This window comes from Muscardinus avellanarius (assembly GCF_963383645.1).
Source record: "Muscardinus avellanarius genome assembly, chromosome: 6".
Taxonomy (NCBI): domain Eukaryota; kingdom Metazoa; phylum Chordata; class Mammalia; order Rodentia; family Gliridae; genus Muscardinus; species Muscardinus avellanarius.
Window position 1 is genome coordinate 27,439,431 of NC_137791.1, and position 144,179 is coordinate 27,583,609.

The following is a 144,179-nucleotide window of genomic DNA, read 5'->3' on the forward strand; positions in this document are numbered from 1 at the left end:
ACAACCCCAGCTTGTTTTCCTCTTTCTGTCTTTGGACTAGTCTTGGTTTTTAAAATATTTGGCTTTGTAAATGAAGCACCTAAGCTTGGCCATCTGGCTCATGAAATGTCTTCAGTTTTCTTCATTTCTAAGCTATATGATTTACAAACTGTGTAGGTTTGCTTATTTTGTTGGTGTGAGTAATCAGTATATATATGTATATATCCCAGCTTCAAGTATGAGCTTTCTTTCCTTTTACCCTACTTGGGCTGCATCATCTAACCCCTCAATATGAACCAAGTGAGACAAGCCCTTCCGTGTCCTCCAGAAACCTCCCTATTCAATGCAAGAAACATCTTTGTCACTTTCCACTACATGGCCATCCAGCTTTTTCATAAATAACTCTGGTGTTATGGAATTCACCGTTTTACCAGCTAGGTCATTTCAACTTCATAAAACTCTAAAACATATTAAAGATTGCTTCCTTTTATTTTCTTATACTGTTTCCAGGAAACCTCTACTGAATAATTTTGGTTATGTATTCTAGATGATTCCATATGCTGGCCATCTAGTTAAGTATGAGGCATGGATTTGGGGAGGTGACAGATAAACCAAGATCATCAAGGTCCAGCAAGGACTGCACAATTACTGATGTCACAGTGTGGTGCTCAAGAAGCCACGTTGCATTTTCTCTGTCATGACTACTAATGTCATTTCTTTTCTACTGAGAATACAGGAATAAATAAGCCCACATTGCTACCCTAAATGAGAGAGAATTTTCCAAGGACTGTTAAAAGATGCCAGAGGAAGTATAAAACTTTATTTATTTATTTATTTATTTATTTATTTATTTATTTATTTATTTATTTTGCGGGTCTGGGGATGGAACCCAGGGGCATTTGACCACCGAGCTACACCCCCTGCCCATTTTTTATTCTTTATTTTGAAACAGGGTCTCGCTAAGTTGCAGAGGGCCTCACTAAGTAGCTGAGGTTGTCCGCGAACCAAGAAGATCCTCCATTCTCAGCTTACCAAATGCTGGGTTTACAAGCATGCTCCACCATGCCTGGCTGGGAAGTGTAAAACTTTAAATCTTCGTAATTAGTGATAATCTCAAAATCTACTTTTTCATATAGACAAACAGATTATTTTAAGTTTGCTGTAGCCCAGGGTTTGGAGCCTTACAAACTTAGGTATCCTTGGTCTCTAATCAACATTCTTCAACAAGTTCCCAAACACATTTCCTCTGGCTGAGTTCTCACTGTACAGCTTTTGAATATCTTTGCTTTGGAAACATCAAACATCTGTACCTCTTCCCCCTTATTCCATTACAGTGACATTTATTGAGTGCTGAAATGTACAAGGTTATATTGGTCCTCATAGTTTTAGGGCCCAGATGTTAAGAGTCTCTCCCTTTTCTCTTATTTAAAGGCATCCATTTCATACTGGACTCACTGAAATACAGCACAAATCCTGTTCCTTAATGTGCATGACTATTTTTATCTCAGGGTGGGGGAAGGGAATGCAGAACACAATTTATACAGGAGAGATAAATTATAGGCACACAGGCTCTGTTTACTCAGTTAGCTTAAACACATTTCCATATGTTAAAGAATATCTTTTAAGCTTGTCCTCCATTACCTCCAATTGTTTATTTCTTGATTTTATTTTTCTGTTACCTCATTGGTACACTTCACTCTAAAAAAGATTCAGTTTTTATTTTATTTTTTCTTTTTAAGTACTAGAACAAGGAACAAGCTTGTTTTAAGATATAAAGGGCTGGAAACTCAGGTCAGCTCCTTGACTTCAGAGTAAAACTCTCCACAGTCATGTAAAGAATCTTCAAGGATGAAGCCCTGGGAGTTTTCCATTTACAATTTTAGCAATTGCTCATCCTCTGTTGTAAGAATACCTGATCATGTTTTCAGAACATTCTGACCATCATTATTTGTAAACTACTTCCAGACAGAGTCAAAACATTCTGAAAATCCTCTGTCTTGTATTTTATTTTAATTCTGTTTTATAACTTTTTTTTTTTTTACCATGGACTGTTGATTCCTGGAATACTAACATTCCTTTGATACCTTGAAATTCTCAATGCACAATACAGGGAAAAAGCGAATTAATACACTTCTAAAAGCTCTTAATTGTGTGGACTTCTGCATTTAGACCTTTTAGCATTAGCATCTTCCTCCAATACCTCCTTAGTAATCCTTCAACCTCACCTCTCTGAAAAGCGTTTGCAATCCTATCAAAGTATATGCATGCATATTAATAGTCAACAAACTTGTTTTATCTATTTTGGTGTTCTTCCAATGTATCTCTACCTCATTTATGGTTCAAATCATTTGGCTCTAGATAGAGAGAATATGTTCTTCTTTCTTCTCTTTCTCCCACAAAACCTGTATCTTCCCACCTCTTTCTAACCCTTACCCCATGCTGGATGGCAGATGAAATCCAGGGCCTTGAGCATGTTAAGTAAATGCTCTACCACAGAGCTATAAACACAGCCCCATCCGGATTATTTAAGATGCACACAGTTCCAAAGTAAAAAACATTGAAACAGATTAGGTAGTGAGTAATATTTTCCTTCAGGAATTTAACAAACTGGGGCAATTTCCTAGGAACTGCATAAAAGATTAGTTCTAGGATGTTCTAAGAAAAATCTTTATGTTGCCCTAATAAGAAATCTTAGTGGTTTACTTTAGTATGCACCTCAGGTCTTGGCTTCATCTTATCACATGAGGGATGTACCCAGAATCATTTGTACCAACTGCCAAGGTATTTCTTCATCTCTCAGCAGGTAGCTTAGATTCTTCTTAATTTGTATTTGTTCTATACCAGTATTCAGCCTTTCTTTGGATCCCAAGACAAAAATTCAACATTGTTGCTAACATGCCTTTTATTTTTGGCCTTTGTTTTAATAAAAAATGTCCTCCCACACCTTTAACTGAAATGACTTTTCTCATTAAGCCAAAGCTTTTGCCTCTTCTTACATAATAAATGTGTATACATCCCACCTGCTTCCGGATTACTTTTCATCTGTCCTTCAAGAAAAAATCTATTACATATAAAAGAAAAAAATTTCCTTTTTATGGACATTATGCCTTTATGTAAATGGAATTTTTATCAACAAAGGCTACCTTTTTAGACAATAAAAATGATTCATGAACCTCCTGATGATTTAGAGAACATCCTAATTATGAAAAGCTAACTATTTATCTTGTCTTATTTATAATAAAATGTTTCTGATGAACAGTGGGTAATACAGATTTTTAAATCATCCCTCAGGTGGTAAATTTAGCAAAAAAAAAAAAAAGAAAGAAAGAAAGGCAAAGTATATCACATACTTGTAAGTTCAGTATTTGAGAGGCAGAGACATGAAGATAGCAGACTTGAGACTAGCCTCAGCAATTTAGCAAGACCCTCAGAAACAGCAAAAGATCCTATTTTAAAAAATAAAATATGGCTGGGAATGTATCTTAGAGGTAAAATTCTACTGAGTTCAATCCCTGGTACCCCTCCCCCCCCACACACACATAGAGCAGAATATTCTGTAATCAGACCTGAAAGTGTGTTCTTAGCTTTAGACACATTGACAAGAAAGCTACAGATACTCTTATCAAAAGGTATACATGCATGCACTGAAACATTTTATTCTATGTAATTTGTATGTTACTTGTTCACCTGACATGAAAGTGATACTGAAAAAAATGGTTTGAGATGCTGTGTATTGAATCTAGTTTCACACTAGAAGGAACTACTCTACCACTGAGCTACTACCTCAGACAAGAATCACTTGATTTAGTCCTACTCTGTTCACTTTTTATATATGCTTTTATTGGTGCATTATAGTCTCACATAATGATGTAAATCATGTTGACTGTGACAGCATGCACACAGCACTTGGTGCATCCCCATGCTGCCTCTCCATCTTTCCAATACAGAATACTGAGATTGACATTGGTATTTTAATATATGCACACATTGTTGATGGTAGTAATTTCCTCAATAAACCTCAACCTTTCTCCTTCCTTTCCCTTAGACCACCTCCATGGCTCCACTGAGATTTCTCCTCCATTATTTGGAGTCCCTCTGGTATTTCAATTACTCTCTAGCTTCCACATATTAGAGAAAACATATGAAATGAGACTGGCAAATCTCATTTAACATAATGTTCTCCAAGTCCTTTCATTTTCTTGCAAATGATATAACTTTGTTCTTTATTGCTGAGTAGAATTTCATTGTATGCATTTCCCATTATTTTGTAATCCATTCATCTGTGATGGACACCTGGGTTGGTTCCATAACCCAGTTATTGTCAACTGTGCTGCCATGAACATGGTTATACATATATTACTCTAGTTCTTTGATTTTAGTCTCTTTGGAAAGATACCCAGGAGTGGTATAGCTGGATCATATGGTAGGTACATTCTTATATTTCTAAAGAATCTCCACACTGATTTCCATGGGGACTGAACTAATTTGCAATTCCACCAACAGTGTAGAAGAGTTCCTATTTCCCAATGACCTCATCAATATTATTTTTATTTGACTTTTTGATGATTGCCAATCTGATGGAGTTAGATGAAATCTCAGTGTAGTTTTGATTTGTATATCCCTGATTGCTAATGATTTTGAACATTTTTATGTATTTATTGGCTAGTTGTATTTTTTCTTTTGTAAAGTATCTATTCACTTAAATCATCCATTCTTGATTGGGTTATTTGTTTTGGGTTTTTTTAGCATAAAGTTTTTTAACCTTTTGTATTCTCTTAATATTAAACCTCTATCAGAGGGATAACTAACAAAAATCTCTCATTCTGTGGGATTTCTATTTAGAATCTATGTTTTACTTTGATGAGCAGAGACGTTTTAGTTTAATGCCATTTTATTTATTAATTTTTGTTTTAATTTCTTGAGATTTGAAGTCTTATTCAGGAAGTTTCTCTCTGTGTATATGTTGGAATGTTAGACTTACTCCCTCCTCTGGTAATTTCAAAGTCTGTTGTCTAATTTCCAAGTCTTTAGTCCATCTTGAATTGATTCTTGTGCAGGGTGAGAGGCAAGGATTTATTTCTATTTTTTTCTAGAACTGGATAACCAATTTTTCCAATATTATTATTATTATTATTATTTTGGTGGTACTGGGGGTGGAACCCAGAGGCTTTCTACCTCCGGGCTATACTCCCAGACCTTTTTTATATTTTATTTGGAAACAGGGTCTCACTAATTTGCTGAGAGCCTTACTAAGCAGCTGAGGCTGGCTTCGAACCCATGCAATCCTCCCATCTCAGCCTCCCAAGCGCGGGGATTACAAGCGTGCGCCACCACGCCCGGCTCCAATATTATTTTTTGAAAAAGCTGTCATCTCTAAGCGTATGTACTAGAACCTTTGTAAAAAAAATCAACTGGGTCTAAGTGTTTGGATTTTTTTCTGTTCCATTAGTGTCTGTTTTTGTGCCAATACTATGCTGTTTTTATTCCTATAGCTCTATACTATGATTTGAAGTCAGAAATTCTGATGTCACCTGCATGGTTCTTATTGTTAAGAATTACTTTGGCTATTCTGGGTCTTTTGTTTTTACATATAAAATTTATGACTGACTTTTCTAGGTTTGTGAAAAAAAGAAACTGGTATTTTGATAGGTATTACATTGACTCTGTAGATCACTTTGATAGAATGGCCTATTCTGTTCCTTTTGATAGGACAGAAACTGCTCTTTAAAGATGATTAATTTACAGATTTATTTAGGGTACAATTATTTGACCCAAAAATTCATCTTATCTACCCATAAAACATTTATTTCCTTGATATAATAAATTATGTTTGCTATTTTAAAGCATATATAATATTCCTGCTACTTTTATTGATGAATACATTTTAATGACATCAAATTCAACCATTTACTTTTTTTTTTTGGTGGTACTGGGATGGAACCTTTCTACCTCTGGGCTACACTCCCAGACCTATTTTATATGTTTATTTGGAAATAGGGTCTCTTAAGCCAGTGGGGGCTATGAACCTGCGTGATCCTCCTGTCTCCGCCTCCCAAGTTCGAGGATTACAAGCCTGTGCCACCACTCCAGGTGCCAACCACTTACTTTTATATGTAAGAAAATCATATCCCCAGATGTTGTCTGGTCTTCAAAACATCAGTTTTCTAGGGAGGAATACTTAGAATATTTTCAAGATTCAGTGATCAGTGACCATTGAGTGATTCAGTGATCTTAGAAGTTTAGTAAACAAGCCCTTATTATTAAATTATAATAATTTGAAATAAAAACTTGAAGAGTAAATAAAGTCTTCAAATTGATTTTAAATATAATTTTACTTGTGCATTGTTATTATGTATCATAATGAGGTTCAGAGAGATAGAAACATACATGAACTTGTTTTTTCTGGATCCCACCCTGCCTCCTTCTCCTCCCTGTACATATTATTTTAATTGACATTGATAACTTCATATATGGACATACATTAAACACTTTCCCTCATCAAGCTTCCTTTTACTGTTTTCTAATTTTCTCCCCAATCTCCTTCCACTATGCTACTGGTTTTTCTCATTTATTTCAAGTCCCTTTTGTGTCTCAATTTCTATCTAGATTCCACATGACCCAGGACTTTCTGATATTGGCTAATCTCACTAGCCAATTTTTTAATTCTCTATTTCCATCCATTTTTCTACAAATGCTCTTTATGGCTGAGCAAAATTCCATTTTGTGTGTATATACTACATTTTCTTTAACCTTCCGTCTATTGACAGACACCAAATTTGGTTCCATAATTTGGCTATTATGAACTGTGCTACTATAGCCATGGATATGTCACTATAATATGACCATGTGTCACTATAATGTTCTGACTTTAATTCCTTTGAAAAGAATAAAAAATTAGAGAATAAATAAAATCTTCAAATTGATTTCTTTAAAAGAAACACAAATTGTATTTTCTTTGAAATTGCCTATTTAATTTTTACCACTAAATCTGTGAACTTTTAGCAAAATATGGCATTTGGCTAAATACTACAAAAATGGGTTGAAAATTAGAATTTTCATAGCTTTTTGTGCTCCTTTCTGTACATGGTCTAATTCCTGACTTTCTAGCATGAGGTTGTAGAGTGATTTAAATTCATGTTAATCATTTTAATGTTCTCATTTGTAGAGGAAAACCAAATAACTGAATTTATGCTAAAAATAAATCTTACAGATTTGCTGGATTGCACAGACCTTTGAGTGTAAACAACTATCCTCCTCTTGGAAAGCTAATCCTGCCTGCCTTTTGACATTCCTGAGAGATGGTTCAAATGAGCTTTTTAAGCTGCATGTTGGATAATTGTTTCCACAACTACAGCAGATTGGTTTTCTCAAAAGAAAAAAATGAAAATGAAGGTTCTCTCCAATTAAAACAGAACTATTAATAGCATGCTGTGTGGGAAAGAAAAGGCCTGCTCTTCAAAAATCCTGTACAGTTTATCACGGAAACACAAGTTTTCACAGCAACTGAAAGTGTTGGGTGAAAAGCTTAGGGTTTATAGAAATGCACACGATAGGGCTTGTGTTAGTGAGAGCATTGACATCCCTCAAAGAGGAATCAGTACTCATACTCTGTTTCTACCAATGCTGCGAATCAGTACTTTTACTCTGTTTCTACCAATGCTGTGATGCTTGGAAGATGCTTCAGCAAGGAAAGCCCTGGATTCACTCCTGCCTTTTGGTCATGGAGGAGGATTAAAACAGCTCACTCCAAATATATATTTGGGCATATTTTGAGTTTTATATGCAGAGAAACCACAAGCTTCTGCAAAAAGAAATTCCTCTGAACTTTTATTCTTTTGTAAAAAGAAGTTTATATCTACTTTTATTAGCAAATAGCAAATATAGACAGAGGCATTTCTATCTGACATGGCCCCACCCTCCCACATACTCACCTGTTTTTGTTTTTGTTTGTGTTTTCTGTTCAAGAGGGATCTTCTTATGGAAAGAAGAGATTAGAGTATACTGACACTTGACCCAGACAGAGATGGCCACAAATGGCTGTTCCCTGAAAGACTACCTAACAAAGCAACCCTGGCTGACTGCATGCATCCTTCCATTCTTTTTCTCTTCACCCCAAAGCCCAAGACCTTTCCCTTTAAGCTCTATATACAGCATGACTATCTTGTCCTTCTTTAAGTTGAACACTCCATGCCTGAGCAATGCAATAAATACTGTATATTTTTTCTTGACACCTATTATCAGTATGTTTCCTATAATAGAATGACCAGTGCTTCAGAGGGAAAAAGAGTAATTTTAAACTTCTCTCTAGTTATTTGTATTCTACAGGAAGCAGAAGAAGAGTTAAACCCTACATTCACTCTGGAATGCTCTTAACTCTATGACCTGTGCTTGTGCATCTTCTTTTCACTAAACAATTCATTGATGTGTGAGCAATATGCTTTGAGGTTCCTTATTGTTATACAGTCTGGCCAGTTGTTTTTTTCAACCCAAATTTTAAAAAAAAGCACCTTTGTGGATTTATGTCCAAACTTTAAGATTTGAGATTTCAAGAGAGTAGTTTTAATGCTATCATGAGTCACTGTCCTATCCTAGTAGCCCAGTGTTTGTACCTTTGTACAAATAGGCCAAATGTCCTGGGGGGACAGACACACTAGTATTAGTCCAAACTTCTCACTTAGTGAAGACTTTGGGTAGGCAGATTCTCAAATATTGTCCCCAACCACCTTAATCAGAATCTTAAGGGAATTTTGTTTGTTTGATTCTTTTTAGCTACTCTCAGATTGTTAAAAAAAAAACAAAACAAAACAAAACAAAACAAAAAACCAGCCAGGCGTGGTGGTGCACGCTTGTAATCCCAGCATTTGGGAGGCTGAGACAGGAGGATCGCGGTTCACGGACAGCCTCAGCAACTTAGTGAAGCCCTCTGCAACTCACTGAAATCTGGTTTCAAAATAAAGAATAAAAACAAGGGCAGGGGCTGTAGCTCAGAGGTCGAATGCCCCTGCGTTCCATCCCCAGACCCCCCCCCCCACACACACACACAAAAAAATAAGAGATGAAGAATGTATGAAAGTATGCACCAGAAATATGTAATTTTAATGAACATACCCAGAGAAATTCATGAATAAAAAAGTGAGAATACTGCCTTTAGGTAAAAAGGCAGAGGGGCAAATAATGAGAAAGTCCATAAAGGTGAACATGCTTTTGTGAACTACATAGAAACCACAGGAGTTTCTTATGAGTAAAAGGGTCATAGAATGAACCATACAATTTCTGTGTACCAATTCTGTCATAAACATGAATTTTGAAAGTGCTAGAAAATAAAAGAGAAATGTTTAGCCTACTTATACCTTCAAGAGTATTTCACTTAAATATATTTTAAAGATGAAGAAGCATATTTCTAGTAACTTTGTCAGGTGAAGGGTACTGGGGATTTCACCCATAGGCGTTCTACCTCTGAGCTGTACTCAAAGCCCTTTTTTTTAAGAAAAAAAAATGAAACAGGATCTTTCAAGGTTTCTGAAAGTCTTGCTAAGTTGCCAAAGCTGGCTTTAAACTTGGAATCCTCTTGTATTAACCTCTCAAATACTGAGATTACAGATGGGTGCCACCCCTCTTGGCTACTAATAACTAATTTTAATAACATTATTTCAGGAATCAAAGTTACCCATCAAAGTTGAATTTTACACAAATTTAGAAAATATGAACAAATATTTGATATAGAAGCTATGTTGAAATATAAGTATTAATTTAATAAGTTTCAAGTACACATAGAATGTTCACCAAAATAAATAATATGTAGAGCCATGAAACAAGTCATAGCACATTTCAAATGAGGAAAGTCTTCAGAATATTTTTCTGACCCCCCAAGGAAGTATATTTATTGTAAGAATGCCTGATATATATGTAGATAAGTATGGGAAATGTAATTAGAATATTATCATGGAGCATTGAAGCTAGTGGGTGAAAGGCTGATGAGAAACAGGATGTTGACTTACCCTCAAATTATCTTCCCAGATTGTTGTTTACAAAAGGAAACTATTAAATTTAAAGTGATTAACCTTGGCATGTACTGCAAAAGAGCAACTTGAGGAAGCATGTTTTTAACAAAATTATTTCTTCCAATTCCTTTGGGAAGATGTATGTATGTATGTATGTATGTATGTATGTATGTATTTCATTGTACTGGGAATTGAATTTTCACCAACAAGCTACAACCTCAGCCATATTTTTTGTGGTAATGGAGATCAACCCCAGGGACATTTTACCTCTGAGCTATACCTCTAGCCCTATTTTTATTTTTATTTTGAAACAGGGTCTTTCTAGGTTAATGAGAATCTCACTAATTTTATACCTGTCCTTGAACCTATAATACTCCTATCTCAACATCCCAAATACTAAGATTACAGACATGAGCCAGCATGCCTAGATTAGCCTAAACTTTTTATTTTTTATTTTGAAATAAGGTTTTGCTAAGTTAGCATGTGCTAGCCTTGAAGCTTTGAGCCTTCTGTCTCAGCCTCCCAAGTGCTGAGAAGTATTTTTTTAAATTATTTCCTCCCCTTCATTCACTGTTATACCCCCCAAAAAAAGCATAGATGAATTTCACCCAGTAGAATGTGATAAAATACATAAAAGTTATGTATTTTATGATTCCACTATATAACATTTTAAATCGCCAAAATTCATCTAGAGTTTTAGAAGTCAGAAAGTCAGAAAAATTTTCGAATATATATAATAAAAGAGATTTATATACAAGTACAGGAAATTTATAAAACCCTCTTTAGATAAGATCAGAGAAAAGGTTCACTATACCACATACTTAGTCAAACTGACTAATGTAGAAGCCAAGGAAAGAATTTTAAAACAACAAAGCAAAAGACCAAGTAACATTCAGAGGCAAACCAATTAGAATCACTTCTTATTTCCCAAATAAAGTAAATAAAGTAAAGTAAGAGAAATTAAGAAATTTCTAAAAACAAATTAAAATATAGATACAACATATAAAATCCTCTGAGATACTTGAAGGCTTTATTAACAGGAAAATTTATAACAACACTTCAACACATAGACACAGGCAAACATTTCTCAATAAGATCCCAAAAGGCACAAGAAATTAAAAGGAAGATCAGTATGTGGGATTTCATGAAACTGTGGAGCTTCTGTATAGCAAAAGAAACTATGAAGAACCTCAACAGAGAGCCAAGAAAATGAGAAAAATATTTGCCAACTATTTATTCAATAGAGGACTAATATCTAGAATATACAGAGAACTCAAGAAACTATGCACTAAGAAAATAAATAACTCACCCAAAACTTGGCAAGTGAAATAAAATGACACTTCGCAAAAGAAATTCTAATGGCCAATAAGTGTATGAAAAATTTCCAACATCATTAGAAATCAGAGACATTCAAATCAAAACTACCCTGAGATTTCACCTAATTCCAATTAGAACGACAGTCATTCAAAACACAAACAACAACAAATGCTGGCAAAGATATGGAGAAGTGAGAACTCATACATTTTTGGAGGGATTGCAAATTAGTGAAATCATTTTGGAAAATACTATGGAGAATCCTCAGAAGAATGGGTACACACCTAACATACGTTCCAGCAATACTACTTCTGAGTATCTAATCAAAAGAACAGAAACCAAATTTCCATATTAATGCATGTGCATGTGAAACTTTGTTCATAGCCACATAATTCACAATTGCCAAATTATGGAACCAGCTAAGATGTCCATCAACAGATGAATGGATTCCATAACTATGGGATATGTACACAATGGAATTTTACTCAGCCATAAAGAAGAATAAAATTATGTCATTTGCGGGTAAATGGATGGAACTGGAGAACATTATACTGAATGAGATTAGTCAGTCACAAAAAGTAAGAAATTAGATGCTCTTCCTAATATATGAATATTAGGGAGAAAAGGGGTCATAGCAGGTACTCTAGATGAGGAAGGAGAAATCATAGATGAACAAATAAGACAACTTAACTGAGGAGGATTAGAGGGGGAAAGAGGGAAATTCCCTAATGGATATGACATACATTCATAAACATATCAAAGTCAATCAGTAAGCCAAAAATGAGAATAAGGAGGTAGGGAATGGGGTGGGTATTGGGGAAAGACTAAATGAGTGATGTGTGTGTGTGTGTGTGTGTGTGTGTGTGTGTGTGTATGCCTCTACCATATTGTACTCCATTAAAATGTATAACTACAATGCACCAATAAAAAATAAAAATAAAATACAAAAAAAGATAAAAGAGAGAAATGTACCTAATAGCTACAAAACATTCTTTAACATCATTGCAATGAAACAAAATAAAATAAAATAGTATTCCAGAATGGGAACAAAAAGACCAATGTAATGCAATATTGGGACCCAAATGGAATATAGCTGTATAGAAAACTATTTCATATTAGAGACAGAATAAGTCTCTATAAACACTGACAAAAGATAACAACAATGGTTTTTCAATACTTTTATGAGATTTCATTGTATATAGAAAAAATTATGTCCCAGAAAGCATAAACAAAAATAAACTCCATATAAATTAAAATCCCAAGTATGACTGCCAAAATTAAAGGGCTACTAGAAAAAGATATAGGAAAATGCATTTTTTTTTTTGGTGGTGGTACTGGGGTTCCTGGAAGCCCTTCTACCTCTGGGCTACACTCCCAGACCTATATTTTTTATATTTTTATTTGGAAACAGGGTCTCTTAAACCAGCATGGCTGGCTTCGAACCAGCGCAATCCTCCTGTTTCCGCCTCCCAAGTGTGGGGATTAAAAGCTTGCACCATCATGCCCGGCTGGAAAATGTATTTTGACAAGTGTTTTGAAAATATTGCAGTGAGAAAAAGAGGAAAGCAAATATAAAAATTAACAAATTCTCTACTTAGATTAAGGAGAAGTTTGAATGGCTAACACGTGTATGAAAAGATGGGCATCCCCATTATTAATCAGGGTAGTGAAATATTCTATTTTTTAAATATTTTTTATTGGAGAACTGTATTAATACATCATAATGGGATAAAAAACTTGTGTAGACATACAAGCACACATAAATACATCGCCCAGTTAGCCCCTACCCAATTCCCATCCCATTCCCTCCCCATCTCTCCTTCCCATGCTTGGATTAGTGGTTGACATCTAATATTATAGCAATTTATCAAAAATTAACAATGATAATCTCACATAACAGTTTCATTTGTCTGATATCAAGCTTTTGATCACTTAGAGATAACATTTCAATATTTCTTTTTGCTTTCTTTCTTACCAGAGGATATTTTTTTCTTTTTTTTTTTTGAGGTGAAACTATCATACATTTATTTATTTATGTTTCAGAAAAAATCTATCCTAACATGAAATATGAACTCTAAATACCCAAAGCAATCTTGAAAAAGAACAAAGCTAGAAGATGTACATTTTCTGATTTCAAACCTTATAAAGCTACAATAATTGAAACAGTGTTTTACTGCTATAAAGGCAGATATATAAACCAGTGGAGTAACCTAAAAAGTCTAGAGATAAATTCTTCCATATATGGTCAAGTTATTTTTCACAATGTTTCCAAGAACATTTGGTGAAGGAAATAATAATCTCTTCACTAAATATTGTTGAAAAATAATAATTACATGAAAAAGAATAAAATGGAACCCTTACCTAACACTACATACAAATATTAACTCAAAATAGATAAAAGACCTAAATGTAAATTGTAAGTCTATAAACTTTTAGAAGAAAACCTAAGTCATAAAACTTCACAACATTGAAATTGGCAGTGATTTCTTGGATATTATTTCAAAGGCTGGGCTGGGCATTTTCCTATGGGGAGCTGCGACTAGGGTGTGGTATCTCTGCCACCGCTACTCCTTCACTGGTTGGACTGCAAAATCTCATACCCAAGGAGATTATAAAAGCTGTGCAAGTCCCTGGGAGTGCAGTACAGGGATTTCTCCTTTAGGGGCCACAATTTTACTCACGGTTATTGTGAGTGCTGATCAGGAGCTGTTGCGAGGTGTGGTGAACTCACTGTTGCTGCTGGCAATATGGCACCACTGCCATGCCCTCAGCCATGAGGATGGCACTGCTGGCAATATGGCGCTGCTGCCACACCCTCAGCCATGAGGCTGGCGTATTTCTTTTCTGGTTTTGAGCTCCGTTCTGAGTCCCTGAAAGGCGTGATGAGCTTGTTCACTGGGAGTTTTAGGCATTCTTTGCTCTGAAAGAACTATTGAATTACACCCGAATGATCCGCAGCTGCTCACTTCAGCTCCTTGTTTACCTTTCCTCTCTGGAACCTGGTGCTGTGAGGGAAGATGGTGCTGGTGTGGCCCCGCCGCTGCATTGCGGGCTTGATTTCTTTTCTGGTCTCTGGTTGTTCTTCTAGTGTTTTTTTTTTTTTCTCTTTCCCTTGTGTTTCCATTTTTAATTCCTCTGTTGCTAATGTTTCTGGCTATGAAAAGCACTGATTTTGTGGCAATAGAGATTGAGTTTTAGTAGGACTCGTAAATGCTGCTTTTCTCAGTCACCATCTTCCCGGAAATGAAATATTCTTTTTGAGGCATCAGATTAATAAAACTTGGAAAGGACTAAAGGAAATGAAAATACTCATGCCTGTTTTGATTCATTATGAAGCACAATCCATCATCACTTAATAAAGATAAATATTTTAAGAAAACAATTCTATACATGTCTTCAGGATATGTCTATATCCTAGTGCATTCATTAAATGCATTTGCTATACAATGGAAGTCGTGATGGTAGGAAGAGCAAAAGAGAGGGGCTTATAAAGAGGAATGATACTAGGGTGCCAGGAATTTAAGAATACAAGGAACCAATTCCTGTACCTTAAGTGCAGGTGAGAAAGGAGGATAAATAGAAAGCAAATTAATTCCTATTTATAAACTTAACATCTTCTTACAGAGACAACTTATATTGAGAGAAATTAAATTAATGATGATTTTACTTAATTTTATTACTTTCATCTTTTTCCAAGGGAAAACAAAGTATAAATACATGTAAGGACTGGTATTCTTTGCAGCCACTTAAAACTATGAAATTTCCAAGCAATTTCTATGGCTCTCGGGATATTGGTCTTAACTTCTTTTTACCAGCTGGCACATTGTATGCAGGTGGTGTGAGTGGAAGACACTATGAAGATGCTGACAATATGAAGACAATATGAAGATGCTGACACAGAAGGAGATTGGTAGTGTGAAGAAAAAGCTAGAGATGAGGATGATGCTTGGACAAGCCAAGAACCACCTGTGGTCACCCACATCGGGTAGAGGCAAGGGAAGATCCCCTACTGCACCTTAGAAGGCCGCAAGGCCTTGCCAACATTGTGATTTGTAAATTCTCATCTCAAAATATGGTAAAATAAAATATGGTAAAATAAAAAAATTTATTTTTGTGATTTAAGGTGAATATTTTGTAGTACATTAAAACAGCCCTAAATAACTAATACGTTCCCTGAGGGCAGGGACTGTACTGTTAAATTGGCTACTGTATCTTTTGCCTGGCACAATACTTTCCATATGGTACTACTTGGTAAAAATAGGGAGATAGACATCTTCCTTTCTCTCTAGATCATAAATTTCATAATGCCAGAAATGATGACCAGCTCACTTTCATCACCAATAGAGAGTGTTCTCTGGAAATATAAAGAACCTTAAATTTTAGGATTTTATTATAGTCCACTTTTCTTCAAATAAAGTTATGGGTAGTATAACAGAAATAATATGACCCAGGAAATACAAATTAGTTCTATTTATATATCTTCTGTAATTGTATCTACAGAGAGCTGGCAATGTCATGTTTATTACTGTTACTGAAATATTGAGAAAATGGAACAATTCACACTTTGGCTGCTCCTATCTGCCAGTATATGCAGTGTTCCCACAGTTTTCAGCTGGCTTGTTACTAGTTAGTGTATAAACTCTAAGAAGAAATATTTCTTTGGTTTATGTTAGCACACTCAGTTGCTTCCTGAGCTCTTCCTTTGCCCCTGTCAACCATTTTCAAACAGGAAAGACAACAAACAGCTCCTTTATTGCAATAGCTACTGGCGGCCTCAGTAGCACAGGAGGTTCTTTCTAAAGTGGTTATTAACAATAATAACAATCATTATGAAAGAACAAAGAAAATCACTGTAGACAATACAGCCACTGTCGGATTATTGTTATTTAAGAACAGAAACCATCATAATAAATATGGCTCATTTTTATTGGCAGATGTTTCACTTAAATAAACATAATCAGGATTTGGGAAGATTCACCTTGGCAGCAGCTAGAGTTTATGAATATTCACTAATCTCCTTGTGTCCCAGTTGTTCCTCCAGCTGCTCTGGAGGGAAGTAGTCCATGGCAGGACCAGCCACACTTTGCTTATAATTTGTTCATAGCTCCACAATAAAAGAACATATATTTCCTGTTAATATCCCACAGTAATAGAAAACATACATATCTCTCTCATTCATTTCATAGTCCTGTATAGTACGTCTAAAAATGCTGGTATACAGAGAAAGCTAATCCCAATGTTATGTCTCAGTCACCTCAATTCTGAGGTCTTTGTTTATACATGATGAGTTTGAGGTGATAGCATCATTTCAGTTATCAAAACCTGAAAATTGCAGGGCATGGTGGTACATACCTGAAATCACAGTACTTGGGAGGTTGAAACAGGAGGATCCTACGTTCCAGGCCAGCTTCAGCAACTTAGCAAGACCCTGTTTTTAAACAAATATAAAAAAGGACTATGGGTGTGTCTCAGAGGTAGAATCCCCCTGGGTTTAATCGCCAGTATCAACACTTCTGTGGCTCTATGCAGAAGATGCAAATATGAGAACAGAGTGTGCTTCTGTCATGTGCTTCAAAAAGTGCTCTAAATATACTGAGCAAAATAATATTTCTAGACTCAAATAGTAAAAATATAAATTCCTCTTTGACCCTTAATTGATCACAGGCTTTAGCTCATCTGACAATTGTTTCTCATTCTGGCATAATATTTTCTAATATCTGGAAAAAATATTACATTTTAACTTATACACCCATGTACAAAATACTTTTATTTTTTATTATTTTATATGAAAACTACATGGATGTAGTGGTAGGCAAGATTAACTCTGTAAAAATAGGTGAAGTAATTCCCATGATGGTTTATGATTAGTCATGCAGTATAGAATTTTAGTGATCTTCTTCTATGGTATAAAAAACAAACAAACACCAAGTTGGGCATGATGGCACACTCTTGTAATCTCACTATTTGTAAGGCTGAGACAGGAGGATCACAGGTTCAAAGACAGCCTCAGCAACTTAGGCTCTTTGCAACTCAGTGAGGCGTTGTTTCCAAATGAAAAATAAAATAGGTCTGAGGGTGTAGCCCAGATATAAAAGGCTTTTGAGTTCCATCCCTAGTACCACAAAAAGTCTAACGGTTATTTTATAGCTCCTGAACAGATGCAAGTTAATCCCTCATTTTAATTAATTAATTTTCAGTTCTTTCTGACATATGCTAGGTCTTCCCCTATTAATTTCTGTGTTCCCTTTATTAAATTCAACCTCTTAACTGAAAAAATAAGGATTTATAGCTACTCTTTCTAGAATAACCTGTTTCCTCCTTAGAAACACTGAAAGTAATCAACCCAGATTATGAGACAGTGATTTACTTTGATTCATACACTCCACACAGAGACAAAGGCAGATGTTCAATAAATTTTTCATTAAATTTACCAAGATCCAGAGTATTTGAGTTTAAAAGCCCAACTATAAGAGGCCATCTGTCAAAAGGACATTAATCAGAAGAGAAAGCCAACCAAAGTGTTCTATGTTTAGCTTCCTCAAGTGTTTATTAGTGTATAATTTATACTGATATTTGACAAATGGAAAACTCATCTATAGGTGAAGTGATTCCCATGATGGTTGATGATTAGTCATTATTCATGCAGTATAGAATTTTAGTGATCTTCCTCTATGGCCTAAAAAACAAACAAAAAAAACCAAGGGCATGATGGCACACTCTTGTAATCCCAGTATTTGTAAGGCTGAGACTTTTATGTGCAAGTTTTTTCTAGCATAGTGTCTAATACCTAGTTGGTACTTAATATTTGCTGGATGGAGGCAGATGAATGATAGAAATGGCATGACTGGAATAAGATAATCACAGATTTCCTGTCAATATCCACCTGCATTACCATATAAGATAACTGTGCCAACTGTGGCATCAATGTGGAACCATACTTCAGAGCAGATCTAACAACCGTTAGTAGAGTATGTATCAGGGGAGCTAGTGGTGAGATGTGACCCTTATCCCTGGGCTTAAAATGGTGTAACCACAGGAGTTTACAAAGGCAGGGAAAAGGAGACAGGTCTGTCACATACACAATGGACTATAGTCAGTTCCCCAAAAAGAGCAGCATTGCCTACTCATAACTAAGACACAAAATATCACAGAGTAAGACTGTGTTAGTTTTCTATCATTATAGCACAATAACTGACATAGGTTACTTATGAAGTAAAGAGAGTCACTTGGGTCCATAGTTGGTGTTGTTCCGGTTCATGATTGGGAAGCCCCATTGCTCTGAACATTTCTTGAGGGCTTTGCATGGCAATGGTAGTGATGGTGTGTCAGAACAAACTACTCATACCAAGAGCTGGGAGATAGGGAGAGCTGAGACTTAGGTTCCACAATCCTCTTAAAGGGCATGCCCTCAATGGCTTAAGGGTATCTGGCTAGGACACACCTCTCAAAAGGTCCATCACCTCTTAACACTGTCACAATGGGCAACAAGCCTTCAATATATGAACCCTTTGGGGAACTCTCATCCAAACCAGCACAATTATACTTGAGTTCAGTTCTTTCATTTTGAGACACTAAGGTAAGCTTTAGCTCCAGCGGTTAGGATATGTGAGCTCAGTGAGAAATAATGTCAGAAAATAACTTTGTTACAGGGAAAAAAAGCAGGAGTGAAGTAAATTAGGAAATACACATCTCCCAAGACCACATCCACTTTTATTGGGGAGCTTTGAAAATCAATCCAGATTCCTAACCCTAAAGATAGGACTCACACTGATTAAAAAATCAAAGAGTAGCAGAAACAATATAACAATGACATAAATCTGGTTTAGTCTGTCTATAAAGAGACCCCAAAATGACAATAATTTGTTTGAGATGATACATGTATGTAGAAATATTATGTAACCCACACTGTCATCTTTAGATTCATAGGAATTAGTGATAATGGGATTAACATCCTAGTTCTTAATACTTTACAAGATGAATCTAATATTATTGCTATTATAAATGACTAACAGGTATTGCCTGATTATGTGTCAGACTTACTGACTTATAATCATTTGTTGTTTTGCTTTTTGACCTGCTCAGATTATGCCTAGGAAGAAAGGAAGTGGAAAATCTTTCATAGAATCTTATGTCTTTTAAGAGAGAGAGAAAAAAAAAGTGTGAAAGAGAAATCTAGGCATCTTTCAGCAAATATCATTTAGTTAACTGATCAAAGCAGAATAAACCATACATTGCCCTTGAACATGTACTTCTTTATTTATTAAAAATTTTTTTTGCAAAACTACAGATTGAACTCAGGGGCATCTACCTCTGAGCTACATTCCCAGCTCTATTTTTTTTAAAATTTGTTTTGACGTGGGATCTCACTAAGTTGCAGAGGGTCTCAACAAGTATCTGAGGCTGGCCACAAACTTGTGATCCTCCTTGCTCAGCCTCCCAAGTACTAGGATTACAAATGTGTGCCACCATGCCTAGCTGAAGGTGTATCTCTATAGTCCTCCTGTGAAGAGAGGCAGCTGGCAGTGGGTGCCTTGCAGCAACTGCGGTTACCCTCCACCTCCAGGAAGGCAGGTGCAGAGCTGGTTAGTGGCAGGTGTATGGGGGCACCCAGGAGCCTGGAGTAGTCTGTGCTTAGCTAGGAAGTATCCCCATGCCAAGCAGGCATAACATTATATAGCAAATAAAAACTACAATCACAGTCCAGAGGTACCTATGGAGTACAGAAGAAAAATAATTGCTTTTTCTTTCTACTTTTTGAATAAAGAGATAAAATTTTGGAGAGTTCCTTGCAACAGGAATGTAGCTCTAAGTCACAGAAAGTATCATCTGCAAACTCTGCCATTTGGTTAAGCATGAATCTAGCCCAGAGAAGGTGATATCTGGTACCCCAGATAAGATGAGTGGCAAAAGTTTTCCCTCATATCTAAATTGTTTTGATGGTGTGATACTTTGATGAACTTGAGAATGTTAAAAATTTTTATGCAAACTTGCCATTGTGGTGCATGCCTGTAATTTCAGTACTTGAGAGACTGATACAAAGGGATTGCAGGTTTGTGGGCAACCTCAGCAATTTAGCAAGGTCCTCAGAAACTTAGTGAGACTCTGTCTCTAAATAAAAACATAAAATAAAACAGGCATGGGGGTGTAGCTCAGAGGCATAATGCCCCTGCGTTCAATCTCCAACACAAAACAAAATTATTATGCAACAACCTATTGGGTTCTATAGAAGATTCATATCACAGGCCAGAGAAATAGCTGCCTTTAATTATATTTAGCTCCCAACTTAGCCAACTCCATCATTCAAATGCAATTTCAACTAAAGAGTTTTTGTAGGACTATGCAAATGGTCTTATTAAAAAGTATGAGCAGCCGGGCGTGGTGGCGCAAGCTTGTAATCCCCGCGCTTGGGAGGGGGAGACAGGAGGATCACACAGGTTCGAAGCCAGCCGTGCTGGCTTAAGAGACCCTGTTTCTGTAAGACCCTAATAAAAAATTATAAAGTCCCTAGCAACTAGCCAAATGCATGGCAAGTAGTTCCTCATTTCTGTTAAAGTGCAGATTTGAGAAATTTTTCTGCTAGGGGTGAAAAGTACAAGCTTAGGAAACATCATGATTAAGGGTACAGTGATAAAAAATGTGTGACCCCCAGGTCAGCCCGCTTTGTTCCAGAAATCTGCTGACTACAAGACGAACACACCTAATATCTTGTCCAACGTTTGACCCCAGATTGTGCTTTTTAAATGATTTTGTAATTTTCCTTTGATGTATGTAATCCGGCCCAATCCCCTCCCCAGCTTGTGGTTTTTCCCTTTAAATAATCCCAGCCCCTAGCACTCGGGGTCGATCTCAGCTCCTGCGTGAGTCATGAGACGACCCCAGTGCGCACTGGCTCCTTAATAAAACCTTTTGCTCATTGCATCAAGGAAAGTCTCTCGTGGGTACTTGGCGTCGCTGATCCCAAGGCTTGAGGGTCTCCCCTCTGCGGGTGTCTTTCATTTCCAAGTTTAAAAAGTATAAAAATACGTCTGGGAGTGTAGCCCGGAGGTAGAAGGGTTTCCAGGAACCCCAGTACCACAAAAAAAAAAAAAAAGTATGAGTAATTGCCTTCTATGGAGAATTGCTTACTTTCAAAACTGAGTCCATTTTCTGAATATTTCCTTAATATTTATATTTCTTAATATTTCTAAATATTTCCTTAATATTTATTATTTTTCTATTATATTCATAAAGTGATGTTCTATATGGTATATGCATTAATGTACATGTATTATATATACATATATTATGCATGCATTTATATAGATTTGTACCCAAGGCTCTATAAGAACAGTCACATATGGGTAATATCTGAACTGCTATATTCTAATCAAAACTAATGTTACTTAAGTCAAAATATTACTCAATTTTTCTTAGGATTAAAGAATTACATCTCATCTATAGCATTTCTTCAAAACTATAATTGAAACCCATATTATTCTCATTTTGAAATGCAAATCTTTTTTATTATTCTTTATTTTCATTAGAGTAATATTCTGAGGTAACAATATCTCTACCATAATAATGACGATAATGGTGATTATCACTGGTATACATTTAACTCAAGAAAATGATAATAATGTCCTCTCCTAAAACTGTTCATGAATTTTTATATGGGACAGTTGAAGTAGGAAAAAGTAAACAAAAGGTTAAAATATTGAAAAAATGTCAAATTATAAATAAAATATATGATACAAATATATAATTATAAGTATAACCATAAATATGTAATAATAAATAAAATATCAGAATAAAATAATACAATATTTAAATCTAATGTTATATTTTGGATCTTAAATGTTTCCCAAAGGCTGATGTGTCAAAGAATTGGTTCCCAACTCCTTTATACTATGTGCCTTTGACTGAGGCTGATCTGTTTATTGTGTGAGATGGGCTAGGGGAGAAGGTATCACAGGGCACTAAGAAGGAAGGACTCATGAGGAAGAGCTGCAGAAAGTCTATTTCCTTGAGCCGGAGTGGAAATAGCTTCAAACATGCAGAGTACTTCAGAAGGATTTTTTGTTGTTGTTTCAGAAGCGAGACTAAATTAGCCTTAGATTAGTAGCTGTGTCATATCCACCTTAAGACAGCTTGAAAGTAAACCCAGAAAAGGATAAAACTGATTCTAAATGGGTTACACACATTTTGTAATATAGTTCAAAATATTTTTTTTCTGGTTGTTTATATTTTATTTGGAAACAGGGTCTTTTAAACCAGCCGAGGTTGGCTTCGAACCTGCGTGATCCTCCTGTCTCTGCCTCCCAAGCACGGGGATTACAAGTATGCGCCACCATGTCTGGCTAGTTCAAAATATTTTAAAGACTACAAAAAATGTTAACACAATATCAAATTCACAATATCTGGCATAAAAATTTACCGGAATAATTACAGATAAATAACAGAAAATTTAGTTGCATTTAAATTTCTGAAATTAATGATGAGGCAACATGTTTTAAATGTATTAATAGATGACAAAATCAGATTACAAACTCTACATACAGTTTCATTTTATCTCCTTAAAAACATGTATACATAGCTGTGTGGAAAGAAAGATAAATATAAAAGAACATTTTAAGAGCTACCTGCGGATGGCTTTTTATGGATTTCTTTTATCCTTTTGTTTACTATAAAACATTCTATCATTAATGTGATTTTAATATATATTTAAAGAATAAAACTTTGAAATAAATGTGTATATTTTCTAACTAGATTGAAGACAAAGCAACTTAGATTTTGGTAGTGAATGGAATCTGCTGTAATCCTGAGGTCAGGATGTTTGCACTTTCAATGTGAAAGTCAAACAGATACCCCTATTTAGGATCCCTCTTTACTCCATTAAGTAGGTCAGTTTCAACATAACAACTTTCCCCATGCAGTTTTCTCTTAAGGAAACTAACCACAGTCATATACATTTCTTGGTCCCTTGTCGTGCGCAGTGACGACTCTTACACGATCTTCCTCAAGCAGTTTTATTACCCCAGGTTCTTGTACAGTTCCTCTTTAATGCTCTCTCAACGCCCTCTCAGGTAAAAACAACATCAGTCTTCTATCCTCTCCCTCATCACTCCACCAACCCTCCTTCTGGCACTCTACGTCTCTGCTGCAGCACACACCGGTCACAGTGGTGGCTTTGTGAACATGTCCGTCCCAGCTCGGAGCCCGGAGCAGTCCGCCAAGGAACTGCTCTTCCTGTCCACCAACCCTCTTAGCTCCTTCTCCTTCTCCCCGCTAGGGCATGCGCGCTTTTTAACCTTCTCCTGGGCGGGCAGGTGGTAGCACGAGGCGTTGCATCACTAATTATCCGTAAGGCGCCTGATAGGGCTCACTGCGCAGGCTCAGGGCACCGCCAGCCTCGTGAGCCTCGTGACTTGGCTGCAAGCCCAGGCGCCATCTTGAGTCCACGCTGGCAACAAGCCTGGGTGCCACCTCGGTCCTGCCGAGTGGGCTCCAACACATCTCCCTTTTTGTTTTATTAAAATAAGGCTCGGGATCGTGCCTGTCTTAGGTTGCCGACCCTCAAGGACCATTCTTACCCGTCATTGGGAGAACAATAGCATGATTGTTTCCCTGTCTTAGGTTGAAAGGTCCCGGGGACGATCTTACCCGTCACTGACTACCGATCCAGCATACTGAGCCATACATGGGGAGATAAGCCAGCTTCTAGGGCTGCCAGAGCTTGCACCAATATGCGCTGTTGTTGCAGTGCGCGTTGTCGAGTTCGCCTGATATATCCAACCATGAAACATCATGCTACCACCAGCAAGAATGCCCAGAACGCCATGCCACCCCAGTCTTTTAAAAAACCCAATGTTCCGTGTATTAAGTCCATTCATTGTTGCACTGCGGCGACTTCCACGCGGGTAGAATTAATTGCAGCGATGGACGCTCGTAGCTCAATCATGGTGTGTTCAAATTCACGGCTCCAAGTTCCTAGAAGCGTCTTGCTTAATTGACGAAACAAATTGCCTGCATGGGAGAAATTCTGATACTGCACATACGTTATACATATAGTCCAGATAATTGAGCTTGCTGAGCCATGCCAGCAGCCACATGTGAGGATAGAGCATTCATAGTGGCTGCAATAACTGCCACGGCCACAGAGGCCACAATTACAGCAATAAGAGCAGAAATTCCGAAGTCTCCAAGGATGCATAGAAGCATAGCAGAAAGTCAGAAAACAGGTATCAATAAAACAACCTAAACTATCATTAACCAAGGTAAAGGAAGAGGGAAAGTAGAAATAATTCCCCAAAGATCTTAAAGAAAACAACTCATCTCTACGGTACCGAGCAGCAGTTTACAACTCTTACGTTAGGAACTAATCTTCTGACCTATCCTTTACACATTAGGCGCCTTTTCCAACTAACCTCAGGTGTCTTCCATCTATGGTGGCGGATTAGGAGAGGGAGTCGAATCAGGACCAGCCCGATTCTCTAACTTGCTTACACTAAAAAATATCCTCCTTAATGGAGCCCCCTTTGATCGGGGAAAATATCCTCCTTAATGGAGCCCCCTTTGATCGGGGAAATAACTTGCTTACACTAAAAAATATCCTCCTTAATGGAGCCCCCTTTGATCGGGGAAAATACAGCGCTGTCCCTCGCTTTTCCGCGAGCCTCGCTTATCCGCGAGCCTTATTTACTAAATATCCTCCTTAATGGAGCCCCCTTTGATCGGGGAAAATATCCTCCTTAATGGAGCCCCCTTTGATCGGGGAAATAACTTGCTTACACTAAAAAATATCCTCCTTAATGGAGCCCCCTTTGATCGGGGAAAATACAGCGCTGTCCCTCGCTTTTCCGCGAGCCTCGCTTATCCGCGAGCCTTATTTACTAAATATCCTCCTTAATGGAGCCCCCTTTGATCGGGGAAAATACAGCGCTGTCCCTCGCTTTTCCGCGAGCCTCGCTTATCCGCGAGCCTTATTTACTAAATATCCTCCTTAATGGAGCCCCCTTTGATCGGGGAAAATACTAAAAAATATCCTCCTTAATGGAGCCTCCTCCTCCCTTTTCGGAGTCAAAGGAGTACTTACCAGCCAGCTGCCCTGGACTGCCGAGGTTCTGATCAAAGCGAAGTTCCCCGTACGGGCCACCACTTGTCGTGCGCAGTGACGACTCTTACACGATCTTCCTCAAGCAGTTTTATTACCCCAGGTTCTTGTACAGTTCCTCTTTAATGCTCTCTCAACGCCCTCTCAGGTAAAAACAACATCAGTCTTCTATCCTCTCCCTCATCACTCCACCAACCCTCCTTCTGGCACTCTACGTCTCTGCTGCAGCACACACCGGTCACAATGGTGGCTTTGTGAACATGTCCGTCCCAGCTCGGAGCCCGGAGCAGTCCGCCAAGGAACTGCTCTTCCTGTCCACCAACCCTCTTAGCTCCTTCTCCTTCTCCCCGCTAGGGCATGCGCGCTTTTTAACCTTCTCCTGGGCGGGCAGGTGGTAGCACGAGGCGTTGCATCACTAATTATCCGTAAGGCGCCTGATAGGGCTCACTGCGCAGGCTCAGGGCACCGCCAGCCTCGTGAGCCTCGTGACTTGGCTGCAAGCCCAGGCGCCATCTTGAGTCCACGCTGGCAACAAGCCTGGGTGCCACCTCGGTCCTGCCGAGTGGGCTCCAACAGTCCCTCGTTCAACAAAATAGTAAGCTCATTTGGACATTTTAGAATTAACTATAAATAATATCCTCTTGGAAATGTCTAAAGGGTGAGTTCAAAAGATATGAAAATAAACTTACAACATTCCTATTGATAAGACATTTAATTCCCCCAAGTGCTATCATTAAATATTTGCTCTTTAATTCTTTTCTCACTTAAGATTTTCTTATGGAGATTTTTTTAGATTAGCATCATAATTATACGTCTAAAATAATTTTTACATTCATTATGATGTATAAATACAATGCATCAATAAAAATTAAAAAAATAATTTTACTTTATTTATGAGGATATAAAAGGAAGAATTCTTAAGTTTACCCGTCCAGTCTTTTAAATAACACCCAAACTCCAGGAAATTCAGATGAACATTAAGACACAGAGTGATGGTTACCTGCAGCTGGAGGGAGAAGTGAGGAGGGAAGGATGGGGAAAGGTCAAAGGGCACTAAGTTAGCCTTAGAGGGGAGCAGCAGATTCTAGCATGTTATTGCAAGTAAGATTCTAGCATATATTGCACAGTAGAATACTATTGTACTGTTTGCACATTTCAAAAAGCTATAAGAAGAGCATTTGAATGTTTTTACCATAAAGAAGTGATAAATGGCCAAGCAGGTGGCGCACACTTGTAATCCCAGCGTTTGAGAGGCAGAGACTGGAGGATTGCGGTTCACAGACAGCCTTAGATACTTAGTGAGACCCTGTTTCAAAATAAAGAATAAAAAATAGGGCTGGGGTGTAGCTCAGAGGTACAATGCCCCCTGCGTTCTATTAAGGAAACAAATACACTTATCTTGATTTAAATATTACACTTTGTGCATGTACTGAAACATCATATGGTGAAGTTAACTTAAGTGAGCCTATGGGGAGAAATCCTTAGTAAGTTCAGATATCTTAAAACATCCCAAATTATGCCAAGCCTGCTTCTTCAGTTAGCAATAAACATAACATCTCATGTATGTGTCTGAACTTGTAAGAGGTTAGAGTTATTAATTAAAATGTCACCCACAAGAGGAACTTACATAATGTACCCACAAGTGATTAATGACTATACTGTTTGACCAAAGAGAAACATCTGGTATCTAGGTATAGGGTAGTTGCCATGGGACTTGTTTTCCATGACAGAGTCGTCATCACTATGGGACTTAGTTGCCATGATAGGGGTGGTTGACATGAGACTTGGTGGACATAAGACTTAATCTCCAACGAAATGTGCAAACATTTGCCAAATTATCAAATCTAACAATGCTTCACATTCTCAGGATCCCATATACCCTCACCCTGAAAATCACATATATTTTTACCAGAAAGCACAGACCTGTGTATGCACTCATCCTTTTTATTCCCCAGAGAGGCAAAGAGCACCTGCACTCTTTTAGAATGTGGCTTCCTTTGCTTTCCTTAAATAAATCTTTACCTTCGCCTCGATTACTGATTGGTTTTTCAATTCTTCTTACACCAAGGTCAAGAACCAGGACAGTTCCAAGTTGAGGTGTAGCTTTCTTAGGACCTCCTCATACCCTATTTAGTTACATTAGCACATATTGTTCTTATGGACCAGTTAAAAGAAAATTTAAGTAAATGAAATTAGAATATAGATACTATAGAACTTGGATCCCATAGGTCAGAATGGGCAGACAATGATTTCAGAAGTATGGCTGTGTCATGCTTTCAAGGAACTGCTTATGCCATGCCAGCTCAACAGCTTTTGTTTATCTGTCTGTAGAGAGGCAGTCTCCACTGCTGGCCCAAGATGAGATTCTTTTCCAGATATTTAGAAATGCTATAAAAATATGAAGAAGCAACATTTTACTAAACATGACAATGAATCTCCCCAAGGGTATGTGGATGGGAGTTGGGAGCTCAGAGGCTGGAAGGGAGCCCAGGGAAGCTTCAGGAGTTCTGATAGGTCTTGTTCTGTTTGGATGTCAATTACACAGGTGCGTTCAGTTAGTAAAAATCCATCAAGCTGCAGTTAAATAGGGGCCATAAGTTTCATATAATAATAGACATGTTTGTTTTAGGTTTAATGAAAAGTAAACATTCTTTCTGTTGGCAGCTTAATGTTTCCCTAAGGGTAACTTTTATTAAAATCAGAAGCAAATAATACATTCATATTATGTAGTTAATTTACTCTATTTTCATCATTGTAAAATCAAGTCATTTTTAGGTATGCTAATACTACTTTCTTAGATGCAAAATTAGGATAATTGAAAAAATTTCCACAAACACCAAAAAGGAGGCCTATACTAGATCATGTAGACAACTGATTAAAATAGATTAAAAAAACATATTTAGGGCTGGAGGCATATCTCAGGGCTAGAGCACATGCACAGCATGTTCAAGGCCCTAAGTTTGCTCCCCAGCTGTGCAAAATAAAAAGAAAACACAAAATCCCAAAGAAATAATATTTTAATATTTCTGAACTTTTCATGCCTCATCTAACTAGGTTTGCCATAATCTTGGGACCCATAATTTTCCTTTGCAGTGTGAAATTACTAAATGCAAATATAATAACAAAATCATGTGATATTAAAATGACATAAGCTATTAGCAGAATATCTGCAAAATGATCTTAAATCTGCAAGATTTCAAATTAGTGTGACCACACTGTTTTAAATTGCAGCAAGTGGAAATAAAAGAGATCTCTCCTAGGAGAGAGAAAGAGAACCATGGTGAAGTAGCACAGTGTTACTGTCACACCTGCTGCTACAGGAATGTTCAAGGAGCCACTGAAGCAGAGAAGATAGAATCAACTCTACTTTGGCACCATCAGGAAAGATGGCACATTGATTTAATTAACTGAGTAAAACCGGGCATGGTGGTGCACATTTGTAATCCCAGTGCTTGGGAGACTGAGACAGGAGGATCATACTGGTTCGAAGCCAGCCTCAGCTACTTAGTGAAGCTCTCTGCAACTTAGTGAGACCCTGTTTCCAAATAAAATATAAAAAAGGTCTGGGAGTGTTGCGCAGTGGTAGAGGGCCCCTGGGTTCCATCCCCAGTACCAGGACATTAATTAATTAATTAATTAATTAACTGAGTAAGATTGAGAAGATTGTTCAAATTTCCTCAAACCTCACTTTCATGTCTGTTGAACAGAACACCTAACACTAACCTTTTTGTTGATTTGAGATTGAAGAAAAAAAGAGTAAATAATGAGCCTGATGAAGTGTCCATCCATTAACAAAAGTCATAAACAAGAACATTGTAAAGCACAAGTCCTCTTCAAATGTTATTATGTTCATTTTATTAAAATATAAACAAAAAATCTTATACAGCATGCTCATTTATTTTTTATCTTTTTGTTGGTGCATTGTAGTCATATCTTAATGGAGTATTAGAGAGTGGAGGCATACATGCACACATCACCTAATTAGCCCTTACCTAATTCCTGCCCCATTCCTTCTCTCTCCCTCTTTCTCATGTTTGGCTTAGTGACTGACTTTGACATGTTTGTTAATGTACAGCATGAACATTAGAGAATTTCCCTCTTCTCCCCTCCCATTCCCTCAGGGCACCTTATTTGCTCATCTATAGTGTCTCCTTCTTCATCTAGAGTTTCTCCTATGAACCATTTTCTCCCTAGCTTTCGCATATTAGGGAGAGCATCTGATTTCTTATTTTTTTGTGAGATACTAATCTCACTTAGCATAATGTTCTCCAGTTCCATCCATTTCCCTGTAAATGCCCTCAGCAGGAAGGCTCCATGTTTGACCATGGAACCATCACAATCTAACCTGCTCGTTTCAAAAATGAATTTTAGATTTTCAAAGGGCAAGAGGATCTTCGGTGTTGAGAAGGCACCACAAAGGAAGCTGAGGGTGGAAGCAGTAGACAAATTGGGAGGGACTCTCCGTGAGTGATGATCAGCGATGCATGATCACTGCTGATCACAGGGATGGTCAGAGCACTTGCATTTTGAATACGCTCTGCAGGGAGAATCAATAATGATTTCTGAAAGATCTAGATGGGATGAGAGACGAGAGAAGCCAATGCTTCTATTACATGGGAAACGAATGCAAGGGAAAACATTGCAATTTTAAATGTCAAACCTTATGTACTTTTGTTTGCTTAAGTATTCTTTCTATTTTTTTTGGCAGGGGGTGCTGCAGATTGAACCCAAGACCTTGTATATGTTAAGCATGTACTCCACCACTGAACTCTAATACCTAAGACCCCAAAGTAATCTTTCTTTTACATTGTACATCATGAAGCTATATGTGAAGCAAATAAAATCCGTATTACCATTTTTTTTTCTCAAAAGGTTGACACAGTGAGTCCTGGGAGAAATGTCTCTGCAGGCATGTCCTGGGTAACTGTGAGCTGCCACATCTCTGTACTCTGACCTTTGGGCAGATGAGCATATCATAGATGCTGTCAATTTATTTTATTTCCATCAACCAAAGTTAAAGTGGCATTTAATCACTTCATTAAGTGAGATTCTGCTGGGTTTTGACCTTGAGATTTCCAAATTTGTGACTTCTTATTTTTCTCTGCAGTCTTTGCCAGCCTGTCTTGGAAGAAAATTTTGCACGGCTGTCAGGAGAAAATTACTCTTACTTCTTTCATATGTCACATCCTGTCACTTCTGCCAGGGCAGCCCCCGGTGACTCATAGAGGAGGTGAGGCACTGAGTTGTTATTGGCACTTACTTTTTTTTGAACTATCTAATGACAGGCCTACCTTCTACATCCTTGTGAACCTGGGCCACAGTGGTGTTTATCACTCGATTGCTTGTTTGTGGAATGTGAGCTATTTTACCCACTTAGTCTCTGATTGTCAGGAAGATAATTCTACAGCAAGGCCTTTTGAATCCATGAAGGTTTCTTTAGCAGGCTCATAAGTGGTGGCATATTTAAAACATCAACTTTAAATTAATATTGGTTGATTAATGACAAGCTGGCCACTATTTTAAGGACTATCTGAAAACAAAACAAAACAAAAAAACAAACAAGAAAAATGATTGGTTAGGAAAGAGAAGCTTCAAGTTTTGTTTTGCGCTTGGGATTGAACCTGCTACCTATGAGCTACACCTGTGACCCCATTTTTTATTTTTATTTTTTATTTTGAAGCAATGTCTCACTAAGTTGCTGAGGCTGGCTTCAAACCTGCTGTCCTCCTGTCTCAGCCTCTCATGTACTGGAGTTAGAGATATGCACCACCATGCCCAGCTAAAGTTTAACATTACAGTTCAGAGTTCAGTCAATTTAAGGTCATCTTTTTTATTTTTGCAATGTCTTTATATTTAACACTTTGTGATTAGTAAAAATGAAGCACTATGCTTCCTTAAAGTATTATCAAATACTTCAAGCAAGGGTTGTTTGTTTTAACCTCGTGGTTATTTACTTCACTTTTATATCTATTATAATTTTATAGGTATCAGGATCAGAAAATAAAGCTGATTTCCCTTTACCCTAGGCAAAGCCATGTCTTGTCTCCTTTATGTCTGAGAGTAATGCTGTTTTTTTTTTTTTACTCAGCATGCTCTTCTTGGGAGAAGCCCAGACCACCTTCCACACCTACTGTGTCTCTGTAGTTCTATCACTACCCAGTTACATAAAAGTAGCATTTTGTGGTAACACACAGGGCCACTAGGGAAGCCACAGTGAGCCCTTACATAGCCTTTACATAGCCTAGAGCAAAAAATAGATAATCTATTCATTCCACTAAGGACATTTTTGAGAACAATGAGGCAGCTTCTCAAAGCAGGACTAGTGATGACTTCATTGGCATTAGCTCTGAAGAGTGAATCCAGGTTTGTATCCATTGTGGGAGTCTGTGCTATGTAGTTTAACAGCACTGGACTGAAAGCCAGGTCGTCCAAGGCTGCTACTAACTGGCAGTGTGACCCTGAGAAGGCAGTTAATCATTGGCAAAGCACACTTTTTCTATTAAATAAAAAGTCTCTCAATATACTATTGAACGATTCTATTTTTCATCTGTAGTAGCCATACTAAAGATAATATTATAAATGGTGTACATCAGTCTAGGACCTTCCATGGCATAAATCTGTTGGTGTTTCTTGCCAGGTCAGGGTGACTGATCAGAGATTCAGAATTTCCTTTCATTGCCAAGACTTAGAGGTGTGGCAGGATGTTTTGTGCACATGTACATTACAATGTCATGGTGACCAGACTCATGGTTGTTCATGAAGCATAGTGTACCAAAAAATAAATAAAGAAAAAGAAAAACAACCTTATATTTAGAAAAAATCATTTTAGCCAAAACTTTAAATTTTCTAACCTGTCCCTATACTCAAAAAGTTAGCAAAACATTACATTACATTCAGGAAAATAACTATATTCGTCCAGAAAAAGAGGTGAATATAATAACAATTGTGACCTTAAAAACTAAAACATGACCCTGCCAGAGAGTGAGGGGCTGTCATGTGACTGTAATCTCTCAAATTAGAGGGCAAAACTGGAATGTTAAAGCTTCAAATTGTGGTTCACAGGTCTCTTTAGTTTCATGGTGGGAAGGTAGGAAGAATGCTCTTGGTTCTTAAAATTTCTGTCTAAAAGGCAATTTTGCTGGTGGTTCTTTTGTGGGCATGACAAGAGCAGTTCTTTCTCCTCCCTCCTAGTTTCATGTCCCTGTTCCAGTGTTGAAATGGAGCTGGGCTAAACTGACTCAACAAGGAGTGTGTGTGTGAGCATGCATGTGTGTGTGTGCGCGTGCGTGTGTGTTCCCAGTTCCCTGTTCAGTAGCATCACATTAGGAACTTAAAATCAGCCAAGGTGGGAGCATTTGCACAAAGGAAATTGGCAAACGCATGCCAGCCCTCTCCAGGGAAGCCCATTGTAAGGATTTACCAAAGTTCCACTTCCCTGATCCCATAAACCCTGGTACCCATCTATCATCGCTCACTCCTTCATCCCACAGAGACTCTGTCTCCACAGGGATGTTGTGTGCGTAGTAAATGGCATCTACATTTCCTCTCAGATCCCCAGGAAAGCATTGCCCCACCTTCACTGGGTAAAAATGTGATGTGCTGTATTAGTGATACACACTATCCTTGTATCATCCTTTCAAGGGGCTCAACTTTTCTTCAGGCATGGCATTTTACTGCATAGACAAAACATACCTGTAGGGTAGAAAAGGGGAATTCTTATGATTCTCTTCATATGCAAGTTTCAGAGGAAGCACAGAAAGTACATCACGTGTTAAAATCACACAATGTGATCATCCTAATTATAATTAAAAGTCATTGCTTTTAAAGTCATTCTACAAAAGGTCACCATTTTAACATAAGATCTAGAATATGAAAACATGCTTTCTCTGTAACAAGTACTGATATTTTAAGAATGTAATGAACATTTTTTCTATAGGCATGTCATTTTCAAATAAATATAATATTAAACCAAAAGTGAACAGTTGTGAACATTTACATTGTTACATAGAAAACAGAGACTACCTGAAAATACATAATTTTACACTAGTCTTAGTAATTCTCTTCATAACACACTTTCCCTTAATGATAACTTTATATATTTTCATATTTTGCAGTTTAAAAACTGATTTAAACCTTGGAGTCTCATTCCCATTCTCTTTTCACAGAAATTTTGGTAGCAATGAGTACTATTCCATGTAAATACAGCTTAGAGAGACAGTCAGTTACATAAAGTCTAGTTTACAAAATTGTCTTCTGATATGTCTTTTTTCTGCCTTGTCATTTCAAGAAAGGACAAAATATTTCTCATGTGGATTTTTTTTTTTGGTACTAATGGGGATTGAACCCAGGGGAACCTTCTACCTTTTGGCTATACCTCCATCTATATTTTTATTCTTTATTTTGAAACATGGTCTCACTAAGTTGCAGAGGGCCTCTAAGCAACTGAAGCTGGCTTTGAATATGTGATTCTTCTGTCTCAGCCTCTCAAGTAATGGGATTACAAGTGTGTGCCATCATGCCCAGCTCTGGATTGTTTTGTTTTGATGTTAATCATTATGGGGGGTACTTAGATTGAACTCAGGGGTGTTCTCTCTTTGAGCTATATCCCTGGCCCTATTTTATTTTTATTTTATTTTGAAGCAGGGTCTCACTAGGTTACAGAGAGTCTTCCTACATTGCTGAGGCTGTCCTTGAACCCGTGGCCCTATCCAAACTATTGCTATTATTCACAGCATCTTTTAAAAATTCAGACTTAATAACTACTTTTAAGTGGTAACTATGTGGCAAATGCTCTGCTAAGCACTTTAGGAACACAACCTCACTCAACACTCAGAAGGGCATTATAATGACTATTTTATATGAATGCACTGAAACCTAAAGATAATAAATGACTGCTTTAAGATCCCATAGTGTTGTGTGGAAACTTGAATGCTACATGCATGAGTTTCATTAGCATGTCAATAATGCTTCATTTGCTACTTGAGGATGACCCTGCTCAATCCCTTTTCTGAGTTATTTTTAAATTAGTTCAAATGTGTTTTAATTCAGGACCAAATATCCTTAAAACAATTCATATGCTGCAGGTATTAAACTTTTTACCTTCCTTCCTGACTTCCATCATTTATATGCTCATTTAATACTTATCTAATAAAAAAAGACAATCTCTATCATTGATAAGTTCCCTGGCTTGAGACCAGACTGACTGAACCTGGATCCTAACTTCGCTTACTTGCTGTGATGAGTTATATAAGTCATATGCACTCTCCTTGTATCAGTTTACCCCTCTGTGGCTGGAGATAAAAATGTATTTACTGTTATCTTTATATGATGAGAAATAAATGTATACATATAAGCTACTCAGAAAAATACTGCATATAGTGATATATATGTATATCACATATATGATGTATTTATATGTATCACCTATATATAAAATATATAATGTTAAATCATTCAGAAACTTTTCAGTGAGTTAACTTGTACTCTTACAATTTTATATTTCAGCCATGGTCCACACCTGTAATCTCAATACTTCGGAGGCTGAGACACGAAGAGCAGAAGTTCTAGGCCAACTTCAGCAACTTAGAAAGAAAGACCCTGTTTCAAAATAAAAGGTAAGTCAGGAAAAACAGACAGACAGACAAACAAACAAACAAACAAAAAAGGCTGGAGATGTAGCTTGACATTAGAAGGTATTGGGGTTCAATCTCCAGTATTAAAAGATGAAATAAAATTATTTTCCAAACCAAACTTATAAGTCATAGTAAAAAGAAAATTTCTAGCCTCTTAATTTGCTGTTAATTTTAATTTTTATTAATAAATGTTGTGTGGCAGCATTTAAGTTACATTGAAATTAGTTGTTTAATACAAATGTGCTTATCATCTCTGAACTTCCATGTCCTGTGTTATAAAATGGGACTATTAATATCTAGTTCAAAGATCGCCTGGAGAACTCCTCAACTGTTCACAGGCCAGAACAAGTGTGGGGACCTGTCCTGTGTGAGCAGCTCTGCGGAGTGCCCTGCTTCAACCGCAGGCCCTCTGGCTGTCAATGCCGAGGCCCACCTGTGACTCCTTCCCAGCACCCTGCAGTCACATGCAGGGCCAGCATTTGCCAAAGTGCTGGGCACACAGAAGATGCTACATTAGTTCTGCTTGGTTAGCTCAAATTAATGAGACCTTACTGTTTTTGATGCAAGTTCATGACTATTACTGAGCCTAAATGGTGTTATTTTTGTCACTGTTTTTCATGCTAGCTTAACTCTTTATTCCCTCCTGTCCACTCACCTCTTATTTTCTACAGTCTAAAACATTCATATATACTAAGTGTTGGAAGTGATATCACAAATGACAGTAATCCTGGGTGGAACGTTCCCATTAGGAAACTATCCAGAGCCTTTGCTGTACAGGAGTACTGAGAAACTATGGAACTGTTTTGTTATTTGTTCTCATTGTTTAGATGGTTGTTCTGGAGTGAGTCATTCTCTCAAGTTCTTCTCCACTTTAACGTGGAATCCATACATTTTCTGGTCATTTGTAAAGACTCCCTTTAGCCAACTAAAATAACACAGAGCACAGCGTAGCAATCTCATCTCTGAATGTGACTGACTCAGTCTGCCTTCCCTTGTTTGGGCTTCCTCCAGGTGGCAGGGCTCTGATTGTCTTCTTTTTGATTCATCCTGATACAAATATGTTCTGTCATAGAACCCTTAAGAAGTTCTCCAGAAAATGGTAAAAAAAAAAAAAAAATTTTTTTTTTCTTTGGAAACTAAGTTTTAGCTGGCCATGTATAACTCCTTGCTCCATCCATTCAGTTCTGACCATAATGAGACTGACATCCTTCTGAAGAGGTTTTGTGCCCCTCCAAGTGACCCTTCAAAACAAAGTCTAAGAAGACACCTTCGCTCCTTCACTGTGTAGGTCTACAACAAGCACAGCTAAGAACTATAGTTAGTGGCACAGCAGTTTCTTCCCCAAGCATAACCCAACCTCTTATATCAAAAGTTCTTTGGGGCAGCTTCTTACAGTTGAGATTTCTCATGTATAAGCTGTTGGTTCACTTAATTCACTGAATGAAGGGGGGTACATAGCCATTTCTTTTGGTGGTCAGTTGAAGCCCCCCCAAGTCTCAAAATACAGAAGCAGCTGGTTCCTTCATCATGGTGCGGGATGTAGAGGGGCCTGGGCACACCACAGTGTTCTCTCCAAAGAAAATCTCCAGTCCTCAACTATTTTGACTACTTCCATTTCAAGCACTTTGTATATTCTGTGAGTGTCCAAGTGTTACTCAATAAATTTTAACCCTTTTTTGCCTGTTCTGAACGGCTGACATAGTATCTTATTGGTTATATACTACATCATTCAATTGTCTAAATGAATGAGTTCAAGGAGGTAAGATATAAACATCTTAAAATGAGAATAAAATTGTCCTTTTAAAAGTGATGGCTCAGGAAGAAACACTCCAAGAGTAGATATAATTTTGGATAAATGTGTTATACATTAAATATTTAGATCAATTATTTTAAAGAGAATAATGACATGTTAGATGATATGAAGTTTAAAACAATGTTTACAATTTTAGTATGAGAAACTAGATTCAAGGCAGTCCTGATAGGATATTAGAGGCAAGATAAATAATTTTTGCTGGTTCTCTAATCCTGGGAAGTTTGCCAGATGCCAACTGATTATGCTGCAACCAGGACATCCTGGTGCCTTGGTTGCTTAGCAACCATTCTCCTCCCATTTTTTTTTTCCTTCCAGAGGTGCAAAATACAATGTCAATGTCAGTTGGGATTGAATTTGGCACATAAGAAAGTCTCCTTACATCAGCCACAGTTGGTTTGGCATGGACCTAGTCTGAACTTTAATGTCAGACAAATCCAAATTCAAATATTGACCTTGGAAAAGATAATTACCTGAGTTTGCTTTGAAAATGAACATAATATTTCAGTAACAGGTCCAGGTGTTTTAAATGGCACAGTCCACTGTTCAGAAAGGCAGTACTAAAGACGTCCTTTACATGAAAATAGATAGTCTCCCATCTTATATAGGTCAGTTGGGTTGTATTCCAAAAGAAGCCCAACCAAGGTTTTCCCAATAATCCAATGGGGTGTTCTGGGAAGTAAGTTGATAGTAGTTAGCCGATTTGATGATTTGATATTTTATTCAAAAGATAGTTACAGAATATCTCTTTTTTGTTCTATAAGTTGTGCAAGACAGTAGGGACATAGTCAAGATGAACATGATTTTTGTCATGAGGAAGCTGTGGTCTCATAGATCTGACAGATGATATATGAATAAATATGAAACAAACAAGATATTTACATACTGTGATTGTTGCTAAGAAAGAATCAAATGGAGGAGTGTCTAGATAGAAAATACCAAGAGGGAATTTAGCTGCAATAACAAGGTTACAAAGTCCTCTTGAAAAAAGGACATTAAGCTGAGACTCCACAAAGAACCAACTGAGGAAAAGCTGAGTTGGTAAAGAGAGTGAGATATTGGAAGGCTGACAATAGTGTTAGAAATGAGGGGGGCAACTGAGACAGCAGAATTCCATTCATTGAGAAGAATCCTCACCAGGAAGGGCCTGTGGGCTATGGTCAGGCTTTTGGATGTCATTGAAGCTACATATACTCTAATTCCCTCAGGTTGGGATTGGAGTATATGTAGAGGGACTGGCCATTCACAAACAAAAACATTCAAGTGTCATGCAAAGAGAAACACTAAGGAAGAATGTCTGCAAGACCTGGGGTAAAGATTGAGAGGGAATTGGCCCTGAAGTGTCATTCCCGTCTATTCCAGTTCCTTTTATCTTTATGTAGAGTGTATCTACATAAATTGTATGTTTCCTGCAATAAGAATTTCCTATCTTAACAACTGCTTTGTAATTGTTATAGTTATCATCCTATCACTGACAAAATATCTGAGATAATCCAATTTATAGAAAGGAAAAGTTAGCCGGGCGTGGTGCCGCACCCTTGTTATCCCCTCGCTTGGGAGGCGGAGACAGGAGGATCGCTCAGGTTCCAAGCCAGCACCACTTCCTAAAGGTTCTGCCACCTCCCAGGAGCACCACAGGCTGGAGTCCTGGCCTTTATCCCATGGCTCTCAGGGAACATTCCAAACTGTGGGAGAAGACTGTTGCCAGGATATAATAACATAGTGCAGGTAAACCCCTCTTAACACAGGGTTTGGCACACATTGTGCACTATGTTGGCTGTTGTTATTCACTTTGAATAATCCTGATGGTCATGTATCACATCTCTAATTACCACACTGTATTCCCATTATGATCATACATTGAAAAGAAGAGGCGAGAATTACAAAGTATCTGAAATGTGACAGAGGTGACAAAGTCATTGCAAGAAACCAGGTTATTAATTTTCTTGTTAATTTTTTGAATATGATTCACTAGTAAGTATTTTGGACTCAAGAGATTGATTCAAAGAAAGCCTTGGCCACTGTGTGACCTTAAACCATTAATTTAACTTTTCTAAGGTATCACTTACATGAGTGGAAAAGGGGCTGAACACTATTTCTTTAATTTCCACAGAAGATTGCTATGAAAATCAAGTGACAAAATGTAAGTGACCGTTTGAGGCCTGTTAAATATGTAGTAATAATCCAACTACTCATTGTGTTCACATGTCTTCCTTTCTCATCTCCTATGTTTTGTTATTGTTGTTTTTCATAAATGTAATAATAAACATTTTAATTAAAAATACTACTAAGTATTACTTGTATATGTTAACAGGGTTCAGTGTGATGTTTTCATAGACGTGGCATAAACTGATCAATTCAACTTCTATTTTTCTACCCTCTCTGCTTTCCCAACCTTTAGTAGAGATTGTACTCTTATACTTTCAAATAGACATTTTACTTTTCCACATATTCAAGAAAACATGTAGTACTTATCTTTTTGTGTCTGTCTTATTTCACTTAACATGATGTTCTCCAGTTCCATCCATTTTGCTACAAATGATAGGATTTCATTCTTCTTTATGTCTGGATAATATGCTATTATGCATGTATACACTTTTCCTTTATCTGTTCATCAGTTGATAGTCATGTAGGCTAATTCTAAACCAGAACAAAATGTAGGTTTTACACATCTGAAAGCATGCCATTTATCTTGCACATATTAAATCAGTGCTCCTCAGTGCTCCTTACCACTTCTAGAAATTCTCATTCTATCTTACAAGTTTCCGCTATTGCCTGATTTAAAAAAAGCAATACAAGCAAAATAAAATAAAAACATCTTTATGACTAATAATTTTGTTAGTCTTTCTTGCTTCAGTTTTGTTCATTTAAAAAAAATTCTCCAGATGCCAAATATTTGCCAACTATTGTAATGTATATCCAAAATAAAAAACACAGTTTCAGTCCTCAGAACTTAAGAGTAGTATAGAAAGCATATATTTTAAAATTAATTATAAAATGGCTATTTTTTAATCACATGAAGTTCAGGATATCAGAGAGCACAGGTCAGAGGGATCAGCCTGACCTAGGATCCAAAAGTCCTTTCTGAAGACTTAATCTAAGAGTTAGAGTGGCAAGATGGGTGAGGGGTGAAGGGAGAGCAGGGCTAGGATGGAATACAGGTTCAGGACAACAAAATGATTGTATGACACTTAGAACCGTGTTGCAGCAAATGAGTTTGGGGTCAGAAGTGATAGAAGAAAATGGGCCATGTGTTATTAAAAACCAGAAGCTTATGTATTAGTTATCTACTGCTGCTATAACAAATCACATATACTAACATGAAGGAACATATGTTTATTATCTTTTAGTCTCTATAAGGAAGATATCAAAGCAGAATAGGTGTGGCTGGGTTTTCTGCTCCAAGGCTCTCACAGGACTGAGATGAGTTCACATATGGAATCTCAGCAGGGGAACAATTCACTTCCAAGTTCATTTAGGTTGCTGACAGAATTTCTTGCAACCATCAGTCTAAGGAACAGGGCTTCTTTCTGGCTGTCAGCTACTAGATGCCACCTTCAACTCCTGGGAATCACCTACAATTTCTAGAAGGTTCCTGCAATTTTTTGCCACATGTGATTCTCCCATGTTGCCAACTAACTCATCATCAAGCAAAGAGAGTCTCTATAGTGAGTCTGCTAGCAAAACAATGGAACCACCTTTGCCATATTCTATTATTTAGAAGCAAGGTACAAGCTGTGCCTATACTCTCTGAGAGTACCATATTATACAAAGTTATGAAAACCAGGAAGTAAAGGGGAAAACAAGGGCCACCCTAGAATCTGCCCATCATACTCCATGTGCATAACAATCCATGGGATGTTATTTAAACTATATTACAGTCTAATGAAAACTATTGAAGAATTTTAAACAGGGAAATGAAATGATCAGATTTATAATTTATAAAGGATGGAAAGAAGATAATTTCAAAATAAGGAATCATAGAAAGTTTTAATAATAATTAAATAATAATTTAATAATTCAGGTATCCTGTGCTAGGGTCCAGTCAGAGAGACAGAGAAATAGACAGACTCTAGTATAGCAAAATATACACAGGACTTGTGATGGTTTATATATGGGCAGTGTGGGTGATTATGAGTTAAATATCATTCCAAGGGTTCTGGAGAAGGATAGATTTTGCCACTATTTACTGATATGTGAATTCATAAAGGAGAAGCAGATTTGGGGGAGAATATTTTGAATTCCACTAGGCACAGGAAAATGCCCTTTATTATATTTATTGGGAAATGTCAAAGGAAGAAATATAAGAGAGATATCTGGGCTCTGGGAGGGTTGGTATCCTTATACTGGTAGAAAGGGATGCCATGTAAATGAGTGGAATCATCCCAGGAATGTGGTGTGTGCAAAGCCAAGAATCTATCATCCATGATGAAAAGAAGCTATATATATATATATATATATATATATGTGTGTGTGTGTGTGTGTGTGTGTGTGTGTGTGTGTGTGTATGTTATTTGCAGTACTAGGAATGGAACGCAGGGGCATTCTACCTCCAAGCGACACCCCCAGCCCTATTTTTTATTCTTTACTTTGAAACAGAGTCTCACTGGGTTGCAAAGGGTCTCACTAAGTAGCTGAGGTTGTCCGCAAACCCTAATACTCCTGTCTCAGCTTCCCAAATGCTGGGATTACAAGTGTGCACCACCCGCCCTGCAGAAAAGAAGTAATATTTTAAAGACAAAAAAGGAAGTGGGGAAGAAAGAACAAGGGAAGGAGAAAGGGAAAGATACTTTATTATTATTGATGCCAAGAAAAAAAGCCCGTTTTTCAAAGCACACAGAATGCTGCTAAGGGGTTTGGAAGATAATGAATCAAGTATGCTCATTAGGTGGTGTGACTCTGTGGTCTGTTTACAGTGGAGGAAAGAGGGCTGAAGTTAAGAGAGATGAGCTGTGGTTGTGAATGAACAAACAGGTGGATTCTAGTGCTCTAGGAAAGGTCTCCTGTACACACTGAATTGTAAGTTAGTGAACAGGAGCTGGGCAGGACATTTATGGTGGTACTGTTTGGATCAAAAGAACTAGAGCAATAAGACAGGACAGGAATCTGGATTAGGGGACTTGTATATATTGCCAAAGTATACAATTGAAAAAAAAGCAATACATAGCAGTTTTGCTATCTGAATCTAAGGGGCTGCCAGAAGACTGAGTCCCAAGCATCTCTTCTGTGTGCTCAGGTATCTCGCATGTATAAAGACCTGTTTTAGAGTACATTCTCTAGAGTTAAAATGCAAACCAGAGGAAATCCTTTAATACTCTGTTTCTTTCCAAAGTATTAAATAATCAGGAGGCCATTGGCCTGAGGCTATCACTGTACTTTGAGTTCCTAGTAAAGAACTACAACTAAACTTAGTAATTAAACAAACCATAACCTAATTTAGAAATGCACTTTCTGTAACAGCTGGGGCTCAGCCAATGGCAGACAGCCAACTGATCGCCCTTGTTTACATAAAGCAAAAACCTTGACTCTAAGCAGTCAAGGTATTTTTATAAAAATACCCAACCCCAAGGTGCAAAATGGAGCTCTCTGAACCTCTCCAGGTTTTGACAGCTCCAACGCATGAATTGTTCTGATTCAAATAAACTCTGTTAAATTTTAGTTGTCTAAAATGTTTCTTTTAACAAAAATAAATTTTGTGAAACACAATAAGAACATTCTAGGAAGCAAGAACATGAGTTAATGGTAAAAAAAATATGAAATACATTGGCATCCGCCTATTTCACAATTGGACTATGAACTCTGTAAGGGTGGTAATCGCACAGTGTTGGAAATACACTGCAGGTGCTCAATAAATATGTGTAAGCTGGATATGGTGGCACATGCCTGTAATCTCAGCACTTGGGAAACTGAAACAGGATTGCAGGTTTTAGGATGACCCAGCAATGTAGCAGGACTCTAATCAACTTATCAAGACCCGTTTTCAAAACAAAATTTTAAAAAATTAAAAAGGGCTGGGAGTGTGGCTTAGAGATAGAATACCCCTGGGTTCACTCCCCAATACCAAAAGAATAAATAAATAAATAAATAAATAAACAAACAAATGTGTTCAAAATATGTATAACATGAAGAAATGCATGGCCCAGGTATTAAAAAATGGAATTATAATAAGCTATGCATTAAATTAACTTGCAAATCTTAATTAATTATTGTTTAAAATATTCTCATGAAGCCAAGACAAAAGGTACTATAAAAATAATAACTATTATTGTTAGAAAGTCTACAGACTTCTTCCATAAACACATTACCCAGTCTCTTCTCCTCTTAATGCCTTCATTTTCTTTGTTAAAATATTTATTTTTCATTGTTATTTTCAAAGTTATTTATAATAAGCAAAATATGAGAGTTTATCATTGTTTGAATAAAGAAGAAAAAGCTGCCTATAAACCATGCTTCTATCATTAACTCTTTGACCTCTGAAACACAGAAGGGAATTCTCATGACAAATTAGCATGCAAATCACTTGGAGAAGGCAAATAAAATTGTCCAGACTGCGGTAGCGCATTGTTGTATAGAGTCTATTAACTGCTAGAAAAATAATACTTCCCAGCAGTGCACCCAAGTTAGAGGATATTTTTAAACCTTGGTGATTTTATGATCTGGAGTTCATGTGTCCATTATGAGAATCCCATTTTACATCCCACAATTAATTGAGTATTTCACACTAAAATCAAATTTATTGAATATACAGATTTAAAAAAATTCTCATGACATTAACATGCTTTAATACCTGTGTTTTCTATTTTTATGGCTTCTATTTTTATTAATTTCCAAAAAACTGAGGTAACTAAAATAAATATAAATAATAGTAATTGAAAAGTAAAATACATATTACTCTACTTAACTGATGCTAAATACTAATTTTATCTTTGTATAAACATTTTAGACCTTCCTCTATTTTATTTATTTGCTATTCTGTTTACATGTTTTAATGCATTATGTAATCCTGTGTTTCATCAACCACTTTTTACCATAATGCATTCCATATAGATCACAGTATTTTGTTTTATTTTTAGAAAACATTTATATTTGTACACATGTGGTACATGTATTACTATTTTATTTTATCACTTCCTATTTCTTGATATCAAACTGTTTTTCCACTTCGAATTTCTTATAAATAATACCACTAAATATCTTCAACTAAATTTTGTACATATTCTGAATACTTCTTTAGTATAAGGAAATAAAACTATTAAACCAGGATGTTATGCATTTTTTAGATGTGATAGTCGACTGCTAGGTTGTTCTTTAATAAAGTAAAATTCAGACCTGTACAGCCTGGTATAGCCATATTCTAAATCTAAACCAAGGATAAGGTATCACATCACATGTTGTGTAGAAGTAAAAAGATGGAATCATGTGCTGGTCGTGAAATAATTTCTCAGAATATTCTTAGAAAAACAACCATCTGTGCTTGGAAAAGGGACATGTTTGATTACGGTGTGACTTAACTCATAAAAATAAATTGCTATCAAGGAATTTCAGTTGGCCATTAGAGTGCATAGCTCAGGCAGAAAATGATGCAGCACATCAGGCTTCCATCGACTGAACACAGATGCCTTGTGACACACTCAACAGCTATTATCTGCTCCATGTGGCAAGCTGGAAAAACGCAGGTAGGTTTTGTTTTTGTTTTGTTTTGTTTTTTATTCTGAAAAATTTTATTCCTTTAAGAGAAAAGATATATATGAATAAAAATTTCCACAGCAATTCAAGGAAAAATTTAAAAAGTAATCATTGAATTGCAAATGTCAGTAAAAGTTCCCAGTCATCTGGTGAAGAAAGAAAACTGCTTAATTATAATTTGTAAAGAAAAAAAAAAGTGAAGTTTAACTGGGCATATAATCAGAGCACTTTGGAGGCTGAGAGAGAATCATCATCACAATCATCATTATCATCATCATCAAAATTATGCTTTGAGGTGTAGCCTCTAGGTTCAATTCCCAGTACAAAAAGGAAGGAAGGAAGGAAGGAGGGAAGGAAGGAAGGAAGGAAGGAAGGAAGGAAGGAAGGAAGGAAGGAAGGAAGGGGAACTGAAATTTTACCTGGATATTGGAGAATAGATAGGATTGGAACAGAAAGAAAAGTAGTACAACCTCCAACATCAATAAGACTGACCATGTTGCATCTAATTCTCACTGAAGACTTTTGACTAAAATGGAATGATCTATTATGCAACTCAAGAAGACACTGTGGAAAGCTGTTAGAATTATGTATATATACATATATATGTATCTCTGTATATATATATATATATATATATATATATATATATATATACACATTGGATTCAAGATTCAAAAAGTCTAACTTAAGATTATAAATTAAAGTGAGTTGTTTTGAAGTTTCTGTGCAGGGAAGTAAAATTAAAGAATCAGGATTCCTCTGTTCATGCAAGCACTCATGGTTACTACTTATTGCAAACCTATTGTGAAGAGTTAAACATTTGGTAAGAGAATTCTTTTAACAGTTTTTGTACTCACAAAGCCTACAGTTTAGGACCAAGTGTGCATTGAGATAGTACCTTGTGCTTTGACTCTGCTGCTGACATCAAATCAGAGAATGAGAGCTCCTTCATGAGGCCCCTTATCTCTGGCCACATGCTCCATGGGGCTAGGCTTCAGAAACACTTCTGGTTTCTGTTTCTACTAAGGATTTATTATAGCTGTCATTGTTTGTTCATTCCAAATACAAATACATTTGAATAAGTAGTTAATAAAAAACAAAAATATATATGTTCCCACTCCTGGTGGTGGGGGTCTCAGAGCAAGGTGCCCACCTGTTTGGTGCCTGATGAGGGCTCTTCCCTCAGCTTCACAGATGTAGCCCCTTGCTGTAGCCTCACATGGTAGGATGGGTGCTGTCTTTAACTCACTTTAAAAGAGCACCCATAGATTTGTGAGGGAAAAGCCTTCATGAATTAATCACTTGCCAAAGAGTCCTCAACTCTTAACACTATCATCCTGAGGTTTAAGTTCCAATATAGAAATTTTGAAGGAATGTGTACATTCAAACCATAGCACTTACTGTGGTAGAAGATGCAATTTGTCTGCAGGGTAAGACTAGAGGCCCCTCTAGTCTCTGTCTCGTGGAACCAACTCATCCTTACTCCCTCATGCTGTGGCCTTCAGTAAGAGGGCTGTGTTCCTGTTGAGAAGACCTGAGTTCCTGTTGAGGAGAGCCAAAATATCCAGTATGCTGGTTACTGAGTGGATAAACCTTCTAATTCCTGGGAGGTAAAGTATATATTGGTCCACTTGGCTACCTGTCTACAACTGCGTTCTCCAGTCAGCCTTGTCAGTAATAATGCTGGCATACTGATTGTTCCATTGGTAACCTGACTACCTCTCTGATGATTCTAAAATAATAAGAAGAAAGGAATTGTTTGCTTCTACCACAAAATAGTTAAATGATATTATAGAGAAAAATGTAAAATACATCTAAAGACACTTTCTTCTTTCTTGTTGAAAATCCAGAGCTCTTGAAATTTTCTAAGAAGGTAAGAGCATCCTATTAGATTGAAGAGAGTACAGCTCAAGATTAAAGTGAAATGATGAAATTTCATATGTTGGGAAAAAGACAATGTCCACAGGACTGTAAGTACTACAGATCTAAAACCAGGTCACTGGTAGCACCCTGCTACTTTAGCAAAACCCATAGGAATGACTACGTGGTGACACTGAGTTCAGAGCTCACAGCAATGTCTTTACTGGAGAGACAGATGTTCTATTAAAAGTGAATAGACACATTCAGTAAAGTGTTCTATGAAAAATACACATTAACTTAATAATTATTAGTATAATTATTAGAAAAGAGTTCTATGGGAACACAATATGGTAGACCAACCACATTTTAATAGTTGAAAACAGTCACCCAGAGCAGAAGAGTTTTAAGCTGAGACCCAAAGGATGTGTTGGAATAAACTACAAAAGTAGAACAAAAGAAAAAAGCTTATAAAAATATAGGCAAATTCTGGAGAGGAGGAAGAAAATCGTTTTTCCTGGTAATGGACAGGAATCTGGCATGAACTGAAAGAACAAGTAAATTCAATATAACAATCCCTAATGAGTGGACATACCTAGTGAGGCTCTATCTTCTTCTTTCCCCAGGGTAAGTGTCTGGGATGAATGTCTCAGTTCAGTCTTCACTGTTTAGCTCTATCTGCTTTCTTCTGTACATAGCATGGTCATACGTTATTAGTCCCTGGGACTTAGGACACAGAGAGATTCTTATAATTTCTCTACCTCGTACTGTTCGGAAATCTGACTAATGGTGTCAGAACAGATAAGCCAACAACTCTTATATTTTCAGAACAATTTCTGCCTAAGTATCAGCTTCCCACAGTATTTCTGGAATCTTCTTTATCCTTGGCATGTGATTTTCTACGGATAGGTCTGACTTAAGTCAAGCACTAATCTGAGACATTCATAAATACTTTCTTCTGTTTTAAGCTATTAAACTTTGTCTTGTCATTTACCTGGACACTGCTATTTATTTAACACATGTTTGAGGCAGGGGATTCTTATGTTTAAAGTACAATATGCAGTTATCTTTTCCTTTGGAAGAATATTCCTTTTTTATTTCAAGAATAAACTGGTCTTGAAGTCAGCAAATGTCTTTCAAATCTTTTCTACCTTTTATTGGCTATACTCACTGATGCAACTAATAAGTACTATTTACTGCATAACATGCTTTGTGATAATTATTAGAGCTATGCATCGAATTACACATTATCCCTTGTCCTCAATCAGCTCTCACCCTACTAGCACATTTTGGCCTCATTTTCCTCAGTAAATAATAGAGGATTATATCTGGGAATGGCATGGTGGCACACACTTGTAATCCCAGTACTTGAGAGGCTGAGACAGGAGGATAGCAAGTTTGAGGCCAGCCTCATAAACTTAGTAAGACCCTCAAATTAGTGAGACTTTGTTTCAAAATAAAAAATAAAAAGGGCTGGGGTATAGCTTGGATACAGAATGGCTCTGGGTTCAATCCTCAGTAACACACACATATACATACACATACACATACACATACACATACACACACATGAGGAGTATGATAATATTTCAAGTTACTGAAATAATTAATAGTTATGTAATAAACATGTTCATTACTTTTTAACTTTAGTAACACATTTATGAAAGTATCTGATATTGCTAGGTGATGAATAAATAATTATAACTCTGATATATATGGTCTTTAATAGTCTAATGATATAAAGAATAATATTTAATGCAATGAGATGGTACTTTTCTCAGTCTTAATTTTCCCTAAAATCTATTTTATAACAATTATATTCATAGAATCCCAAGTGACATAGTCAATTTTACTGGTTGGATGGTCTGTACAGAAAGTTTAGCTACAGAATCTTATCTAACATGAAAGCTTTAAGGTCATGTTTACCCAACTTGACTGTTTTCATCTATTGTACAAGTAAAAATTTCCTAAAAGTCTCTTCAACCTTTGGAATCTATTGGTGAGAAGGGAAAATGACTAGGAATAAAACAATTCTATTTTTTTTTAATATTTTCTATAGGCCATCCTTTAGGCAGATCTACATATATTCTCTCTCTCTAATGAACTACACACATTTACATACCATATATGTAAAATTAATATAAAAATATCTACAGAATAAAGGAGAGATTTTTTCATTTAAATTATAGGTTCTTACCTTTAGCTGACTTTCAATTCTGTTAAGAAAAGGCTTTTGAATGTATCCAATTAAATGCTATTTAAAACAGTACCAGAATGCATTCCCTTAAAAGCACTAATATTATATGTTTTGCTAAGAATAATGATAAATCTGTCATCTTAATCTGACTTTATTATTAATTATAATGCAGCTATTAGGTTAACAATGATGTGGCTAAATAAGGTACACTAATTTTATATCTGGAATTAAATGTTAAGGAAAATTACATCTTCTTTCAGAAAAATTATTGAAGAATAAATATAGTATAATAATATCTGAAAATACTTTTAGAAGAATATCAAGGGACCATTTTTAAATAGGGAGAGAACATCAAAGATATATATATATATATATATATATATATATATATATATATATCCAAATGCAATAAGATGGTAAATAGAGGAATATGTACATACAATGTAAAGCAAAATGAAATATAAATATTTATGAGTAATAATATAAGATAGGACTTCAAGAGGTCATTTAGGTTAACTTTTGGTGTATTTTGATTTCAATTAAATTCCATAAATTATTGGAGAAAATTCAAATGCTCAGAGAGAGAGAAAGATGGCAGCTACGTGAACACCCTCTCTTGCTTAGGTTCCCTTCACTTTTTCAATATGTAACTGGAAATAATTTATTTTGATAATTGCTAGCATTTGGAAACCAAGTTGTTTGCCAAATATCAGCAACTTTGGTCTAAATCAGAGTTCAGTGGGTAAACTAAAGAGACAGGCAATGCTGTGGGCTTTACTTGCCAGCAGGTTTCTGCTGCAACTCCTCAGTCTGCTCGTGTAGGGGAACAGCCGCAGCCATGGGGAGAGCAAGCAAATGGGTGCAGCTGCTTTCCAGTAAAACTCTGATTACAGACAAAAGGTGGCTGGGCACATTTGGCCCAAGCCCCAGTCTGCTGACTGCTGTTCTCAAGAGCAGCTAGCGTGCATCTAAAGCTTTGTGGCTCATTCTTTGGTACTAGTCTTCCTTCCTCAGTTGATTCATGTGTTGAAGATATTTTAGACTTTAATATTTTAAAAAATTTTGAATGCATCAGTCTAGGTGGTTTCTACCATCATTTGAATATCCTAGTTTTTATATGAAGTCATTAAAGTAAGATCAATAATGATTTGTCATTCCCTGCAGGGTAGCCACTGTCCCGCATGGCAGTGATGGCTCTCTGAACAAGAGTCAGAGACTTTTGCACCACGCTACTTATATCCCAGTAGGGGAGACATTTATAATAAAAATCTATGTAACATATGAATAAATTACATAGTATATTGTATGATACAGGCTTTAGGAATGGAATCAAAATAGAAGAGAGGAAAGAGGATAGAAGATAGAGTAGAAGATGAATCGCAGTTTGCTTGGTCAAATAGGGCTATGTAGACTTCTTTAGAAAGATGAATTTCAGCAGACTAGAGAAACTGAGGGAGCTAGCCATGCAGGTATCTTGGCATGGGCAGAGGAAAAGCTATCAATGGCCTGTGCCTATGTTATCTGTGAAAGGATAGAAGCCAGTGTGGCTGGAGTGAAATGAGGGTTAAGAGAAAAAAGGACAGGTGGGAAAAGAAGAGAAGAAGAAGAAGAAGAAGAAGAAGAAGAAGAAGAAGAAGAAGAAGGAGGAGGAGGAGGAGGAGGAGGAGGAGGAGGAGGAGGAGGAGGAGGAGGGAGAAGCAAAAGGTGTTAGTAGGTCTTTGAAAATTATTGGAAAAAAGTCTTTAAAAGAAATGAGGGACCCCCTGCAGAATTTTAAGTAGAAGGTTGATGTGAGCTGTTCTAAATAATCAAAGAGACTGCATTAGCTTTATGTCTTTAGACCCTAAATTGGAAGTCAAATATGGCAGAGGCTCACAAATTATCATGGCAGGCAGCATCTTCGGAGCAGAGAAGACCAGGTATCATAAAGTACGCAGGGCAGCTGTATTCTAAATTTGAATTGAAGAAGTGCATACTAATTTATTCTCAGAAACATAACTATCTATTCATGAGAAATGTCCAGAAAAGAACTGTCTACCTTTCCATGGGAACATACTCTTTTTCTGCAAAAAAATAAAATGTTTTCTTATTTTTTTTAAAAAAACTCAGACCTGACTATGAAAACAACAACAACAAAAAAAAGATTGCATGGCAATTTACCATATCACCATCTGAGGAATCCCAGGCACACATTCTTAAAGTGCGCACAAAGATATCCATGTGAAATGTCTTCAGAAGTGAATTCTAGCATACAAATCTTCATTACACAGCTTACTTTATTTAATTTGTGCTTACTGGAATATTAAGTAATCAGAGTTCATATCCTTGTGAAAATTCTCCCCTGAAGGCCAATACTTTTGTAACAAAAACCACATTGTGAGCCATGAACGAGTCCAGCTGGTTGCAGTGCTGACATCCTCATCTTCTCCAGAACATTTCAGCTCTCCAAGTGTTGCATATTTCTCTGAGAGAAAGGTTTTCCAGATCTAAACTTAATGAAACATGCTATCAGTGGTAGGTAAACATCTTCTTGCTCCTCTGTTGTCTGGGAAGTTATGATCAAAGAAACACTTCTAAGAGCATTGATCTGATGCAGGACTTGACTATTAACATTGATCCAATGAAGCTTGCTCAAATGAAAGCAGACCCTCAGAACTAACAAGACTGCAAGCGCTCAGCCAGGGAAGTATTCCCAAAGTTTGTGAAGTTTCTTAAGATACAAAGCAAACTGACTTTAAGTATATGTAGTTCACATACTGAGTCAACAAATGGCAGAATCTTCATATAATGTAATTTCCCTAGTGTTCATGTTCTTCATGCTTTTTGTTACTGAGCTAGACATTAAGAGTTTTATTGAATTATAGGCATGACGACAGATCATTATGAAAAATTATTCAAAGAGTTTTTCCTGCCATCCCTTTACTTGATCAATTTCTGTACAAGGATACTAACTATGTAAAATTCAAACAAATCACACCAAAGACTATATATCTATCAACCTGTGAATTTCATTATTGATAAAATGTTTGCTTTTGTTTAAATTTTTATCAATTTTTATTGGTAAATTATATAATTCAACCTGATAGTAGACAGCCTTGTGATATATTCATCCCTATACTTACATAATTTGGTCTTTTTCGGAGCCCTGTGTCTCCCCTGACCCTCCTTACCACACCTAATCCCCATCCAGTCCTCCATCAATCTCCCTTTCATGTTCATGAGATCTCATTTCTGTTTGCCAGATGACTGTCAAGAATGTGGAAACGCGCATTAACACCACAAGAGGATATCACATTGCATCTCTTAGATGGCTGCACTTGAAAATTTGGAAAGAGAAAATTTGGAAGATATTGTGGAGGAATAGCAACCCACATACTGATAGAATGCCAAATGGTACACCAGTATCAAAAACAATTTGGTGTGCCTCAAAAACTTGAAGAGACTTACCATATGGCCCAGTTATTTATTTTTTTTACACAAGATAACTAAAATCTTTTTTTGTGTGTGTGGTACTGGGGTTTCTGGAAGCCCTTCTACCTCCGGGCTACACTCCCAGACCTATTTTATATTATTTTTGTTTGGAAACAGGGTCTCTTAAGCCAGCGCAGCTGGCTTCGAACCTGTGCCATCCTCCTGTCTCCGCCTCCCAAGTGCCGGGATTACAAGCATGCACCACTGCGCCTGGCCTGAAATCATATTTTAAGATAAAATTTATATGTATTTATACCAGTATTATTCACTATTGCCAAATGGCGAAAAGAGACCATAAATTTAGAAATGTATAAGTAAAATGTAACATATCAATACAATGGAATATTATTCAGTCAGTCACAAAGAGTACTCATATATATTGCAACATCCTTTTTTTTGCCCGGAGCCCCAAACCTCTTACATACTAGCCAAGCCCTCAACCTCAGCTCCAGGGTCAATCTCAGTACTGCAGAAAAAAAAAAAAAATCAACCAACAAACTAAAACAAAACCTCATAGCTCATAGCTCAAAGCGACTCAGTTTGTAGTTTATCAAGATTTTCTGACTTAGGTTTTGTATATCTTTCAAGTATTTATTTCCTTTCCCCATTCATTCTGAGGCTCTATACCAGAGGCTTAAACTGTAGCACTGGGTAAGAGTCAACAATTGCTGCACTTGCCAGGTGATAGACACTGGGTTAAGCAGGGGGCAGTAGAGGAAAGGTTTTTCTAGGCAGAAACAGCAGCATGAGCAAAAGCCCTGTGACAGACCAGCAGGGCACATCCAGGAAGGTGTAGCCAAGGCCTCCAGGAAGATTGGCTTGTTCAGACACTGCTGCAGCTCCTGGAAGAAATAGTGCTCACTGATTGAGAACTAGGCTGCTCCCCACATATCTCATTTAATTCCCACAACAATGGCGTAGGTAAGTATTGCTACAACATTTTTCAGATGGAAGTAGAAATTCCCTGGCTGAGAAATTAAAGCATTTTTCTGGGGGGCGTGGGTTTGAAATTCTAGCCTGTGTCTTAGGAAAGAGACCAAGTAAAATAATAGCAACAGGAGAAATAACAGTAACAAAACAATAAATCAGTGCCAGGCATCTCCTAACTGGTGCAAATATGTTTTTCCACCAATTTAGGAATTTCAATTCCTAGTGTATAATATGACAAAAATATATTTAGAATTTAACACTTTATGTGACATACTGTGTCTATGACATGTATTACCCAACAATGCTATAATTCAACATCTTAGAAACTAGGATCCCCAACCCAGAGTAAAAACAACTGTTGAAAGTATTTTGTGGTTTCATGTGATAAAAAAGGACTCACAAAAGAATGTCTGAAAAGGGGCACCCAAGATTGAGTAAAACAGTAGAAAATGAAAATACACTAAAGCACAGATCACAATGTGCTCCATGACAACAGGGACTTAGAAAGAAAGAAGGGAAATAGTTGAGACAGGAGGATGGCAGGGTTGAGACTAGCCTCAGTAACTTACTGAGACCATCAGCAACTTATTTAGACTGTTTCAAAATGAAAAATAAAATCAGGCTTTGAGTGTATCTCAGGAGTTGAATGTCCCTGGAATTAATCTCTAGAACCACAGATGCACACACACAAATCAATACAAACAAGGAAGCTTCAGATGGTAACTATTGGCATTATTAAAACATTATCCCATCCAGGAAAATAACAGACTTTCAAATGTAATTAAAATTTCAAATCACTTTGAGGATTGTATTTATTAATTCTGTTTGAAAAACGCTCAGTTCATGCCCTCTAAGAGTTTAGCTATTAAGGAAAGTCTCCATTAAGGTCAAATGGCTCTATAGTTCATCAAAGATGAGATAACTCTTTATACCAAATATTTATCAAGAGCCATTTGGGGACAGGTAATGTTATAGGCATAGGGATACTCACTGTTGTAAGATATAGTATCTGACTTACAGGCAGGCATTTAGTTTGTCTATGCACATTTTGTGTGTGTGTGTGTGTGTGTGTGTGTGTATTAGGTGTGTGTGTATATTAGGTTTATATTTATTTGTATTGGGGTTTCAATCCAGGGACATTCCTCCCCAGCCCTATTGTTTTGTTTTTATTTTATTTATTTATTTATTTATTTATTTATTTATTTATTTCAGTACTGGGAATGGAACCCAGGGACAGTCTACCTCCTAGCTGTACCCCTGGTCCTACTTTTTCGTCTTTATATTTTTTGAAATGGTCTCACTGAGTTGCTAAGGGCCTTGCTTAGTAGCTCAGGCTGTCTGCTAACTGCGATCCTGTGGTCTCTGCCTCCCAAATGCTGGGATTACAAGTGTGCAACACCGTACGCAGCTATGCTTTTGTTTAATTTTGAAATAGGGTCTCACTGTGTTGCTGAAAGTCTTGCTAAGTTATTGTGGTTGGTCTTGACGCTGTAAATCTATCTCAGCATCTCAGGTACTGGGATTCTTGTGTGCCATCATGCCTGGCTGGTTTTGTTTTTATGTAATTTAGAGTGTCTTCAAATGAGTTATCTGTCCCAAATTCAATAGAGTCTGCTATGTGACTGGCATATCCTGGCATTTGAGTTTAGGACCTATATGAAGACGAAGATCTGATATTGCATACCAGTAAACAGGAAAGCAGTCTTGACCAATCAGCATTAGCTCTATTTTCTATTTTTATGTAGTCTAATCTGGGTTCTAGTCATAAAATCTGTTAGCTATAGGAACTAAAATAACTCAATTAAATTGCTTTTACTATCCTAACATTTTAAGAATTATTTTCATTTTATTAACTCACATAGTTTAACCAACTGTATTTTAAATGGCCATTGCAAGAGTTATTTTGAATGGCAGTCCAGATCCTCACTTCTTAATTGAATTGCCTGAGGTGGATTTGGTTCGTCCCATCTAAACAAGACTCCTAAGATTCCAAAGGAAACCTTCTTCTTTTGATCCACGTAAAATAACACAAGATATCTAGGGCAGAACACAATTCACATTAGAATTTAATTCCTTTCTGAGAGAATAAATTCCCATACCTTTTTTAATGCCAAAGCTGTAAATCATATTCTGATTACATCCTCGAAATATGTTTTTAAATGTTTGCCAGTCTTTTTTTTTATTTTTTTGATCCTTAATGAGCATCTTTTCTTCCATCCTAGATATAATTCTGTATGTTCTAGGAAAAAATATCAAGAAATTCAGCTTATATGAAATTTTGAGTATGTACGGAATGGTCTTAATTATATAAATCAAAGCAAAGCTCTTTCCCAATGTAACGATTATAGTGTAAAAACATGTGCTTAAGAATTATTGCAATCCTGGTGATTGTAATCTCAGTACTTGGGAGGCTTATAAAGGAGGACTACTGGTTCCAGGCCAGTCTCAGCAACTAGTGAGACCCTCAGCAACTTAGTGAGACCTTGTATTAAAATTTTAAAAAAGTCTGGGGGTATAGCTCATAGGTAGAATAACCCTGGATTTAATTCACAGTGTTGAAAAAAAAAAAAAAAGAATTTCAGCAGTGCTAGCAAACCAAACAAAGAAAAAATGGTCGGATATTTTTGACAGTAATAAAATATTGACTTATTGACTTCCAGAAATCCCAGGTTCTGTAGAAATATTTTTATCAAGACATTTGCAGAATTAACTCAATTTTGGATAGACTTTCATCTCACTGAAGATTGTCCATCCTACTTTCTCCCAGAAAAGGGAGAAGAAAGGCCATTTTTGGACATAAAATGATTGTGGTATATGTGTGCTGCATTGAGTATATTCGTGGGGAGGTGGAGAAATATATGTTTTTGCTACCAGTCCTGTGGACATCATTAAGACAGAGAGAGCTCTGTTCATAATGAATGTGAATTTCCCTACATAGGAAAGTTGTTTAGCTTGTAACAAGAAAAAGCCAAAATTTCTTTTTATAAGTCTGGACTTGGATTGTTAAGTATTAAGTATCTGTTGATCAGCATTACAGAAAAACAGCCAACCAGGTCATAGAAAAGAGCCACTGACAGTCACTGAGGGTAAGAGTGCCAAGGAAGATGAAATTTCCATTGAGGAAGATATGGAAGTTTGTAAAACAAGCCTCACAGAAGCTGGGAGTATAATTTAGTGGAAGAATGTGTATGAGGCCCTCGGTTCCCTCCCTAAGGGTAGCACAAACTCCTGCCCAAAGAAATTAATCAATAAACAAATGAAAGCACTAGGCCTACACCAGTTGATAAAATATAGGGGTTATTACAATTACGTCTGTCTCGTGGACATTTTGTACCTCTTGTGTTTTGTTTGATTTTTTCACACTAGAATATAGAAGCCAATAAATAAGAACCAAAGGACTTAGTCATTTTTTTCCTAATAACAAAGGCCCAGGTAAAAGAAAAGCATTTGTTTCCATTTATAATAGTATTTTATAGTGTCTCAAAATTCAGTCTAGAATAATATGTAAAATTAAAAATTGTGAACTGTGGGTCACAAAAACATAACTTTTTACTTATCTTTTACAAAGCATTGTCTATTATTGTCTTTTATGTCTTTTACATATGAGCTTACCTGCTAAATGTTATTTAGAGACAGAAAGGAGGTCTGTTTTTATGGATTAAAATAGAAATAACAAAAATATCAAATAATCCTTTCTTTCATTTTCTCTTGATTCTGAACTGCACTATATAATCCTCTGTGTCCATGATGGTCTTAATCCCCATTGTTAAGAATCTTCTCCCAGTCTAAAAGAAGGCCATCATGATTCATGCTACAGATGTTTGCCAAGAAAAGTTCAGCGTTTGTGAAATTCATCTCACAGTGACTAGTGCAGCTACATATTGTGATTCTTTTGTCTTTCATTGTTCCATTGTTCCATATTCAGGCCCCTCCTTTTATTACTTCTTACTTTTGGCTCTTTTTGGCATTATTAAGGATAAATTTTACTAGTTATTTCATTCTACTTGGTTTCTTACTACAAATCTTTTCTCTTGCTTCAAGATTGCTAGCAGATCTCTTCTGGGAAGGGTCCCAGAGGAACCTGATGGCTCTCACCTGTAGATTCTCCTTCCCATCCTCTTACCCTGGCTCTGAAAACAAGGCCTGGCCAGAGATTTCAACATAATTGTCCTCTGAATTATCATTACATTCATTGCAACTGTCTTACCAGCACGGTTAATTTTGTCCACTTGACTAGGCTGGTTAAACATTATTTGGGGGTATGTCTTTGAGGGTGTTTCTGGAAGTCATTAGCATCTGAATTGGCGAGCTGAGTAAATTACAGACCTTGCCAATGCAAGGGGATCATCCCCTGCTGAGCCAAATATAAGAGGATCAAGGTGGGATTTGTTCTCTGCCTAGCTGACAGGCTATCAATCTTCTGTCCTCAGCATAGCCTTCAGCCTAGGACATTGTTAGATCTCTGGCTCTCAGACTTTCCAACTATCAGACTGTCTTTCTTGGGTCTGGTAGACAGCCCATTGTGGAACTGTTGCCCTTCATAAACATGTGGGTCATCACATAATCTCTCTCCCTATATATGGGGATATACATAATTACAGTTTTTCTGTTTCTCTGGAGAACACTAATACAAAATCCTAATATATTTACTATCTATATATCATTCTTCTTTTATGAGTCCTTTGTGAAAAACATAGGACTTATGAATTATAATGATGATTATTACAGAATAAATTGACTTCATATATGTAACATTATATGGGGGGAACAATATTTTTTTGTGAGCATTTCTTTTTTTTTTTTTTTTTTTTTTGACAGTACTAAAGATGGAACCCAGGAGCATTCTACCTCCAAACTATACCTCCAGCCCTATTTTTTTGTTCTTTATTTTGAAACAGGGTCTCACTGAAGGGCCTCATTCAGTACCTGAGGCTGTCAATTAACCGCAGTCTTAATGTTCCAGCCTCCAAATGCTGGGATTACAAGCGTGTGCCACTGTGCCCGGCAGCATTTCTAATTAGCTGGTATAATAGTTAAGAAATTCACTTGGCTTTTATGATTTCCATTCTGGTAAAGACATTTTTGTGTTGGTTTGGATGTGACTGCATCTTTTTTGGACAACTCTTTTTTCCTCCAATGTTACTTCAGCTACTCTAGGTCCCTGTATCGATGTCCAAATCTATACCCATATCCACACTTATATCTACATCTATACCTATATATATTTCTATATTACTGTATTCATCTCTATGATACTGAAAACGGTTCTCAAAATTTCTAAATTCTTCAAGCTCACAAAAATTATACTAGTCAGACTAATAAGCTCTTAAAACTACTAAGAAACTCATAAAATAGGAAGACTTGGTCTGTCTGGTTGCATGACAGAGAGCTTTTACTTGCCATAGTAGGAGGAATAGAAATGTGGACATAATTAAGAGACAACATAATGAAAATGACAATATTAGGATATAATTATGTGAATACTGGGTTCAATTAATCTTTTATTCCTAATATCGGCCATTTTTGTGCTTTCTTTTTCTTCATTGGAGACAGAAGTGCATCAATATTATTGATATTTTCAAAGAATAAGCTTTGGTTTCCATTGGTTTCTGTCTTACTATTATCTACGGTCACTCCATTTCTTTAGTGGAAGTGCCTGCTCTGGATTCTAGTGCACAGAATGGTTTTTCTCTACACAGCAATGTTAAAATGTAAAAAAGGACCTTTTTGCTCTGAAAAGTAATTTGGAGTCTTTAAAAATCATCCCTTATATATGAGGTTATTATATCTGTCACCTTTTCTCTAATGCTTTTGTTAAATTATTTTCTTAGAACACTGCTCCCATTTTCTGTTTGAATAAAAGAGTGAACTGTTTTAATCTGAAGCTAAAAATTTCCAAATGAATTGTAGATATATAAATATAGAATTGACAGTATATTATTAATGTCATCTTATCAAACACACCCTTCAGTTTGAACTTTCTACAGTTGATTTTTTTGGTGCATAAATTTACTGCTTAGACTGATGTACAAATATCAGATGAAATTGCCAAGGTCACTTTTAAACGAAGAATTAAAAAGCAAGTTATGAAAGCATATACTCAGTAATGATTAAGAAAAAGCCATGTGTTTTAATGCAATTTTTTAACAATTTACATTATACATATAACACATCCTAATTGTTTAAAGTTTAAAATAGAAATAAAAAAGAAACAAAATTGCAATTAAGAACCAGGAGGAAGTACTATTAACATTTTGATGTATTTCCTGCCGGTCTTTATTTTTGAATTCATATAGGTGTTTATTTATATGCTTATTTTTACTATAAAATATGAATTAAGCTATATCTACTTTGTAAAGGTAACTTTTTAAAATGTATTAATTCATAGGAAAACATTAAGTTCTCCCTGTTGGTGTTCTAATATTTAAATTATGTTCACATATATTTCTTTCCATTTACAAGCCAAATGCATGTTACTAAATCAGACTCTAAGAGGAGAAAATCAAAAGTTTAGTAGAATAGAAATTGTCTTCTATATATGAAAGAGAGAGAGAGATGTTTACCTTCCAAAGTTCCAAGTTTTGTGCTAAATAAAACATCCATGGATAACATTTAATTAACAATTCTCAATCAACTATTTTTTGACCCAACCTTTTCCTTTGGAGTGGTCAAGTTTTCTAAAGGGTTGTTACAGGGTGTTTCCTTTGGGATTTTTCTGTAAAGAACTGCTGAGCATTCCAAGTCCCTAAGAGTTGTCACTCCCTTATCAAATAGCCAATTGCCCATGTTTTTTTTTTTTTTTTCTTTTTCTTTTTTTCAGTACTAGGGATAGAACCCAGGAACATTCTACCTCTGAGCTATACTCTCAGTCCTATATTTTATTCTTTATTTTGAAACCAGGTCTCACTGAGTTGCTTGAACCACAATCCTACGGCCTTAGCCTCCCAAATGCTGGGCTGACTGGCAGGCACCACCATGCCCGGCTTACTGCCCATATTCTCAGATGCATGTTAAATGGTAGATCTTAAACTGACAGGAGGTAGAAACAGAATCTGCAAGTGTTTTACTTTACAAGAACAAAGAAAACACCTGTTACTCACTAACACAACATGCTTTCCAACATTGATGGAAACAGAATGAAGATACACATTTTTCTAATCTTTGTTTCCCAGTCATCCTGACCAAAACACTGCATGGCCACTAATTAAAAATACAGATCTCTGCTTCTCCAATAGTACCACTGGATTAAAATTTCCAGAGCAGATTATAGTTAAAAAAAATTAAAACCCCTCCCCAAATAGCTCTAATGTTGTGACAATTTAAAAAAAAAGACACTGTAGGGTATGTACTGGACACATTCATCTCTGCTGATTTAAAAAGGCATTTTAAAATCTTTCTGGCTCCTAAAAGCAGCTTTAATAACATACAGTAGAGAAACTATTAGAAGGTTGAACTTATTTGTATAAGGGTTTTTCCAAATAATGAGAATATGTGTTATAGTCAGATATAGAGCACCCCCTGAAGAGCTCATGTTTAATATTTACACTTGATACGGGTTGGTCGTGGGAGTTGTAATCTCATCAGTAGATAAATCCAGGGGAATGAATTTATCTGGGTGGTAACCTGGGCGGATGGGTGTGTCTGGAGAAAGTGAGTCCCTGGGGGTGTGGTTTTAGGGATTTTGTTTGTCTTTGAAATCCCTTGCTCATTGGTTCTCTTGCTTCTAGTCTCCATGATATAAGGTGTGAAGCCCTTGTGCTCTGGGCGCTCTCTCTCTCTCTCTCTCTCTCTCTCTCTCTCTCTCTCTCTCTCTCTCTCTCTCTCTCTCTCTCCCACACACACACTTCTATTTTTTTTATCTCTAATCCCCTCTCTTTCAGCTTCAGGTCCTGGTGTCACACTGAACCCTGAGTTTGCCAAAAACCTGTGAGCAAATAAAACTTCCTTTTATGGCTGGATCTTGTGGATGATAGTAGTGAAATGCTGGATTGAGACTATAGGCTTAATGATGAAATTATTTAGGTTAGAAGAAAATAGAATGTTCTTTTTTGACATTTCTATTGTCAAAAAATTTATTTACAATTGATGTTTAAGTTACTTCACAATACTTTACATAATTCACACCTGAATTATGTTGTGTAGCCAGGCACAGTGTTTATACAACTCCAACTTATCTTGTATACATTTATTTGCAACAATGATGTGTATGTTTTGTTTTACCATCTCAATAGTTAATGTCACTTCTTATGACTCATTACTTTCATGCTCATTTTTGCCAAAAGTCCTTACTAGAAAAGTCATTTTCTCTACCAAGTAAATTCTTCAACAGAGTACCCAAAACAGACTTACTAAGCGGACAGTGGGAGATAAAAGCATGTAGGATGTGCCTGTCAGTTTAAACGAAAGATACAGCTACTGCTGCTGTAATAGGTCAGCTGAGTTCGACAGATGCGCTCCCAAGAACTACAAGCACATATAAAGCAAGGACTTGGTGGGGGATTCTGAGAAACTGGTCTTCTTCTAGGTTCCCAGTGGTGGCTTGGAGATTGCGTGCACTGGCAGCCATAAATCTTGACCAGCCTGTTGCTATTTGCTGGTTACTAACAACTCGCGCCAGCCCCACAATTACTAATTGCAGCTCACTACTTTTCCTGTTTTTGTCCTGGTGTTTTTAATGTCCCATTCTAGGCTTACCCATACCTACCTTTTAGTCTTTACGTAAATAATATTGTTTCTGATGCCATCCCTTTAACCAATTTTATGTCAGTATGTGAAATATTATTAATATCAGGCAGCACCGACTAAGATTTGCTTCTGTTTGTTTTCATGAGAGCATTGTATCTCATAATGTGAAGAGAGAAGAACATGGCCTGTGGCACTGATTTTCCTTCCAGTAAGGAAGTCACAGCATGGAGAACAGCTTCCCTGGGGCGGCAGGGCAGAGCACAGTCTAGGCAATGCAAGATGCTTTGCCAAATAGGGGCCATGTATTTCAAGCACATGTATCTTTGGCTTTCCTTCCTTTAATCAGTAAACTGACTACAAGCAAGCTGAAAATATTTCCAATGAGATAAGGTACCTGCTTTGGAACATTGCAAAAGAACAAGGAAGACACATCCATTATGTGTCATTTATTTCAGTCTGGCAGGCAGATAAGATTTGTCTGTTTTCATGAATTATAAATCTTCAGGCCTGCTCTTGGTTTGGAGAGCTTATATTGTCAAAACATTATTTCCATGACTCCTCACTCACCCCTACCCTTGGACTACTGTATTTTATTTTGTGAACCATTAAGCATAATGGAGTCAATGGTTTCAGCACACACACACACACACACACACACACACACACACACATATATATACACACACATACATATATATACATATATACTTATATATTTAAATATGCTACACTTATATATTTAATATATGCTACATTGGCAACAATTATGCTATGTTATATGTACTACATATACAATATACAAATACACTATACATATTCTATGCTATATACACACACTACATATATTATATGTACAATTTATGTATACACTATATATACACACACTATATGAAGATCAGTAGCTAAGGCTGTCCTTGAATATATTATATTATATTATATTATATTATATTACATCAGCACATGGTCTATTTGTATGGCATGTATATCAGTACATGGCCTATTCTCTTCTATTATTTTGAAGCCAAGTATTATTTGTGTTGAACTCTGCAGGGAATTCTTATTGTTGGTTATAATGTGTATTTATTAATGTATTGTTATGCTAGTTCTATTTTCTGTTAGCAAAAGACCAGTTAGACAACCAGTCCATTAAATTTACAAACTTTCTGAGGGAATATGAACCATAAACCAAGTAACTCATCAAACTCAAATGAAGCTAACTCTAATATGACCCACATCAGTGCCCATAAGGTTACAGAGGTGACCTCCAGCAGGGATGAGAAGGGGGTAAGAAGAGGGGGTTAGGGTGATGGTGTCAGGCTCAAGAGACAGGATGAGTTTTGGAGGACTGCACGCTTGCACCCACTTCAGTGGAGACTTGCTATCTCAATAAGCAATTATGAGAGGATAAAAAGGAAAAAGAAAGGAAAGAATGAAGAATGTAGGGAGGAAACTGGATGTGATAGTAGAGAATTCAGAATAGAGTAGGAAAGCCATTTACAAGCAAAAGCAGAGACATATAGCGGTCTAATCAGGTTGTATAGGTTTTCATCATGATGAAAGTCTCCTTTTGACTTCAACTTGACAGATTTTATTGTTTATTGTTCCTTAGTTTCATTGCAGAAAGCAAATTAATGATTTTCTAATTGCTATAGATTGAATAAACGTCCCCCGAAGGCCCATGTGCCCCCCTAGGAGGCGGACCTAGTGGAGGGAGCGAGGTCACCAGAGACGTGTCCTTGAGAGGGATATTGAGACTCCTGCCCCTTCCTGTCTTTTTCCTCCTTGGCTACCCTGAGATATGCAGATGATTTCCTCACTCATCCTTGCTGTGGTGCACTGCCTCTCATCAAAGGCCCCAGAGCAATCAAGCCAGCTGTTCATGAACTAGATAGAATCTCTAAAATGGTGAGCTGAAAATGAACCTTTCCTCTTTTAAGGTTTCAATAAATCTTCACTTTTCTTCAGGTATGTTGTAGAGTAATGGAAAACTGAACTGCACCCTAATTATCTCATTTGTTTTAAATGTCTTAGGTGGAATACTTTTAGAAAAAAAAATAACTTTCTATTATCAACTAGTCCTATTTGATTACCATGAGTCCTTTTTTAAAATACATAAAGCTGACTGGGCTCAGAGAAAATTGTGCTTTCCAGACTTCTGAATAAATGATCAGAATGACGATCATTCCTTCAAGTCTACCAGCCACATCCCAACAGCTCTAGGAGCTTATGTTAAAGACTTTCGGTTCTTAGATCACAAACCACAGAAATCTGGGCCTTTTCTTAAACACATCTTAGGTTTTGAGTCATTTCCAGATATGTTAAATTATTTAATGTAATTCCCAGAGAGTATATACTTATAATTTGGCAGAGGCCCACAGAAGAGATAAGTAAACAGAGAGAGCTTTGGATAAACTCACTTCCTGAGAATAATTGACCTCACATTCTACAATAGGTCCATTTAAAGAGTCCCATACTTTGGAAACAACTTTTTAAGACTCATCCACTGAGTCAGACATTTTATCCTTCTCAGTCTAACCTTAAATGCTACAAACTAAGCTAGCAGTTGGACATGATTTCTCCACCCCATCCCTACCCTCAGCTCTATTAGAATCTCCCACTTTCCAGGGACAGAATAAACTATGTATTTAACAGAAGAGACCCAAAGAAGAGTCACTTCTGATTTCCTGCCCAGCAGTGTGATTTCTCATACACCCCTTGTCAGCACAATGCCAACAAAACTATTCAATTATTAATAAAGGCTTACTATTTACAGTGAATCAATATGCTCATTGAACTATACATTCTAGAAATTAATTTCATTGTTAATATCTGTTCCAATGAAGTTGCTGCTTGCCTGTGGGTCCATTTATTCTTTTAACCAAAATATGATCATAATAATTTATTTATTTATATTTATTTATTTATTTATTTATTTATTTATTTATTTGGTGGTACTGGGGTTTCTGGAAGCCCTTCTACCTCCGAGCTACGCTCCCAGACCTATTTTGTACATTTTTTTTTTTTAATTTGGAAACAGGGTCTCTTAAGCCAGCGTGGCTGCTTCGAACCTGTTCAATCCTCCTGTCTCTGTTTCCCAAGCGCGGGGATTACAAGCGTGTGCCACCATGCCCGGCAATCATAATATTTTAATACCATGTTAATTCTAAGACATTATTTTTATTTTTATTTGATTTTAATTTACTACAGTACTGGGGATAGAATCCATGGGACATTCTACTTCTGAAAAATATCCCCAGCCCTATTTTTATTCTTTATTTTATTTGAAACAGTATCTTACTCATTTGCAGAAGGCATCACTAAATAGATGAGGATGGCTGTGAACCTGTGATCCTCCTGTCTCAGCCTCCCAAGTACTGGGATTATAAGCTTGCACCATCATTCCTGGCTCTAAGTCTGGCTCTAAGACATTGTTTAAGTCATCAATATTGCATATATAAATACTTAGTGGAACCTAGGTATGGTAGTGCACACCTATAATCCCTGTACTTAGGAAGCTGAGGCAGAAAGATTGAAGGTTTGAGTCTAACTTCACCAACTTAGTGAGACCCTCAACAACCTAGAAACACCCTTTAAAAAAAAAAAAACAGTAAGAAGGCCTAGGGGTGTAGTTTCTATGTAGAATGCCCTCAGGTTCAATTTCTATTATTCCCCCCCTTAAAAAAAGAAAAAAAAAATTTAATGGAACAACAACTCACAACTATACAAATGTATTCAATGAATATTTCTTCCCCTCACAATTTTCTCTTCAAGCTTTGTAAAATGCCAACAAAATAATTATATTCAAAGTATATATGCATGAAAATATTTGAATTTATATTTTACTTTAAAGATATATCTACTTTCAACAGGGATTAATTAACTTAATTTACATTTTACTTTGATCTCTCATAATGTAAACAACTTCTTCAATGAGTTAATGACCACACACTTGGAAACACTGCTATATTCTGTTCTGTTTTATAAGTATTAAAGGAGATCGGAAGGCTGAGACCAGAGGACTGCGGTTCGTGGACAGCCTCAGCTACTTAGTGAGGACCCCTGCAACTCAGTTAGACCTGGTTTCAAAATAAAGAATAAAAAAATAGGGCAGGGGGTATAGCTTGGAGGTAGAATGCCTCTGTGTTCCATCCCCAGACCTGCAAAAGAGAGAGAGAGAGAGAGAGGGAGAGAGAGAAAGAGAGAGAGAGAGAGAGGGAGAGAGAGGGGGGGGGAGATGATCTGAAGTATCTTGAGATTTGTTATTTAAATTAGTGTATATCCATAGAATGAGGTTTTATTTCTCTTATAATAATAAAATAATAGCTGATAAATGTGTAATCCTCATATGTAGCAGACATAACACATGGTTTACTTGGGGACAGTTATTTACTCATTACAGCAACCTTTGGAAGTGAGGAATCTGAGACACAGAGAGGTTAAGGGACTTCCTTGATGTCATACAATATGTACATCACTCACTGCGACTGAACCCAGGTAGTTCAGCTCCAGATTCCAAGCAGCTAAACACTGCATCGTGGTTCTTCCCATTTGAAATCACTGCAGATAAATGAGGAGCCATATAAGTATATTACTTATGATCTACTGTTAAAGGAGCAAAGCACTTCACACACAGTATTAAATCAACTATTTAAATACATAAATGTATATGTGTAAGGTATGACTTGTACATCCAAGTAGCTCCATATATTTATGTATTTGTATTTATACAATGAATACTCATATGAACATAAATACAAAAGCTATAAACAAAAAAGTTGGAAAATTATATTAGGTACCAAAAGTTTAACAGAGGTCAACTCTTATGATGAAAATACCAGAGACTTTCTTTTTTGGGAATGTTCCATAATGTCCAAATCCTTTATTATAAGCATGTTACTATTTTTGTAAGTTTTTGAAACAGAATATTTAAAAACTTTGTGGAGTTACTGGATATTGAATCCAAAGGGGCTCTATCCCTGAGCCCCAGGCCCTTTTATTTTTTCTTTTGAAACAACATCTAAGTTACCTCACACTCATCTGGAACCTGTGATTCTTCTGTCTCAGCATCCCAAGTACTGGGGTTACAGGCATGTGGCAATGTGCCTGGCCAAGAAAAGGCTATTTTAAAAAAACTTCCATAGAGCCCACATACTCTTTTATTATTTTAAATGTTCAATTATTTAAGCGCTATTAGAGTAACAAAATATATACAAATAGTAGCACAAAATTTATTAATATATTTTACAAACTCCCTTTAACTTACCAACTAAAGGGTGTTAAGCATTGCATGTAAAGGTCCAATGCAAAATTCCTTGCACAAGTGCCTAACTTCTGATTTTCATTGGACACCTTGGTTGGTTCATTTCTTCTGTCCATTAGGGCGAGATTTATGTAAACCTTTGCTTCATTCTTTCTCTATTAGTGAGAAATGCTTGAACTCCCAAATATGTTAAAAGAAAAATTCAGTTTCCAATGCCCATACTGTCTGATATGTTAACTCCAATCCACACATAAGTATTTAAATATACATTAAATTAGCATTAAGTAAAATAAAAATCTCAGTTTCTCTAGTCATACTAGACACACTTTAGGTGCCCAACAGCCTCATATCCCTAGCAGTGACAATGAATATTTTATTTATTTAGAGAAGATACTGAATATTTTATCATTTCCAGGGCTCTTGTGAATAACCCAGCTCTAGAAGTATGGTGAGATGTGACTATTTTCTTTCTCTCCCATTTATTCTGCCTGTTTGAAAAGTAAATTTTCTAATCTTGGAATTATCCTAGCTTGCTCTCATAGCCACACATTGCTTTTATTTTTCTTCTTGTTGTTGTCTGTCTTTCTTAGGCTTGCCAGAATATCTAGGAATGGCAGAGCTCTCCCACTGCAATGCAATGCAATGGTCCACATGAGTTGCATAGATGAGATCTGTATCTCCCTGCAAGCATAACTGCTGCCATTTATTGGGCTAAGACATTATGTGTTTCAACCTTACTCAGTTTTGTCTTATAGTATCTTGGATGAATGCCCAGATGTGTTGTGGTAACATTCCCATATTTACAATTTTAGCAACTGAAAAAATAGTGGTCTCGAGTGGGAAGTGTCTTGGTATATGAGATGTAAGAAATATAGAGATCTAGAATGAAGATGGTGGAGTTTACCACGTGGTGACTTAATCAGCTTACAGTTAATAATGGAGGGCATTGTAATTGATGTGATCATCAGTAAAGAAAAACACATCTGCCTTTCATGTGTTTTGTAAAAAAAAAAAAAAGAGATGTATGTAATTATATGTCTAATGCATTGTTTCCAAAGTTGTTAAAAAATCTTGAAATCAGTAAACAATTGTAGTCAGAATCTAATAGGAGAGAACAAAAATCAGGGGCTTATGCAAATCAAAGGTTTATATCTGAGAAGCTCTTCCTCACAGTTGTCCTGTGAGCCAATTTTCATTTTGAATCTTCCTTCCTTAATGTATCTCTAGCTTGATAGATTACTGATTCCATTCCCCTGGAGGGCTCTAATGTACCAGTTCACTGTCCTAAGTTCCACACCTATAATGATGTTCTGCCACATCAGACTTTTTATTTGATTTATCCTATAATCTCTATGTTCTCTCTCTCTCTCTCTCTCTCTCTCTCTCTCTCTCTCTCTCTCTCTCTCTCTCTCTCTCTCTCTCTCCTCTCTCCTCTCTCCTCTCTCCTCTCTCTCTCTCTTTGCAGTACTGGGGATAGAACCCAGGGGCAATTTACCTTCAAGTGACACACCCAGCCCTATTTCTTTTTATTCTTTATTTTGAAACATGGTCTCACTGAGTTTCAAAGGTCTTCACTAAGTAGCTGTGAGGTCCTCCTGTCTCAGCCTCCCAAATGCTAGGATTACAAACATGCGCCACCACACCTGGCTTTTCTATGTTGCCTCTTAATCCTTTCATATTGCCACATTATTCTTTCAGGCTGATTTCCATTTTTAATAATAATACTTTTTAACATTTCAATTATTATTCTCAGCCTTTTACTTGTCCTCCAAAATACGTAAACACACACACACACACACACACACACACACACACACACACACGTGCTCATTGACCTCCCTTTAATTTTCTAATGACTTACAACTTTTATCTCTAGCTAAATATCACTCTGGGAAAACCTCCTGGTCCTAACAAAACTCTGGGAAAAACTCCTGGTCCTAACAAGATATTATTCCACAGTAGAAATTAGGTTTTAGAAGACAAAAGGCTAGATTAAGCAACAATTTGGATTTTTCAAAATAAAAAATGTTTACTTTGTACTAGAGTATAAGCACTCTAGTATTTTTAGTTCTGTTTTAACTTTAAAGAAAATTGGTTTGCATTTGATGGAGTTAAGTACTAGAAGTCAGTGTATTTCTCTTCTAAAATTCTTCAAGTCCACCTTTGTCGCTTACATTCTCTTCTACCCAAACATAGGATTGTAGGTACCTCTTTGGGACCCCAAAAATTCTGTCAGCCCTTTTCTCCTCTTATGTTGAACGTGACTTTAACATTCCTAAGACTATAGATACTTTGGAATGATTTAAATTGAAAGGGATTTTAATATGTAAAATAGGAAAGACTTTCTGTCCACTCAAATCTCTTCCCCATCATGCTCACATATTTCCCATTAGAATATATGCTGGCTTTTATGCTTCTCCTAGTTCTACTCAGTTTTTATGTTAAAATTTTTGAACATATGCCTCACTTTTTGTAAAAAATTAAATTGTGACCTATCGGTTATAGCTAAAATGTCAGCTTTAAAAGAGTTGACAACTTGTGCCCATTTATGTGGGTGTGTTTTAGTCTTGCATTTATGTGTATGGCTGTAAATTATGCACATTTATTCTGTATGTATATTAACTAGATGACTTTTACTTGAATTGTTAAATGAAATATGCTTACAAAAAACAAAATAAATCTCTCAGGGCGTGGTGGTACATGCTTGTAATCCCTCCACTTGAGAGGCGGAGACAGGAGGATCACATAGGTTCGAAGCCAGCCTTGCTTGCTTAAGAGACCCTGTTTCCAAATAAAAATATAAAAAATAGCTGTCTGGGAGTGTAGTCCGGAGTTAGAAGGGTTTCCAGGAACCCCAGTGCCACCAAAAAAAAAAAAAAAAAAAAAAAAAAATCTCACTCTGAACTCTACAATTAACTGATTATTGAACTTTCCTTCTTAGATTTCTAATAGACATCTTAAAAGGTTTGAAACGAAGCTCCAACTATCCAGTCCTTCATCCTAAATCAAACAAGCTCCTTCATGCTTATTCCTAATATTGGCTTTGGTGTCTCCACGGTCCCATTTAGGCCCCAAACCCAGAGATCCTTCTGACTTTCTCCATTACTGACATACCTATCTAGTCTCTGAGAAATCCCAATGACTGTAACTTTTAAAACTTATCCAAACATTGACTGTTTCAATCACTTTCATGTGTTTCACTAGTACTTGCCTACATTATAAAGATTACAATGCACCAATACATTAAAAATAAATAAAATCTAAAAAGATAGCATACAAACTGGTTTTCCTAATTCTTGCCCCTACTCATTCAATATAATTGCACAGAGCAGCAAGGCGAAACTCAAAATGCAGAACTTGAGCTAACAAGAAGTAGTCTATTTTGTTATTTAAACCATAAAAGTGCTAAAAATTATATATAAACAATATGAATTTGTCACTGCATTTTTCTGTTTATTTTCTAAAAGAAGATAGATTGCCAGGATAGCACTGAGCTTTTTCTTTTTCTGAAAAAGGGATGGTATGTCAAATAATTTTGCGAACCTCTGGATAAATCATTGACATCTTGAAAATTCCGTGTATGCTATATTCATATTAATAAACCTATTAATCCAATTTGAAGCATGATATATACTCCTTGGATGAAATAAAAATTCAATGATTTAAAGGATAAGTGTTATGCCTAAAGAGTTTAAAAATATTGGTTTATTTTTTTATCTAAAACGGATCAAGGTCAAATCCTTCCTTTATACAAAAAATAAATTTACTTATATTATTTAAAATTTAATTAAAATGTTCTCCTTAATTTGGAGAGATGCTTTACTGAACACTGCAGTGCCAGTAGCATGCTACATCAGAGAAGAAACTATTGATATTAATAACATCTAAATTACTTATTAACATATTATTTAAAGATAATTACAAATATTATTAGCCCAAGCTGCAAAGAAATGGAATGGAAACAAAGCTAGCTGCATTTACTTCTCATTTGTGTACATCTCAGACACAAGAAGAATTGGCATCTTTCTAATCTGAGCAAGGAACCAGGCAAGTGAGCCCCTGTCTTTTTTATGAGTGCCGTTCAGTGGGCAGAAGACTCTCTGATACGTCAGAACCTGTCCAATCACAGACATTCAGACAGTGAAGTGATGGATGGATGGTCTCTGTTTGAGCCCATCTGTCTACCTAAGAATGGGGAACTGCTTTGTTCATGGTTCTGGAGGCTGGAAGTCCGTGGTTAAAACACGTGCCTGGCAAGAGCCTGTATGCCACATCATCACATGATGGAAGGCATCATACAGTGGGAAAGGATGAGAGGGTGTGAGAATAGGGACTGAACTCAGCCATTCATAGCACATTAAGCCCACCCAGGGGCTACATGTTTTATTCATTTCTTAAAAGTCCCACTTCTTTATACTGTTTCTGAAGCAACTGAAGTTCAACATGAGATTTAGAGGAGGTAAACATTTAAAAAAAACTGACAAGCTCCTAACATTTCCTCTCTCCCTTGTCATTATGTTAAAGACTGGCACCTTTCCTGATGGAAAGAGGCACAGCTTCAGTATTCAGCAAGGAAACATCTATTGAAAACGAACTGCTCTCTCTTCCAACCTCTGTATCTCTTCTTTACCCCCCCCCCTCTTTTTTTTCATTTCTCATTGTATCCATTGTGATAGGTTTCTGTAACAAATACTTGAGATAAAACAACTTAAAAGAAAGGCAGGTTTATTTTGGCTCATGGTTTGGTGGGGGCCCACCCTTGGTTTATTGGCTCCATGGCTTTGGGCTGGTGGTGAGGAAGGGCACCCTGGGGGGAGTGTGTGGTAAGGCAAAGTAAAAAGAGGAAGCTCACCTCATGGCATCCTAGAAGGAAAAAGAGTGCGAGGAAGAACCTGGAGTCCAAAATCCCCTGCCCAGGCACACACCCCTGTGATCTAAGACCCCTCACTATATCTCACCTTTTAAAGGCCCCATCATCTCACAATAGCACCAAGCTGAAGACCAGGCTTTTAACATGTGGTTCAAACTATAGCATCCCTTTTTGGTTACCTTTTCTTCTATCATTTTTCTTCCTCTTTTTACTGGATGTTTCTTGTTTCTTTTCTTCTGTCCTTTTCATTATCATCTCTCCCTCCTCTACCTCCTCCTCCTCCTTTTTCTCCTCCTCTTCCTTCTCCTCCTTTAACTCCTTCCCCTCTTCCTCTTCCCCTTCCCCTTCTCCTTCTTCTTCTCCTTCTCCTTCTTCTTCTCCTTCTTCTCCTCTTTCATCTCTTTGGTACTGGAGGTGGAATCCAGGAGCAGTTATTCTATCTCTGAGATATAACCCCAACCCTTTCTATTTTTTATTTTGAAATAGGGTGTTGCAAAAATGCTGGTGTTGGCCTTGAACCTGAAACTCTCCTATCTCAGCCTCTCAGGTACTGGGGTGATAGGCAGGCACCTCCATGTCCAGGTTCATTGTGTTATCTTCTTAGCTTTCCTTGTCTACTGCTACTCTCCTTCTCTACTCTCTTTTTCACTCCTGCCTTTCTTTTTCTTTTTTTTCCCTTTCACTGACCTCTCCAACAAGCATATATTATTCAAAAGACTTAAAAAACCACTCTGGATGCATTGAAATTAAAATATATATATATATTTAGAGAGAGAATGATATTTTATCTAACTCTACTTTTTCAATTGTGGTTTCTAAAATTAAAGATGTGTTACAGAATACAAAAGGTTGAGTACAGAAAGCTGTGTCAAAGTGTCAGTGTCTTCAAAATCTAATGCATGAAGTGTATACAAAGGAATTATACAAAATCAACACAGGAAAATTTTGCCTTTCATATTTTCTTCTGAGTCTCAGAGCTGCCAAAGTTTCAGCGATCTACATTTAGAATAAAGAGTCCTGACGGGCGTGGTGGCACATGCTTGTAATCCCTGTGCTTGGGAGGCGGAGACAGAAGGATCATGCAGGTTCAAAGCCAGCCTTGCTGGCTTTAGAGACCCTGTCTCCAAATAAAGAAATATATAAAATAGGTGTCTGGGAGTGTAGCCCGGAGGGAGAAGGGTTTCCAGGAACCTCAGTATCTCTCTCACACACACACACACACACACACACACACACACACACTATAATAATAATAATAATAATAATAATAATAATAATAATAATAGAGTCCTAATTTCCCCATTTTTTGTTTGATAATGAAAGAACTGGCGTAGATATTTAACTATAGAATTCAGTGCTTCTTAAGTCTCATACCCTAAAATAAAACTTTGTTATATGTTTCTTTTAATTAAAGTTACTAGTTTTATGTAAAAAAAAAGTCTTTATGCCAGAATCAATAAGTCAATTCTAAAATTGCATTATTTCAATGACGCTAACCGGTATCATAATATAAAATTATAAAAAGATACCATTTTACACCTTTTACAGAGTAGCAACTAAATAAAGCATATTGAAGGAAGAAATGTCTTTAGTAGAAATTATATGTATAATGCATGTTTTTGCATTAAATTCTAGACATAAAGCCTGATCTCAACTCCACAGTCAGCAGCATTTCTTTTTGCTTACTGTCTGAGAATGAGTAGTAACTGTTCTAACTTAGCAAGAAAAAAATAACATTTCCAATTCTTTCTAGAAACATTCTTAATTTCTTCAACTAGGGCAAATGGACCATGGGGGAAATTATTAGCCATCAGTCAAAATAACAATTAAGTCAAAACAGATTTAAGTCAGGACAGCCATATGGCTTTTGGTTGGAAGAGTAAACAGAAAAAAATAAATTATTTTGTGTTTTAAGTAGGTTTAAAGGATTTCTTTCAAGTCAAAAATTATAGCCAAAACAACATAAAGCTTAAATGAAAGTAACAGCACTCTGATTTGAAAAAATATCTTTTTAAGTATGATAGTACATATGTGGCTTCTGCAAGAACAGCAAAGCTGATGTTTATGTGGATAAATATAGAGCAATGTAGAACCCTGTAGATATTGGACCAAAGTTGTGCTAAAATAAGGCAGCTCAGCACATGGTTTATCTCAGAAGAGTTGTGCTCAGTGTAAGCACAGCTTAGTAACAAAGACAATGTCATCAGACTGACTCTTGATTTAAGCTGGAGCAATGATTCCTACAGTTCGATTTTAATAATTTATATCACTAAAAATTATATTTTAAGCCAATTTTCAAATAATATATAAAAATGTGTCATTTGAACAGAAAAACTTATGTCTATAAAACCATGCAAACATTTGTGTGGATATATATATGGTATTTATTTTTATTTACTTTGTAAGTATCTAAGCCATTTGGAAGAGAGAATAAAGTACTTCCTTTGGATTTTGATAACAATCCATATCACAACCCCCAAATTAATGAAACAAAATGGGAAAAAGTATTTGAAGGCATAGGTTATATTTAGGTATTTGTCACAGTGCCAGATTCCATGGGTTTTGCATATCTGACTCTTTGGCATCTTCCCACATAATCAACCCTTTAACCCAGACTTGGAGTAAAGGGAATAACAGTACTTTTTCCCTTCTCTGTTTAACTTGGCTTCACTTTCTGTAGGAACTCCTCTTTCCCACAGGCTAATTCCAAACAAATTGTGATATTAACAATACCCTAACTGTGGTTGATTCGGTCATTTTGCCAGATAACTTGATGAAAGGCCAATAATTAGACATCATTTCCTTTTTAGGTGAGAAAGTAATTAGGAATTTTAACCTAAGATTGACTTTCATTCTTCTTTTTTTGTGGTACTTGGGATGAACCCAGGGGCATTCTACCTATAAGCTACACCCCCAAACCTATTTTTTATTCTTTACTTTTTGAAATAAGGTCTCACTGAGTTGCAAAGGGCCTCACTAAATAATAGCTGAGGCTGTCCATGAACCACAATCCTCCTGTATCAGCCTCCCAAATGCTGGGATTAAAAGTGTAAGCTTCATTTTCATTCTTATTAGTGAATTTCTTCTTTTTTTTTTCTTTCCTCCTACTACACTTGGACAGAAAAATTTTGATCATGAGATCTTATCAAAAATCTTCAGGAAGATGATATCAACTAATTTAGAAAAATATGATTTTTTATTTAATAAGTTGCCAATAAATGAAAGCACACTAGGAAAGAAATCAGAGACAAACCCTTAAAATTATAAATCCCTCAGGGAAATGTAAAATATCAAATACTTTGTTGGCTTTTTGTAGGCATTAAAGAGAAATATAATACTTTAAAATGTATTCATAATGTTTTCTAAATCAGGAGAAAATAAACTTACTTCTGATTATTTGGATAGGAATTGGAGAAATGATTTAGTCTGAAGAAGTAAGGCAGCCTCATCCTGCACAAAGGAGTAGAACATCATCCTATGATGAAATGATTTATATCTGGGTTATTCTATGTGTTTTTAGGTCATTTTACAAAAGAGTAGAGTAGTAACCAGAAATTTTTGGGGGGAGGGGTGTACTGGATATTGGACCCAGGAGTACTCTGCCTTAGAGAAACACCCACACTCAAACTATGTTCTCTTTGTATTTTTTATTTTGAATTGATCTCACAATTGATAGAGTTCTTGCTAAGTTGCTGAGGCAAGCCTCAAATTTAGGAGCTTGTTTCAGCCTCTTAAGAACTACTACAGGTGTGCCATCACACCCAGGTACCAGGAAATATTTCAAAAGTGCCCTGTAAGAGGGTATGAGGTTCTGGTATTTCACACCTGTGGGACACAGCACTGGGCAACAGGGTCCTCACCTCAGTATCAGCATTTTCCACATTGGGGTCAGTGAGATAAGTCCCATAAAAATATGAATAGGAATTGTATGATTTAGAAATGCTATACATTTATTAATGACTTGAAATTCACTGTACTAAACAAATGCTTTATTTAATTCAGTATTTCTCAAATTTACTTCAGAAAATAACATTTCCTTCTGTCCCTTCCCATACACCCACACTCCATATCCTTAACAACTCACAGGTCCTAAAGTACATTTGGTAAGCGATGACTTTCATCATTGTCAGTCAACTGAAACAAAGATTAGGTGTTTAGAAATAAGGATAAAGTCAGACATGGTGGCACACACTTGTAATCCCCATACTTGGGAGGCTGAAACAGGAGAATCACAGGTTTGCAGACAGCCTCAGATACTTAGTGAGGCCCTCTTCAACTTAGTGAAACCCTGCTTCAAAATGTAGAACAAAAAATAGGACTGGGGTTTAGCTCAGAAGTAGATTGCCCCTGGGTTGAAATCCTAGCACAAGAAAGAGAAGAAAAGGAAAAGAAAGAAAGAAAGAAAGAAAGAAAGAAAGAAAGAAAGAAAGAAAGGAAGGAAGGGAGGGAGGGAGGAAAGAAAGAGAAAAATACTAAGGACTTTGTAAGTCCCAAGATAAATTCAGTGATCAAAATCTACTGTTGAAAGTTATGACTAATGTCTTTATTAGCTAAAGATAAATCATGTAAAAGCTTAGCCCTGAACTCCTCAGAGTATTCTATGTACTAATGGTCTCTTCTCTAATCTCAGCCACTCTGTCCCCACCATGACCATCTGTCCATAACCAAACTCGAAGACTCTTAATAATTTAGGATTGCTCAATTTTTGTAATTACAGTCTCCTTTGAATAACCAGTGCCTACTTGTAAGCAACTGAAATTGGCTCTCACCGGTTATCAAGAAAAAAATCTTTAGTAGACTGAGGGAGCTTATGGTCAATAGGAAACTGAAGATCTGGCCAGGAAACTCAAAAAGCCCAAAGGGATGTTGGCAACAGGATCTGTTCATAGCCAGGTTCCAGTGGCTGAAACAGTCTGATGTTCTCTCAATAAATAATAGGTTTATTTCAAACTCCAAGCTTTTACTCCTTCAAGTAAAGGGTCAAAGTCTTAAAGCATCTGTTTGGAGGAGCTTAACAGCATTACCACATTTCCACTTTCAGGCCTGGATGTTTATCCAGAATTTCTCTACATTTGGACTTCAAGAAATTCTTATTTGGAGAAAAACACCTCTTGCTGTTCCTTAGATACTTTTGCTGGTAGTGCTAATCATGAGCACAGAATTTTCTCTCTTGTCAATTTCTATATTTTCTCTTCACAATCACATTCACTGCTTAAAGATCATCTTTCCTCTGTATGTTTCATCAGTCCTGATTTTTCATCTATTGCATATATTTATACAACCTTTGTATATTTCCATCTTATTTATTTTTTATAGAACTGAGGGTTGTTCTATCTCTCAGATACATCCTCACCTTATTTTTTTTAAATTTTGAAACAGTGTATTGATAAGTTGCTGAGACTGGGCTTAAACCTGTGGTCCTCCTGTCTTAGCTTCCCAAGTACTAGGATTACAGGCATGTGTGACTGTGCCTAGCTTGAACATTTCTACTTTAGATAAATTTCTCATCTCAATCTCAATATGTTTAAACCTAAGCCTATCATTTTCCCTCTCAATCCAGGAAAGAAAGAAAGAAAGAAAAAAAGAAAGAAAGAAAGAAAGAAAGAAAGAAAGAAAGAAAGAAGAAAGAAATAAAAAATGAAAGGATAAAGGAGGAAGGAAGGGAGAGAGGGAAGGAGGGAGGGTGGGAGAAAGAGAGAGATAAGAAAGAAAACAGAAAAACAGAAAATTTCCCTGCATGGTATTAGCCCAAGCAAACGCATAGTATATTTGTTGGCTTCCATCAGTCTGAAAGCCTGGAGTCATTTTTCATTTTTGGTTAAGTACTTGTCTACCCTCTTCCAACTCATTTGTGTTGGATGTCAGTTTGTTTAATTTACTCCATTTTTTTTACTCCCTGTGCACAATGCCTGGGGTTCTACCAAAGGCCCATGGATGGGCTTCAGTTAATGTCAACAAGAGTAAAACTAATGAGATCCAGAAACTATATAAGAAAAGCACTGTGATAGCAGAAAGAAAACAAATAAGGAAGAAAAATGATATAGGATAGAAAAATAAAATAGCATTCAACTAAAGTTTAAGAGACCTACCTTCTATTTCCATACTTTCTATGAATTAACTCTACTCATTAATTAACCTCTCTTTTTCCCTGGGTTTATTTAAGACATGAGGCATTAGTTTGTGTGACATAAGATTGTTTCCATTCCTAATACTTGGTGACTTTGGTTTGGAACTCACATTTCCATGTTGTGACATTCACACTAAAATATTAGATTCTCCTAAGGTCAAGTAAAGTTCCAAACAAGGCCCAGGTGAAGATTCTCACAATGCTAGAAGAGAGAAAAGGAATATGTGAGGTTCTTTTTGTTTCCTGTTTTTTTTTTTTTTAGCTTTCACAAATGAGAAAAATCATACAAACCTATCTATGGCTTTCTGAGACTAGCTCATGTCAATATACTATTCCCTAGTATCACCCATTTTTCCCAAAATGAAATAATTTTGTTCTTTTTTTTATGGCTGAGTAAAATTCCATTGTGTATATATGCCACATTTTCTTTGTAATTCTGTCTCCATACGTGAAGGTATCACCACCAATCTCACTTAGATATATGGGTGAGAGAAGAAAAGAGCAGGGTAGAGGGACTCAGACCAGGTGGTCTGTACATAGATGAGTGTATCACTGTGATCCTCACCGTGATGTGTAATTATATTACACCAATAAAAATGTAAAAATTTTAAAAAGAATACATGATTTTCCAATTTTCCTTTCTAAGAAATCAGAATTGGAAATGCTGAGCCATAGTTGGAATGCATTGTCTGGAAACCTGGATCACTTTTGGGATAGAGCATCACTTGCCCAAGTGATGTAGTGTGTAATTAAAGGAGAATAAAAGACATTATTTTAGGAAAATATGAATGAAAGCCAAATAGACCACCAAAGCAAATAAATGACTTAATGTGGTGAGGTAAAAGAGAATATGTGGGATTATCCTATGTTTCTTCACACCATGGGAATTGGTTATGGCCATAGCAGGAGACACACGGGAGACAGAAAAAACAAACCTTCCCTACTCACAGGTCCAAGAAGGAAGGCATTGGGGTGCATGTAAGAAGCCACAGACGTAAATCAGATGGCAAAAGACAGGATCCAGAGAAAAAAAATGTATGCAGCCAGGCCTTGATGAGCATTTCCTCAATTGAGAAAAGGTAGAGCAGAGAAAACAGATGAGGATTGACTTAATGAATCTGCATAACTTCAGTGGGCTCTAGGCTATAGAAGTGTCCCTAGTTGCTTGCTACCCAGTCATTGATAATTAAGGTGCAGGAATATTGCCTGCTGGAGAGCACAGATCAGAGATGTCAGACTCTGTATTGGTTACCTTGCATGTCAAAGTCAAGATCCTGGCTGGGCCCTTCATGATCTTTTAAGAATGTACTAGTCCCACTATCATAATATACAGAAAATAAACAACATATACTATGTAGATTTTGACTTGGTGAACATTCTCACTGTCATAATCCAAAACAACTGACCACAGAAATTATAGGAAGGAATATTTGTGTGCTCCCAGTTTTTGGAGATTTAGAGGTTTAGTCCATGCCAGGCTGGGTCTGTGGAGCTCAGCCCATGGCAGTGAAAGCAGAGAGAAAAAGAGAGCACTATGCTCTACTCTCACATCATGGACGCCAGACCCAGAGAGTAGGATGGGGCAGAGGAGACTTTATATAATCACCAAGACCGCCCCCTACGAGATTAGCAACCAAGCTCTGCTTCAAACTTTGCTACCTTATTTTTTTCCACGAGGGATAAGGGGACATTCTAAATCCAAACTATTACACTGATGCTAAAGATCTCATGGCCACCTCCTAATGCAACATGCATTTAGTATATCTTCAAAAACTCCCACAGTCTTAACAATTCCTGCATTTTCTTATGATTTTGGGTTCAGTCCATTTGAGATCAGGGAGCTCAGATCTCAGAGTACAGCAGCAGGTGAAAGAGACAGGGAGAGCACATGGACTGTGCTCTCACATCATGGGGGCCGGAAGCAAGAAAGAGAGAGAGAGCATGGAAGAAGTAGCCATATATAATCCCCAAAGCCACATCCCCAAGGATCCACCCCTTCCAGCCACAGCCTAGAGACCTATGCCAATCCCTAGATAAATTCACTGCAATGTAATCAATTTCTGAGACAACCTTCAAGACTCAGTTACATCATCTCCAAACATTAATAAATGAGCTCTTTAGAGGACACCTTATATCTAAAAACAAGATTTTTTTTTTTTACAGTATTAGGGATTGAACCCAGAGGCATTCTACCAATGAGCTACATCCCCAGCCCTAAGTTTTATACTTTATTTTGAAAAAGGGTCTCACTAAATGGTGAAGGGCCTCACTAAATAACTGAGGCTGGCCACAAACTTGCAATCCTCTTGTCTCAGCCTCCCAAGTATTCGGATTACAATCATGCACCACCAAGCCTGGCTTAAGACAGATATTTATTATATCCTACCAACATGGTGAATGAATGATTTCATCCATTCACCATGTTATAGTGCAGTTAAAAAACTATCACCAGAAGCCAATCAGAGAGCTGTCTAATCTTGGAAGTTCTGCCAGCCAAAGCCAAACTGTGTTATTTATTTATTTATTTATTTATTGGTGGTACTGGGGTTTCTGGAAGCCCTTCTACCTCTGGGATACACTCCCAGACCTATTTTTTAAAATATGTTTGTTTGAAACAGGGTCTTTTAAGCCAGCGCGGCTGGCTTTGAACCTGCACTATCCTCCTGTCTCCGCCTCCCAAGCGTGGGGATTACAAGCATGCACCACCACACCTGGCTCAAACTGTGTTCTAAACAAACCTCTTTGCTTTATAAAGCATCCAGCCTCTGTTATTTTGTTATAGCAACACAAAATGATCTAAGATACTGATTTCACCCAAAGAGATGATGTGAAAGAAGAAAAGGAACATGGATAAAACATGCAGCATAATGCTAATATTTTTCCCATGGAGATATTTTCCATGACCTTTATTAAAATCACATCTGCCTGCAAATTTATTACTGTCAGTAGAAGAAGGAAATTTGTTCATAAGCAAGAGTCAAAGGCTGTACTTCCTCAGGACCTCCCACAGTACAATACATAAAGTGGTCAGAAAAAGTTAAGCAATGAGTCAGACAGTCTGGGTTTAGTTCCCAACTAAGCCTTGGGAAACCCTTTCCTTCATCAGCTATCTCTCAATTCTCATTTGTAAAGTAGAAGTATACATATCTCCACTCTGTGCCACAGGACATTTAGATAAAAGCTGCATAATGTAGCAAAAGCCCCTTAGAAGCTGACAAGTACTTTTTATGCCTCTTTCCATCACCCTGAGAATACCTGCTGGCAGCTCTTGAGATTGCAGTGTTTACCCTGAGGTAACTCATGGGTTACAGAAAGTTAACACACCAAGAACAATTATCAAAGACTGCTCCTCATAGACATTTTATTACAGGAGGATTGCACAGGTTTGAAGCCAGTCTCAGCTACTGAGTGAGGCTCTCAGCAACTTAGACCCTGTTTCAATTTAAAAAAATTTAGAGACAAGTCCTGTTCAGAAATAACTAAAAAATAAGATTTTTGGTGTTTTATTTAATGTTTTATTAGTAGTAAGGATGGATCCCAGGAGCATTCTACCTCCAAGCTACACCCTCAGTCCTTTATATTTTTGTTTTAAAACAGGTTTTTTCTAGGTTGCTGAGAGTATTGCTAAGTTGTACCTTTGGCCTCAAATCTGCTGTCCTCCTTTCTCAGTTTTCTAAGTACTAAGGTTAGTACTTAGCACTTAGTACCTCCCAGCTCCAAGTACAGTTTCTATATTTTGTTCTCACACTGAAAGCCAGCTTATTTCAGCCTCAAAGAGTATGTTTATATGAAATTAAATGTGTCAGCAAAGCTGCACTTTTTTTTCCTAAACGGGAAAAGGGTTAAACACAAGTTAGTGTTATAATGTTCACTGTGGTGGTTGGGCAGGGGGAGATTCCAAGTCTATTTTGAGATCTCATAACATATGGAGAAAATAGAAAGCCTTTGCCAAACCTCATAAAAGCAAACTGACCACATTTATGACATGACTCATTCTTCTTTTGAACGCCAACTATCAGATAAGGGTCGGCTCCTTTTTAAAGAGACTTTCACAAAGCCTGTTTGGAGCAAGGCTGATCTTTTCATATTACCCATGTTTTGCGTTGACCACCAATGATGTATGAGTTAGATTATATATCCTCCTAGTTATAATCTTACTCCTGATCTTTGCATTTTTTCCCATAGGCAGATACATTTTTATGGTGGTAAAAACAGTTCAAGATTCTAAATATGTCCCCAAATCTTCAGTGGCCTTTCTTGTGGAGTTCTCAGTGTTAAATAAAAGCTGTGAATATCATTGTTCTTGTAAAAAACTAAATTTCAGAAGGTTTATCTAGAGCTGAGATACCAGAGGTTACAGTGTTTACAATGCCCATGACACCTGTATTTTCTATAATTTGGATTTTCACCCTGTAAGCATGGTGGGTTTTTCTTTTGACAATTGTTAGCTGTTTGGGTGAGAGCCAAGCTTTGGTGTCCTTGTGATTTGAGTACCTGTGAACTACAGTGCAAAAATGCTCTATACCCAGTATCTAAACGGTTTATAAGACATTGTAGACTTTAGTTGTATATGGAGTGTTTTATTTTAAATACTCTCCCATGAATTAGACGTGTGTTTTCTCTTAACTGTAATCAGAATGGGGGATCGAAGAATTAAAGAAGGAAACAGTTCAAGTAATGTTATGTCCACGAACACGTATGTCGAGGGAAGAGGGTGAGAACGGGGTGGGATCCGAGGGAAACACACCAAGAGGTGCCTGTGTATGTAAATCTGTCGTTTTGAATTTCACTATATTGTACAATTACAATGCACCAATACAATTACTTTAAAAAGTCTTTGAAAGTGAAAAAACTGCACATAACACCGCATGCCATGAAAAGTGCTGGCTACAACTTAGAGAAAAATTAATAAAATCTGCACTACACGTTCAAGTTTTGTGGGATAAAATGTCAAATATATACTCAGGCATAAATAAATAACAGAGTTTGCTTTTCTTTTCAGGTAGTTTCTAAGCTGTGTTCGATTGAGGAATAGTAAATATTAGGTAAAAGGGCCCCCCCTGTGATTTGGAAGTGTTTCCTAAAGGTCCATGTGTTAAATGCTTTGTCTCAGCCTATAGTGTCATATTGAAAGGCTCTGGAACCTTCCAGAAGTTTCTTATAATGGGAGGAAGTGATATCACCGAAGACATGCCCTTGAAGTGCACTTGAGACCCCATCACCTTTTTCTCTCTCTTTGCTTCCAGCCGGGATGAGAAAAGCAGCTTCCTCTACGTCATGCTCCTGCCATGACACACTGTTTTCCCATGATACACTGTGTTCTCTAAGGGCCAACTGACCGCAGACCGAAACCTCCAAAGCTAAGAGCTGAAATAAACCTTTCCTCTTTTTAAATTAATTGTCTCAGGTATTTGTTACAGCAACAGAAAACTGACCAAGCCACTCCTTCCCCAAATATCAGTTATCTATTAGACACTTTCTCAATGAGTACTCAGAATGCTTCTGAACACAGTCCTCCGAAGTGATAAATACCAAGAATCAAATGTATTGCACTGTACTTATCTGTAGTAGCTATATCTTTTGTGTAAATTTTCCTGTGTCTATGAAAACAACTCTTCCGATACTATTTTATGCTACACATGTTCAAACGTAGAGGAAATTGTCACTTCTCTACAGATATCAGCACTAGTAATGAGGTGATAGTTATTACCACCCCACCGGTACTCTTTCTGTCACCCCTCGTACCATCCAAGCACAATGATGTGTTTGCCAAGTCAATTGCCAAATGCTTAGTTGTCAATTATCATTATGCTCAGTTGGGAGGTAAGAGTACAGAGATTTTTACTCCCCTGAAAGGTTTGTTTTGTCACTTCCATGGCTACAGCCTATTTTTGATATTTCTAATCTTTTCTAATTGTTTGTAAAGCAATAACAAAATGGACATTTATTATGCGCTAATGTGGAAAATTATCATTACTCTTCTAGAATGCATCCTTTTGCTTTTTTGCTGAAAGGTGCTTTCCTCTTTTTGATATTTCTTTGGTCTTGTCCAGTGAAACTGCACTAATTGCATTGCAAAGTTAGGCCAGATAGCCTGTGAAATCACACAGATGTGTGTTGACAAAATAGAGATTGCCAGCATTGCACACAGCCTTGAAGAAAAGGGATTTAATGACTAGGAAAGGAGATCCGCTAAAGAAAACAGGTCGACGGCAAGCAGCTGTTTCTGTTTTAAATGTTCCATCTGCTGGGCCACACTTCCTATCTGTCCGCTTGTTCAAGATTCATTTCAGTGAATTCTCTTTCAATAGCTCAATCTTGACCTGTGGCCGGCTTGTTGGGACACAGCACACATCTCATGCTTCTGGCTAGGGACCTTTGGAAACTTTATTGGTATATGCAGTTCTTAATTGATGGCATGAAACAGATTTTTAGCTGCCAAGGGAAAATGTCATAATATCTCATTGTCTATAACACAACAATTTGTGATCTTAAAGATGCAGTTCCTAACTCACTGTGATGCATGTGTAATTGCAATGCACTAATACAAATATAAAATTGATTAAATCCCTGCCACAATCGTGGCATCTTCAGTGTTTTGTTTCAGCTCATGACTGGGCTTTTTGCAGAGTTCACATTTCAGGTTCTCTTTGAATGAGTTTCCTTGTTATAAAAATATTTTCTGACTGCATGCATAATGCCACTGTGTAAATCATAATTTTAAGCACAATTTATTCATCTACCTAATTCTTTTGTTGACAGAAAAATCAACCGAACAAATTAGGCGGTTGCATAGCAATTGAAAGAACCTTGCTGATTCTAGTATGGAAATATCCTGTCACCAGTAAGACTCACAAGTCTCTGGCTGGATGATAGCCCTTTTAATTTCTCTTGAAAGCCACATAGCCTACATGAGAATTTAAATGACTTATAGTATAACGATGATAGTGTAAGTGACGTATAATGCCACATGCCACTGATGAGCACCAGAGAGCGTAAGAGGTCTAACTCCCGTGAGTCAAGTATCTTGGTTAGGGAAAATATATGCCCCCCATTCTCAAAACCAGAAATCAATGACTTGATGGTTTCTAAATGAATTACATGACATGCTCTTAAGTTTTCACTGAATAACAATGAAACTGGTGTTATCAGTACAAAGCAATCATTTAAAAATAACCATTTAAATTTTCAGTGAAAAGTTTTAGTATGTTTACTGATGGATATGAACCATAACCAATAATTTGATTTCTCCTCAAATAATAGTTGCAACAATAAAACACAAAAAATAAATTTAATAAGTGAACTCTGAAGTGCCTAGAATCCAATACCGATGAATCAGTGATCAATAATTTGATATAAACATATCACATAATATTTGGCAGGCCTTCAGAGCTCCTAATACTTCTGGACATGTGCAGTGTGCAAGCTGCCCCCAATACTTGAGGATTCTGAGAGTCTAAGTGGTATGATACAAATATTTTGATCAAGAGTTTTGATGAGAAGTCAGGCATGGCGGTGCATATCTGAAATTCCATTTCTTGGGAAGCTGAGACAAGATCACAAGTTTGACCACAGCCTTAGCAAATTAGTGAGACTCTCAGTAGCCTTGTGAGACCATATTTAAAAACAAAAATAAAAAGATCTGGTGGTATAGGTTGGAGGTAGAATGTTCCTGGGTCCAATTTCCAGTACCACAGAAAAAAGTTTTAATAACTTTTAATAACAAAAAAGTTTTAATAACTGGAGTTGGAGTGTATGATCATGATATGATTCTCACTTTTATGTCCTAAAATAAAATGTACCTAACAATTTACTAAGAGAAGTTACTCTGCTCCAGGTCCACCATTCAAAGTGACTTTATTAAATGAGATAGCGGTTCTAAATTTTGTTTTGTCAAGCTCAAACACACAAACACACTTGTAAGTGTTGTGCAGAATGAAACCAGTCTCCATAAAATGCTCTAGTGCATGCAAAAGTTGGTTGAAGTATAGATTAGAATGGACTCAAGGTTTTACAAGAGTGTCACCCTCTTTTGCATTTTTAAGTGTTTTCTTCCACTTGAGAACAGGAATGACAGTCACAGCCAGTAGCAGTAGAACTCCACACAACCTGTGCTGCCTTTCTGTGTGCACCTCAGTCCTTATTAGAGATGGACACAGGGGAATGTGAGGCACCTTGCACATCATTATCTCTGTGCTGGGACAGAGAAGAAAGAGCAGCTTCTCTCTGAGTAGTGGGCTGAGCTATCAAATAGAGACTAGCCAAAGGAAGTTCATACTTGAATATGAGAACAGTGGGCTGTACTTGATCCCCATGTCTCAGGCAGCAGATATGGCCTAGCTGGGATTTCTGGCCTGATGAAGCGCCCCGGAAAGCACCTTTCACTGACTATTTCAGTGAGATGAACCCACCTGCTAATGGGCCACCCAACTCACACTAAGCCTCACACTAATGAATTCAATCTCGAAGTTCTAACTCTTGAGTGATTGCATGAGCGGAATTTACTTATCTATTCAATAAATACTTATTAACTGTTAATAGATAGGACATGTTTCTTATCCTCAAAAAGCTCACAGCCAGGTAGTACAGATGAATGGAGTATCCTAAGTTATATAATACTTATATGATTTTATATTATACTTATGTAACTATATTATATTATTTCATATATATATACATATATATATATGTATATATATATATATATATATATATATATGATTATATATTGTGTGATGAATGCCTATAATCTCAGTACTTGGGAGGATGAGATAGAAGGATCTCAGCTTCAACTTAGTGAAATGCCTAGAAATTTAATGAGACCCTGTTTCAAAATAAAAATAAAATATACCTGGGAGTAAAATCAGAGATAGAATGACCCTGGGTTCAATATCTAGTATAATACAATACAATAAAATAAAATATAAAATTTATATATACAAATCTGGGTGTGCTGGCACACACTTATAATCCCAGACAGGAGGATCACAGGTTTAGGGCCAGTCTCAGCTACATACTGAGGCCCTACACAACTTAGTAAGACCCTGTTTCAAAATAAAGAATAAAATGTAGTACTAGAGGTATAGCTCAGAGGTAGAATACCCTTGGGTCAATTCCCATTTACACAAAAAATAATAAGAAAAACTAAAATAAGATATATGTACAAACAGGACAGACAAGAAGCACAGACTAGTTTTGTTTAGAGTTTGGGCATGGAAGGGAGGGTCTCACACCTGAGAAAAGTTTGGAGAAGACATGTAGGGCACAGGAGAGCATCAGTGCCTCTCTTTCTCTCTTTAATCTCTGTTACATGACAAGGAAAAGCTCTCCACCCAACGAAAGGTTGTGCCCAGGGCCGGGGCCTCCGCACAGCAGAGGAAGACTTATTCTCAACCTGAAGGCCACCATGCTCTCTAGGAAGATGTATAAGAAGGTAGGGTAAAACAGGGGTCCAGGGTGAATGTAGAAATAAAAGAAAATGGATCAAACAAAAAGAATAGGTGAGGCAAGGCATCAGCAAAAAGAAAACAAGAAAAGATTTTTCTTTTCCATTGCCAAAGCTACTACTGCTTTCTTCATGTGAATTTGACTCCAGCTGCTCTCATTTCCTCCCTGTCCATTCCAACATGTTCCCTGTCCTCAGGGCTCTCACACATGCAGTTTCTTTGCCCAGGAGCATCCTCCCTTCCCTGGATCCTGCCCAGTCTCCATGCTCTCTCTCTGTCTCAGCTTCTACTCCACTCCCAAGGTCATTCTCTGACCACATTTCTACCTCCAGTCTGCAGAGATTGAATTGTTCTTAGAAGGTTGTATACTTCTCTGCACTTTTCTTTTATAGCACTCATGGCAACTTGTAAATATACTATTGTTCTCTCCTCACTAGCTATGCATCGGTGGCTGAAACAATGAATTATTTTGCTTATTACTTCATGTCTACCACCTAGCAAAGAACCTTACACATAGTATATGTCCAAAACATAATTGTTGAGGCAATTCATGAGTGGACCCTTGTTCTTTGTGTAGCTGAAACAAAGAAAAAGAGAAAACCTGTATTCTTTTTTCTTTACTTTTTTGGTGCTGGGGGAGTGGAATTTATAGGCATTCTATCTCTGAGCCACACCTCATCCATATTTTATTTTTTATTTTGAAATAGAATCTCAATATGCTGCTGAGAGCTTCACAAAGTTGCTGATGCTGGCTTCAAGTCTGCGCTCCTCCTACCTTAGCCTCTCAAGTACTGGGATTACCTGTGTACCTGGCTCAGGAGACACTACTTTTTAAGTTGTTATATTTTCTTAATTCTCCTCCAGCTAATTCTGTTTACTGATTAAAAACTTATTACAACTGACTTTTAAAAATAAACACTTTAATTTTAAAATAGTCTTAAATGGGGGCCAGCGGGATCAGGGCTTGCCATGAGGCAAGGCTGGTTCTGGGGCCTCCGAGGCCAGGACCAGAGTCTGCCGAGGGTTGAGGCCGGTCCCGGAACCAATGAGGCAAGGATTGGAGCCTGCTGTGAGGCAAGGCCAGTGCTGGGGCCTCCGAGGCTGGTATCGGAGCCTGCCATGTGACGAGGCCTGCGCTGGGGTAAGCAAGGCCGGGATTGGTGTCTGCCATGCAGTGAGGCTGTAGCTGGAGCCAGAGAGGCCAGAATAGGAGCTTGCCTTAAGGAAAGGCCAGTGCTGGGGCCTGTGAGACTGGGATCTGAGGCTGCCATGAGGCAAGGCCAGTGCTGCAGCCAGCAAGGCTGGGATCAGAGTCTGCCAGGGGTCCAGGTCAGTGCTGGGGCCTTCAAGAGTACGATTGGAACTTGCAATGAGGCATACACAGAGAAATATCACAGAAAAGAAAAAGCAGATGCTTTTCCTAATATGCAAAAACTAGAAAGAAATGGGTAATAGGAGGAGATCTAGTGGAAGAAAGGGCCCTATGGAGGAGCAATTAAGGTGACTAATCAGAGGGAATGGGATGGGGGAAGATGGAATCTCTTTAAAACACATGATGTATGTAAACAAATATATCAAATTTAATCACTATATCAAGCATGGGATTGAGGGAGGGGAGGAAATGGGATGGGGATTGGATAAAGGCTAATTGGATGATGTGTATTTGTATATTCTCACAAGTCTTGTATTCCATTGTGATGTTTGACTACAGTGCACCAATAAAAATATATTAAAGAAAAATAGTCTTAAATGTGCACATAGTAGAGTCCCATATACCCCATACCCAGTTTTCCCTATTCTTTTTTTTTTCACTTTTATTTTATTTTATTTTTTTTCAGACACAAGACCAGCATTTACTTAGGAAATGGATTTTCTTTAGCATGGACATGAGATATGCAGATCTTTTCTCAAGTAACAACTGGGGGAGCATATATTTTATGATGTTAAATTTTTATTTACATTCACAACTAAAATAAGTAGGATCTTAGATTTAATGCCAAAGGGAGAAAAGTATTACAGCATCTTTGGAATGTGCATGGGGATTGGGAGATGGAAAGTGACTGATACTAGGAAGTGGGTAGTTTTGTCTTGTTTTACAGATGAAAAATCGGAGACCTAGTATTTTAAGTAACTGGTTTAAGGTCGTGTGGTTAATAAAGAGCAAAGCTGTTATTTAACCTGTGTGGTATAACCTGGTTTTATCTAACTTTCCTGCATGTCTTCAGTGTCTCTCTTTTTTTTTTTAATTGGTGCACTGTATTCATACATCATAGTGGGATACAAACTTTTGTAGACATACATGCACACATTGCCCAGTCAGCCCCCACCCAATCCCCACCCCATTCTCTCCCTATCCCTCCCTCCCATGCTTGGCTTAGTGATTGACATCTAGTATTATAGCAATTTATCAAAAATTAAAAATGATAATCTCACATAACAGTTTCATTTGTCTGATACCAAGCTTTTGATGACTTAAAGATAACATTTCAATATTTCTTTTTGCTTTCTTTCTTACCAGAGAATCTATTTTTTCTATTTTTTAGGTGAAACTATCATATATTTATATATTTATTTTTCAGAAAAAAAAACTATCCTAATATGGAATATGGACTCTAGGTACCCACAACAATCTTCAAAAAGAACAAAGCTAGAAGATGTATATTTTCTGATTTCAAACCATATAAAGCTACAATAATTGAAACAGTGTAGTACTATTCTAAAGGCAGATATATAAACCATTGGAGTTAAATAAAAGCCTAGAGCTAAATTCTTCCCTATATTGTCAAGTTATTTTTGACAAGGTTTCCACGAACATTTGGTGGTGGGAATAATAATCTTTTAACTAAATATTGTTGAAAAATAATAATTACATGGAAAAGAATAAAATTGGACCCTTACCTAATCCCACATACAAGTATTAACTCAAAATAGATAAAAGACCTAAATATAAATCTTAAGACTATAAACTTTTAGGAGAAAATCTGGGTCATAAAACCTCACAACATTGAAATTGGCAGTGATTTCTTGGATATGATTTCAATGGCACAGGCAACAGAAGAGTATACAAACTCCCTAAAAAATAAAAAACATATTGTATATCCAAAGACAATGTAAACAGAGTTAACAGTTACTAATAGAATGGGATAAAATATTTCCAAATGCTATATCTGAAGGTATATTAATATTCCAACTAGAAATCCTAAAAATTAACAACAATAAAGGCAAACAATACCCTTTAGAGATAGGTAAAAGACTAACATAAATAATGAATTTCCACAGATAACCAATCTTAGTTGTCTGTTGGATGGAAAATCTTGTTTCTCTAGTACTGATGTGTGTTACCTATTTCTTCTTTGTAGTTAATCTCTTTGAGTAATTTCTCTAGTGCTGGTTTTGAAGACATAAATTCCTTCAGTTTCTGTTTGTCATGGAAGCTTCTTATTTCTCCATCTAATTTGATAGAAAGTTTTGCTGGGTAGGAAATTTTTGGCTGGAAGTTATTTTCTTTCAAAATTGGGAATATGTTACTCCAAGCCCTTCTGGCTCTCATAACTTGATTTGGGAAGTCTGGAGTGATTCTAATTTGTTTGCCTCTGAATGTCACTTGGCCCTTTGCTTTTGTTGCCTTTAAGATTCTCTGCTTGGCTTCCACATTGGTCATTTTGACAATTATGTGGTGTGGGGATCCTCTTCTCCGATCCTGTCTAAAGGGAGTTCTATACGTTTCCTGGACCTGCGTATCGACCTCTTGCTCTATGTCTGGAAAATTTTCTGCTATTACTTCCTTGAAGAGATTGTTGAGCCCTTTGGTTTCACTTTCTTTTCCCTCCTCTATTCCAATTATTCTTAGGTTAGCTCTCTTAAAATGGGCCCATATTTCTTCAATATCAGATTCCTGCTGTCGGATATTTTTTTCTAGATTAGAAACTATGCGTTCAATTTTGGAATGATCATCTTCTAAGAGCGAGATTCTGTTCTCCATGTGTTCTAATCGGTTGTTTGTGCTTTGAATTGAGGCCTTTACTTCATTAATTGCATCCTTTATCTCTTTTTGGCTCTCTCTGAGTTCTTTTCGAAGCACCTCTATTATTTCTACAGTTATTTTCCTGATTTGATCTTCTAGAAATCTCTGATTTTCTGTTTTATCGGGTTCTGATGTTGTGGGGTTGTGGGCATTCATTGCTCCAGTATTATTCCTCTTTCCCATGATTTCGGAAGTTTGTGCCTTCTCTGGGTTCTTCCCTTGGGTCACTATGACTTCACTTAAGGTGCTCTGGATCTCGAGTCTGTAGTATCTCAGACCCCACTACTCCTTTACTGGGTTGTATCACAGAGTCTCCGACCCAGGGAGTCGATAGAGGCTGCTTTAGACTGTGGGGGGTGCCAGGTTGCACGTTCTCCTATGGTGTGATATCACTGCCACCTCCCCTCTCCCACTGGGTCAAGTCCCAGTGAGTACAGTACTGGGATTTCTCCGCTGTGGCCCGCAATTTGACTCACTGTTCTTGAGTACGCAGATGTAGCTGTACTGAATTTGGTGAATTTGGTGCTGCTGCCGCCGGTGGCAATATGGCGCCGCTGCTACGCCCTCGGCTGTGGGGCTGGCGTTTTTTTTCTTGGTTTTGATTTCCACTCTGAATCCCTGCAGCGTGTGCTGAGCTCAGCCACTGGGAGCTTTAGATGCCCTCTGCGCCAAGAAATCCCGCCTGGCTGTTCCGCAGTGGCTCCCCTTGGCTCGCTGTGGCCGTCCCGTGAATTCGCTGGTGCCGCCGGCAGTATGGCGCTGCTGCCACGTCCTCGGGCGTGAAGCCGCGTCTTGGGCGTGAGGATCTCCTCTGTGGTTCTGTTCTCAGTCCGCTTTCTCTCTGGAGCCTGGTGATTTTTTTTTTTGTTTCTTTGGTGATGTTGTTTTCTGGCTTTGAAAGGCGCTGATTTTGTGTTAATGGAGATTTGTTGTTAGCGGGGCTCTTAAGCCCCGCTTTTCTCGGTCGCCATCTTCTCCCTATTCTTTTTGTCTATGTATTTGTTTTTTGGTTTCTCCTTTCTTTTTATTTTCCCATTGTTAACATCTCACAGCTAATGAACTAACACTGATGCCTACTAAAGTGCATACTTGGTTAGAATTTCCTTAGTGTCTACCTAATGGCCTTCCACAGTTCCAGAATTTTATGCAGAATCCACACTACACATAGCTGTCTAGTCTCCTCTGGCTCCTCTCAATAGCGACAGGCTTCCCTTGTTTATGCTGAGCTTAAAAATTACTTTTATTTTGGACTAGGGATTGAACCTAGTAGCAGGCTATGTCCAACCTACGCCTTCAGCCCTGTTTTATTTCTTTTTTTGAAACATCACTAAGTGTCTGAGGCTATCCTCAAACCTGTCGTTTTCCTGTCTCAGCCTCCCAAGCATAGGGATTACAGGTCTGTGCCATGATGCCTGGTGTGACCTTAACAATTTGGAGTACTGGACAGCTATTTTGTAGACTGCCCCACAGCTCGCATGCTCTGATGGTTAGACAGGCATGTAGGCTTTGGGGTGGGAGGCCACAGAGTGATGGTGCCATTCTCATCACATCACGGGACACGCTGTTGATGTGACTTATCTCGGTCACTGTCAACCTTGTCTGCTCGGCCACAGCAGATCTTGTCAGTTTCTCCCCAGTAACGTGGCTTGTTTCCCTTATTTCTCTACTACATTCTGTGGATGGAAGTCACTACGTGCAGTTCACACAGAGCGGAGCAGGTTACATTATTCAGGACAGAGTATTTATGTCAATTATTTAGGATTCTTCTCTATTAAAAATTTCTTTATTTCCACCAAACTTTTTCAGTCAGCATTCTCACCTCTGTGATCTAAAGACCTGACACACAAAACTTCGAGAAAGAAAGATCTTTGGGGGGTCTCGAGCTAAGTGGCAGCTGCAGTGGCCAGTGTGGGGAGGCCAGAGAGAGCAAGGAGTGGGCAGTGGGCCTCAGAGAGACCCGGAGGCTACACCCCAATGGCCCGCCTCCTTCACCACCATTCCTACTTGCCCACAAGACCACCCAATGAGCTTATTCAAATGATTGATTAGATAGTAGAACCCTCCTAAGTCAATTATTTCACCTCTGAACATTTTTGCATCTCCAATACATAGGCTCTTCCAGGGGATAGTCTGTATTCAAACGATAATAGCCACATGTTTATTTATTCAGTTGGTTATTTATGGTAGCATGGACTCATGGCTATTTATTTCATACTTTTTGTTACAATTCAATATTACTTCTTAAAGTTTCTCTTTCAAAATATCCTATTTCAAGCACTGGAGACTCATTCAGATGGCTCTTTTGTCACTTTGATGTATGTCCACTGTGTTCTTTTGAGGGAATTTTCTTACTTTCTGGCACTGTAAGTTGCTCTAGCTTTATTCTGTATATTCCTAGCCCCAGACCTAGCTTCAGCCTCCCACGGAAGGAGCTCTGATTCGTTTTTTTGAAGAGTGGAATTAAAAACCCAGATTTGAACTCAAGAGAATGATTGCTTTTAACATAACAAGTTTGAACATTAGATTCATTAACTTGTTTTCATTGTGAAAAGTCAATATTGCATAGATATCTCTCTAATGTTGACACAATGCAAAAATGTTTCTGTGTTTTGTTCATGTGTATTTAGTTCAGATTTTATTTAATAAAGAAAAATATATGGTAGATTTTACGCGTAAAGTTACCTTTGACATACTCCGTTATTATTCTACTTTATTGTTCCCCTTCTGAAACTCAAACAGAATACTCACAGCAAATGTGTTACATCTCTCCTGCTGCACCCTCAACTCTGGATCTCAAATACCCAAAGGCAAACAATCTTCATTTTTAAAGTGTAATACGTGAGGGGAGAAAAAATCTCTAACGTCCACTTTCTCATCTTTGCTGTTCTTTTGATTTATCTAACTTGGCAGATGTAAAAATTTTCTTCTGAGAAAGAAAAGACCTTTGAACTATAGGCCCTTCTAATGTGGGGCATAGGAAATTTTTGCTATAAACAGAGGAAGTCAGATGTTTCCTTTTCCCTAACTTCTAAGAAAAGTATTCTTGCTAACATCTACTCCCACCTAGCAATAAAAATAATTTCATATGAATCAAAGAAAAATCCTCATTGCAGAAATTGATTTACTTGATCTGGAGGAACAGATAATAAGCAATATTCTCATAAGCTTGATGGGACTGTTTGCTGATTTTACATGGTATAGGTAAGCATACCTAAGAGTCTATACTAGTCACTTCTAATGTAAGGATATGATCACATGTTTATAACATTTAAATCTTTCAATGATGATTTGAAAATGGTCTTTATAAATGTTTCAGAAGGTATTAAATCAAGCACTTTCACTGGCACTTATAAGTATTTGAATTTTGACATAAAATTTATAGTCTAAATCAGACAATTTTGATGTATAAGGACATAATAAGGTAATTACAATTTTATAACTCTTTGAAATTTAAATTTTTTTCCTTGAAGGCAGTGTATTGGGATATATATATATATATATATATATATATATATATATATATATGTATATCTGCTCAAAATATTTGCAAATACACTTCTTTCAAAATTAACACGTTACCAGGTATAGTGTCACACACCTTTAATCCCAGTACTTGGAAGACTAAGACAGACTAAGACCAACTTGAGCAATTTAGCAAGTTCCTTCAGTGACTTAGCAAGACCCTATCTCAAAATAAAACATAAAGTAGGGCTGGGGTTGTAACTTGGAGGTAGGATGCCTCTAGGTTCAATATCCAGTTCAAAAAATATCTGTATAAATTAAAGAAAATATTTTAATCTGTTTCATACTGATTATTTTGAATATCACATAAATAGGACTTCTAGTTTCAGTTTTAATGTGAAACAAACTGGAAAGCAGTCACTTCTGATTTTACAAGAAGAAAAAATCTGAACAAACTACAAATCAGTTACTTTGGAGAAACCCATCAGAGAAGCAAACCCCTCACACCCAGGATGAGTTTACCAGTAACAGAAGCCACTGGAGTTACAATCTCATAGAAACATTTAACTGATAACCTTGGTGAACTGCAAGATGCTGAGTATGGACTAGGGAGAGGAAGAAAATACTAGGTGCCACAGTTTCAGAAGGATTCCTATACTTTAGTGAGTTTTACCTCCAGGAAAGTTACCAGGTTTTTTGCTGTGAAGATTCAAGAAAAATCTCCCAGTTCCAGGAAGAGAAAGAATAGAGAAGTTCTTGTGAAAAAGTCACTATGCCTTCATTAAAAGAAAAGGCCTATTCTTCAGAAGAAAGGCTTTCCCCGAATCTCATTTTGTTTGGAAGAAGGATATTTCTCTCAATCCCTCCGTCCTGCTTTACCTAAAACTGCGCCACTGGAGACACTCTTGTGGAGACACAGATCAGCATCGCAGGCCATTCAAAGACCGAGATCACTCAGAAGATTACGGAGTTGCCCCATCTCCCACACAAGCAAGAGTTCTTGCACAGCACAGTCAGAGTGGATTGTGGCTAAGTGGATTATGGCTATGTAGAAGTGGACTGCTGCAATCTCAGACTTCTAGTATTTCCCCTAGTACTGCTCTCGCTGGGAGGAGTACTAGGGGAAACGCAGACCTAAAAGGGGATATTAAATACAAGAACACTAAAGGAATGTGAAAACTCTGGCACATGAAGCAAGAACAAACATCAAACACTGCTCAATGCCTTTCCTAACATAAATCTTCACCCTAAATGACTGTTTTCCTCAGTTCACATTACCCAATACAGCATGTCCAGTTTTCACCAAAAAGTACAAGGCCTGCCAGAAAAGCAATAGAAAACAGCCTGAAGACACAAAGTCAACTTTTAGGAGCAGACTCAGATGTAACACAGATGTTGGAATCACCAGATCCGGAATTTTAAATCATCAAGATCAATGTGGTAAGGGCTTTAATGAAAAATAGACATCATAGAAGGACAGATGAGTAATGTTCACAGATAAATGGAAACTCTAAGAGAAAATCAAAAGAAAATGATTGAAGCAAAAAAAGACTAACAGAAACAAAGAATGCATCAGATTGAATCATAAGTAGAATGAAATAAGAATAAGTAGAATGAATCATAAATGAAATGAATTAGGAAAGAATTGGAAAGATTGAAGATAGGCAGTGTAATCCTTCCAAGTTTAAATATACAGAGAAAAGATAATGAAAAAAATGAAAGAATATTCAAGAGCTATGAGATAATTTTAAAAGTTATACATATAATTGAAATACTAGAAGGAAAAGAAAGAGAATAGAGCAGAAGGAATATCTAAAACAATAGTAGTCTAGAACTTTTCTAACTGAATGACAGACACAAAGCCACAGATCCAAAAAGATTAGAGAAGAGTAAGCAAGATAAAAACTACAGAAATGACACTCATGCATGTAATACTCAAACTGCCAAAATACAAAGAAAATCTTAAAAGGAACTAAGAAAGGTGAAGGGGTGATATTAGCTATAAAAGACCAAAGTAAGTTATAGTGACATTGCCATTAGAATCCATGTAAGAAGAAAGTGGCATAGAATATTTAAAGTGTTGGTTATGGTTTGCATGAGTGTCCCCCAAAGCTCCTGTGTTGAAGTCTTGGTCCTTAGCTTGGGGCTATTGGGAGGTAGTGGGTGTGATAGCTTGAAGTTTCCAGATTCATTGATGATATGATTGGCATGTGCAGCAACAAATTGAGGGAGAATCCCTGCCCCGAGTGCGGTGGCACTATCCAATAGGCTCCGGGCCCAGATGAAACATAAGGCAGGGAAAGGAGGAACCAGCCTGAAGGCAAATTCCATCTTTCCTGAGTGGCACATCTGCTGCTGCTGTTCCCTCCTCATGATATTGGACCCCAGCTTCACTCTTCAAATTGGTCTCTCCCCCCAAAAAATCTCCAGAGCCCAGGTTTTTCTGTCTTGGACTAGGACTGTGTCATTGGTTCTCCGGGTCCTGAAGCTCTAGCTTACCAGACTTGGCAGCTGCTTGTGGCCACTTGGGGCTACCCAGCTTCTCATTATGTAAGCAAATTTTATTAGTCCTCTTTTATAATATCCTGTGAGTCCTGTTCCTCTAGAAACTTAACACATGGGATCTTTAGCAAGTGGGGCCTACTCGTTAAAGAAGAAATTGGGTCACAGTGGCATGCCACTGAATAGACCCTGCCATTTCCTTTCTCTTTGCTTTCTGGCTACCATGAGATGATCAAGTCTCCTCCAGCACTTCTTCTTGTCATCACGTACTAATTCCAAAGCAGCGGGGTCAAGTGATCGCAGACAAAAACTTTCAAACCTGTGAGCCAAAATAAACTTTTCTTTCTCAGCAGTGGATGATCTCAAATATTCTGTAACATTAATGGCAAGTTGACTAATCTAGTTTGAAAAATTAAATTCATAAACTTGAAATTATTTATTCAGCAAAATTAACCTTCTTCAGTGAAGGAGAAATAAAAACTTTCTTAGAGAAATACTAACTGAAAAAATTCATTGTTTTCAGATCTATCTAGTAGAAAATGTAACAAGTTCTTCAGAGAGAAAGAAAATGATAGAGATCAGATACATGTGCATAAATAAAAAACACATTAGAAAAATAATCAATGAAACATCTCTCTTTTTTATATTTTAATTAATCTAAACAATAACTGTTTAAAGTAACAGTACTAGGCCGGGCGTGGTGGCGCACGCTTGTAATCCCCATGCTTGGGAGTCGGAGACAGGAGGATCAAGCAGGTTCGAAGCCAGCCACGCTGGCGTAAGAGACCCTGTTTCAAAAATATAAAATAGGTCCGGGAGTGTAGCCCAGAGGTAGAAGGGCTTCCAGGAACCCCAGTACCACTAAATAAATAAATAAATAAATAAATAAATAAATAAATAAGTCTAGCAATATAATGGACAATTAAATCCTATGGATGAGTTATTTGAGTGACATAAGTATCACAGTAATGGGACAAAAGCTTTAGCAATATTGTGTTATAAGAAATGCACATTACATTAAGTGGCATGTGTTCAAAATTTATAATATAAATTCCATAATAGGTGACTACTAAAAACTTTTAAAAAGTATAACTAATAAGCTAAAAGTAGATAAAATAAAATAGCCCAAAATGTTCATTAAAATCAGAGAATGCAGAAAAGGAGGAGGAGCAATAAACAGATGTGATAAAAATAAAGCAGTTATAAACATAACAGATATTAACCCAGATATCAATAAACACCTCAAATGTAAATTGCATAAACACATTAACTAAGAGAGAGAGTGCATTTTTTAAAAAATGTCTTGTCTAAATTGTCCACAGAAAAACAAGAAACCAACCCACTGTAGGTATAAGAAAAAAAAATATAAGTTAAAAGTAGAGTTACAGGGCTGAAGGTATAACTCAGTGGTTAAGCATGAACTTAATGTACATACGGCTGTGGCTTCAATATCCAGCACAAATCAATAAGTAAATTAAAAAATATATTATAAATTAAGATATACCATGTTAATGCTAACCCAAAACACTGTAATACCGATCTCAGTCTTCAGTGCAAGGAACAGTATCTGGAATATAGAGTGGCTTTTAATGATAACAGAAAGTTCACTTCTTCATTAAGTTGTGTCAGTACTAGTGCCAAACATACGAGCAAAACAAATCAGAACGTATAAGGGAAAATGATAAACAGAGATACATGATATGCAAGGGAGTAGACAATGCACTATTGTTGAGAAGTCCAATACTCTATTTTTAGTACTTGTGATGTTTGGAATGTCTCCTCTAAAACTCATATTGAGTTGTGGGAAATGTAATTTAATTTTAAATGAAGAATGAGATCTTTGAGCATTCGTTATGACCCTCATTCTTATGAATGGAATACTGCCATTGTTACAGGGATAGACTCCTGATAAAAAGATGAGTTCAGCCCCAAGTTACCCTGTTTGCATGCTTCCTCAGCATGTGATGTCCTCATCAGGTTATGACACAGCAAAAAAGGCTAATCATATTATGTGACCTTTTGATCCTGACCTTCCTCACCTCCTGAATTATGAGAAAAAAGTATTCTCTTTGTAAATTACTCAGTTTTTGGTATTCTTTTATGCCAGGAGAAAATGAGCCAAGGCAGTAATTAATAGATTAAGGAGGAAGAAAAATCAATAGCTGTATTCATCCATTTGGTCTTATTGACATTTATAGGATAATCCACTCTTAAATCTGCCTGAACCATACACCAAGATAAAACACTTTTTCCACAAAATACCCATTAAAATTTTAAAAAGATGTAAATCATAAACATGTTCTTAAAAAACAGTAAAATCAGAAATCAATAAAAGGATGGCATCCTGAAATTCCCCAAATATATAGAAATTAAACAACACAATTCCAGCCATGTTAGTCAATGAAGGATTCTGTTCACCTGATACTGATTATCAGGGTAAAAAAACTCTTTCTGTAGAGTATTTTGACACCTGCTTCTAGTGAAACTTCAATGAAGATGTCATTAAATTTTATAGGAGGGGAAGGCAGGGAGCTTAGTTTAAAAAATAGGGCTGGGGGTGTAGTTTGGAGGTAGAATGTCCCTGGGTTCAATCCCAAGTACTCTACAAAATAAAGAAAAATAAAAAAATAAAGAAAAATAAAGAAAATTATTATTTTTTATTTCAGCTGGTCTTTATTTTTATCATTGCACATCTGTTTTTCTTTTTTAATTTTATTTATATGTGGAACATATTGAAAATTGTATACATTTAGACTGTGCTTGGTGCCCTTTTCCCCATACCCCAATCCCCTTCCCCCTTCCAACAATGAGTGTCCAGGTTAACCATGCTATATTCATACTTTTACACATATTTGGATGTAAGCTCCTCCATTAATCAACCTCAGCCTCTTTCCTCTCCTATCCTTCCATTCTAGCTTTGCTGAGATTTCCTCTCCATTATCTGAAGTCCCTCTGGTATCCCCAATGCTCCCTGGTTTGGGCATATTAGAGAAAACATATGTCCCTTCTCTTTCTGTGCTTGGCTGATCTCACTTAACATAATGTTCTCCAAATCTTTCCATCTTCTTGCGAATGGCATGATTTTGTTCTTTTTTTATAGCTGAATAGAATTCCATTGTGTGTATTTCCCATAATTTTGCAATCCATTCATCTCTTGATGGAGAAAACAAACCCACATACCTATACTCAATTAATCTTTTATAAGGGGGCCAAACTCATACACTGGAGAAAAGACAGCCTTTTCAACAAATGGTGCTGGGAGAACTGGCTATCCATTTGTAGAAAGATGGAACTAAATCCTTACCTCTGCCAATGCACAGGAATCAACTCAAGATGGATCAAAGACTTAGAGATTAGACCAGAGACTGTGAAGTTATTAGAGGAGGGCATAGGCTCAATACTCTAACATATAGGCACAGGCAGTAACTTTCTCAACAAGACCTCCAAAGCTCAGGAAATTAAAGCAAGAATTAACAAGTGTGATGGCATCAAACTAAAAAGTTTCTTCTCATCAAAGGAAACCACCAAAAACCCAAAGAGGAAGTCTACAGAATGGGAAAAGATCTTTACCAGCCACCACTATGATAGAGGGCTAATATCCAGAATATTAAAAGAGCTCAAAGACTTTACACTAGCAAAACAAATAACCCAAACAAGAAATGGGCAACTGAACTGAATAGACACTTCACAAAAGAAGAGATACAATGGCCAATAGATACATGAAAAGATGCTCAACATCACTAGCCATCAGGGAGATGCAAATCAAAACTACCCCGAGATTCCATCTAACCCCAATCAGAGTGGCAAACATAAAGAAATCAAACAACAAATGCTGGTGAGGATGTGGGGAAAGAGGAACTCTTTTAAACTGTTGGCGGGAGTGCAAATTAGTTCAGCTGCTATGGAAATCAGTGTGGAGATTCCTTAGAAAACGGAGAATGGATCCACCATATGATCTAGCTATACCACTCCTGGGTATTTTTCCAAAAGGGTTGAAATCAGAGAACTACAGTAACATATGCATACCTGTATTCATAGCAGCACAATTTGTAATAGCCAAGAAAATTATTATTCTAATTGTGAGATAAGACCTGCTGACAAAACACTGACTTTTCAGTAAAAAGGTAAACTATGTTCACAGAAAAGGAACAGATAAAGAATAGATTTTATTTCTGTTTCTGAATATAGCAGAAAATAAAGGCACACTTTTATAACACCACACATATTGCAAATGACATAATGGTTAATGTGTTATGTCAAGCTAGTCCTGAAAATCTTCACCAAAATCTTGCAAAAGAGTTTACATAAAAAATTCTAATTGTGGATAACTAGGATGTAGTGTGTTGATTGTGTTTCTTCCAAAATATGTCTACCTGGAACATCAGGATGTGACCTTATTTGGAATAAGGATATCTGCATTTATAATTAAGGCCAGGATCTGAAGATGAATCATCTTGGATGGGAATAGGGCTTAAATCCTATAAGAATCATAACTGGAGAAGATCTGGAAATACAGAAGGAAATATCATGTGAAAATGGAGGAAGAATTGGGAGTGAAATAACTATAATTGAAGGCACACCAACTGTTGCCAGCTACAACTATAAGGGTGGATAGAGGCATAGGAGGAGTCTGCCACAGAGCCTCCATCAGGAAACAATCATTCAGACACCTGGATTCCAGACCCCTGAATCTCTGAACTGTGTGAGAAGACATTTCTATTGTTTTAAACCACCAAGTTTGTGATAATTTGTTACAGTACCCCTTTGATGGTTTTCATTTGAATCATAAACAGGTAGATCATCCATAGATTTAAGAATCTCGAGCACCTGTCTTTGTGTGAGTGAAGTTGAATAGTCATTATCTAAGAAAAGCCTGGAGACATTTATCTTGTGTTCTTAAACATCTAAACCAAGATGCAGCTCTAAAGGAAATTTCCAATTATCTTGAGGCTAATGCTCATTTGATTACATTTAGTTGGCTAAGATGGATGTTGAGTGTCTCGATGGCTCAGTTTTCTATCAGTAGAGACTGAGCACTTGTATAATTCAACATCTCTATTTTGTATTATGATGAGTTAAATTTACCTCTCTTTTTGGCGAGAGTCATGTCCTATGACTTAAAAAAGGTTGTATCATTCTGATCACCTCCAGCACATACATACTCAGTGCCAAGCATTAACACAAATGTTTCATAACAGTCATAGGTATCAGACATATACCTTTGCATTTTGATTATGAGTTTCTGACTATAGGGGGAGGAAACATGCAGAAAACAGACCTTTCCTGAAATAACAAGAAAATATTCTTTTTCTTTGTACAGTAATTAAAATGTATACAAAAGATTAATGTCAAGGGTTGGTGTGACTATTCAATGTATTAGGTAATTTAATTAATTCCTAACAGAATCCAAATATAAAAATATAATGACTTAGAAAGGTTCATTCCACTTACTTATGAAATAAATCCAGGGTTAAGTCAAACAAGATCTAATGATTCATACTGAATTTATTCAGATCTAAGAATTTATATTGAAAGAACAAAAAATTTAGACTAAATTATAAATTCCATTTGAATTAATCTTTCACTAATTCAATAGTTGCTCCTGTTCTTTTATTGAAACATATTTTAAAGAAAAAGCAAAAGTAAATTTAAAACACAATCTTCTTCTTGAATTATTGTTCATAATGATGGTGAGTGGATTAATAAAAGTTTCCTGCAAATAATTTTATTTTTCAAAACTTATAACTCAACATTTTTGACAGTACTGAAACAAAAACATTACATAGTATATATATATATATATATTATTTTCTTCTTTAAGAAAATTAAATTAGGTGCAGAGGAAATATTTATTAACCTTGCTATATTAACACATGTATAAAATAGGGGCTGAGGGTGTAGTTTAGAGGCAGAATCCCAAAGAAAGAGAAAAAAGGAAAGGAAGTGAGGGAGAAAGGAAAGGAAAAGAGCGAGAGAAAGGGAAATGAAGGGAAATAAAGAGGGGGAGAAAGAAAAAATAAGGAGGGACAGTAAATATGTGATAGAATATAAGTGTTTTCATTGCTCCACTATTAATAGGTAATACTATTAGGTGTCTTATTAAAATTGCCTGGACATTGGCTATTTACATTTTGAGACCTCTAGACTATAATTATTATTCTGTAAAAGGAATAAAAAGGATTTGGAAACTTCAATTAGCTTTTATACTTTATTTTTAGATTACAAACATCTGAGGAAAGCAGATATAAATTATTTAGAAATTCTTAATAACATTTACTAAATTATTAAATAAAAACCACAATTAAAGCTTTTGAATGTAGTTGTATTTTTTTTTATCTCTGGGTTCCCTTTTTTCTAATCATCTAATTTAATTCCATGTGGCTTTTTAAGTAGTTTTTGAAATTTGGTTTGTTGGTTTTCATTATTGCTATTGTATGACAGGATTTATCACAATTTTAAAAATTATATTTTTCTTTTTAAAATACATTTTGAGACATTTAAAAAATCTTAACTCAAGATCAAGCACATGATTTTCTGAAAATTGCAGACATAAACCTCAGATAACTTTAGCAAATACAATTGTACCTTCATATCCTATTCTCTAGACACTAAATCTCCCCTCATGCATTCACTCAACAAATACTGATACTAGGAAATTCTGTTATGCATCAGACACTAATTCTGGGCACTGCACATCTTTAAAAACTTACTTAACCTCTCTAAGCTTCAACTTCCTGATTTGTAGACTGGGGTTAAAATTTGCACTTCTATTTTGGATAGTGACTAGGCGACCAATTCAAAGATCTAAACTTTTCAATATTATTCATGACCCTCCATGGGTTCCAAAAGGACTCTATATTAATTTCTATCATATTATTTATATAACTATATTACTATTTTCCAATTTCTCTTTCCTCTTCTAGATTGTAAACTACTAGAGAACCATGACTAGACCATATTTTTATTGAAATGCATGAATGAGATAATTGAAATAAATGATTAATGGCATATAGTCATCTCATGAAAAGGCAGAATGACATGCGTAAGTGTGTAAAATGAGTGAGTAAATGTGGAATGTAATTTATTTAATGTTCATGTCTCTCCAGATCTCTTAAACTTAACTTCATCTGCTAAACAGCTCATGAGAAAATGACAGGCCTGTCTTCCCTCTCAGTCCACTCAATCTCCCAAGCCATTCATCCCTCAGCCTGTTCTTATTCTAACACTATCACCTCATGCTCTAAATTTTGGGTTAATTAACTCAAAGCTAGTGAATTTATTTACAATAATAGGCTATTGTGTGGACTAGTAAGATAAAAACAAACGTTTGCATTATTTGCAGTGATACGTGCTTTCTACAAGCCCTGTTGTTGTGTGAGACTATCTATTATCAACTCAGCACTGTTTCTGCCCTTTTCTATATTTTCTCTTGCCAAGAAGGCAGGAAGCATGGCAAGGGTAGTTCCCAGAATCCCTTGCCCACACAGTGCCATCTGTATTCTGGATTCATGTGAGAGTTAGATGACAGAGAAAAGATGGAGCGCCATTCTCCTTTGGCAGCAGTAGACACCTGCAGGGGAAGGGGCCTTGAGATTCCTGTCCTGCTGCAGGCAGCTGAGGTCACCAATGGTACCTTCCTCCCATCTCTACATTTCTTCCCCAGTTATTTCAATGGCTCCGTTAGCATCCCTTTCAGTTTGAAATGCATGGTTTCTGTTTTCCTGATGAGAAAGAAATCAGATACTGTGGTTAAAACAAATCATAAATAGTTTAGAGCTGAGAGATTTTAAAAAGTACCAACTCACTGGCTGACCAGTGAGGTTCTCCCCCTCCGTATCTTACCACCCCTCGGCAATCATCCTTCTGTGCTTTATCTTTCCCCATACATCTGTTTTCATCTGTTATCCTTTATATTGTGCTTCCTAATCTTTTCCTTTATCATATCATAGTGGAAGTGCATGATGACATTAATCCTTGTTTTATTATTCCTCAGTTTCTAGAACAGTGCTTGGGATGCAACTGTTACTCAAGGAAAGTATTTGAATGGACTAATGAACTAATCTAAGAGAATATAATTTTCTTCTCTGTAAATATCAGTCATCAGATCCAAAAAGGACTCCAGCTGTGTAATAAGAAACAGCACATGGGTACTTTAATTTTAAATAAGTTATTTTATTCTTTTCTTAGGCCACTTGTCCTCAACTGTGTTCTTTCACTGTCCTGCAATGGTCACATGATGCAAATGCACTTTAACTACCTAACTAGCTGGGAAAGGTCCATATGCAGCCCCGTGCTGAGAATTGCTTCTTTTTTTTTCCCTTGTGATCCAGTTTCTTGTAATTTTAATTAAAATAAATTGAACTTTAAGTTTCCTAACATTGATGTATTCTCAATATATAAGGATTGATGCATGAGCTATATGTAAAGCATAAACTTATAAATGAATTAGGAAAGCACTAACACTTCAAGGGGAAAGGATATGAACTGGCAGTTCAAAATACTAATGGCCACCAGGCATGGTGGCACACACTTGTAATCCCACACTTGGGAGGCGGAGACAGGAGGATCGTGCAGGTTCCAAGCCAGCCTCGCTGGCTTAAGAGACCCTGTTTCCAAATAAAAAAATATAAAATAGGTCTGGAAGTGTAGACCGGGGGTAGAAGGGTTTCCAGGAACCCCAGTACCACCAAAACAAAACAAAAAAACAAAACAAACAACAACAACAAAAAAAAACTAAAGGCCAAATAAGTGTTTCAGATATTTAAAATCAGGTATAAATATATTTTGAAATTTACTTTTCATGAAAATCAACTGAAGCAAATCATTAATAAAAATAACAGAAAACATACAAGGTATATCCTTTATACAAAACTAGTGATTGCTTATGGTGATTACTTATGAAGCATCCTGGCTAGTGCTATTAGTCACCATAACTCATCCTTTAAAATCCAAATTCCTGGAAAAAGAAAATTTAATTTATAATTCAATAATAAATATAAAATTTATAAATTTAATTTAACTTATAATTTTCTCTTCAAAGAAAACTATAAGGCATGCAAACAAACCCATTTATTTACAAACTTTTCCATCCAGTTTTAATTATGTTTTGCATATGTCAGTTAGTTTGTAGCTTGTTGCTTTACTCTTTCATAAACAAAAATTTTAAAATAAAAATATCCAAAGTTTACCAATCTGTTTATTTATATTTCACCTAAACATGTTATCTGTTATTTTCTTTACTTGATATTCTTTCTTACCTTTCAGATCTGATTGGAAATGATGTTCTCTCTGGAAGAATTTTATTATTGAGAATAATTTGATTTCAAAACTTCTAAGATGGGAAAGGGATATAGCTTAGTGGTAGAACTCTTGTCTACCATGCATAAGGCCCTGGGAGTGGGGAACTGGCAGTGTTCCCAGTACTATATAAAACAAAAACAAAAACAGAAACAGAAACAAAAACTCTAAGATCACTTTCTCCCCTCCTACCTGCAAATTTTTCAAAGTCAGTTTTGCTGAGTATAAAATTGCATATTGACAGTTATCCTGTCAGGACTTTCTGCAACCTTTCAAATGGTAGTTTGTTTGCTTCTACCTTTAATTTTTTATTTTAAATTAACAGATTTGGCAATCTTTCAAAAATATTACTTCAATGTAGATGATTTCATTTATTCTGCTTGTTTTAATATCTATTTTTAGTTGTTTTTTCAAAAGAATTTGAAGTTGTTTTAACTTAAATTTCTTGGAAGTTCTGGGCTAACCACAGGATGGATGACTGAACCGAATCTGAAAAATCTTACTATTGTTCCTTCAACTGCTACCCTTTTTCCCAAATCTCTCTTTGCTCCTTGTATTATTGTCATGCATCCTAACTTTTATATTTTCATCCATCTCTTTGTCTAAATTCTGGATTATTTCTTTAAGACTGTTTTCCAGCACATTAATTTCTCTTTGATTTTTATCTGGTTTGTGATTTAATTTACTCTTGACATTTTATTTTCGATGATTATATTTTTCATTTCTGAAAAATGCCTTTGACTCTAGCTTTAAACTGGTCAAGTTATATTCTGGTGCCTTCCTAATACCGTAATTTATTTTAAAATATATTAAACATGGTTATTTTATGTTATGAATAATGTCATGGTTTGGATCTTAAATATCATCCAAAGACCCATGTGTTTAAGGCTTTGTCGTCAGATTGTGATGCTATCTGGAGGTGGTGGAACCTTTAGAAGTTATGGCCTAGTGGCAGGAAGTTAGTGACTGGAGGCCTGGTTTGAAGGAGATACTGAAACCCCCTTCCTTCTCTCTCTTCTTGTTTCCTGGCTGCCATGAGGTAAGCAGCTTTTCTCCACCACACACTTCCACCATGATGTTCTGTTCAACCACAGATCTAAACAGTGAAGCCAACAGACCTTGGAATGAAACTTCTAATTCCATAAGCCAAGATGAATCTTTCCTCTATTTAACTTGATTGCCTCAGGTAATTTACCATGCCAATGGAAAACTGACTAACACATAATTTTTGCTTTTGTAGTCCTTATTGGTTTGACTTTCAACATACTTAGTTCTGGGTGTATTCATTTCGAGTCACCCACCCCCCCATGCCATTTTGGCATGGGGCTGTATTTCTATTTTCTGTATTTCTATCTTTATAAAAAAAAACTTCTTTAAATCTTCAAAAAAAAAACCATACTTAGTTCTTCTTTCTATCATGTATAGTGGCTTTTTTCCCTTCATATATTTGGTGATTTTCTTATTACTGGTCATTTTCTGAAGAAATTATTTTAAGCTTATCTTTAAAGTGAATTCCTTCAGTAAGAATTTGTGTTTGCTTCTGATGAGCTCCTGGGGCATCAGCAACACATAAACACTTCCAAGGAAAGGTTCTGCTTGGACCTCTTCAAGCTGCAGAACTAATCATGTAAATGTCCATTCCCAAACTGTGGGAGTACAGGGTTGTGGTCAGAAATTCTCAGTAGAGATATTTCCTCCCCCATTCTATTAGAAGCTGTTATCCTAAAAAGACCAGATACTGTGTGTGAAAACACTCACTTGCCTCTGCAGCCTTCAAGGTTCCCATTAATGTGTTGCCATTTCCTATTTGTGTGGCTGGTTTAGTGTTCTTTCTATTTCTCTTGCTCACTAATGTAGACTGTAGCCCACTTGTGATAGACAAGGCCTCAGGGAAATTGCCAGCTACAGCACCTGCTCATCACTGACATAATTCTTTCTGCTTGTTTCTAGCCTCAGCTTATAACTTTTCTGGACACTCAGTCTCATTAAGCCTTAAAAATACATTTAAATTTCCATCCAGCTTTTTAGTTATTGGTTTTGGGGAAGGGATTTCTCTGTATATCTTCCATACTGATTGAAAATGAAAAGGCCCCTTTCATTAACTTTAAATCAGAGCAAAGTAAAATTCTCTCAAAAGTAATAAGAAAGAGATTTGGTAATACACTATTTCCCTTAGGAAATATTGCCAACTGTTTAAACAAAGTATTTCATAAATATGAGAGTAGCAGCCATAACTGTCATTTTCATAAAATGAGATTTCAACAAGTCTGCCTCTGCATAATTTGCCTTTTCTTTGTGTCAAAACAGAGTTCTCTTTACTTTGAAATTTGAATTGCTTTCCTTTTTTAATCCATGGCTCAGGATATGCCTTTTGGCCCTGTCTGGTGACACTATTGTGTGAGAGGATCTTACTCTTCTTGGCTGCCTTTTCCAGTTCTGAGATCTGTGTGCTTCCCAGAGGAGAAGCATGCACAGAACACTTATGAGTGAGGTTCAGAAAAAACATCTTGACTTCTGAAAAAAGTGCAAAGCAACAACACAATCAATATCCATTCTTTAGATATTTTTGAAATACTCAGATTATCTGCTTAATTCAAAAAATCCCTGTTGGTGAGTGTTTTATAGAAAGAACAATGAAAATTACCAGGTCTTACTCTCAACCAAGTGTCTACTTAGAGCGATATTATTTTCCTCAACCCTGCAGGTTTAAGTTATAAACGTATGGTAAAATAGGCAGAAAAAAATGTTTTCTATTACAGTATTTAAAACGAGATAGGATCTTTTATTGAGTGAAGATTACTTTTAAAATTGTATCCTTCTTTGAAAAGTTACAAACTAGTCTTTCTCTGTGGGTGTATCTTTCTTTCCTACAGGTTAATACATCCTGTTACTGTAGAATTATTTTTAAAATTTAAGGGCTAAGGAGGTAGCTAAATTCTAGGGTACTTGCCTAGCATGTTACACCTACAGCAATGTAAAAACTTAAAAAAATCAAGAGCTTCATTAATCTCTATGTGTTCTTTTAAAAGTGGTGTCATGTTAAGTCTGTGCTTTTCAACTTTGCAGGGACCCCCTTAAATAGCATTTGGGGATACTACTGAGAAGACACTTGTGAGATTCAGTTTCATTAGCTTTGAGGTTTTGCATGTTCCAATGTCTAGAAATGGAAGATGTTAAAGTATGCACAACTCACTATATCAGACACTAATTTAATCAATTGTTTTTTAGTAGATCTTGCCATAAAATGAAATAAGAATAAGAAAACCTTCATAAAACTCCAAGAAATGGAGGAGAATTTCCTGAGTGTATCTTCCTTAATATTTTCTTCTATAAATATTTATTAAATATATTTACAAAACTTTGCATGTTTCGGTAAACTAAATTCCTTCCTTCCTTCCTTCCTTCCTTCCTTCCTTCCTTCCTTCCTTCCTTCCTTCCTTCCTTCCTTCTTTTCTTCCTTCCCTCCTTGCTTCCATAATTAAATGAAAACATGTTACCTGTAAGACAGTGAACCTATAAAGAGAAAATGATTGTTTTGGGTCACAGTTTTAGATGTTTCAGTCTATGATCAGTCAACCATGTTGCTTTGGGTGAATAGTGGTGCACTATGGTTGGAATAAGTGGCAGAACAGAGCCTCTGATCTCATGACTGAAGAGAGAGGGTAGGAGCTGAGTTTTGCACTGTCTCCATAGTAGCCACACCCTCAATGACCAGAAGACCTCTCACTAGGCCCCACCTCCAAAGGATTCCACCATCTCCCAAATACTATGACATTCAGCAACCAAAACATGACCACATGGGCCTTTGGGAAGATCCAAACTATAGTACCACACTTATGTAGTCCAGCTGCTTCTTTTCTCTTGCCTTCTTTTTCTCATAATTTTTACATTAATTGTTTATTAAATTATGTAAATTGTTAAATGTTCATAAATTATTAAATTATTTTAATTATTAAATTGTTTCTTAATTAAATCATTTCTTAAATTATTATATTGTTTCTTAAGTTACTAAGTTATGTTTTCATACTTTTATTGCTGCATTAGAGTCTCACATCATAATGTAGCTTATAATAATACTGACACCCATGTACATAGCACTTGGTGATTCCCCCCCAGCTCCCTCCCTACTCCTTTCTTCCACGATATTGAGGTTGGCACTGGTGTTCTCACAAATGTACATGGTGTCAGCGTAAGTGTTTCCTTCATTAATTCTGTCTCCCCCCTCCAAAGCCACCTCCCTTCCTCCTCTGGAGTTTCTCTTCCATCATCTGAAGTCTCTCTTATATCCCAGTTACTCCCTAGATTATGCATATGAGGAACATCCTGTGACTGGCTAATTTCATTTAACATAATGTTCTTCAGGTGCATGCATTTTCCTACAGATGATATAATTTTGCTCTTTTTATTGTTGAGAATTCCATTCTATGTATATCTCATAATTTTGTGATTCATTCATCTGTTGATGGACAACTAGGTTGGTTTCCATAATTTGACTATTATGAAGTGTGCTGCTATAATGGCTATCCATGTATCACTGTAATATTCTGATTTCAGTCTCTTTGGGAAGATACCCTGGAGTACAATGAATCATATAGTGGATTCATTCCCAGTTTTCTGAGCAATCTCCACATTGATCTCCACATTGATTAGTGACTACACTAATTTGCAATCCCACCAACAGAGTGGAAGAATTCCTATTCCCTTACATCCTCCCCAGCATTTATCATAGCTGACTTCTGTTTTTAAATTTTGTATTGGTGCATTGTAGTCATATATCTTAATGGGATCATTGCTTAATGACCCCATTACAAGTAAAAACTAACTGATAAAATTAAACATAAATGTAAAAAAAAAGTAAATGTTATCCCATAAAGGGTCTTATCTCATTTTTTAAAATTTTTTATTGATGCATTGCATTTCATACATCATTATAATGGGATAAAAAACTTGTGTAGACATATATATGCACACATCTCCCAGTTAGCCCCTACCCAGAGATCATGACTTCTTGATGATTGTCATTTTAATTGTTGTTAATTGGAACCTCAATGTGGTTTTAATTTGCATCTCATTGATTGCTGATTATGTTGAACATTTTTCATGTATGCATTTTGTATTTGTATTCCTTTTTTTTATGAAGTGTCAAAGACCTCTACAATGAAAATTATAAGACACTAAAGGAGAAAAGAAAGTGAAGAAAATCTTAGAAAATGGAATGAACTCCCATGATCATAGATAGGCAAAATAAATATCATCAAAATGGCCAGTCTACAAAAATTGATCTAGAGACTAAATGCAATCCTTATAAAAATACCAATTCCATTCTTTTCAGAGTTAGAAAAAGCAGTTCTGTGTTTCATATGGGAAAACAAAAGACCCATAATATCAAAACCAATTCTCAGCAATAAGAACCATGCAAGAGACATCATAATTCCTGACTTCCAATTATACTACAGAGCTATAATAGTAAAAACAGCATGGTATTGGAACAAAACAAAAGGAGACACAAACCAACACATAGACCAATGGAAAATAATAGAAAAACATAAAACAAATCCACACAATTATAGCCAATTGGTTTTTTGACATAGGTATCAAAAATATACATTGGAAAAAAGACATCCTATTCACAAACAATGGTGAAAAAACTGGTTATTTATTGTAGGAAAATGGAATTAAATCATTACATCTCACCCCACATAAGAGTCAACTTATAGTTAATCAAAAATGTGAAAATTAGACCAGGGGATTCGAAATTACTAGAGGAGGGCTGAGGTTCAACACCCCAACCTGTAAGCACAGGTACAACCTTCCTCAATAAGACTTCCAAAGCTCAGGAAATTAAAACAAAGATTAATAAATGGAATGACATTAAACTAAAAAGCTTCTGTTCATCAAATGGAACTATAACGAGTCTAAAGAGAAAGCCTCCAGAATGGGAGAAGATCTTTACTAACTATTCTTCTGATAGAGGACTAATATTTTAGACTATACTTAAAAGACTTAACACTTACAAAAAAAACACTTAAGAGCCCAATCCAAAGGCGGGCAATTCATTTCTTTGCTTGACTTTAGTTTAAAATGTAAACTGACTGGTAGAGGGAGCGGATTTCCAAAGTGTAATCTCCATAATAAGAGTTTACTCATCTGCAGGAAGGAGAGAGCCATCCACAGAGAAAGACTAGTTTGCAACTTTTCAAAGAAGGATTAAAAAAAAATTAAAGGTAAATGTTAGCCTATAAAGGGTTTTATCTCATTTTTAAGTACTGTATAAATAATAACTTTTTCTGCCATTTTTAGCATACTTTTATAACTTAAAGCTGTAAAATACAGCATAAGGAGAATAATCTAGCTCTAATTGAGCACCCTGTGGGGATAAGACATGGACATTTTCACTGTTCTACTGTTTTTCCCAGAACACTCACCAACTGGGATATTTTGTATTATTAGGATAATGTATTTCAAAACCATATAAGAATGAGTGTGTGTGTGTGTGTGTGTGTGTGTGTGTGTGTGTGTGTGTTACCAGGGATTGAACACAGGGGCATGGTAACTCCAAGTTCCACCCTCAGCTCAGTTATTTTTCTAATTTTTATTTTGAAGCATGGTCTGAGTAAGTTCATGAGTCTCACTACTTGCTGAGGCAATCCTCAAACCTGCAATTCTCCTGTCTCAGCCTCCCATGTATTATTAGGATTACAGGCATGTGCCACCACACCCTGCATAGAAATGGATATTGATTGTGTTCTTGATTTTTACTTCTGTGAAAATATCTTGAATTACACTCATAAATACCTTTAAACAAGTTTCACAATGTTTATTTTGTAGATACACACAGCCATTAAAATATTCATTTTTTTCTACATGTCACTTCATTCACCCTATCTTTCAATCGTCCAAAGTAAATGTAATTGTAAGTACTGACTGTGGGTGGATGGAACCTGCAGGATACACTTTTCTTTTCAAAGTCCATACAATTTACAAGACACTAGTGCCTAGTAAAGATATCAGGACTAAACAGTGAAAACTTAAAAAGTCAATGAAACTACTACATTAATGCAAATTAAAATATAGATATCTCTTAAAACACATCTGGCTTGCTTTCCAAATATGAAAACTGATGAATCTTCAGTCTTGCCAAAATATGGATATTATGCCTACTAGGATAAAGAACAAAATAACATCTGTTTTATTTAGTTTTTCTCATTGCAGTGACCAAAATACTTAACATAAACGACAAGGAGGAAAGGTTTATTTTGCTCATAGTTTCAGAAGTTCAGTCCATAGTTGATTGGCTTCAAGGCAGGAAAATCATGGAGGCAGCACAGCATGGCAGAGGCAAGTTCCTCAATTCATGACAGCCGGGCAGAACTAGAGACGTATATATATTCAAGACTAGAATCTGAGTGGGTCACTTCCTCCAACTATGCCTCACCTTGAACCTTCCTGCAATGGGACCAGGATTTGAACACATGAGATTTATGGGAAAATTTCTAAACCCAAACCATAAGACATTTTTTAAAAAATCTGGGTAGGCTGAGGATTTCTCAAATAAGCAATTCCTATTTCTATTTTGCCTAATAATTTTTCTTTCAATCTACCTTTTTTTAATCACTTTATAATAAATACCAAAAAGAAACCAGGCCACATCTTTGATACTTTGATTACCAAGAAGTCTCCTTGGCTAAATATCCAAGGTTATTATTTCCATCTAACTATGGTACTTGATTCAGTTAAACTTTCTACCACTATAGGCCAAAGATACCATTTCCTTAAATTTCCAATCACGCCTTACTCATTTCTGTTTGCTCACTGATAGCACTTTTAACATTTGCATTTCTACCTAAGTCTATTCATGAGAATACTTGTATTCTCTAAAATAATACAAGTCTTTTTTCCTTATGACTCTTATTTTTTTCTGAGGCCTCACAGCAAAGATTACATTTATGTTTCTTTCTTTTTTTTTTTTTTTTTTGTGGTACTGGGGGTGGAACCCAGAGGCTTTCTACCTCCAGGCTATACTCCTAGATCCATTGTATATTTTATTTGGAAACAGGGTCTCACTAAGTAGCTGAGAGCCTCACTAAGTAGCTGAGGCTGGCTTTGAACCTGTGTGATCCTACTGTCTCAGCCTCCCAAGCGCAGGGATTACAAGCATGCGCCACCACGCCCAGCTCATTTATGTTTCTCTTTAAAGTCTACTCACAGAAATATAAACCTTTACAATCTGGTTCTACAAAATTCTCCCAGCCTCTGCAATTTTCCAGTTTCCAAAACACGTTCACATTTTTAGATATTTGTTATAGTAGCACCCACTTCCCATTATCAAAATCTATTAGTTTCCTCTTGCAGCTGTAACAACTTACTTGAAATAGTGCTTGAAACAGTGCAGACTTATTATCCTAACACCTGGAAGAGTCAGAAGCTGAAATGAGTCTCACTAGACAAAGACCACAGTGATGGCAGGCTTTCTTTTCTGGAGACTTGAGGAAAAACACTTTTCTAGAGGTGACACACGTTCTTTGAAGCCCCTTCCACTCCCCAAAATAATTGCTGGTCTAGTGATTCTCACTGGTATCCCTAATTCCCTGATTCTCACGATGCCCCTTTCCTCCATCTTTTTTTTTTTTTTTTTGGTAAGAATTGTCTGATTACATAGGGCCCACTTAGATAATCTAGAATAATCTCCCCCTCTCAAAATTAACTTATTATCAACTCTAATTCCAGGTTAGTTCTTTATTCTCCCTTATAGCATATAGCATATTTACAGGCTCTGAGAATTATTATGCAGACATCTGTGGAAGACTGTTATTCTGCCTATCACCCCATTGTTAACAAACACCAGCTCTTTGGGAACACTAAATGCACAGCATGTCTGTCATCATCAGAAGTTTTTTTTAAGTTCAGATGGCTTCATGAAATGTCTAGAATAGAACTAGAAATGTATGGACTCCCACCTCAGAAAACCTGTTCCTAACTCAAATTTTACATTCTAAAAAGACATTTTGGACTGATAGCAGGATCCCTATTATTGCACATTATAGTGTGAAATGTAACTAATCATATGTGTTAAGACAGATTAAAAATAAATAATACTAAGAAAGGAAAAGAGTAATGCAGAGGTAGAAGTTTATCTAATCTTTCTTGTGTTTGATAGTCATCTTATTTTGGCAAATAGTATAGCGAATGGTTTTTTTTATGATTCATGAAGTCAGTAGAGATGAGCCCTGGTCACATTGCTTTATTTAAACAGGCAGCAACCCAGAAACATGAAGGTAGTGGTTCTAAAAGTTCCTAAATTTTCAAAGATTCGTATAAACCATTTTGAGCTCTATTATACTTAATGACTTGATTTTAAATTAATGCTTCTCCAATGTTAATACACATGAGAATCACCTGAGGATTTTGTTAAATACATCTTGTATGTCAGTTGGTTTGAAAATTATTTGAGACACTGGAAAATGAAGCCAGGCCTTGCACATGCTAGGTGAGTGCCCTACCACTGAGCTACATCCCTAGCCCTTCGGTTGGTATGAGGAGGGGCCTGGGCTTCTCACTATCTAACTAGATGTCATGTCCTGCTGATGTTGCTAACACACAAACCACACCCTGAGTAGGAAGGATTTAGATCATGTCTTTGGTTGCCATTGTCATTTCATGTGCAATTGTGAATACATTGTACATTTAAATACTTTTGTATGTTTGTCAATTGTAGGTACAAAAAGAATGAAGCATCTTGAACAGAGATGCAAATATCTCGGGCTTTTTTGGCAGAGCCAACAAAGCGACTGGAGGGTGGATTTATACCAAATAATTGCCCCTGTAAGTTTTCATGACAACTTGTCTATTTTCAATAAATTGAAGGTCAGTAGGCATTAAGCTCTGTGTCAGTCATGAGATAGACGAATGGGCTTGGAAGATGGTTAAATATTCAGGTATTCATTTATCCACTAGACAGTTATTCTCTTGAATCTCTATTACAAATCACATTCATTGCTAGGCACTCACACTGTGAAGATTATTTCCCTAACTCTAAAAACTCTTGGTTTTTAGAATACTTTGACTGAATGAGGAAGGTGGATATGCTAAAAAAAATTGAGGATGATAAAGGGATAAATGAATGGGTTAAACAAGTCATCTTCCAGAAGGAAAAGAATACGGACAGTAATAATATCAATCCAAGACAATAACAACAAACCCACAACAATGAGAGGACAAAGGAGGGCCTGGACCTGTCCAGTCTGCTCCATACCTTCCCTCATGCCACTTTCTTTATGTTGTTTCCTTCTACCACATGGCACTGCTCTCTGATTTCTGGTATCAGTGCCAAGCCTTCCCACGTTCATACCTATAGGCCGGCGTTCCCTCTATTAGAAAACAAACAGCTTCCTCCTTTCATCTTTCTCCATATATGAACACATCCTTCAGATCTAACTTGAATGTTGTTCTTTTAGAAACTGAATTCCCTGCCTAAAGATATCTTTCTTCTTCTGAATATTCCTATCATCCATTTACTTAAAAATAACACAACTGCCCCCTTTTAATTGTGTGTGTTTATGTCTGTGTGTGTGTGTGTGTGTGTGTGTGTGTGTGTCAATGGGGATTGACTCCAGAGGTAATTTACCTCTGAGCTAAACCCCCAGCCCGATTTTATTTCTTATTTGGAAACAGGGTCTCACTAAGTTGCAGAGGGCCTTGCTAAGTTGTCGAGGTTGGCTTTGAATCTGTGATCCTCCTGTCTCAGCCTCCCAAGCACTGGGATTACAAGCATGCACCACCATGCCCAGAATTAAGCTTGAAATATTCTAAGTAGAAATGCTCTACTGATCTAAGATAATATCCTGGATTAGAAGTAAAAGAAGACAAGATTCTGAGATGGTAGAAAAAACCCCCAAAATGCAGCCTAAGAGCTCTGAGGTTTTGCCAGGCACTAAAGCAAATTTTCTTTAGCTACTTGCTTTGTTTTTGATGAATCCTCTAACTTTGTTTCTGATTTACTTAAATTACATTTTTGTTTGATTCTGATGTTTTCTATGAAATGTGCACAGTAGAGAAGTCTCGGAGAAACGCAAGTGTGATGAGCATAAAATGGGCCCAAATTACTAAACTTGGACAGCATGAGTGGGAGCTTACCATAAAGAACTTGTCTGGGAGTTCCTGGGTTTTAAGAGAGATCCCAGAGAACAGGATTAAATGTAACTCTATAATACAATAGCACAACTGGATTTTTTATGTCAGAAAGGTAAAGAAGGAGCAGGAGGATTAGAAATATATAACATACATTAGAAAAATATATATACTATATGCATTTATACATATTTATGTCCTTACTCAAAGGACATAAAATAGTCACATAGAATTACATTGGCACAGGAGTAGATTGATTTAAAACCTGAAAGGTAGGACAAGAAAACCATTCAAGTATATATCAACTTCTCAGCAGAAAGATGGAGTTTGTTTGTTTGTTTGTTTGTTTTTAATTGTGGGAAAGGACAGTTTCCCTGGACCCAGGCATAGGGAAACCAGAGAGCCCATGTTTCTGTTTTTAATCATGTCGAGGTTTCAAGATCCCTCCCTCTTTTTCTTTCCCCTCCTTTGCCCTCTTTCCTTTGGGGCCTGTCTTCGCTGGTAGTTTCTAGGATGGATGGCCATTGGACAGCTGCTGGGGCCAGGACTCAGTTTCTCTGTCCTGGTCTAAGTACAGAGGGTGGAACTCAGCACAGCTGGGTTCTCTATCCCTTTCCTGCACTTCTTGACTTGCCGAAGACCCTGAGGCAAAAAATAAATAAGAAAAGAAAAGAAAATTGCCAACAGCCTTGGGAGCAGCCTCTGGCAAAGGACACCTGTGAGGGAGGGCGCTCCTCAGTTGAGTGACCAGGGCCTCCGTGGCCTCTAGGCGGTGGGGTTAGGAGGCTGCTTTCTTTTTCATTCCTTCTGTGAGAGCAGAGAGACTGGGAAAGGTCTTAACATCGAGTTCAGTTGCTGAGAGGAGAAAGAACCGCAAGGAGGGATCCTTTGGGTCATCAAAGGGAGAGATCCAGAGAGACCCGGGAGAGAGGGCGAGATCGCGCTGGCGGGTGGTGCGACGTGCGCAGTGGGTGCCCGTCCCGCCCAGCCTGTTGAGCTGCCGCGCGGGTGGCCGGGGACGGCAGGTGGCTGCAGGGTCCTCTGTGGGGTCCGCGCTGCCACTCCCTGCGCGGCCGCCCTCCCCCCACTCTCTCTCGGTGTGCATCTTGGCTTGGCGAGGCTGCGGGGCTGCTGGAGACCTGGAAACGCCACTCAGTAAGTGCTGGCAGGCGGGGGCCCTGGCCGGCCGGGCTGCGGCTTCTCCTCCCCCGAGGCTCCCCGGAGCCGGGTTCCCACGCCCGCGGGAGCCCGAGACGCCAGCCGGGCGGAGGGCGGAGCGCCGGCTGCAGCGGAGCCGCCAGCCCAGGCCCGGGGACCCGCTGGACCTTAGCCGGCCAGCCGATCCCGCCGCGATCGCCGCTGGATCTCCTGCAGCTGCAGCTGCAAACTGCCCAGGGGCTCGCCGCGTGTACCTGTGAGTGTGCCTGTGGGTGCCTGGCAGTCTCATTTCTGAGACTTTGCAAACAGTGAGCGGGCGGTCACCCAGCGCTTCTGGCTGTGTGCTGAGCTGCCTAAGGCTGGCATTCATTCGTGTGGAGAGGCTGCCTTGCAGGGGGTCATGTGGTTTCAGGGTATGGATTTCCTGCATCTTCCTTTGCTCGATTTTCTGGTTTTCACATGGTCGTGCCTTGTTCCTTCTTCCTCTTTTTTGGCTCTGGGGATTGAATCCAGGATTCTGTCTCCAAGCTGCACCCCTCTCCCAGCCCTTTTCATTGTGAAACTCGCTGAGTTACTGAAGGGCTCACCAAATTGCTAAGACTGGCCTCGAACCTGAGATCCTCCTGTCTCAGACTCCCGACTCATGGAGTTACCAGTGTGAGCCGCTGTGCCTGGCTGGCGGTTCTGGTTCTTTCATTTTGCATTTGATAAACAGTTTACATTTTCTGAAGAAAGCCCTAAGGCTGCGCATTTCTTCCATGGAGACTGGTTGGAGGCCACTTGGCTTTTGAACTTACTGAAACTCTCTGGATTTTAAAGAGGCTGAATTTTTTTGTTGTTGTTTTTAATTTGAACTCATCAGCAGTTATTTATTTATTACCAGTCCTCCAATGGTCATTTTATTAAATGTCGATTTACTTGCTAGAATGATTTTGGTGGGTACATCAGTCAGCCTTCCTGTGTCATGCAAATGTGGAAACACTTAGTGATAAAGATGGGAGTTAAAATCCAAGATAAATATATCTGCGTTCACAATGCAGAAGCTATCTGTTGATTTTGTAATTTTTTCCCCCTACGGGAGTGATCACTTCTGATACTCTATTATGAAAAGTGGTAGAAATCACGATGACAATACTTTAAAGCTAAGAATGTCTACAGTTCCAAAGCTAAACTTATTTTGTTAACAAGTCATCTAAGCTGTGTGACTTCCTCCTTGAGGTCGCCTGTGCCGTCTATTTGTTCAATTATTAAACAACTAAGGCTATGGATCTATGTCAAGGAGTCATGAAGTCCCCGAAACTGTACTCAAACATTGTGCTGGTACATTTTTCAGGAGATGCACCGAGTCCTCAGACAGCCAAAGGGAACTGAGATCCAATAGAAACCCAAGAACCACTCAGTTAAAAACCTGTAAGCCTTGCTTTCTTTTCAAAACAACAGGCTCCGTCCATAAAGTTTGTAGACAGAGAGCATTAGGAAAGATTCTAGAATAGTCTTGTGATAACTAAACATTGCCCATAAGAGAGTTCATTTATATGTTTTTAAATATCTCAGAAACTTAGTTTTGTAATGTCTATTTAATAGAAATGTGTAGTGAATTAATGGCTACTTTCTGTTTCTTCTTGTACTCTTAATAAGATCTTTCTGGTATATGCTGGAAATAAAAATAATTTTCTCTTCTTAAAATACAACTGAAATATAAAATTCTTATGTTTGACATGGTGTTTCATAGTGCATGAAAAAATAGCCCTTTGAACACTGTCTCTCTAGGTGTGCAGGTGTAATATAACATATTTTATATAATTTTCTGTCATTTCAAGAATGAGAAAGCAAACCTAAAGTCATTCTATTTATATCTGGAAACACAAAAGAACAAAGAAGTGGAAATTGTGGAATACTGGAAATTTCACAGTACTTCATACCTTGTTCCTTTTATTACTTATTTAAGGATCTTGTTTTAAGACACTTTTGAAAATCCATTTTAATTATTATATTTCACTATAAACTCAAGCATGTGATCACATTGGAATTAAGTTTTATAAATAATACCCCATAAACATTTTCAGGACTAAATTTTAACAATTTTTTCATAGTTATTTTTCGAACTTAAAAGGACTTTTACATCTTTTGCCAATATCATTCTTATTAACACATTAAGATATTGTATGGGCTTGAATATTTTAGAAAACATACAAGAAAAATAAATTCCTGCATTTACATTTTCTGACAAAATGTATGGGGCTAAATATTATTTTTGCAGGTTAGTTTAAGATAGTATGGTATGACATTCCCTCCTATATCCCTAACAAATCTTTTTTTTTTTTTTACCAGAAGTAGATAAATATCACTTTATCCTTAAAAAGGGGTCTCCACAAGTTAAAAAGAAGTGGAAAGACAAAACAATATTTTGATATAAGCCAAAAATATGCTATTGATGGGGAAAAATTAGAAGAAGTAGTGATTCAGGATGACTTTCTATATATCATCTTCACTAGGAAGTTTCTTGACCTTTATTTGCTAGGATAACTTAGTTTTATGGTACTATATTTATGCCATTCAACTAGAAATATTTGCCCATCTAACTTTCCTTTTACATTCCTATTATTTTTCTGCACATTTGTAGAAAAAGTATTTTTCTTCCGGAAGCATCTGTGATTGCAGTGTTTTGGTTTCTAGGCCATCTAGATTCATGTCCGTCAGTGCTCCCTGTCTTTCTTCTCCAGTGCTACCTGTCTATCTCTGTCAGTCCTCCCTGTCCACTTCTGCCAGTGCTCCCTGTCTCTGTTAATGCTCCCTGTCTGTCTCCATTAGTGCTTCCTGTCTATCTCTGTCAGTGCTCCTGGTCCATCTATACCAGTGCTCCCTGTCTGTCTCTGCCAGTGTTCCCTGTCTGTGCAACTGTTTGTTTTGAGTGTCTCCCATCTTGACGTGATACAAGAAGAGCTTTTCTCAACTTTCAGTTCTTTTGTGGAACCAATTTATTTTCCCATGAACTAGTTTATTTTCTAGTGGCTGGGGTGATTTTTTGACCATCCTTAATCACTTATTTTTCTTTGATTTTCTTTCAGGACACCTTATCTTTTTCCTATTTTTTTTTTTTTTCCTCTTACCCAGGTCCAGGTTAGCAGGCTTTATCCTCCTAAAACCTCAAGGGTATGAGTAGAGTTATTTGAATTCCTTCTAATTCTAAAGTAGAAGAGAATACTATTTTTTTTCTTTTCTTTTTTCTTTTTTTTTTTTGTGGTACTGGGGTTCCTGGAAGCCCTTCTACCTCCGGGCTACACTCCCAGACCTATTTTTTATACTTTTTTATTTGGAAACAGGGTCTCATAAGCCAGCGCGCGCGGCTGGCTTCGAACCTGCGCGATTCTCCTGTCTCTGCCTCCCAAGCGTGGGGATGACAAGCGTGCGCCGCCACGCCCGGCGAGAATACTATTTTTTTTAACGTGAGAAGCTTTGGGGTATGAACATACTCTCACCACAAAAATGTGACCCTTACCGAGTGTAGTTGATAACTTCTCTTACCTGCATGCCTTACAGCCATTAATCATCTTTTATTAGAACAAAATCTTCTTTTTATAAATTTGAAGCCAACTCAAATTAATTAATGCACATACCAGCTCCACTGTTTTATCATAGTAAGAATTAGCAGGAAACAACATAACACAATGGCTTTAGGAGTGAACACCCTGAGGAGAGGAGGAGAGGCCAACTATCTTCTTTTTCTTTTTATGGTAGTGGGGATTGGACCCAGAGACTTTCCAACTCTAAGCTACACTCCCAGTCTTTTTATTTATTTATTTATTTATTTATTTATTTATTGGGGATGGAACCCAGGGGCATTCTACCTCCAAACTACACTCCCAGACCAATTTTTGAATCGTTTCATTTTTGAAACAGGGTCTCACTGAGTTGCAAAGGGCCTCACTTAGTAGCTGAGGCTGTCCGTGAGCCATAATCCTCCTGTCTCAGTCTCTGGAATGTTGGGATTACAAGAGTGCGCCACCATCCCCAGCTTCCAGCCTTTATTTTATTTTATTTTTATTTTATTTATTTTGAACCAGGTTCTCACTAAATTAGAGAGACTGGCCGTGAACTTGTGATTCTCCTATCTCATCCTCCCAAGTACTGGAATGAAAAATTTGTGCCGCCATGCCTGGCCCAACTCTTTTATTAATCAACCAATTTTTTTCTAGACCCAACTTATTTCCATATTTTTGGGGTACTGCATTGGCCATACCTGCTTACCTGTTCAAATGTCTACATTTCCTACCAAACTCAAATTTCCCTTAGAGCATCTCTCCTCAGTTTTATAATGCTTGAGTAGCTATATAGCAGGTATCTAATGAGCTTAATAGTGTTACCGTTACTATTACTGGATATAGAACTTTTGTGCCTTAATGCTGTAGTGTTTGTTTTGTGATGACCCATAGAAGAGGGTTGTGCCCTTGGTGGCACACAGACCCTTCTGCTGGATTTCTCTCAAATGCTTTGCAGCTTGCTCAGAACTTCTTGTAAATTGGTCTTTCTGTCTCACTTTCCCTGATTATTGTTTCTCTTTCTAAATTGACATCCTTCACTACCCTCACTCCATTACCAGTGTGCACTGACCTTCTCAAGTTTTCTTCCTTCCTTGGAAATCTAAAACAACAGAGTTTGGTTTTTTTCTATACTCTAATCTGCCATTATTCGTCAGAACTTCCTCTCTCTCTCTCTCTCTCTCTCTCTCTCTCTCTCTCTCTCTCTCTCTCTCTCTCTCTCTCTTTCTTTTTTGGTACTACAATTTGAAAACAGTGTCTTTTTACCTCTGAGCTACAACTCCATCCCTATTTTTTTTTAAATTTGAAACAGAGTTTTGCTGAGTTGCTGAGAGTCTCAATAAGTTGCTGAGGCTGACTTTGAACCTGCAATCCTCCTGTCTCAGGCTCCCAAGTACTATGATTACAAGCATGTACCAGCATTCCCAGCTGGCTTTTGTATTTTTGACTTGGACTTTAACCTGTTCAACTTTCCTTTCAGGACTCTGGCATTCACCCACCATTAAGTCTCCCCATATTTTAGAATTTTCCCAACTGAAAGATCTGAGAGTTTCATATTCTTTTTCTGATCACAACCTCTTATCCTTCCCCAAATTTTACTCACTCTCATTTTTGTTTCCTGGATATTCCCATTTTTCTAACAGTTTTCCTTTTTTATCACACCCATCTTTATCAGCAATTTCAATTTCAACTGTGCTCCAACCCTCATATCTCTTGCCAGTAAACCCGTCAGAATCTGACTTCCAAAGCTCAGCTTCAGTTTAGTGTCTGCCTCACTATTGTCGCTATGGATTTAGCTGGACAAAGTAATGATATGTTCTTTTGGTCAACTACAGACTAATTCACTCCAACTTCAATTTGGGGGACAATTAGGAAGTTTATTTTTTTTCTTGGTTAATTCTGTATCAAGTTATCCATTTGTACATATTCTTATGAATTTTTATAGGTTTTCTAATCTACGTAGGTCACCCTCAATTTTTATTCGTAGCCAATGGTCCTATTCCCTAATCCACAGAGACTATTAAGGTCAACATGGGCAAAGTATTTGTCCACATTCACCGCGAATATAGTAGGGATTTCATCAGTTCTGAGCATAAAACTCTTTTCTTGTATTAAATTGTACTATTTGTCTCCATAATATTTTCACCTTTTTATATTTATTTATTTATTTTTGGTGGTACAGGTGATGGAACCCAGGGGCCTTCTACCTCTGGGCTATACTCCCATTCCTATTTTATATTTTGTTTGGAAGCAGGGTCTCTCAGCTGGCTTCAACTCCTCATGATCTTCCTGTCTCAGCCTCCCAAGCACAGGGATTATTAGCGTGCACCACCACACCCAGATCTTTTTATTTTTTAAAGTACTCATGCAAAATATTTTCACATACAAAAACTCTTGCAATCTTAAAGATAATGTTTGTTATTTGTTTGTTATTTGAACTCATCTTTATTTGATGTGAGTTAAGAATCTCATCACCATCAAAGATTTTCTCCTTTTCAGTAGCTTTGGTACTGGGGATGAAACCCAGGGCGTTCCACCTCCAAGCTCCAAGTGACACCTCTAGCCCTAATTTTTTTTTTTTTTTGAGGGTTTGGGATGGAACCCAGGGGCATTCGACCTCTGAGCTATACCCCCTGCCCTATTTTTTATTCTTTATTTTGAAACAGAGTTTCACTAACTTGTAGAGGTTCTTACTAAGTAGCTGAGGCTGGCCGTGAACCATGATCCTCCTGTCTCAGCCTCCCAAATGCTGGGATTACAAGCGTGCGCCTCCACATCTATTTGCTCCAGTCTTTTTTATCATGTGGTCTCCAGAGCTGAACACAGAGAACTACACTCATATGTCTAGATATATTGGATTATTTTCTCTGGGTACCATATAGTAAATTAACCTAGTAAGATCTAACATGGCTTCTTTCTTTCCTACTTGTATCCATACCACAGTGTTTAGTTATGAATCTCTTTTTTGCATATTCCTATGCAAATACTTTCTTCTATATTTTATGTTCATCCACTTGATTTGAGACTTTTAAAGATACTTCCTGCAATTAAATATAACCTTCAACTTTAGTTAATTGTTCTAGATCAAGATCTTTTTTCACTCAATTCCATAAAACAGATTAGCCATTTTCCCTGATTTAGAGACATTGACAGATCAATATATTATTAATGTCTCATCCAAATACCTATGTAAAATACTGAACTGGAAAGACATTGGGCGTGATCTTAGACACCTTCTTGCTTCAGTTTAGTCCATGGATTAGTCCTCTTTATACGGCTGTTCGACCAGTTGCAAAGCCAAATAACTCTTTTCTGGAGTTTACACTCCTTTGTGTGGCCCAAGAGTATATGATGTCAGGCCTGGTCAGATCTGCTGTATTGTTTTTCCACTTTCTGCAGAAGAGGTGCTAAGTAACCTTATTAAACACCCCCTCCCAGAGAAGCTAACACCCCAGTGATTTGTTCCTGTGCCCTCTCACCAGCCTCTAGATAACAGCTCTTCACTGGAGAATGTTCAGAGTGTATCTTTAAGAATCTCTCTAATAATGCTTGGAATTACTGTCAAGCTCTCTGGAATCCAGCTTCTCTATTTTGAAAATTCAAGGACCAGCTGGATTCTTTATTCTCTGTCAAAGCTTCTTCATCATAATCTTTAAAAGACAGTTTTAACAATTCCCCTGTTTCATCCAAAAATGCTTTCAGTATTTCATAGTATCATTTCCCCATATTAATGGATTTAAACTCAGAATACTTAATACAAATTTAGGTCTGATTTTTTATGAATGTGATATTATTCTCTTGAGGAACAGAGATTAAACAAAACAAGAATAGAGTAGTGCAGCCTGCCTGCCCATGTACATCATTTGACTTGTCCATGCCCCAGCAGCCAGAATAGTCTTCTTTTATCTAATAAAAATGCCATCATTAACACTTTATATGGCAATCAAAACAGGGATTAAAAGAGTTTTTATATTTTTGTAACTTTTAAAAGTCCCATCTTAGTTGATGTTTTTTACTTACTTGTTCTTTTTAGAGCCAAGGCACTCCTTTTTACTTCTCTCAGTAAGTTTTATTACAGATCATGCTTGTCACTGGGGGAGATACAAGCTAAGTTTATGACACAGTCCCTGACTTGACGGAATTTAAAGTCTGCCTTGGCAGATAACAAAAGCAAGAACTGGTCTCCGAATTATACGTGTCAGCACTTAACAATGAGCTTGATATGTGTGGGACAATTTTAATAGGTTCTAAAGAATTTAGGAGGAGAGAGACAGTTCTGTAATTTGGAAGTACTGGGGAAAACATTCCAGACAAGATCTAGGACTTAGCTGAAATTTTAAAATGAGTCTAAGAGTTGGACTCTGCAGGATCTCAGAAACAAAGCCACATATTTACAGCCAATTAATTTTTGACAAAGGGGCAAAAATTATACACTGGAAAAAAGATAGCCTGTTTAACAAATGGTGTTAGCAAAACTGGCTAAACATATGCAGAAAAATGGAAATTCATCTCACTTTCTCACCCTGCACAAGAGTCAATTCAAGATGGATCAAATACTTAAAAATTAGACCAGAGACCTTGAGGTTCCTTGAAGAGAGCATAAGCCCAACAATGCAACACATAGGCACAGATAAAAACTTTCTCAACAGGATCTCAAAAGCACAAGAAACTAAAAGGAAAATCAATATGTGGGATTGCATTAAACTGAAGAGCTTCTGTACAGCAAAGGAAATTATCAAGAACCTCAACCGAGAGCCAACAGAATGGGGGAAGATTTTTGCCAACTATTCCTCTGATATAGGACTAATATATAGAATATACAGAGGATCTGTAGGATTTAAACCACAGAGACTAGTGTGGAGAATATCCTGGGGAGAGGAGAGGATCAGAGACACTGCCCAGTGTGGAAGCAGAAAGGGTCACACCAAGCTTTTGTAATCCACAACTTTGAGATACTTTTGTTTACTTGATTTTATTTTATAAGCTTTTACTGGTGCATTTTAGTCTCACAGTCTCTCACTGTTGCCTAGGCTGACATCTAACTCTTTGGCTCAAGTGCTTCTACTACATTCCCAAGTAGCTGGGACTACAGGTAGACACCACCACTCCTGGACTGAAGCGTTCCTTTGTGATGGACATCAGTACCTCTCCCTCCTTTCCTAACATGTACTTCTTGCTTTCTCAGTCTTTGGAAGGCCCACACCTACTCTACTCTACTCAGAAACTTTCCCTGAATTTCCAAGTCTAAACCGAATACTTTGCTATGATTGTATGAAACACACTGTATTCCCTCTATTTTATTATTTTAATACAATATTATAATTGCATGATAAATTGTCTTGCTTTTCTGTTTACTGCTGATACTATGTAGGAAGAGGTATTATTTCCGTTTAATTCTCTATTCTATGCACAGACACCTAATAGAAATACTTGACATCTCATAAGCCTTCCGTAAAAATATCTGTTGTAAAATGGACCTTCTTGGAACAATGAGAGCAAGTTGGGGAATGTTTATTCAAAGTAGTTAAGATTAAAAGGTTTAGATTACAACAAGACTGAGAAGTCAGGCTGAGTCTCTTGCTTTATCAGGTAATGTGGAGCCATAATATGCTGTTTTGAATTTCAGGGAAGGAATCTGTGGCATACGCGTTGCTTTTAGTGAAAACTTCATAAATCAATCCAAACTTTTTTGTTTGTAGACCTAAGAAGTTATTATATCTTGTGTTTTAATCCATTTATGCTGTTATAACAAATTATACTTGAGTGCCTTATAGACAGAGAAGTTTTATTTCTCATTATCCTGAAGAGTATGAAGTTTCAATAGCTATGAGTTGGTGCCTAGTGAGGCCTGCTTCCTCATAGAATGACAGATAGCATTTTCGTACTGGGTCTTCTATGGTAGAAAAGACAAAGATTTTTTTTTTGAGGTCTCTTTTATAAGGGAAATAATTGCACTCATAAAGGCTCTGCCTTCGTGACCTAGCAATCTTCTAAAGGTCTCACCTCTAAATAACATCACATTGAGGATTAGGTTTCAAAATATGAATTTGGCAGGAACATAAACATTCAATTTGTATCATGGGATTGAGCTTTTTGATCCTTGAAGTTGAGAAATTCTATGACATTAATTTCATGTGTGTGTTTTACTGAAAAGATTATTATATTCATATATTTTATATATATTCCCTGGGATTTTTTGCTGTTTAATCTCAATTGTCAATCATTTTGCAGATTTAGATATGCTCTAAGTTGTTTAGTGATATATGGTTTATATTACAATCACCCTTCTTATGCATGATTTGATTTTCCATGATTTTAGTTACCTGCAGTCTAAAAATATTAAGTGGCAATTTTAAAAAATGAATGATTCATAAGTTTTAAATACCTTTTATGAAAATATATCATAATAATCATTCTCTTAGTATTAGTTATTGTTGCCAGTCTTTATATTGTGCCTCATTTATATATTAAGCATTACCATAGGTATGTATGTATAGGGAAGGAACATAGTAAATATTGGGTTTGTTACTATCTGCGGTTTCAGGCATCCACAGATAAGAGGAAGCTGTTATGCTAAATTAATAAATCATAGAACAAGTAATTTCAATATTTTTGAACTTTTTAAGATGAGCATAAGCAATTTAGCTCTACTTGTGAAGCATTTAGAAGGTTATAAATGGAAGAAAATTTAGATGAGCACGATAAATTGTCAGTTCTTGAGCTGTCAGGATACAACAACAAGATTTTCTTACACTGGACTGGAGTCTGCACATGTGATTAGCAAAAGGCCAACTTTTAGCATTTTTTTTTAAAGGCCATTTTTCCAATGGCAACTCCTATGGTAAAATTCCATTTTTTAATGTTTTTAAATATTTTCAGTCACTAATTATAAGTAACATTTCTCCTTTTCCACTTCTACTCTAAATAACAATCTAATCTGCCACGGGATGTGTGTGTATTTCTGGTTCACTCTGTGGTGGCTGGTTCAAGTGGTTGTTAAGCTCCTGCTGTGTCCTCTTATGCTAAAAACATTCAGCAGCCTTATGTGGGAGAGCTGTGATGTTTCTTGATAAGAGTTTCTATTTTGCTTGGGTAGAAAATTAAACTAACTAAAGTTTCTGACTTTCTCCTCTCCTCTTTTTCCTCTTCCCTTTGCAGCTTGACATAAACAGGTTATCGCCTACAACTTACATGCTGGCTTGGCCAAGAAAAAGGATGTCTTATGAGAGGGGTATCACCCAGCCACCATCAACAAAAATTTTCATCTCCAACATTTGGCCTTGAGCCTTCCTCCCTTTGTGTTTCTAGGATTCCAAAGGATAGCTGTTTTATGCAGAAGAGCAGTACATTTTCTTTGCCCAACAGCAAAAGTCACTTTTATTATATTGCCTTCGGATTTCAAACAAGCTTATGGTACTTGAATATCAACTTTAAAAGTTAAGAGAAAAAGAAAAAGGAAACTGAAAGGCCCGGAATGTGGATCTTAGATGAGAAGGTAGACCTAAGAAGGGCTTAGTGGGCAATAATATTGTGTCCAAACAAGAAGAAGGTATAAAGAAAGCAGAGGTGTCCACAAAGAGGTGTTCCTTCTTGCTTTTGTTGACCTTTAGTTTCCTTCTTTACCAGGGATAGTTAGGACATTGTCTCCCCTTGGCATGTCATGGGCTTGATTATCTATTTAAATCAAACCAGAGTCAAATCTTTTAATTCTTTTTGTTGTAACACTGGATCCGGCTCAGTGCACAGGGGAAATTCGTAGCTGTGTGTCATCACAGTCTATTTTATGTGCAGTACAATGATGCTTGGCAATGATTCTTTACATATACTGTCCTTGGTAGATGATAACTGTCAGTGAATACAAATCTTATCCATCTTTGCTGCATGCTGTGTATTAAGAACCATTTTAAGTAGCGTAGGGTCCTGCTGTGTTCATAATTTCAAATTGAAAATCTGAAAGTCATGGGTCTAGATCTCTTTTTTTAATACTAAGCTATAGTCAATTGTTTTAGCTGCAATTTGCTACATTCATTTGTTACTTTTTGTTTTCTTGCCTTTGTCTTTTATACATATTTTTCTTCTCCTGGAATGCCTGTCCTGCTTTTCTCTACTTTGCTCTTTTCTTCTCACTATCCAAAATTCATCTTAAGCATCAGTCTTCTGAGAAAATTATTACCGATGCACCAAGTGAAGTTGGATGCTGACTTTTGGTGTCTCCATGATGACCTAGTATGACAATATCCTGAAATGAATGTGTGTGGTTTTAGTCTCTATCTCAATCCCTGCTTGAAACATTCCTTAAATATCTAGGGTTGGCTATTTTTATATTTATATTTTTATTATTCTTGAAACCTATCCTTTAGAATAAAATAATAGATGCTTAATAATACTTGGGGATACATGAACGAATGATTGATTGGATTGGCAATAGATTGAAGGGAAGAGGAAGTAGAGTCATTATCAAAGGAAGGTCCCAAAGAAGGTGTGATATGATGGAGTTTAAAGGAGAATATAACTTTAGAAAGGAAAGAAAAGACCCTACCCAATAATGGTACAGAGGATTAATTAGTAGATTTAGAGTTAGTGTGACATTTATGTAAAGCCTTTGTAAGATCTAAGTGTTATCCAAATGATTAATGAGATATAAACTTAAGAGTACAGAATTCATTTGGTAAATAACCTATCATATCTATATTATTATTTGAAATAAAAATATGTTTTAACATTGAATAAATTCAGGTTGTTTTGCTGTTAAGTATATAAAAAATAAATCCAGCCTTACATAATACTTCTTTTAAAAGGGAGGTGTGTAATCAGAGTGTATTCTATAAAAAATTGTAGCTATTCTTTGGTATATTCCCCAAATTGAGAAGCAATAGTTTCTTATCTTGCAACGTATAGTATAAAACCATTGTTCTGTCATATTCCTTGAATGGATCCTTCCTGTATGCATGTTTAAGTTGTTTTCAGTTTTGGCTATTGCAAATAAAGCTGTTATGAGAATTTGCATACAAATCTGTATCTGAATATGTTTACATATCTATGAGTAAACTTGTAAAAATGGCATAGCTGGGGGGATATGGTGGAGAATGTTTAACATTAACTGCCAAACTGTTTTCTAGTAAATGATGGTACAATTTTCCCACCAGTAAGTAGTACTTGAGTTTTCCAATTACTGCAATAAAGCATTGGCAAAATTTCTTGACATTCTCAAACTTCTGAATTTTAGACATTGCAGTGTATTTTTGTAGGACTAAGACTGTACAAATGAAAAGATGTTCATTGGCTAATCATGTCTTCTTTAGTAAAGTCTCTGCCCAGATCTCTTGCCCATTTTCAAATTGAAATATCTGTTTTCTTATTATGTTGTAAACTTTATAGTGTAGATTCAACTCTCACTAATTTATGTATTGCAACTGTCTTCTGAGTGTGTGACTTGTCAACTTGTCACTTCGTTTACCTAATAGTACCTTTCCAAGGACCAAAGTGGTTTTTCATAAGTTTGAAGAAATCCAGCTAGTCAAATTTTTTGTTTCATGCTTTTTTTATATTTTAACTTAGGCATCTTTGCCTCATACATAGTCACACACCATTGTCTTGGTGCTTTCTTCTAAAAGGTCTTTAGTATTTTTTATTTTATTTTATTTTATTTTTGGTACTGAGGATTGAACCCAGGGGCATTCTACCTCCAAGTTATACCCCCAGCCCTATTTTTATTTTTTATTTTGAAACAGGGACTCATTGAGTTGCAAAGCCTCACTAAGTACCTGAGGCTGTCTGAGAACCATGAAATCCTATCTCAGCATCCCAAATTTTGGGATTACAAGCATGTGCCACCACATTTGGCTTAGTCTTAACTTTTATATTTCAGTTTGTAATCTATTTAAAATTAACTTTTGTCTGTATGGTGTGATAGATACATTAGTAAAAATCCCTTCAGGTTTTCCCTATGGATTGCCAGTTGTTGCGGAATCATTTATTGAACAGATTTTCTTTCTCTATAGTGTTGTCTATAGTGTTGTCTTGACATGTTTGTTGAAAATTAAAATAAAATTGTAAACATATTTTTGGATTTCATTCCACTGATCTCTAAGTCACTTCTTTTAAATAAAGAGTGACTTACTTACTTCCTTCCTTCCTTCCTTCCTTCCTTCCTTCCTTCCTTCCTTCCTCCAAAAAAAAAAAATCTTGCTCTGTTGCCCAGATGATTTTAGACTCTAGAATTCAAGTAATTCTGCTTCAGCCTCCCAAATACTTGGGATTTTAGGCATGCACCACTGCACCCAGCTTCAAACTCTCTTGATTCTTAGAGCTTTAAAATAAGTTTTAAGCCTGGCGTGGTGGCGCACACTTGTAATCCCCGCGCTTGGGAGGCGGAGACAGGCGGATTGCACAGGTTAGAAGCCAGCCTCGCCGGGCGTGGTGGCGCACGCTTGTAATCCCCGCGCTTGGGAGGCAGAGACAGGAGGATCGCGCAGGTTCGAAGCCAGCTGCGCGCACTGGCTTAAGAGACCCTGTTTCCAAATAAAAATGTAAAAATAGGTCTGGGAGTGTAGCCCAGAGGTATCAGGGCTTCCAGGAACCCCAGTACCACCAAAAAAAAAAAAAAAAAAAAAAAGAAGCCAGCCTCACTGGATTAAGAGACCCTGTTTCCAAATAAAAAAAGTACAAAAAAAAAAAAGTACAAGATAGGTCTGGAAGTGTAGCATGGAGGTAGAAGGGTTTCCAGGAACCCCAGTACCACCAAAATAGATAAATAAGTTTTAAGTCATTATGTATATGTCCTTCTGTGTTTATTTGCTTCTTTAATGTTGGTTTGGCTATTCTGTGACCTACATTTAATCTTAGCATCATTTTGTTAATTTCTAATAAAAGCTTGGCTGGGATCTTGACTGGAATTTCATTGCATCTATAGGCCATGTTAGAGAAAATTGATACCTTAATAACATTGGGCATAATATATCTTTCCATTTATCTGAGACTTTCTTAAAATTATCTCACCAGCTGGGCATGGTGGCACACGCTTGTAATCCCCGCGCTTGGCATGCAGGTTCAAAGCCAGCCACGTGCTGCCTTAGGAGACCCTGTTTCCAAATAAAAATATAAAATAGGTCTGGGAGTGTAGCCTGGAGGAAGAAGGGCTTCCAGGAATCCCAGTACCACACACAAAAAAAAATATATCACCAATATTTATCAATTTCTGTGTATCAAGCTTGAAAACCTTTGGTTGTATTTATTCCTATGTATTTTATATCTGTTGATGTGATCATAAGTGGGTTTAAAAAATTATTTTACAATGTTTACTTTTCGGTCCACATCACAGTGGACTTTTGTATATTAGCCTTGTGTCCTAAAACCTTGATGAATTTACTTATTTATTCCAGTGGCTGTCTTGTGGATCCCCTGGGAATTCTTACATGAGTTATTATATTTGTATGTAGTAAACAGGCAATCTTTTTTCCTTGTGTTTCTTTTTCTTAACTTGTCACAATAACTGGCATCTACTTTCAGTATAATATTCACTCACTGGAAGTGCTAAAAACAGCCTCCTTGCTTTGTTTCTGATACAAGTGGGAAGGTGTTTCATCATTAAGTATGACTTTAATTACTTTAATTGTGTTTTTTCCTTGATTATTTCGGGATTTTTTTTTTTTTGTTTTGCAGTACTGAGGATGGAACCCAGGGGCATTCTACCTTCAAGCTACAGCCCCATCCCTATATTTTTATTCATTATTTTAAAACAGGGTCTCACTGAGTTGCAAAGAGCCTCACTAAGTAGCTGAGGCTGTCTGTGAACCATGATCCTCCAGTTTTAGCCTCCCGAATGTTGGAATTATAAGCATGCACCACCATCCCTGGCCCTTAGTTTATTTCTGACTGATTTTTTTCCCTTAAACTATGCTTCTGTAGCTTGTCTGGCTTGTTCTCATTATTAGAACTGGGATAGGAAGTGTTTGATGACTTTCTATAACCTAATCAGAAGTGAAAGACCTTGTACTTGGCACTATTGAAACTAACCTTGTACACTCTGAAATAATTACTTATATTTACTGAGAGCAAGAGAGATGTTCTACCCTGAAAATCTTTTTTAATTTGCTGTCCCCCAGTCCATTGGTCTTAACATAATCTGTATTCAGTTACAGTATTATTGTCCCTTTCACTCCACTATTGTTATTGAAACGTGTCTATTACAGATCATACGTTTCTTTGTTATCTAAGAACCAGATGATACTTTCTCAATATCCCTTGCCCTCCTGTGACACACACCTTTTTATGAACATTTTCTGTGTTTATTCCTGTCCTGCTTTTCTGTTTCTTCTGTCCTAATCATAACATCTGTCTCCAACGTTTAAACATGAATATGACCCAGATCTGGCCATCCTCTTCCTCTACATGTAGCAGTTTGACCTTGAACATTATAAATGGAATCATGGACTTTGCCAGCTTTCTCTCTGTAGAGGATCATGAATTGACTTCTCTGGTCTCATTGTATACTGCTGAATTAAAGACTCCAATATTCAAATGCATCTCCACCCAGGTGCCCTACAAACAGCTAAAAACCTATGTACATCAAACAAAATCCAACACCCTTTTGGTCCCACTGCTCTGCTTCCCTTAGCTCTTTCTACTAATGCTGTCCTGTCATTGTGAGCCTCAGCTCTGGTGAGGTGCCACCTCAGGCCAACTTTAATTCTGTAATATCTCCAGCAGCCATCCTTTCCTGCCTCTTCCCACAGCTTCCTTTATTCTTTGCATTCTCCTTCTGTGGCTCTCGCGCCTGCCAGTCTGAAAGCCTAAACTCTAGTCATTGTCAAAAACAAGCTCAAATTCTATACATTCCAAGAAAGATTTTCTGATCTTCCTTCTGCTGCTGTTATAAAAAATAGTATTTATTATGAATAATTTAAACTCTGTCTTTATTATACCTACTTAGGAAAATTCAGTGTGTGTGTGTGTGTGTGTGTGTGTGTGTGTGTGTGTGCATCCATCCCATATTAGACTTTAAAGAAAATTAAATGAAATAACTTTATCATTTTCATCTCAAAGAATTTTGATTGGATTATTAATGGATTTATTAACAATTCATTTAAAACTTGGTTTTTAGAACCAATATAACATGGCAGTTTTACTCATATTTCATAGTGTCTCTCCCTTGTGTTTTACCCTGTAGATTACTTGTGATTAATAGCTCAGTATTGATGTCATATGGGCATTAGTTGCATTTGTTGAATTCTCAGTGATGCATGATACTGTGGTGAAGGGATGAACACAGGAAGCATGCTGGGTTTTCATTGAGATAATTTTGCAGTGCATGGTGCAAAAATCACAAACATTACTGACTTCAGTGCAAATCTTACATCTTAATGAAATTCATAAGCTCCTTTGTATGAATAGACTCACTTTCAAAAGAAGTAAACAACATGTGTTTTTTGCAAATATCCAAATGTATACCTGTAAAGTATATTCAGAGGGCAAACTTCATTTCTGGTATTTTTTCTTCTAATCATTGAGTTCAGAGTGAATTGAATTTTTGTTGGAAATTGTGTGTCTATCGCTAGCTTGGTTCTAGCATAAGATGAAGACATTTTACTAGCAACCTAGTGTGAAAGATTGACAAAAGATGATAAAATATCATTTTCTGTTTCAAGAATCAGAAAGAGTTGCTCTGATTGACCTGAAATTATGAAAAGGCCCATGACGGTAGGCAGGTGTCTGGCTACTTGGCTCTGGAACCCCTCAGAGTCCTCTTCCACCTGGGTCTCCAGGAGTCTACTGAAGTTCATCTCCTGCCTGCATTCACCACTGATCTTGTTTTACTTGGTTTTCTCTCTTTTGTGCCATCCTAACGCCATACCTACACTTCTCAGTTAATTTTTTTCTTAACTGAGTTAGGTAAAGTTTTATCTAGTAGTTGCATAGAACTCTTTAGTTTCCATGACCCTGTTAGTTTGTGGTTCTTTTGCTCAAAGACCTTAGGAGAAATTCTCAAGGTCTGGATTAGTAGAAACATGCACACCACTATTGTCTCTTATTTTATAGTCATTTTACCCGATAGGACAGGTTAGAGCCCAGAAAAATTGTTTTTCCTCTCCTGCTCAGTGAATTCTGTGCTTATCAGGTCTCCCCTACATTTCTATCAAGGATGAGATGACCCAGCTATCTCTAAATTTTTCAAACTGTTAGTTCAAATGCTCCATAGGTGTGAGTCAATTCTACACAGAATTGACTTCACCCTTGACTGGAAGCTGTGCGTCTCTTTTTTAAATTGGATATGGGATCATTTCAAACAAATATCCTAACATGAACATATAATTAATGTTTCATCATCTAACCCTTTCTACAAATAAGTAAATAGCATGAAAGTAAGTAGATAAAAGAGTTAATAACAAATCAATATTAAGAAGAACAGTTAGAGCCGGGCATGGTGGCGCACACTTGTAATCCCAGCATTAGGGAGGCTGAGACCGGAGGACAGTTAGCTCATAAAAGCAATGATTAAAGACAGGATTCTTTGTATAGTAACTACTAATCAAGTTTCAATCTAACATTCTAGGAAAAAAATCAGATAACACAAAATTTCTCTTTAAGCATGGTTGTTATAAGAGTTTTCCATTTCCACATTAGGAATAATGTGGATTTATTGAAAAGAGTATGAAATCCTTTACCATAAGGCTTCCTTGATTTACATAACAGTTTGGGTTTTATAAGCAAAGAAGAACTTGAAAATACAGCATTGCTCTCAATTTCTTATATGATTATGTGACTTTGATACTCAACTTATTAGTTAAGAAAAATATAAAGAATTAAACCAAAATAGAATCTTTCTGTTCTGGCCTATGTGATAAACTCTACTATCTTGCCATCAATAAAAGGAAGAATAATGATTGACAGAGATATTACTTTACTGGTATTCATTAATGTTCTTCAAATGGAAATTATTTTCTATATTCATAGGGTACCAAGCACTTGATATATATCAGTATTGCCTTAAATAAACTTTGATAAGTCATTTAGAGAGGTTTCTTAGGTATAAAACATTAATGGATCTTTCTGAAAGGATAGCATAAATTTGTTAAAAAGATCAAACAATTACACTTATGTCCAAAGAAATGCAGATCATACTCATCTTATTTTTAATGAAAAAATGTTGCTTATTTGTATTCAGGGCTGTAAGATATATTTGATTACTGAAAGGGAAGCTACCATTACATACAAACACACACACACACACACACACACACACACACACACACACACACATTCAGTACTGGAAATGGAACCCAGGGGTATTCTATACCTGAGCCACATCCTCAGCTCTATTTTTTGTTCTTTATTTTGAAACAGGGTCTCACTGAGTTGCAAAGGACCTCACTAAGTAGCTCAGACTGTCCACGAAACTCAATCCTCCTTTTTCAGCCTCCTGAATGGAAAAAGTATGATGTGAGCTGGGTATGGTGGCACACACTTATAATGCCATTACTTTTAAAATCAATCTTTTTTTGGGGGGAAAACTTACCAGTATAGGCTCCTTAGTTTCAGAAACTGAAGATATATATCTTCGACTTTTAAAAATACCTGCAGAAAGCTTCAACTTGCATACAGGTGCATTTATTCTTTTGGGAGAATAAATGCCCTATTGATTCATATAAATTGGAGGTAGCTTTCTACCTTTTTACTTTGTATTTAATTTTGAAGAAAACGCAGAAATTATTTTCTCAAAGCAAAATAAAAAACAGGTGAATTACCCCCCTTCTTCAAGATGCTATATATGTTGAAAACCCCAAATCTGGGCATGAGCATAGTTATGATTAAATAACCAAAGTCATGACAAATGTATTATTTACTCTTTTGAAAGCTCTGCAAGGTCCCCAAAGTTTTTTATTGCTGGTGGTATTGAATTTACAACATATGTTGCCTCTCTCTTTCAGCCCCCATAACCAGTCAGCAGCTGAGGCCTGTGGATTCTCCTTCCGGAAGCCTATGTAATTGGTCCACTTTTCCATCCCCAGGGTCACTACTTCAGCCCAACCCAGAACCACCATCTGTTTAGCTCTGACCTAGTTTTCATTCTACATCTCAAATCTTTCAAAACTCTAAGTAATTCTCAATTTTGCTTCTCATGCCTTTCAGGCCCCTAGAACAGAGTTTTAACTTGTTCAATTTGGTTTTAGAACCAGGCACAGTTCTGACCTCTTCTTATTTTATCTCTGACCTCCAGTGGCTTGTCCTCCAAGAGACCACATACTCCAGTTACCCAGGAATTTTACCAACTCATGTTTCAGTTTAAACATGTTGAGGTCAGTCTTAATTGCCAGGTCTGTTGTTATTCTTCCTGGGGCTTTCCACCAGGCTCAGCCCAGATGTTTCTCATGGGAATAGGGTTGGATCCCTTAGCTAAAGTCCTGAAGAACATGCTTTTCTGTTGTGGGACTGACATCCCAGAAATTGGTTTCCTGACAGAATGTAAGCTCCCTGAGAGCAGCAGATGTCTTTTTTACCTATTTTGCCATGTCTAGAAGAATGCCATACACATAACAAGGCATCCGTAGATATTTGTGGAATAAAATAAATGAAGTTGTAGGTAATCCAGTGAAACCAACGGATCTATGAGAATCAAGATTATGATAAAGAAAATGCAAATAACTAGAGAATTCATGTATGTTAAAAGCCAAAAGATTCTTGCGCTTTGACTTTTAGGCATTATTGAATTTAACAAGTAGGTTTCAGTAAAATACCAGAAGCAAAACCAGGTAGTTGTAGACTTAGGAATAAATATGATTTAAGAAACTGAGCACAGCCCAAAGGGCTGATGTTCCAAGAAGTAACACAAGAAAGATGTAATGATAGTGTGAGGGAGGAAGGATTCAATAAAAGAGTCTTAGATTTGTTTGGCTCTTAAAAAAGAAACTTAGTACTGGAGAAACTTGGACAAGCTCACCAGTTTTTCTACTACTTTGTCCTGCTCTCCTGATGGATCACAGAGAAAGTTCTATAAACATTTCCTACTGCAAAGTGAAAAGAAACACATTTTTTTCAAGGCTGATTTATGGGATTTTCAAGAAATATTTTCCAGTTCTTAAAGAAGGAAAACCTTCTAGGCTTTCAGCGTACTTTAAAATTCAGCTGTTTTCCTTATACTTGTTTGTGAAAATCATTGTTCCAATCTGTACTGGTATATCCAAGTTGCATCTTTACTAATGCAATTTGGTTTTCACTTTTCTCCCCTTTTTAGTTACTCTTAAAAAACCTACACCATGAGATTTGATCTTATAACACGTATCTCTTTAGTCACAGATATTGATTGGCACATCTTGACTTTGGGTCTGATAGTAAACATGGGATATAGCTGTTTACTCTGAGGATAGAGACTTAGTTTTTATTTTTGAATTTTTATAATGTGCTTGATTGGTGCATGATAGTCTCACATCATAATTTAAATCATTTTGACACTGACAAAAATGCACACAGCGCTTGGTGCCCTCCACTTCAGGGCCTTCATTCCCAGTACAGAGTACTGAGACTGATATTGTTATATTCACAAATGTGCACATAGTCAATGGTAGTATTTCCATTAATGAACCTCATTGTTCTTCCTCCCTTCCCTTAGACCACCTCCCTGGTTCCACTGAGGTTTCTCCTCTATTATATGGAGTCCCTCTTATATCCAAATTACTCCCCATCTTTCATGTATTAGAGAATACATATGACCCTTTACTTTCTGTGACTGGCTACTCTCAATTAGCATAATGTTCTCCAGGTTCTTCAATTTCATTGCAAATGATATAATTTTGTTCTTTACTGCTGAGTAGAATTTCTTTGTATGTATTTATCATGTTTGTGTTCTATTCATCTGTTGATGGACACCTAGGTTGGTTCCATAATTTGGTCATCATGAATTGTGCTGTTTTGAAAACAGGTATGCATATATTACTGGAGTTCTCTGATTTTGACCCCTTTGGAAAGATACCCAGGAGTGGTAGAGCTGGATCATATGATGGGTCCATTCCTAGTTTTCTGAGGAATTTCCACACTGATCACCACAGCAATTGAACTAGTTTGCAATCTCACCAGCAGGGTAGAAGAGTTCCTATTTCTCCACATCTTTGCCAACACTTATTGTTGACTTCTTTATGCTTGTCATTCTGATTGGAATTAGATGGAATCCCAGTGTAGTTTTGCATTGCATCTTCCTGATTGCTAATGATGTTAAACTTTTTTTGTGTGTGTGGTACTAGGGTTCCTGGAAACCCTTCTACCTCCAGGCTACACTCCCAGACCTATTTTATATTTTATTTGGAAACAGGGTCTCTTAAGCCAGCAAGGCTGGCTTTGAACCTGCACAATCCTCCTGTCTCCGCCTCCCAAGTGCAGGATTACGAGCGTGTGCCACCACGCCTGGCAATGTTAATTTTTTTTTTTCATGAAACTATTGGCCATTTGTATCTCTGCTTTTGTAAAATGTCAGTTCAATTCAATTGCCCATTTCTTGATTTTTTTTTTTTAGTGTAAAGTCTTTAAGTTATTTGTATATTCTAGATACTAGTTCTTTGTCAGAGGATATCTAGGAAATATCTTCTCCCATTTCATGGGCTTTCTCTAGACTTTTTATGGTTTCCTTCGATGTGCAGAAGCTTTTTAGTTTAGTGCCATCCCACTTATTCTTGTTTTAATTTCCTGAGCTATGGGGTCTTGTTGAGGAAGTTTCTACCTGTGTCTCTATGTTGGAGTGTTGAACCTTTGCCCTCCTCTAGCTTCACAGTCTTTGGTCTGACTTCCAGGTCTTTGATCTATCTTGAGTTGATTCACTCTTGATGAATATTGCTCTGATCACTCAAGACTTAGTTTTTCTACTGTATCCTCACCTACCCCATTTCTTTTTTACTTTTTTTTTTTTTGGTACAGGGGATGGAACCCAGAGCCATATACATAATAAACAAGTGCTTTAGCACTAAACTATAACTCCAGCACTTCAGAAAAAAAAAATTGAGACAGGTTTTTTAAATTGCCCAGGCTGGCCATAAATTTTTGATCTTCTTGTCTCAGCCTCTGGAGTAGCTGGGATTACAGGCATGAGCCACCCACCAGGCACACATTTCTGATTTTGAAATCTGCTCTTTAAGGTCTGCTGTTATAAAAGATATATTTTGTGTAGGAGAATACCTAGGAAGTAGTTTCCTCAGGTCTAGGTGACATGTTCTGTGTAGTGAACAAGGTGTTCATCCTTAATTAAATCCTAGCTCATTGATCATGGACAATCTCATCACCTGAACAGTATCATGTCTGATTATTAAGATGAGGCTAAGAGCTAGGTCATTATTCCCAGAAGAGCAAGGTTAATCAGTTACTAGTAAAAGCAAGAGAGCTTTCAGTCCATTTCACTGTTTAATCATCAGCTCTTGGGATAGCAATTACTTTTGTAAGTTTCTGGGAACTTACTGTCCTGATACTTGACAAAGGACTCCCATTCACCAGATTTTAATTTACTTTTTCCCCAACATGTTATTACCATTTCTATAACCAGCTGTGTACTGAGTTCATCAACTGACTAAACCATTTCTGAACTTACTACTGACATTACACATAAAAACTGTTACTGGTTTAATGGAACAATGTGTTCTGTATTCCTGACAGGAAAACCCAAGACAAACACAAGCTGTGTGTGCATCTTTTTCTCATGCAGTTTCATCAGCTGGACACATGAAGAATGCTTGTTTGTTTGCATGTATGTAAGCAAATGAGACTAAAAACTGACCTTGAAGTAAGCTTGACTTGTTTCCCATTGCTGTTACCAAGTTAATAAAACACAGTTGTAGCACATTTTCTGGAAATTACAGTACCACATGCAATATAAGTAAAGAAATAATTTCAAGGAAACAAGTTTGGTGTGTAAGTTATATTCTATAGCCAGATAGGAAGATGAGAACTTAAAAACGGAATTTGAGTATTAGGATTGAAAATGAGTGTGAATGAGAGATTCAGTTTAATAAAAGAACTGATCATTAACTTAGTATGCCAAACATCTAAGTCTAATACTAAAATTCTACTATGTACTAGAATAACTCATTTTAGGGAACTGCTCTACATTTTTCTCCTAGCCAATCTATAATTCTCTATTTCTTATTACTTTCTCATTTTCCTTTTGTTGAGTATCCCCTGCTGCTATTAATTATAGTTATATATTGAGATAACTGAAATCATGACATTGAGTCACTACCATTCTTTTTTCTAAACATTAATGCAAACTAATGGTATTGTTATCTTTATAAATAACCATTTAAGATTATTTACTCCCATTGATTACTTTCAAATTGCACAAGAACTAGATTGATAGGCTGGGAGTATAAGTATGTCATAGAGCAATTGGCCAGCATGCAGAAAGCCCTGGGTTCCATCCCCATCACTGCAAACAGCAAAAGTGGATCCAGATAGGCTGCTACTTGGGGAAGAGAAGGAGTGGGCAGAGAAGATGAGAAAGTAACATTGGCCTTAGAGTCAAAGTTACATTTGCATTAACACTGTTGTTAACTTCTTCAGCTTTTTAATATTAGGGACCAGCAGACTACAGCTTGTGGACCAAAGTCACAGCTTGATTTTTCAAATAAGGTTTTAATGGAATGCATCCATGCCCAGTCACTTGTATGTGGTGTATGGGTGTTTTCATCTTGCAGTAGAACTCAGCAGTTGCAATGAAGAATGTGTGGCTTGCAAATCTGAGGACATCTCTAGCGCTTTGCAGAAATGGTTTGCTGATCGGGGATTTAAACCATGAATCTGCGTTTTCAAACTAGATTAAAATTCCCAAACATCTACTGTACCATCATAACTCTGTGGCTTGATATCATGTTCTGAAATAGTTAAGTACTATTTCACATCTTGAGCTGCCTCTCCAGTAATTACAGGTGGTGATATTTTAGGTTCGAATGAAAGTTTGGATCCATTATGTGGAAACCAAGGAATAAATTTTGGTAGTGGATGAGCAGGAAGGTCTTGAATTGCCTTTTCTCCAATTTTTGGCACCTGTTAGAGATCACTCTCATATGGTCGATAATGTATTATTACTTCTGTAATAATTCTGCAATAATCCAGTTACTCTCAATGAAGAGAAAATTTCCTAGTTTAACTTCTCAGAGCTAGAAAGTAATTTATTAATACAAGCCTGTCTCGTTTGTCAAACCAGAAAGAGCACCAGCAGGTGCTCCTGCTTGGGAAGATTCACTTCCATTCTGGCGGGCACCTTGCACTGGCTGCAAAAATAAATAAATAAATAAATAAATAAATAAATAAATAAATAATAAACCATAAATCTGAACAGAAGTTTGTGAACTCTGTTAATGAAGTAACAACAATAATAAAAGCATTATACAAGATAATATCAGTAATATGTCCAGATATAGTAAAATCCGAGACAGATCGTTGTCTAAAGAAAAATGTGAATGGACACATTTTCAGAGATTATTACTATTGTTAAGATTAACTGAAACGAGACAGTTCTAGAGACAAATAACTAACAATAAATTGGTCTTGAGGATTTACAATTATAATATCATCAACAACAACAAAAAGTTTGAAGGAAATACGCTGGACTGATGATGTATTTGATTTCAGGGAGTTTCTGGTAAGGAAAGCTCTCTTGGTTTATCCAAATGTTTTCTATATTTGGATCCAGAGACCACTGATAATTCCATAATATATATTTTAGGTATCAGCAGTTTTTTGAA